The 121,749-nt window shown below is 50.8% G+C and overlaps 3 protein-coding genes, 1 long non-coding RNA gene and 1 other non-coding gene across 10 annotated transcripts; 3 read left to right on the top strand and 2 right to left on the bottom strand.

Moving 5' to 3' along the window:
• Positions 1-5,031: 5,031 nt before the first annotated feature.
• Positions 5,032-19,850, bottom strand: LOC133250413 (uncharacterized). Its single transcript, XR_009737326.1, has 3 exons — positions 19,537-19,850; positions 16,899-17,025; positions 5,032-5,892 (listed from the first exon to the last, which is right to left on the bottom strand). It is a non-coding gene; the product is annotated as an uncharacterized LOC133250413 (long non-coding RNA).
• Positions 19,228-52,786, top strand: MAP1S (microtubule associated protein 1S). Its single transcript, XM_061421614.1, has 7 exons — positions 19,228-19,397; positions 20,656-20,757; positions 22,107-22,189; positions 23,205-23,345; positions 23,987-26,348; positions 49,999-50,234; positions 51,142-52,786. Exons 1-7 carry the CDS (start codon positions 19,277-19,279, stop codon positions 51,295-51,297), a joined length of 3,201 nt encoding a protein of 1,066 aa, XP_061277598.1. The 5' UTR covers positions 19,228-19,276; the 3' UTR covers positions 51,298-52,786.
• Positions 52,787-61,827: 9,041 nt separating this feature from the next.
• Positions 61,828-91,718, top strand: FCHO1 (FCH and mu domain containing endocytic adaptor 1). 3 transcript variants are annotated; one of them, XM_061421618.1, is made up of 29 exons: positions 61,828-61,905; positions 66,656-66,704; positions 66,939-67,024; positions 67,429-67,499; positions 72,894-72,985; positions 74,048-74,122; positions 75,213-75,354; positions 77,095-77,247; positions 77,484-77,588; positions 78,585-78,683; positions 78,758-78,854; positions 80,414-80,458; positions 80,574-80,652; positions 81,645-81,669; positions 82,073-82,130; positions 82,823-83,001; positions 83,104-83,128; positions 83,511-83,562; positions 84,138-84,229; positions 84,595-84,870; positions 86,561-86,673; positions 86,778-86,865; positions 87,022-87,130; positions 88,068-88,223; positions 88,516-88,648; positions 89,093-89,292; positions 90,162-90,217; positions 90,729-90,893; positions 91,435-91,718. In XM_061421618.1, the coding sequence occupies exons 4-29, from the start codon at positions 67,473-67,475 to the stop codon at positions 91,455-91,457; spliced, it is 2,664 nt and encodes an 887-aa protein (XP_061277602.1). In that variant the 5' UTR covers positions 61,828-61,905; positions 66,656-66,704; positions 66,939-67,024; positions 67,429-67,472; the 3' UTR covers positions 91,458-91,718. The 3 variants fall into 3 exon arrangements, with proteins under 3 accessions (XP_061277602.1, XP_061277600.1, XP_061277601.1); XM_061421616.1 differs by having other exon boundaries at positions 61,836-61,905; positions 90,729-91,718; XM_061421617.1 differs by lacking the exon at positions 61,828-61,905 and adding an exon at positions 65,128-65,214 and having other exon boundaries at positions 90,729-91,718.
• A 2,174-nt stretch (positions 91,719-93,892) lies between these two features.
• TRNAS-GGA (transfer RNA serine (anticodon GGA)) lies at positions 93,893-93,964 on the bottom strand. The gene has a single exon. It is a non-coding gene; the product is annotated as a tRNA-Ser (tRNA).
• Positions 93,965-95,607: 1,643 nt separating this feature from the next.
• B3GNT3 (UDP-GlcNAc:betaGal beta-1,3-N-acetylglucosaminyltransferase 3) lies at positions 95,608-115,706 on the top strand. Of its 4 annotated transcripts, XM_061421622.1 has the most exons (5): positions 95,608-95,770; positions 108,215-108,318; positions 109,130-109,189; positions 110,869-111,485; positions 114,143-115,706. In XM_061421622.1, exons 4-5 carry the CDS (start codon positions 110,919-110,921, stop codon positions 114,692-114,694), a joined length of 1,119 nt encoding a protein of 372 aa, XP_061277606.1. In that variant the 5' UTR covers positions 95,608-95,770; positions 108,215-108,318; positions 109,130-109,189; positions 110,869-110,918; the 3' UTR covers positions 114,695-115,706. The 4 variants fall into 4 exon arrangements, with proteins under 4 accessions (XP_061277606.1, XP_061277603.1, XP_061277605.1 ...); XM_061421619.1 differs by lacking the exon at positions 108,215-108,318; XM_061421623.1 differs by lacking the exons at positions 95,608-95,770; positions 108,215-108,318 and adding an exon at positions 103,573-103,661.
• The last annotated feature ends 6,043 nt before the right edge of the window (positions 115,707-121,749 follow it).

The following is a 121,749-nucleotide window of genomic DNA, read 5'->3' as shown; positions in this document are numbered from 1 at the left end:
TCTGTCCAGTCTCTCTGTGTCTCTGCCACGTCCTGTTTAGGTCTCTCTCTGTGTCCCTGTTTTGCTCAGCCTGTGGATCTTTGCACATACTTGGACTGGATTCCATCCTTCACTCCCTTGTGTAACTGGCAACTCCTATTCATCCATCAATGCCCAGTTTGAATATACCCTTCCCCAGAAAGCCTTACCTAATTCCCCCAAACTGAGCCCTGACTTCACCTTTCTGGACTCCCCTGGATTCCAACTCTTCCTCTGGTTGGGCCCTGACCCCAGCATAGCTCTGCTCACCATCTCTCTCCACACATCTGACCCGGCAGTTCCAAGTGAGCTGGTGGCCAACAAACCTGTTCACTCCGTAATGCCAGTACCTAGAACAGTCCCAGAGGCTGAGCCCCAGAGAGTCCCCAGCCCCCAGCATACATGAAGGAACTTCATCAACACAAGATGTATATGGAGTTAGTGAAGCCTGTGTTCAAAACCCAACTCTGCCTGTAATCACCAGCATGACCTCAGACAGGTCATGTGACCACTCTGCCTCAGTTTCCCTGCCTGTAAAACAGAGGTAACAGGAACTCCTTCACAGAGTTGCAGGATATACTGTATAAGTTAACACCTGAAAGCACTTGGGATAGTAATGTATAACATTAACCATTGTTGTGATTCTCATTGCCTTAACATTTTTTATTCCATACCCATTAACCATAGGTAAGGACTTTGTTGTTGTTCAGTCACTCAGTCGTGTCTGACTCTTTGTGACCCCATGGACTGAAGCACACCAGGCTTCCTTGTCCTTCACCATCTCTCAGAGCATGCTCAAACTCATGTCCATTGAGTCAGTGATGCCATCCAACCATCTTGCCATATCATCCCCTTCTCCTGCCTTCAATCTTTCCCAGCATCAGGGTCTTTTCTAATGAGTCAGTGCTTCAAATCAGGTGGGCAAAGTAGTGGAGCTTCAGCTTCAGTCCTTCCAATGAATATTCAGAATTGATTTCCTTTAAGATTGACTGGTTCCATCTCCGTGCAGTCCAAGGGACTCTCAAAAGTCTCCTCCAACACCAGAGCCCCAAAGCCTCAGTTCTTCAACATTCAGCCTTCTTTATGGTCCAACTCTCACATCAGTACAACTGGAAAAGCCAAAGCTTTGGCTATATGGACTTTTGTCGGTAAGGTGATGTCTCTGCTTTTTAATACGCTGTCTAGGTTTGTCGTAGCTTTTCTTCCAAGGAGCAAGCATGAGGAATAAGGAGCAGCAATGACAGGTGCTTGAATACAGAACAGTATCATCACAGTGGAAGATCCTGTGGGCCGCTGCCCCTCCCCAATCTATTGTCTCGGCTCTGAAGGATGAACCATGTTGAATTTGTTTTTCATTCTCCTACTTTTCCTCATAGTTTTACCACATATTTATCATGGTTCCGGTTTGTATATTTTTTACTTGACACAACTAGAATGAAACTCACATTCTTATAACTTTGTGTGTGTGTGCAACATGATTTTACTGATATTCATCTGAGTTTCTGTGGTTAGCTGTAGAGCATGCATTTTCACTGCTGTATAGTATTCCTCTGACCTATTACATTTTTATTAAAGTATTTGTTTATTTAATTATATGGAATGCAGGATCTTAGTTCTCCAACCAGGAATCGAACCCATTCCCCCTGCAGTGGAAGCGAGGAGTCTTAATCCTGGATTGCCAGAGAAGTTCCTGATTAGTACATCTTTATCTACCTTCCAGTTGGTGAACTTTAAGATTGTTTGCCCACTGGGATTATCACAAACACAGCTTTTATAACCATTCTCAGAAATGTAGGCTGGTACACGCGAGTAGTGATAGCTTGATCATAAAACACCTACATACTTGGCTTCATGAAATAATATTCAACTTGTTTTGATGTGGCTTCAGCAATCTACATTGCAATAGCATCATATAAGCATCTGACTGTTCCACATCCTTGCCAACACTTTGAGTTGTCTGGGTTTTTGAATTGTTCCAAAATAGAAAGGGTGAAATGGTGCCTCATTTTGGTCTTGATTAGCTTTCCGATTGCTCATAAAGTAGAACACTTTATGTAATTTTTTGGTTTCTTATGAGGGTGAAATGCCTGTTGAAGTCTTTTATTTAAAAAATACGATGGTCTTTTCCTATTGATTTGTAGTTATGAATCTGTTGTTGGTTTCATGTGTTGTAAAAATCTCCAATTTTGTGGCTTGTTTTTATTCTATTCATGGTGTCATTTTCTCAACAGAAGCTCTTAATTTTTAAAATAACCTTTTTATTTTGGAAAGATGTTGGATGTATAAAAAAGCTGCAGAAGTACAGAGCTCTAAAAAGCACAGAGCATTTCTGCATATCCTTCATCCAGCCTCCACTAATATTAACATCTTACATATGGTTACAAGGTACATCATACTCAGTTGCTCAGTCATGTCTGACTCTCTGTACCTCATGGACTGTAGTTTACCAGGATCCTCTGTCCATGGAATTTTCCAGGCAAGAATACTGGAGTGGGTTGCTGTTTCCTACTCTAGGGGATCTTCCCGACCCAGGGATAGAACTTGCGTCTCTTGCATCTCCTGCTTTAGCAGGCAGATTCTTTACCACTGTACCACCTGGAAGGCCCTACAAGATACATATGTCAAAACTAAAACATCAACATTGGCATTTATTATTCACTTATTGTTAACTAAATTGCAAACTTTATATTTCACTAGTTTTTCCACTAATAGTCTCTTTCTGGTCCACGATCCAATCCAGGCTCCTGTGTTGCATTTAGTCATCTTATCTCCTTGATCTCCTCCTCTCTGTGAGTTTCTTTTGCCTCATTTTTCATGGCCTTGATAATTTTGAAGAGCACTGGCCAGGTATTTTGATGAAAACCCCCTGATCTGGGTTCATCTAATATTTTCTCATGATTAGACTGGGGTTATCAGGTTCGGGAGGAAGACCACAGAGCTGGGGTTCCCTCCACATCATTTCATACCGGAGGTCCCTGATGGCCAATGATGTCACAGAGCATGTTAATTTTGATCACCTGGGTAAGGTGTTATCTGCCAAGTTTATCCACTCTCAAGCTATCGTTTTCACCTTTCCCTGCTCTGTCATTTGTAAGCAAATCACTAAGCCCAGCCCAGACTTGTGGGGAGGGACACTTACTCCTTGGAAGGAAAGTTATGACCAACCTAGATAGCATATTCAAAAGCAGAGACCATACTTTGCCAACAAAGGTCCGTCTAGTCAAGGCTATGGTTTTTCCTGTGGTCATGCATGGATGTGAGAGTTGGACTGTGAAGAAGGCTGAGCACCGAAGAATTGATGCTTTTGAACTGTGGTGTTGAGGAAGACTCTTGAGAGTCCCTTGGACTGCAAGGAGATCCAACCAGTCCATTCTGAAGGAGATGGGCCCTGGAATTTCTTTGGAGGGAATGATGCTGAAGCTGAAGCTCCAGTACTTTGGCCACCTCATGCGAAGAGTTGACTCATTGGAAAAGACTCTGATGCTGGGAGGGATTGGGGGCAGGAGGAGAAGGGGACGCCAGAGGATGAGATGGCTGGATGGCATCACTGACTCGATGGACGTGAGTCTGAGTGAACTCCGGGAGTTGATGATGGACAGGGAGGCCTGGCATGCTGCGATTCATGGGGTCGCAAAGACTAGGACACGACTGAGCGACTGAACTGACTGAACTGAAGTGGTGAATGGAAGTGGTGAGTGGAAGTTTCTAAGAAGCTCTTAATTTTAAATTCCTTTATCTTATTGTCATAAAATAATCACAAAATTTACCATTTACGTATATTAAAGTGGACAGTTCAGTGGCATTTAGTATAGTCACAATGTTGTGCAGGCACTACTCAGTTCAGTTCAGTTCAGTTGCTAGTCGTGTCCGACTCTTTGCAACCCCATGGACTGCAGCACGCCAGGCCTCCCTGTCCATCACCAACTCCCGGAGTTCACTCAAACTCATCTCTATTGAGTCGGTGATGCCATCCAACCATCTCATCCTCTGTCATCCCCTTCTCCTCCTGCCCTCAATCTTTTCCAGCATCAGGGTCTTTTCAAATGAGTCAGTTCTTCGCATTAGGTAGCCAAAGTATTGGAGCTTCAGCTTCAGCATCAGTCCTTCCAATGAATATTCAGGACTGATTTCCTATAGGATGGACTGGTTGGATCTCCTTGCAGTCCAAGGGACTCTCAAGAGTCTTCTCCAACACCACGGTTCAAAAGCATCAATTCTTTGGTGCTCAGTTTTCTTTATAGTCCAACTCTCACATCCATATATGACCACTGGAAAAAACAGTACTACTTCTATCTAGAACTAAAACATTTCCATCACCCCAAAAGGAAACCCCATCCCTATCAGCAGGCACTCCCCATTCCCCTCTCCCCTGAGGCCCTGGCAACCATTAATCTGTTTTCTGTCTCTATGGATTAAATTTTAAATTCTTCCACTTGATCAATATTTACCTTTACAGTAAGCACACTTTTTTCTTTGAGGCATAATCAACATATAACATTATATTAGTTTCAGATGTACAACATAATGATTTGATATTTGCACACATTTTGAAATGCTCCTCATGCAGAGTCTAGTTAACATCCATCACTATACATAGTGACAGATTTCTTTTCTTGTGATGAACAGACATTAAGTCTTGTTTAAGGAATTCTTTCCTGTCCCAGGATCAGAAAGATATTTTCATAGCATCTTCTATATCCTAGGCCTTGTCATTTACAGTCAAGTCTTGATCTCTCTCAGAGAAGGCAATGGTGCCCCACTCCAGTACTCTTGCCTGGAAAAATCCCATGGATGGAGGAGCCTGGTAGGCTGCAGTCCATGGGGTCGCTAAGAGTCGGACATGACTGAGCGACTTCACTTTCACTTTTTGCTTTCATGCATTGGAGAAGGAAATGGCAACTCACTCCAGTGTTCTTGCCTGGAGAATCCCAGGGACGGGGGAGCCTGGTGGGCTGCCGTCTATGGGGTCGCACAGAGTCGGACACGACTGATGTGACTTAGCAGCAGCAGCAGCAGCAGCATTTTGATCTCTCTTGGAACTGATTTGGGAGTGTGGAGTGAGATAAAGTCCAATTGTGTATATTTTTTCCAATGTGGATAATCAATTGTCCCAACATTCTTTAATGAAACGGTCACAAAGCAAGTTTTTGAACAAGTGTGGACTTCATAGCAGACACAGAGCAACCAGAGTACACAGTGCTGCAGGATATCTGTCCCACCTGGGGTCTGTTCTGGCTCCTTCTTCTGTCCTGGGACCATCTATCACTGTTACAGAACTTTATGCCTGTCCTTGATATCTGCTAATAATGCCATTCTTTCATCTTCAGAGCATCCAGATTATTCTTTTTCTCTCAGCTTGTTGGGTTCTGTGGAGAAATCCAGTTGGGACTTTGATTGAAATTGCATGAATCTATAACCAAATAAGGGAAGAATCTTTCCTCATATTGACTCATCCGAAGTGTGAATAAAGGTCTTTCCATTTGTCTATCTTTCAATAAAGCTGACAACTTCCTCCATAAATCTTCCATGTCTTTGTTTTTCAGATTTATTTCTAGGTAATTTGTATGTTTGATGCTATGAATAAGTGGCCTTTTTAGGTTACTTTTTTTTTTTTTTTACCTGTTAATCATAGGAGTTTAAAATGCAATTGGCTCAAGTATCTAAGAAACTTTATTAACCTTCTGTAAATCCAAGAAATAGATCTGCAGATTCTTTGAGATTTTCATTGTACACAAAGATGTCATCTGTAAATAAAGACACTTTCATTTCCTTTCCAGTCCTTTGGCCTTTCATTTCTTTTTCCTAGCCTACCATACAGGTCAGGTACTTCAGCACAATCTCAGACACCATGGTAACAGGCATCCTTCCCTTGTTCTGCATTTGAAAGAAAACATTTCAACAGTTACCATTAAATATGATACCTGCTATGGGTTTTTAATAGAAAATCAAATAAAGGAGATCTACTTCTATTTCCAGTGTGTTAAAATGTTTTTCTTTTTTTAAAAAAAAAAGATTTTTCTTTATCATGAACAGGTGGTGAATTTTAGCAACTGCATTTCCTACATCAGTCAGGATAACTATGTAACTCTTTACCTTTAATTTGTTAGTGTGAATTATGTTCTCTTAATATGTTTGATACCCATTGGTCTCTCTTATTCTCTCTCACCCATCCCTGATCTCTGTCCTTTTGCCAAAGACCCTGATAAATTGATCACTCAGATCCAATTAATTTTTAAGCCCCGGTGTCCCATTTCGCTCCCAGCAACAACTTGGCTCATTCCAAAGCTATTTATCTGAGCTATCTCATCTCCCCACTTAATTATGCCCTGCTGTCTTTCTCTTGCCCTCTCTTCTCTGTGGTTCCCTCTTTCCCTGACTCTGCTCACTGTGCATCTACATTCATGAATTTTGCAAACTCCCTTCCACTCTTTATCTATCTCTCCCTCCATCTCTCACGTAGCTTCCGATGTCTCACTTTCTCTCCACCATCCTATGAAATCCACAGATAAAAACTGTTGAAAGAGAGGCGACGGGAGATAGCTCACAGACTGGTGAAAAGTGCAACACACACATATAGACACACATATCTGTGAAGAGTGCACCCACCCCCCTCCCCACTCCACCAAATGCACACACACATCCCTCCCAGCCATCCAAGCTCCTGGCCATCCCCAGAGACTCTGCTCTTATTAAAACTTTTCAATCCCTGGTGCCAAGAGAAGCTGTGGAGATTCTTATTCTTTGAATAAGAAAATTCCTCCTCCACAGCATCTGCTGAGCTCAGCTTTCTAGTGGGGAATGAACAGAGCTGCTTCTAGAATCCCCACACAGGGCAACACTGTTTGGTCTTCAGATAAATTTCCAGTCCTTACTGGGTACATGTGATGTTTCTGGCACTGAGTGAAGCTCCATGGAGGAGACAGATATGAATCAGATGTCAATCAGTTTATCCAGCAAACATTTCTTGGCGCCATCTGGATGCTGGGAACTACTCTTGTCAACAGGTTCCAACAAAGTGACATGGTCCCTAACTCGAGAATTGGAAATGAAAATAAGCATGCACAGAGAAAATCAAGGAAAATTAGGAGGAAAACAGGAAGGGTCCCATGATAGAAATGGTGGAGGAGAAGGTAACTGCCTCCTCCTGGTGGAGGCAACACAGAAGCTGAGACCCAAGAAAAGAGAAGGAAACAGGCATGGGGAGAGTTTGGGGAGGGAGGTTCGAGACAGAGGGCAGAGCAGATGCAAAGGCCCTGAAGTGTGACTGTGTCTGGTGTGTTGGAGGAAAACCAAGGAGGCTGGTGTGGCTGGAGCAGAGTGAGAGAGGTGAGAGATAGCAAGGGTTATAAAGAGCCTAGGGGATATGGGGAGGAGTCTGAGATGCAGAGAGGGAGACCGAGAGGGAGAGATGAGACCTCAGCCCGGGGGGCAGAACAGAGACCCAGGAGGACCAGAGACTCCATGGGCGTTTTGTGACCAACAAGGCCTCATCTTCACCCACAAACCCCATGCCGGACCTCTCTCTGATGCCCCAACTGCCCAGGTTGGACGTGGGGAGGGGTGACTGCACTGTGCTGAGCTCAGCATCATTTTAAGAATCTCTGATTTATCATTTTAAGGATCTCTCTGAGGCTGCCCAGGGGAGCAGGGATGTTTAGGGCGGGAATGTAAGTGGTGGAAGGCCAGGGAAGGATCCAGGAAGGAGCTGGCAGGACCCACAGGAGTGCTGGGCAGGTTTGGGTTCATTCTGAAGTCTGAGCCTACAGGACAACTGGATGAACTGGACATGTGGGGTGAAGGAAGAGAAGTGATGAGAATGAGTCGAGGTTTGGGGACCTGGGGAGCAGAATGATGGTGCAGCCATTCCCCTGCCATGCTGATGAAGAAGTTGATCTCAGGGTGAGGAACTGGGACCTGTGCTTCAGACTGGCTGAATGCGAGATACTTACAAGGTACCCAGTGAGAAGACCCAGTACAGGTGGATATTTGAGTCTGAAGTTCAGGGGAGAGGTTGGGCTGGTGATGCAAATGGGAGAGCCATCAACATGAGATGGGGTGTAGCCACTTGGGGCCAGAGTGCAGACAGAGGGTAAAGGGCTGCCTGGCTTCTAGGACCAAAATCAAGACATCAAACTCAGGGTTCCACCGTCCAGCTGTTTGTCTATCTGTGACTCCAGTCCCTGTAATCAGTGTAGCAAGCAATGTTATGTGCGGGGGACATGGAATTCAGAGCCCTTGGGACTGTCCTGTGGAACAAATCCTCCTCTTCCTCTGACAGTTCTGTTATCAATGGCCTTGTCCTGGGGCAGGTTGGGAATGGGGGAGTACTGCAATAGATGAGGCAGGACATGAGTCCTGAGTCCAAGTTTCTCATAATTATTTCTCATAATTGGAGAGCACAAGAGAGCTCACGGAGAAGGCAATAGCACACCACTCCAGTACTCTTGCCTGGAAAATCCCATGGACAGAGGAGCCTGGTGGGCTGCCGTCTATGGGGTCGCACAGAGTCGGATGCCACTGAAAAAAAAAAAAAAAAAAAAAACCAAGAGAGCTCACGTGGTTCCTGAAGGCCTACTGTGTGCTTGGCAACATGCTGGGTGCCTGACATATCCTATTTTCCTTAATCCTCTGCAACCAGAGGTGGGTGCAATACTGTGCTCATTTCACAAATAGGAAGACTGAGTTCCTGAGATATTGGGGAGACAAGGCTGGAATATAAAACAAGATTGGACCAACTCTCGGAATAGGCTGTTTATGCAACACAGATGTTCATGTAATCACTCATTCATTCAAAAAACACAGCCTGGATCCACACCCATGTCCACGCCACGTCCAAGGCTGGGGGAGGGGGTGGATCCTGCCTGGAGTCCAGGAGAAGGATGTGGGGCCACAGAATCCGATCTCTGCAGTCAGTGCTGGGAGATGACTAAGGGGGAAGGAGGCTCTGATTGGTATGCTGGGAAAGGTGTCCTGGAAAAGAGGAAACTGGAGAGTGAAGAGGTCTCCCTAAGCACTGTAGAATTGGAGGAAGGGCATTCCTAGCAGATAGCATAGCAAATATTATATCAATAACCTCAGCTACACAGATGACATCATCCTTATGGCAGAAAGCAAAGAAAAACTAAAGAGCCTCTTGATGAAAGTTCAGTCACTCAATCGTGTCCAACTCTTTTCAATCCCATGGACTGCAGCACACCAGGCCTCCCCGTCCATCACAAACTCCCAGAGCTTGCTCAAACTCATGTCCACTGAATCGGTGATACCATCCAATCATCTCATCCTCTGTCATTGCCTTCTCCTCCTGCCTTCAATCTTTCCCAGCACCAGGGTCTTTTCCAGTGAGTCAGTTCTTTGCATCAGGTGGCCAAAGTATTGGAGCTTCAGCTTCAGCATCAGTCCTTCCAATGAATATTCAGGACTGATTTCCTTTAGGATTAACTGATTCGATCTTCTTGCTCTCAAGGAACTCTCAAGAGTCTTCTCCAACACCATAGTTCAAAAGCAACTTGAACTTTCAAAAGGAAGTGAAAGAGGAGAGTGAACAAGTTTGCTTAAAACTCAACATTCAAAAAACAAAGATCATGGCATCTGGTCCCATCACTTCATGGCAAATAGATGGGGAAACAATGGAAACAGTGAGAGACTATTTTTTGGGCTTCAAAATCACCGCAGATGGTGACTGCAGCCATGAAGTTAAAATCACTTGCTCCTTGGAAGAAAAGCTATGACCAACCTAGACAGCATATTAAAAAGTAGAGACATTGAGGACAAGGGTCCGAATGCAAAGGGAGGACGCCCTCCCTCATAGCTCATCCCATTACTCCTTTATGCCTCGGTTATGAGCTATGAGGGATTGGTCTGAGGAGGCTAATAATACAAGACAACGATTGAATTGGCCAAGAGCATGAGGCCTCGAAAGGGGCACAGTCATGGGACTGGTCTGAATGGGATGGCGGGCGGGGCTCCGGCCTCAGAGGCGGGGCTCAGTCCAAAGTCCCCAGAGTGACCAGCAGGGGGCAGCACTGGGCCAACGGCTGGTGCCCACGGTTGGGGGTCGGAGTGAGGTACCAGCTCGAGAGGAGTTAATTTATCTAGCGAGTTCCTTCAGTGTGCCAGGTGCTGGGCAAAACTCTACAAATGTTCACTCCTTTAATCCTCAAATTGATTATATGGGCAGAGAAACAGAACAAAAAATTTAAGTCACATACCCAAATTCACACAGCAAGGAAGTGCCAGAGTTGGGGTTTAAACCCAGGGAATTCAGCTGCAGCCCTTAACACCTACATTCCCAAATCCTCTAAAATGATAGTTTTTGTTTGTTTTTTAAAGCAAGGGCTCCCTCTCAACAATTACTGAGCTCTTCTTGCTTACCTTTCTTGTGGCCATCTTTCCAGGTGCATACAATCATTCCCATTCCCCAGGTGTGCACAATCATTCCATTACTCCTTTATGCTTCGGTACCATTAAATCAAGGCATAAACGAGTAACTCTTGGAGTCGAGATGCTTTTATGTCCAAAGTGAAAATCTCAAGAGTTTGTGAGGCTCATCCACCCTCGGGCCAGCTCAGGGAAGGAACCAGCAGGAACCCAAAGCCTCTGCCTTTTCCAGTCTCCAGGCCCCTGCTGCCACCACTGCCCCAGTCAAGGCCCTCAGCATGCCCCAACTCAGAGGTGCACCCTCATTCATGCTACCCTTCCAAGACCTGCTTCCCCACCCCAGACTGGCTGAAGACCCCATGGACTCCCGCCCAGCCAAGGGAGAGAGCTGAGAACACTCGACAAAGGGGCTTCAGTGATGTCATCTTTGACAGGTGGGAAACTGATCAGAAACGCCAAAACATTTGCCCAAACTGCTGACAGTAAGAGGTAACAGTTGGACCGGAGCCATGCCTCTAAGACTACCATTAAGGCACTGTCAGGCAGGTCTGTATGAGGCCCGGTGCCCAAGGCACCCAAGAACTGCAGAGAATCCTTTGAAAATGTTTGAGACCCAGATGCATAAACACTTGGGCTCTAGAATGCAAAAGGGGAACGCCAAGTCCAAATGAACCCATGTTTTATTATGTTTAAGAACAGGATGTCAACTTTATTGTGGTTAAAATCCATCCATCTGGAAAGAGGCTTGGGTTGGGAATGCTCTCCCTGAGAAGACCCCAAGCAGATCGCCGGCAGTTGTCTACTTTAGAGAGCTGCCTGTGGCCAATAGATTTCCAAAGCAAAATGATAAATTACAAGAATAATTAACCCGATGCGCATTTAGCACGTGGAGAGTCTGCTTCAAGTTGGGAGTGTTTTAACTCCTTTAATCCCAACATCGCCTCTACTGGGTGCAGCTGTTTTGATACAGGTCCATGCGATGGGGAAACTGAGGCACAGGGAAGTCAAAGAGCTGAGGAGGGACACAGCTGGGGTTTGAACCTCACCAGACCCCCTCATGTGGTCGGCACTCTTGACCCCTGTGCTGTCTTCAGCCTTGTGTTTCACGGCAGAGTCTTCAGTGGAATTGGAGATGCGGATACCATGGTGACCGTTTGATTTTGAAAGGGTATGGATGTCGGGCACGGCGCAGTTTGGGGTTCCAGATCTGGACGATGGTGGGAAGCTAGGTCAGGACTCCTCTATGTCCCCTCCAATCCCCGTTCTCCTCCCCGGACTGCAAGCCACCCAAGGCAGGTCGCCTCCCGCCCTGGACCTGGCTGCCAGACAGGATGCAGCCCCGCCCCTAACCACGCCCTGGTGGCCGGCTCTGATTGGATCCGGGTGGGTGTAACCCCTAGGGCAGTACTTCATACAACAGCTGGTAGCGAATTAGAGGACGTACTTCGAAAGATTGGCCTGCAAGGCTCTTCTTGCGCGGTGATTGGCTCCCAATCTTCCCTTCTCCTCTAGCATCTGCCTCCAAACTGTGTCTCAGTAAGATGTCTTTAATTCCTCTGACACACCTCTTGTGCAGGCTTCTGCACGCACTGTTCCCATTGCCAGAAACACCTCTTCTTCTCTCCTGTATAGGCTGCTTTCTCTCCCCTTCTCAGCTGAAATGTCCCCTCCTCTGGGAAAGCCCTGATGCCCAAGGCTGGTGGGAGAACACCCCTTGGGCCTTCAGCATCTTCTGTTCTTATACCAGTTTTCTTGTCTGTTTCCCAACCAGGCAGCAAGTTGTTTAGAAGCTAGGGCTGGGGCTCAGAAAACATTGTCTCCCCGTTGCCCAGTAGCATACAGAGGGAGCTCAAGCAATCAATATATGTTGGACTTCCCTGGTGGACCAGTGGTTAAGAATCCGCTTGCCAATGCAGGGGACACGGGTTTGATCCCTGGTCTGGGAAGATTCCACATGCCAGCAGAGCAACCAAGCCCAGTGCACCTCAACTACTGAAGCCTGAGGGATCTCGAGCCCGCGTTTCTGCAGCTACTGAAGCCTGTGGTGCCCTAGAATCTGTGCTCCTCAACAAGACAAGCCAAAGCAATGACAAGCTGGCTAGACTAGAGACTAGAGAGTAGCTCCATTTTCACAGCTAAAGAAAGGCTGCGTGCAGCAACAAAGATCCCGCGCAGCTGAAGATAAGTAAAATTTAAAAAGAAATAAATATCGACTGGTATAATTAATGAATTAATCTGGTAGCAGAGATTTGGGAGCTCTCCACCCTTGTGAAACAGAAACAGGCCCTGTGGGGGCCTTCCCGGTGACAGACATCTGTGTTCCCCACTTCTTGCTTGTAGAAAAAGCTTTTAGCCTCTTAGGCCTTATCTGAGAGCAGACTCAGCAATTGATGATTGGAGAAGTGGGAAATCAGGGACAAAAATGAAGCAGTCAAGCGGGAAAGTAATAGCAAATTAAATAATAGGTCCACCAGAAAAAAGAGTCACAAAACCCCTAGCTTCTCCTTGAGGTTACCCCTCTATGGAGAGCCTTCTGACACATATTCTTATGCTGTTTTGGCAGAAACCAGGACCCTACCAGATGGAAACTGCTGACCTCAAACATATAGAGCCTAAACTGGTTGGAGGCAGAAGATTGATCACTCTGTTAACTCACCACCAACCAATCAGAAAAATGTCCATGACATGGTCATACACCCTGTGACCCTCACCCCTAATGCTGCTTTGAAAAACCCTTTCCTGGAAGCCATCAGAGGTCGGACATCTTTGGCACTTTGGCTACCTTCTCTTCTTGGCACTGTGCAAAGGTATGCTGCACTTTGCTTCACCACACCTGGTACCAGTTGACTGGCTTTGCAGTGCATTGGGTGAGAGGACCTGAGATCAGTTTGATAACACTTTTGGGAGCTCTGAGCTAGAAGTTCCTGAGGTCAGGACCAAGACTCCCCCGCTACTGGTCTGGCATTCAATACATGTGTGTGGAATGGGGCAGGGAAAGGGTGCTGGTCTTTTGTGAGGATGACATTGAGCACAATATGTGCTCCATGGTTCCCCTACATGATCCTCTGCAGCCCTCAGGGATCCAAGCCACTCCAGCCTAGCACCTCCCTCCCTACTCATCCTCTATCTAGGGCCCACACTGAGGTAGGATTTGGAGTGGCCCAAGGGAGAGGAAGGGGTGGGCATTCATGTCCGCGAGCCTCTGTTAGATGTCCAAAGTGGGCTGTCTTGTCCAGTCCCCCATGGAGGCGGAGCTTGGCGGGACCCTGGGCTGATAAGAGGAGAAAGGAGGGAATCACCATTTCTGGGGGCATCTTTGCACTAATTGGGGAATTTGGGGGAGTGGCTGAGAGATCACCCACCCAGAGAGGACCTGGATCATAAACAAGAGGCAGCCTCTCTCCCCCATTCCACCCACCCCCACCCCACATCCTGGTGATTTTATGATATAAACTCATTGCAAGCAAGTGCCTATCCCTATCAAGTCACTCCTAGACGCCTCTTTCCTTTTTGCTCCATAGTGTGGGGTTTAAGAGGGCTTCCTTGGTGGCTCAGACAGTAAAGAATTCTTCTGCTATGCAGGAGACCCAGGTTCGATCCTTGGGTCGGGAAGATCTGCTGGAGAAGGGAATAGCTACCCACTTCAGTATTCTTGCCTACAGAATCCTATGAACAGAGGAGCCATGGGCTACAGTCCAAAGGATCGCAAAGAGTCAGGCATGACTGGGAAACTCAGCACACACACACACACACACACATACACACACATGTTTTCTTGGTCTCATTTAACCCATGCAATATATTCCAAAACAAAAACATTTAGCATCAACTCTCTGCTCTGCAGGAGGGAATTGAAGCCACATCCTCCTCTCAGGAGACCCCTGCTGGTCCCCTGAAGAACTTCTATGTTCTTCCATTTGGGGCAATACCAGCCCCTCCCTCCCCTTCCAGCCCATCCATGACCCTATGGGGAGTCCGTGTCTGGTTCTGTCTCTCCTAGCTCCTTGCAACCAGGCTGAGGTGAGGTTGGCACAGAGGATTTGGCTGAGGGTGTTTGCTGAATTAATGAATGCAAGATCTGCCTGATGAACTCAAGTGCATTCTTCAAAAGCCCAGCTTCAATGTCCCTTTTCCCAGGATATCTTTCCTGTCTCCCCATACAGAACCTTCACTGCCCCATTCTGGACTCCTCCAGCTCCAGGTCCACCCTCTAGCCCAGCCCTGGCTCCACAGTTAGGGGGCATCTGTGGCCAGCTCTTCCTCCTGAAGACTGGGGTCTCCTTGGGGACCTCTTGGAGGCATAGGAAATTTGTCAGGAAGTGTTTACTGAATGGATGAATGAATGCCTCTTGCAGGGCCCGGAGTCACATACCCGGGGTTCATATCCCCACTGGGGTGCTAGATACTGGATCTGCCCCTTAACTCTCTGAATCCTTTTTTCTCCTTTATTAAATGTGTTTACTCAGAGCTCGGGGCCAAGTTTTTGCAAGAATTAAACGAACTGACATATAGGCATACAAGCCTCAGGCTCCCCCCCGCCGTTCCAGATTCAGAGTGATTTGCACTGAGGACCAGTCATTTTGTTCCCTTCTCAGCACCCAGAGCTAGAGTGTTGTCAACGCAAGCGCTTAATGAATGTTGATGAACAGGGTTGGTGATAGGCGTGGGGGAAGAAGGGGGAAAAGGCAAATATTAAAATAGCTGTCATAAAAAAGAATAAAATAATGACATTTGCAATAACATGGATAGAAATAGAATTATCATACTAACTGGAGTAAGGCAGAAAGAGAAGGATAAATACCATATGACCCTAGTTGTATGTGGAATCTAAAATATGACATGAATGAGCTTATCTAGGAAGCAGAAACGGACTCACAGACTTGGGGACAGACTTGTGGTTGCCAAGCGGGAGGAGGGGTGGGGGACGGATGGATTGGGAATTTGGGGATTAGCAGATGTAAGCTATTATCTATAGAATGAATAAACAAAGTCTTACTGTATAGCACAGGAAATAATCTTAAATATCCTATGATAAACCATAATGGAAAAGAACATGAAAAAGGACGTGTGTGTGTGTGTGTGTGTGTGCAACTGGATCACTTTGCTGCACACCAGAAACTAACACAATATTGTAAATAAACTATACTTCAAAAAATAAAATATAAACAAAACAAAAAGGCCGAAATCTAAGTGTTGGTATGACACGGGGGACATTTCCTCCCTCACAGCCTACCTGAGAAAACAGCCTGACCATTCCTTACCCCATGACTCAGCCATTCCACCCCTAGGCACGCACTGGGGGAGAAAAGAGTATAGTCACCAAGAGACATGTACAAGTATGCTCAAACAGCTTTATCCACAATTGCTCCAGACTGGAAACAACCCAAATGCTCACCAATGAGGAAAATGGATGAATTGTGAAAAATTGGTACCCAGTGGTTACAATAAGAAAGGAAAAAAATCTAATTGTTTGCAAGGATGTGGAGCCTTTGGAACCCCTGTACACTGCCAGTAGGAATGTACAATTTAACAGCTGCTGTGGAAAACAGCCTGGCAGTTCTTCAAAAGCTAAATAGAGATTTACCATATGACCCAGCAATTCCACTCCTAGGTACAGACCCAAGAGAATTGAAAGCAATGTTCAAGAAAAACTTGCACATGAATGTTTACAACAGCACTGTTTGCAAGAGTGGAAAGGTAGTAACAATCCAGATGTCCATCAGCAGATGAATGGGCAAGCCGAATGTGATGGGTCCACAGGAAGGAATAAAGTGGTCACATATGATACAGCACGGATGCACCTTGAAAACATTATGCTGAGTGAAGAAAGCCAGAGAGAAATGGTTTCGTATTGTATGAAATGTGCAGAACAGGACGGTCGACAGGGACAGAAAGCAGATTAGTGGTTGTCAGTGGCTGGGAGGGAGGGGGTTGGGGAAGACTGCTAAAGAGTGTGGGGTCCTTTAGGTATTTTGGGGCTAGATGCTAGTGAGGGTCATACTACATTGTGAGTCTCCTAAATACCCTGAATTATACACTTTAAATGGTTAAACAATAAGCGCATGCCTAGTCACTCAGTTGTGTCTTACTCTTTTTGACCCTTTGAACTGTAGCCCACAAGGCTCTTCTGTCCCTGGGATTTTTCAGGCAAGAATACTGGAATGGGTTGCCATTTTCTTCCTCTAGAGGATATTCCCGACCCTGGGATTGAACCTCCATCTCCTGTGATTCCTGCATTGCAGGCAGATTCTTTATCTGCTGAGCCATCAGGGAAGCCCCTAAAATGGTAAGTAATATGTTATATTTATTTGATCACAATATAAAAAGAAAGAAAAGATACTTGGGAATACTACATAACCATGAAAAGGGACAAATGCCTGTTCCACACACATGAGGAGCAAGAGAAGCCAGAACCAAGAGTGGATACCCTGTGCAATCCCATCTCTGAGAAGTTCAAACTCAGGTAAATTTACCCAAGTGATGACAGTCAGATAAGTGGTCACCTTGAGGGAGTGGAGAATGAACTGGAGTATCCAAGGTGGTGCAGCGGGGGCTGGAAATGTCCTAAATCCTGACCTCCATCAACCTCCACTCCTGACATTTATGAACTTGACCATGTTTATGTTCAACCTCAATAAAAATGTTAAAAAGAGAAAAGATTTGCCAGGGGAAGGAGACTAGGGCATCCAGCAGTCCTGACGGTTGAGGGTTTTCCATTTCCCCCATAATTTCAGCACCTGATCCCTCTGGTAACTGATGACCTGAAAAGAGGCATGGAGCTGGGCATGGACAAAAGCAAGAGAGCAGTGACTGGAGTCTGTTGCCTGGGATTTCAGAAATGGTCCCCAGACGCTTCTTTCATCTCTTGGGAGATGCTCCCCCCACTCTTCACATTAGGGTCTCCAGACTGAGAGACACTCTGGGACAGGAAAACCTCAGGACTCCAGAACACTCAGAACATCAGGTCCCAGATGCCTTGGCAACTCAGAGCCCTTTAAGACCCACTAGAATGAACACTAGGGCTTCCCTGGTAGCTCAGCTGGTAAAGAATCCACCTGCAATGCAGGAGACCCCAGTTCGATTCCTAGGTAGGGAAGATCTACTGGAGAAGGGATAGGCTATCCACACAGGTATTCTTGGGCTTCTCTGGTGCCTGAGCTGGTAAAGAATCTGCCTGCAATGCAGTAGACTGGGTTTGATCCATGGGTTGGGAAGATGCCCTGGAAAAGGGAACGGCTACCCACTCGAGTATTCTGGCCTGGAGAATTCTAAGGATTATTCCATGGCAAAGAGTCGGACATGACTTTGCCACTCCCACTTTCACCTTCAGAATAAGCACTACCCATCATAATTCACAGCCTTGGGCAGAAGAGAGAGCATAGGCTTCGAGCAGAAGGTCCCAGGTTCCAGTCCTGACCCAATCAATCAATACACATGAGTGAATGGTGGATGAAGGAGCTTTTCGCTCCCATTTCACACCCTTTATCATGCACTTCCCAGATGCTCAGCTTTGTCCTGCAAAAAAACTGGGATCCCAGAGAAATCTCAGCCTAGTCTGGCCTCCAACAATCTTTGGAGGCCTTTACAATCTTTACAAACCTTTACAATCTCCTATCCTGCTGAGGAAGATAGAACCTGACACAGACATTCCCACTTTTATTACTGTTGAGAGCAATAATAGAAGAAATCACAGGCAGCCAGCAAACAGGGAAGGGAGCCAAGGGGGAGGGACTGGGATAGAGGAAGGATGCCAGGGCCATAAAGAGAGAGGAAGTGGAGAGCTCAAACGTTAGACAGACGGCACGTGGCCAGCGACTGTTATACACTGACCAGGGAGGAAGTTGGACTGAATAGATAATGAAGGGCAGTGGGAGGTTAATCCTTCTTGGCAGATCTTTTCACTTGTCTTGGTTGGTTTTGTATACCTCCAAAGATGGGGAGCTAACTCCTGAGGGATGCAACCTAGCCCTTCCTAGGCATGATCATCTGTCAAGAAGTTTGATGCAACATGATTTTTCAAGTAGTGGCCACCGTGGGTAAAAAGGCTGAATGCAATTGACTGGGGAAGGAGGGTTACCCATGTGAACCAGGTAGCCAGTCCCTGTCGCAGGCTGGATCTGGAGTCAAACCCACCTGAATCTCTCCTCTACCTGTTATGCGTCTGGTGACTTCATCTCTCCAAGTCTATTTCCTCTCCATTCCTCTGAAATGACTGTGCCCACAGCCTACTTCATAACTACCAACTTCATAGATTTATGCATATCTTCAATGAGCAAGATGCCCTGCAAACTGTAGGTGCAGAATAACTGTGGTGCCCTGCTCCAGATCCAGAGTGCTCTGGAATCTGTCTCAACTTCATATGTACTTTCCTAATCTCTAAGCTCTGCAAATGCTCTAACTTACGCCTCACATGTCATTATCTCATAACCCACACCTGGAAAACTCCTAAACATCTCTCAAAGCCCTCAAAGTTACCCTTGTTTTCTTTGTTTAAGCCCTGACCTAGGGAACCGGGACCATCTGGGATCTGGTTCAAGACTGGACCCACTGACATGTAATATGAGTTTCTGGAGGGCAGAGATTCCAATTGGCAAGTAGTAGACACGCAGTCAGAACTTGCTGGATAAATGAGTGAAAGAATCAATGAGTGAATGAATGAATGAAACAGTAGTCATTTGGGAGAGGTGTCCAAAGCCGAGATTCAAGACTCGGCTAACGCTTAGGAGCCTGTATCCGCAAGTCCCACTACCGCAGAGGGCGCAAGGGGGCGGATAACGAGCGAGGAGGGGCTTCCGGGAGGGGTCTTCAGCCCTTCCGGTCCGGCCCCTTTAAGGGGCGGGGACAGTAGGGCGGGCGCTCGGAGCGTCAGGGCGGCGCTAAGATGGCGGCGACGGTCGCAGGGTCCGGGGCGGCCGAGGTCCCCAGCTCGCTGCTGCTCGTAGTAGGCGGCGAGTGCGGGTGCCGGGGGCTGCTTGCCTACGTGCTGGAGGAGCTTGAACGAGGTCGGACCGGTCCGGGAACGCGGTGCCGGGGAGGCGGTAGCGGCCGCGCATCTCGGCCTAAGAGCCGGAGGATGGAGCGGTCGGGGCGGGGGCCGGCCGGATCGGGGGGCGGGGGTGGCCCGGGCCCCTATCCTCTTACCGTTAGACGCAGGGCGCAGGCAGAGTCTATGGGCGCCCGCGGAGGAAGCAGCGTTCGGGGTCGGGCTCAGCTGCTCCGCCTCGAGCCTGGTGCAGACCGGGGAGGGGACACGGGCCCCGGCTTTGGGGGCCCACGCGACTGGGCAGCATGGGCAACGGCTCCGCTTCCCGCTCTCCGGGCGCGCCTCGATTCCCCGGCTCTTAGTAGCCTTGACGTCCTGGAGGGAGGAGCAGGGATAGGGAGGTTGGGCCCGGAGCCCCGGGGGCCACTTTCCGTAGGTCCATGAGGAACTGCTAATTGGGGTGTGGGCGGGTGCGGCCTGCTTAGGGGATTTGGCACCTGAATATGTGAGTCATAGATGCACCTGCAGGATTCACCTGCCAAGCACTTGGCACGGTGGGACCGGCGGGCGTGGTGCATCCCGCACCGTGCTGCTTGGAGGGCACCCTAGATCCGTCATCCCGCATCTCTCAGATCGTCAGCGCCTGTCCTCCATGGCCAGGAAAATGGGATGGCAGCACACAGCTCATGGGTTTAGGGAATGTCACCCCGCAGGGCATCGAGGATAGGGCGGGGACCTCTGGCAGGTTCAGACCTGCACTCTCAGGACTAATGGTCTGGTGGGGAGGGAGGCAGGGAGATGGATCAAGTTTTAAGGTCAGATGGTTTCAGGACTATTCAGAGGAAGATGCCAAGGGCTGAGAGGACCTGAAGGATGGGAAGGCAGGGAGAGGGGCCTCTGGGCAGTGGGATCAGTTCCTGCAAAAGCTTAGAGGTGGAACCTGTGCGTGGCAGGGCTGAGGATCAGTGAAACCAGTGGTGGGGGTGGGAGGATACTGAAGGGGACAAGATGACTGTCTAGGAGGTGGGGACTTTCTTGCTGAGGTCCTAAGTCTTCTTTGTAAAGTGCCTGACTTTTGGGGTTCCTTGATGGTGGATGCAGTGAGATCCAGAGGCACAATGGATGTTTCTGAATCTCCTGGCCTTTGTGTGTGGGGGCAGGTTGGGGGAAGAGGGAGCTGTGGTGGCCCTCGCCTGCCCTTTGCTAGTTATTGAAATATTCTGGGAGCTGGGGAGCCCAACTGATTTCCTATCTCCCTTTCCCGCCCACCCCACCAGGCATCCGGTCTTGGGACATTGACCCTGGCGTCTGCAGCCTCGATGAGCAGCTCAAGGTCTTTGTGTCCCGGCACTCAGCCACCTTCTCCAGCATTGTGAAAGGTGAGGCTGTGAATGGTGACCCTGCGTGCACCAGCTGCTCACTCAGTGGGCAGATGTTCTCCGAGTGCCAGCTGTGTGCGTCAGGGATGGCTGTAAACAACAGTAATAATACAGCTGAGATCCGCTGAGTAAGAGCAGGGGCCGCCCCTGAGCCAGCACTCACTCCTCAGTCATCACCAACTCATGAGGTCAGAACTTGCATTTTTGTTCCCATGTAACAAATGAGACTGTGTGGTGTGGGGGACAGGGAGACCTCTGAGGAGGGTCTTTTTGGATGAGAAGCAGCTGGTGGGGAGGGTGGAGGGAAACACCCAAGCAAAGGGACAAGACATTTGGAAAGTGAGGGGCTGGTGCGTGTGGGCAGAGCCTGGCAGGGACTGGGTGTGGTTTATGGCTGTGATTCTTGCACAGGGTACAAGTAAGTGCTCAGTAGATGGGGAGCTGAGAAAGCAAGGTCGAGGAGGGGGTTGGGACTCTTGGGCAGCCCTACATGGCCCGTGCTCCCTGGGGATTCTGGGGTGACTGGGGTGAGCAGAGTAGCTGCTGGGTGGGGCCTGGGTGTTGCCTAGCTAGCCCCTGCTCAGCTGGCCTGTTGAGTCACCTCCAGGCTGCTTCAGGAGGGGAAGGAAGTGTCCGTCACCTCATTGTCCCAGCGGTTCCTGGTGGCTTCCTGACCCTCACTGTATCAGACTGGGGGGATTGGGGAGGGCTGGAAATCCCGTCTGTGCTGTGTGACCTTGGCCGCCACTTCCCCTCTCTGTGCCTTACTTTCCCTGCCTGAATGGGGCAATATCCACACGTGATAAGAAGCTTGTGATAAGCTGATAAAGGGTAAGGGTTCAGATCCCAGAATCAACCCCACTGCCCTCTCCGTGACCCATGAGGCCTCCCTGCCCTCGGCTCCCTCTTGCTGCCCCTCGCTCTCGCCCCTTCCTGACCCTCAGACACTGAGAGCTCGGTGCTGCCTCAGGGCCTGTGCTCATGTTGCACCCTTTTCCTAGTGTACCCTCCTTGGCCTTCCCTGGGCTCAGGCTCCTTGATTATAAAGTGGGGTGACGATGCTGTCCCCCACAGGGCTGACAGCTGCAGTTGGGTCCTGCCAGCAGTGGAGGCCTTGTCCCTGCTGTCTCCAGCATGGGGCCTGCCAAGGCGGTTTCTTGTTCTTGCCTCATCCTCACCTGCAGCTCTATCTCATGTCTGTTAATCTCCGGATGACCCCCTGGCTGGAGGTCCTGGGAAACCAGAGTGCTGGAGGGGCTCCTGGCCACCTAGGGTCACCCAGTGAGGGGGGATTTGACCCTGGCTTGTGTGGCTCAGCCCTAAAGTTAAAGGGCCCGGTTCTCCCACAGGCCAGCGGAGTCTGCACCACCGTGGTGACACCCTGGAGACGCTGGTCCTCCTGAATCCATCAGACAAATCCCTGTGTGACGAGGTAGGAAAGGGAAGGCTTCTGGGGGAAATGGGCTGCTGGGACCGCTGCCATCCCCTGGCCCCAGCCTCTGGGGGCCCCTGACTTCATCTGCCTGAAATTCTCTTCCTGACACCCAGCAGCAACAAAGCCTCCCCTGATGACTCCAGCCTCAGTTTAGTCCCTCTTCAGAGCTGCTGATGGGAGTAGGTGGAGTCAGAAAAGGCTGGAGCATGGGAGGATTGAATGGGATAGGGAAGGGCTGGAGTGTGGGAGGGCAGAACCCAACCGGTGTTTTTGGGTCTCATGTGTTCCTGTGGGCTGGGCCCTGCTAGTTGTCTGAACTGACTTCTTAATAATTCTAGCTTGTGGACATCAGCACTCTTCTCTCGGTTTCGTATGAGATAGAGCCCTCTAGAGATCCTTGTACAGGTTGATGCCTTTGATCAAAAATGTCCTGTTTGCTCCCTGAGGAGGCTCTGGTGGAAACAGCCAGACACAATCCCCTCTTCCCTATGGCACCTGGGCTGGGCCAGAGGGAAATGTGGGCTTGGGGGGGCCCAGGAATACTTGGAGGGGGCGCTGGAGCTGGGCTTTGTAGAATGAGCAGGAGTTGGCAGGGAGGATGGGGGCCAGCTCCAGCAGGAGGCCCACAGGCTACAATCCTGGCTTCTAGTTTAGTACTAGCCAGGCCACTTGGGGGACAGATTGTTGTGTTTTGGTCACTAAGTCGTGTCCGACTCTTTGGTGACCCCATGGACTGTAGCCCACCAGGCTCCTCTGTCCATGGGATTTCCCAGGCAAGAATATAGGAGTGGGTTACCCTGTCCTTCTCCAGGGGATCTTCCCAACCCAGGGATCAAACCCGTGTCTCCTGCATTGGCAGGCAGGTTCTTTACCCCTGAGCCACCAGGGAAGCCCTGATAGGACAAGAGTAGGGTGGTTATACATAGATCTGGGGCTGGGGACCACCCCAAAGAGGGGTGCTGGCCATCTCACTGCATGGAGTAGCGCTTTGAACACTCTCCCCCTCTCTCAGCTCCGGAACCTTCTGCTAGACCCTGCCTCTCACAAGCTGCTGGTGCTGGCGGGGCCCTGCCTGGAGGAGACAGGGGAGCTGCTGCTCCAGACCGGGGGCTTCTCACCCCGCCACTTCCTCCAGGTCCTGGGGGACAAAGAGGTGAGCTGCCCCCTCGCCATCCTGCCTCTGAAGTCTGGCTTATCCCCACTGGGCTGAGCTGCCTAGGTGACCTACTGTCCCCCCGCCCCGAGCATCGTCCCTTCTTCCTATGTAGGGTGATGGTAACAACATGTACTGTCAGGCTCAGTCCCATGGCCCACTGCAAGGTGAGGGCCTTCAGATCAGATGTTGCAAAGGCTCCAAGTGGCATCCCAGATTCTAGGTCCCATCTGGGACACAACTGGATGGGGTCGTTTCTGACCCCTAGTCTGAGCGGGGCAAATGCACAGAAAACTGGGAAACCATGTTTTCGTACTGTAGTGAGTGATGTAGTGATGGTAAGATAAAGGCCAGTAGACGGAGGTGGGGGTCGGGGTGTGTGTAGAAAGTCTCCCTGCAGGGAAGTGTGCTCTAGGGTGTGAGAACAGCAAGTGCAAAGGCCCAGAGGCAGGGAGAGTGAGAAGGTGGGGGAGGGCCGGAGGGGAACATGTGGTGAGACAGGACCATGGGCCCTGCTGGGCTGTGGGGAGAGCTTGGTTTTGTCCTGAGGGTGACAAGGGGAGGCAAAGGGGCTTAGCTTTCCTAAGGGGCTGGGTGTTGCCTGGCTCCGGGTGACCCCTTAACCATTCCCCCTTGTTCAGATCCGGGATCTCCTGGCCTCCACACCCCCGCCTGTAGCGCCGCCCAAGCTCACCATCACCTGCCCGACCTTTGGTGACTGGGCCCGGCTGGCCCCTGAAGTGCCCGGCCTGCAGGGCGTGCTCCACCTGCGGTTGAACCCTCCGGTGCAGCTGCCGGCTTCCGAGGGCCTGCGCGAGTTCCTGGAGTACGTGGCCGAGTCACTGGAGCCGCCCTCGCCCTTCGAGCTGCTCGAGCCTCCGGCCTCTGTGGGCTTCCTCAGGCTCGCCCGGCCCTGCTGCTACATCTTCCCTGGTGGCCTAGGTGATGCCGCCTTCTTCGCCGTCAATGGCTTCACCGTGCTGGTCAACGGCGGCTCCAACCCCAAGTCGAGCTTCTGGAAGCTGGTGCGGCACCTGGACCGGGTGGACGCTGTGCTGGTGACCCACGCTGGCGCCGACAGCCTCCCGGGCCTCAACAGTCTGCTGCGACGCAAGCTGGCGGAGCGCGACGAGGCGGCTGCCGGCGGGGGCTCCGGGGACGACCGGCTCCGCCGGCTGATCTCCCCCAACCTGGGCGTCGTGTTTCTCAACGCCCGCGCTGCTGCCTCTCGCCTGGTGCGTGGCGAGGATGAGGCCGAACTGGCCCTGAGCCTCCTGAGCCAGCTGGGCATCACCCCTGTGCCCCTGAACCGAGGGCCACTGCCTGCTGAGCCCACCGTGCTCTTCCAGAAGATGGGCGTGGGCCGGCTGGACATGTATGTGCTGCACCCGCCCTCAGCCGCCACCACTGACCACACCCTGGCCTCCGTGTGCGCCCTGCTGGTGTGGCACCCTGCGGGCCCCTCCGAGAAGGTGGTGCGTGTGCTGTTCCCTGGCTGCACGCCCCCCGCCCGCCTCCTGGATGGCCTGGTCCGCCTGCAGCACCTGGGGTTCCTGCGGGAGCCGGTGGTGACGCCCCAAGACCTGGCGGGGCCTCGGCGAGCTGAGAGCAAGGAGAGCGTGGCCTCCCGGGACAGCTTGAGGAGAGAGGGCCGCACGACGGTGCCCTCCAGGCCCACCCAGGAGCGCCCTGGGGTGGCCCGGAAAGACTCTCCACGGACTGAGGCCCCTCGCAGGGCTGAGAAAGAAGCCAGGCCCTCCCGGGAGGTGAAGAAGGACCCCAGACCCAGTGCCCCTCGCACCCAACCCCGGGAGGTGCGCCGGGCAGCCTCTGCCGTGGTTAGTGGCAAGAACGTGGGTGCCCAGGTGGCTCCCAAGACCCGCAGAGCACCCAACACACCCCGCCCAGGGGTCCCACCAGCTGAGAATGGGCCCCGCAGCCCCCCCAGCTTCCGGAGCGGAGAGGCCAGCCCCCCGACAGAGGCCTGCAGCTCCCCAGCCCCCCAGCTTGTGGCCACACCCAGCCAAGAGAGCAGCCTGGATCTGGGGCTCAGCCCGGCAGGGGAGGAAGGCGGCAGCTTAGAGGAGAAAACCCTGGAGCTGCTGTTGGCCGCCAGCACCCCCGAGCCGTGCACACCCTCTCCCGCCGGGGCCCAGCAGGGCCCAACAGAGAGCAGCGGGCCGCTGTCGCTGAGCCCCCTGCGGGGTGGGGAGCCCGGGCCGGATGCCTCCCCCACAGTGACCACGCCCTCGCTGCCCGCGGAGGTGGGCTCCCCACACTCCACAGAGGTGGACGAGTCCCTGTCCGTCTCCTTTGAGCAGGTGCTCCCGCCACCAGCTGCAGCTGCGAGTGAAGCTGGGCTCAGCCTCCCGCTCTGCGGCCCTCGGGTGCGGCGCTCGGCCTCCCCGCACGACGTGGACCTGTGCCTGGTGTCGCCCTGTGAGTTCGAGCACCGCAAGGCCGTGCCCATGGCGCCGGCCCCCGTGTCCCCCGGCAGCTCCAATGACAGCAGCGCCCGGTCGCAGGAGCGGGCGGGAGCTCCGGGAGGCGCCGAGGAGACACCACCCACATCTGTCAGCGAGTCCCTGCCCACCCTGTCTGACTCGGACCCCCTGCCGGCTGCCCCTGGCACCGCCGACTCAGACGAGGACACGGAGGGCTTCGGGGTCCCCCGCCGTGACCCGCTGCCTGACCCCCTCAAGATCCCCCCACCGCTGCCCACCCCACCTAGTATCTGCATGGTGGACCCGGAGATGCTGCCTCCTGAGCAGGCCCGGCTGAAAGGAGGTGGCAGCCGTACCCGGAAGCCCCTTACCCGCCCCAGCTCTGGCACTACTCCCCCCAAAGCCACTCCAGTGACTGCTGCCAAAACCAAGGGGCTGGCCAGTGGGGACAGGGCCAGTCGGCCACTCAGCGCCCGCAGCGAGCCCAGTGATAAAGGAAATCGGGCATCCCTGTCCAGAAAGCCCTCGGTCCCCAAGACAACCACTCGAGGTCCATCTGGTAAGTACCCGTGGGCTGGAATCCTGCAGTGGGTTTCCTATATTCAGTGTGGTCTCAGCCACACCCACCACCCTCTCTGGCCTCTGTTTATTCTATAAAATGGAAGCTCTGGCCTGACTGTCTTAAGCACTTGCAGTTCTGAGGTGCTTGAGCAGTATCGTCAGTGGAAACATCATCCCAGTGAGTACATCTGTGGTAGTGATATTTCCAGTAGCCACTTGAAGCAGAAAGAAACCAGTGAAATTAATTTTAATGGTACATTGTCATGAAACCCCTTTGTGTCCAGGGTCCCAAAACCACCTCCAGGTTTGATGATTGGGTAGGAAGATTCAGTGTGTGGTCATACTTGTAAATGTATTACAACAGAAGGACATAGAGGATCAGCAAAGGGGCGAGGCGTGGGGAAGTCTGGGAAGCCAGGCACAAGCTTCTGGAGCCTTTGTTGTTCAGTTGCTAAGCCACGTCCAACTCTGCAACCTTACGAACTGCAGCACGCCAGGCTTCTCTGTCCTTCACTGTCTCGTGGAATTTGCTCAAATTCAAGTCCGTTTTGTCGGTGATGCCATCCAGCCATCTCACCCTCTGTCGCCCTCTTCTCCTCCGCTCAATCTTTCCCGGCATCAAGGTCTTTTCTAATGAGTAGGCTCTTCATATCCAGTGGCCAAAGTACTGGAGCTTTAGTTTCAGCATCAGTCCTTCCAATGAATATTCAGGACTGATTTCCTTTAGGATTGACTGGTTTGATCTCCTTATTGTCCAAGGGACTCAAGAGTCTTCTCCAGCACATAGTTTGAACCCTAGTGGAATTACACATCACATGCTCGAGTCCCTGATCTCCGAGCTGTGACGACACATGTGACATGCCGCCTTCCAGGGCAGCTCCTTAGAGACTCAGGGCCCAGGGTTTCTAGTGGCGCTGGGCGTGCAGGCACCTTCCGCCTTACACACACACTGAAAAGGCTTCCTGGTCCAAATCTTGGACACCAGCTGGGGGCCCAACATTCCCCTGCGTGTTGACACCGTCTACCTGGAGAGAGAATCCCATTCCACAGGCAAAAGGCTCAGTCCCACGGGCACTCTCCACTCCCGTGCCAGTCCCAGTGCAGACTGTCACCTGTGCTGCTCACGGGCTGCGAATCAGGGGCTCCTGTGACCCCTTCCTTCCATTTGTTAATATGCCAGAGCAGCTGACAGAACTCAGGAAAACCTGTGTACTTACTAGACGACCATTTTATTACAAAAGGGTCCTAGAGAATACAGATCAACAACCAGATGAAGAGATACCTAGGGCAAGATACCGCACAAGGGATTCTCTTTTCTCACAAGCCTTGGGGCCCTGTGTGGTTCTGGTTCCCTGAGGTGGAAAGCTCAGAAAAAGGGCTAGAAAGCTTGAGGGTTTTATGGAGGCTTTATTACATAGTAACGATTGACTAAATCATTGGCCAATGGCAGTTGGTTCAGCCTCATGCCATGCCCCTCCTCAAAATTCAGGGGCAGGACTGAAAGTTCTGACCCTCTAATCACATGATTGGTTCTCCTGACAACCAGCCCCCACCCTGGGCTGGGATCTAAAGCCGTTAGCCAAACCTGGTTGTGATGGAAGAGAGCTTCTGAGGAATAACAAGACACCCATTTTACCTCTCTGGCCCTAAAATATTTTTTGGAACTGAAGACCAGAGAGCAAATATGGCAAAAGATGCTCCCATTGCTCTTATTGATCAGAAAATTCCAAGAGTTTGAGAACTATGAGTCAGGAACTGGGGATAAAGACCAAGTATATCTGAGCAGGCTCTGGCAGTTGGTGATGGACAGGGAAGCCTGGCGTGCTGCAGTCCATGGGGTTGCAAAGAGCAGACACGACTGAGCAACTGTACTGATACCTGAGAATGACCAAATATATTTATTTCTCATAAATCACAGTATTGCAGTCTACCCCCTGGTGGAATAGATCCCTTATGGCAAATGACACCCTGTTTTTGTGGATAGAAAATGATTAATCAAAAGTAGTGGAAAACTGTGGGTCCCTGTTACAGACTTACATTTGGGGTCACATTTATAGAACAGATAAAACAATAGTACTGACACAAATAGGCCTGACGTTTGGGAGAAATCAGTGTGGAATTGATTTAAAGAAACGTCATTGCTCCTTGAACCTTACAGTCAATTTGTACAGAACTATTTGGCACAGAAATCAGCTGGTAGATTAGCTAGATCCTCTTCCTCCTCAGGCCAGTCATTTTCCACAACTGTTACATCCTCAGGAGACTTAACTCAGGCCCTCAATACATTGGATCATCAAAATGCAGTGTTACTGGTGAAGCCACTGGCTTCCACAGTGGCTCAGCAGTAAAGAATCTGCCTGAAGTGCAGGAGACGCAGGAGGTAAGGGTTCTATCCCTGCTTTAGGAAGATCCCCTGGAGGAGGAAATGGCAACCTGCTCCAGTATATTCTTGCCTGGAGATCCTGTGGACAGAGGAAGCTGGGGGGCTACAGTTTGTCGGTCCATAGAGTTGAAAAGAGTCAGACACAACTGAGTGAGCACACACACATGCAGGGTTACCATAAACTCATTTACAAGAGGTAGTTGAAGCTTACCAATGCCAGGGTTGTACCGTGTCAAAGTGTGGCCAGGGTATGGTTCAGTTTCATTACAGAACAAATCAGTAAGAACCATGGAGGTGTTCACTTTGCCTCCCCGACAGCATCTGCCTTCGCCCGTGTACCAGACGTTATTAGAGGTTGTAACGGTTGATCGTGATTCAGTTAGCTCTGAATTCCAAGGTAACCAGGGACAAACTCACAGGCTTGTACTGAGTCTGTGTTTTACAGCAGGGCCCACCTCTCCTATAAGGAGAACATAAATGGCATTTAGGTTATTCCTGTCCCTACTGGCTCTGCCACGGGGTATATTTTATTTCTAGCTTTCCTGGAGGCGAGAGCAGTCTGGGTGCATCTGTTTAAATTGTTAATGCCTCTAGAGGACTTCTCTAATCTTGAAGAGCCATAGCATTGCAATAAGTGTGTGTGCCCCAAGCCTCAGTAGCTAGAATGGAGGGCCACGTGCCCCTGGCCACTTCAGCCTCTGTTCGTAGTAAAACAGTCAAGAGGCCTTGGGCTTGTTAGGTCAGGGTACAGGCCCCTTCCCAGCGCTGGGTTCCAGTGTATCCAGCATTGCTGGCTGAATCTGCCTGACCCACTTTGCTACTACCTCATTCTCTTTCCCTGGTCCAGAAAGATCCCCTGGAGTAGGAAATGGCAACCTGCTCCAGTAGTCTTGCCTAGAAAATCCCATGGACAGAGGAGCCTGGGGGGCTACGGTCCATGGGATCACAGAGCATTGAACACAACTGAGCAGACACACAGACACACACACACTCTCTCTCTCTCTCTCCCCCTCTCTCCCCTCATCTCTCCAGGTTGGCTCCCATCCTTTGCCTTCCACCTGGAAGAGAACTCCCCCTGATCTGCCTATTCTAGGTCATCTTTTTCCTCTGAATGCTGCTCCTCATTAAAAGCAAATTCCACTTGTCCTCAGATCCCCATTAGCACCTGTTCAGCCTCAGCCTCTGGCTTGTGGGTGCATTATTGAATCCAGCGGGGACGTTGATGCCCCTGTATACTAGTGGCTGGGTGCACTGAGCATGCGTGTTTTGCACCCCAAAATGTTGGATCCCCAGACTAGAGTTAGATGCATGGTAAGCATACCTAGAAAGAAAGAAAGTGAAGTCGCTCAGTCATGTCCGACTCTTTGCGACCCCATGGACTGTAGCCCACCAGGTTTCTCTGTCCATGGGATTTCCCAGGCAAGGATACTGGAGCAGGTTGCCATTTCCTTCTCCAGGGGATCTTCCTAACCCAGGGATTGAACCCGGGTCTCCCGCATTGTAGGCAGATGCTATACCATCTGAGCCACCAGGGAAGTCGCCTAAATGTAGTTTAGTTGGAGCAGGCCACGAAACTTTGCACAGCCTGCCTTGTCTCTGCTGGGGTCGTTCCCCCAAGGAACTTGAGCCACCAAGTGATGCCCTCTGCTTTAATCCCATCAGGGACCCACTATTTTTCCCTCTTTTTGATGAATAGTTTTCTGTCTGCAAAAGCAGGATGCCACGTGCTTGGGCACGGCACACCCTCAGGTGTGCGTGTGTGCTACGTCGCTTCAGTTGTATCCAACTCGGTGACCCCATGGATTGTGTAGCCCACCAGACTCCTCTGTCCATAGGATGCTCCAGGCAAGAATGATGGAGTGGGTTGCCATGCCCTCCTCCAGGGCATCTTCCCGACCCAGGGATCTAACCCATGTCTCCTAAGTCTGCCGCATCAGCAGGCAGGTTCTTTACCACGAGTGTCACCTGGGGAAGCCCCATGTTGGGCATGCTGCCATTATATTTTGAACATCATAGCCAGGGACGTTTCTAAGCAGTTGATGATCAGGATTTGCGGTTACACAGTGATTACGTAGACCAGTCTGCTGGGAGCCACGCACCATGCGGTTTGCAGTCCCAGAGGAAAGGGTTCCCAAATGTTGTCCTTTGTGTAGTAGATGTAGCCTAAAAATAGGAGTCCGAGATACAGGCACATCGCTTAAATTCCAGTTAGTCGTGAACAGTTTTCCTGTTCATTAATATATCTTAGGACCAGAATGTCTCCCAGAGTGACACCATTCGGGTTTGCAGGCTGCTGCTCCATCTCGTCAGGTCCCCAGATCAGGGCTGGTCTCAGCAAACTAGCTTCAGCCTGCCAGGCATCTGGCATGCTTCTGCTACGAGATCATATTATTCTGCTCTAAGCCTCTCTCCAGGTATTAATAAAATGTTGGGTTTCCCTCATTGCATAGCCCACTTATTCATCCCTTTACCCTCAGAGGTGATTTTCCCTTTCTCCTCTCCAGTTGTCCTTTCTCTGTTGCTCACACTTTCGCACCCTTGGAAGGGACAGTAGTTTGGCCACTGCACTGGTCCATCTTGCTGCCAGGAAGCTAACCCCAACCTCCTCCCCGCCCCCTCCCCTCCCAGGGTTGCACAAGTACAGAACCGGTGGGCTTTCACAACCTCTAGACAACACAGCAGCATTCACTGTCAGCCCCTACGTCGCCAGAGGGGATGAGGGCGCTTTCCACCCCAGTGGGCCCTTAGGAATTCTGACAGATTTAAAGGGGCAGTTAGTTTCCTGTTTGGGCCTCGGCCGTGCTGCTGCCGTCTGCAGCTGCATGCCTGGTTCTGGGGCCACTGCATCAGGTAGCTGGGGCGGGGCGGGGGTGGGTTGCCATGGTGTGGGGAAGATGTACCAGCATCCACGCCGGCTTCCCCATACCCTCCAGAAAAGTGGAGGAAGCTGTTCAGTGGGGACCCTCCCTTAGCCCTCGTGTTGAGTGTGAGCACACACTCAGGAATGCGAGTAAGCCAGCCTCTCAAGCCTTTATCATCTACCCTGGTTTTAGACAGCAAATGTTCCAGCCAGTCAGTCGAATTTTCTACTAAACCATCACTCAGCGGATGATACGCAACATCCCTGATGTGAAATCTCTTGCCCCACTGTTGGACAGTATAGGCTGAAAAAGTACATCTCTTTGTCTGTCTGAAGGAATGTAACTCGGTGGCTCAAACTTACAGTATTTTCTGTTCCAACTCTTCAATAGTATTTTGAGCATTTGCGTTGGACCTTCAGGTATGCAAACCTAGAGGGTCTGTTCCTGTTGGGACTCATTTATAGCCCCCAGGGTTACTGGCCTCGGTCCACTGTGACCCGCTTGCCAGCTCCATCTCCCGAGGCATTTCCCCCAGAGCCACCTGCAGTTTCTCTCTCTTGTTGACAGTGTCCTCACCTGCATTTTTGTGCCTCACAGGGCGCCAGAGGACTAGATCTAGGTCTAGATTTGGCCCCCTCCTCCTCATTGCTGAGAATCTGCCTACAATGAGGGGGACCTGAGTTTGATCCCTGGGTCAGGAAGATCCCCTGGAGAAAGGAACAGCTACCCACTCCAATATTCTTGCCTGGAGAATCCCATGGATAGAGGAGCCTAGCAGACTGCAGTCCTTGGGTCGCAAAGAGTCGGACACAGTTGAACAACTGACACTTTCACTACTGAATTGCTGCAGCGCACCTCCCCATGCTGACTCATTCTTGGGCCCCCAGAACATGTCCTTTGTGGTTTAGTGACCTTCCAGATCTAGAAGGGGCTCTTCTGTTGGAGGTTGACATGTCCTATTTGACCACGTCCTTTAAATTCCCAGAGTGCTTTCCATAGGGCTGTGCCCCTTGCAGACGTCCCTTTTATAGCCCAGCTTTCCATTGCCCATACCTGACCACACCGCCAGGAGTCAGTAAAAACACGAAGGGGCTTTTACCGTTGCTCAATTCTTCCACCGCCACTAGGAAAACAGCATGCACTTCAGCCCACTGAGCCGATTTGTTCTTGCTGCCTTCAGTCACAGTCTGGCCATCTCCTGGTCTTAATGCAGTCACTTGCCAAACAGGGTATTATCCATTCATCTTAAAACTGCCTTCCATAAAGCAAGCGCTCGCTGTGATTCGTTTGAGAGCTGTCCACGGGGCTTGTCCTCATGCCAGTTGGTTCCAGCAGCTCCTCAGTTGGCTCCAAAGTCGGTCTTGGAGGAAAAGAGGATATGTGCCCAGGATACAGTGGGTGCCTCCCTGCTTCCCCCTGGCAGCCCGCAGCCCTCTGAACCAATTGCATTTTATGATGGAGCTCTTAGGACTTTCCTGGTGGTCCAGTGGTTAGGACTTCGCAGTTCTGCTGCAGGGGACCCGGGTTTGCTCTCTGGTCAAGAAACTAAGATCCTGCAGGCTGTGCGGTATAGCCAAAAAAAAAGTATTCTGGAACTCTCCTGGGCACTGTCCCCCTCATCAGTGCTTCTCTGACATCGCCCAGGACATTCTGGGCGCCTCGGGTCTCGTGATTGCTTTATGTCTGTCAATCATCAGGGCCAGCTCAGTGAATGCCCAGTCACAGGCTGCTAACTGTCTCTCAAGTACCTTGTTCAGACGGCAGCATCTTGGAATTTTGTGGTCCAAAATCCCAACAGTCGTTGCTAGAAGGCACTTGTGGACTTTTGCCAGAAGCTCCAGTCTTCAGAGTATGGTGGCAGAGACTCCCCAAATCATATCTGAGTTGGGGGGTCAGCAGGGCCCAAAGGCCAAGTTGAGAGGGCTGCCGCCACTTGTAATTCAGACGCAACCTACTCGTTTGGGTCCCCAGTTCAGATAGACCTGTCTTTCGGGTGGTCTTACAGATGAGAGCTAGCACGGTTCCCGAATGAAAACGCAAACCCAGCCAAATGCTGGGATTCCCGTTCAGCCCCGGGGACAGTAGTGACAGCCATTTGTTTTTAGTCTTTGGGAGACTATCCCAGGCAGCTCCTGCCCAGGTCCTCCCTGAAAACTTGCCTGTTTGGGCCGGCCTGGGGACTGGTGCTGGGCTTATTTACGCACCCTAGTTGGTCAGTGGACATGAGTTTGAGCAAACTCCAGGAGATGGTGAAGGACAGGGAAGCCTGGTGTGCTGCAGTCCATGGGGTCGCAAGGAGTCGGACACGACTGAGGGACTGAACAAGCTGGTCACGTGTGTCCCATTGCGTTCAGATCAGCCCTCCCCTGCTCTTTGCTTTCCACTGCCACCAAGTGGCATCAGCAGCGTGCATGAGTACCTGGGGATCTGCTTCTGAGCAGATTACGACTGAGTTCACGGATCCCTTAGCAGTGCAGAAAAAGAATGGTGGGATCCTTCCCACGTGAAGGCCAGTTGCTGCTGGCCCTCTTCTGAGATCAAGACAGAGAAGAGCATCCGAGACATGAGTTGCTGAGTAGCAGCCTCCTGGCAATTTCTGTGTGGTTGAGACCGTGTCCAAACTGCTGAGCCAGTGGGCAGTACAGCTTGATTTCAGCCTCAATAGTCTGCAGTTTCCACGAACCATCTGCCTTTTTCAGGCCACACACGGCTGTATGGTACAGTGAACTCATTGGCACCGGCACTCCGCTTCTAGTCTGTAATGAATTAAAGTAGCCAACTCTTTTTGCTCCCCAGGTACTCTAGATCATTCTGCATTAGCCACCTATATGCACTCAGGTTCCCACCTAGTGTCTCTGATTAAAACTGGCCAGAGGGCAGACTTAACAGGTCTTTGCTGTACAGTGTTATGTAAGGAAGACAACCTCCATCGTAGTTATATATTCATGTAAAGGAGATGTGACCATCTCACACAAAATCTGTTCATACACCCCAGTTTTCATTCAAATGTTCACCTTAATCCCATCAACGTTTCATCTCCATTCATCCCAGTCTAACCTAAGCTGCCCGCTAAGCCTTCACCAGCAAGGGTTGGAATCACAGTGTGTCGGGCTCCTGTATCTAGGAGTCCTGGGGAAGGCCTCACTCCTCTCCTGGCCGTTTTATCCACACCTGCATATACACGTGGGCTTCCCAGGTGGCACCAGTGGTAAAGAGCCCGCCTGCCAGTGCGGGAGACAGGAGACGCCTGGGTTCAACCCCTGGGTTGGGAAGATCCCTTGAAGGAGGAAATGGCAACCCACTCCAGGATTCTCTTCCTGGAGAATCCTGTGGACAGAGGAGCTTGACGGGCTACAGTCCGTGGGGTCTCCAGGAGTTGGACACGACTGAGTGACACAGCACACACTCGTTTGCATACGGCCTTGGGTCCCTGCCCAGGCGTGGGACCAGAAGGCCCTGGCCCTGGCTCCAGTCTTTATCTTGATTAATCAGTGAACACCCAGGGATCCCTAGTCAGGTTTCTTATTTAATTTTTTGCTTCCAGCTTTTCAAACTCTTCTGCTGCTGCTGCTGCTAAGTCGCTTCAGTTGTGTCGGACTCTGTGCGACCCCATAGACAGCAGCCCACCAGGCTCCCCCATCCCTGGGATTCTCCAGGCAAGAACACTGGAGTGGGTTGCCATTTCCTTCTCCAATGCATGAAAGGGAAAAGTGAAAGGGAAGTCGCTCAGTCGTGTCCGACTCTTCGCGACCCCATGGTCTGCAGCCTACCAGGCTCCTCCGTCCATGGGATTTTCTAGAGTAAATCATGGACTTCTTTGGGGCCCTTTAATGTTGGGGTCCACACTGGTCCACTCCCATCTGGGAGTGCTGCATCAGTTGACAACTTAATCAGCTGAAAACTCAGCCTCTGGGCTCCGGTGCCAAATTAAATCTTGGAGACAGTTTTGGATGAAGTAGGAAAGAGGACTGTTATACTACTTTGCCAGGCAAAAGGGGATGTGTGGGTTTGTGCCCCTGAAAAACTGTCCCCCAACCCGGGGGGATTTGATGAGTTTTATAGCCAAGGTTCCAGGGCACAGTTGCTGATAAGGTTAGGGTGTGTGCCGGGCCTGCACACCTGTAATCTGGTGTCGGGTAGTCTCTCTCTCTCTCTTTTTTTTTTAAATTTATGTTTCTGGTCGTGCTAGGTCTTGGTTGCTGCGCACAGGCTTTCTCTCGTTGCAACGCGCAGGCTTCTCATTGCGGTGGCTTCTCTGGTTGGGAAGCATGGACTCTAGGCTTGTGGGCTTCAGTAGTTGCCACACACGGGCTCAGTAGTTGAGGCTTGCAGGCCCCAGGGCATGTGGGCTTTAGTGGTTGCGGTGCATGAACACAGTTGCAGCTGGCGAGCTCTAGAGCGCAGGCTCCAGAGTGCTGACGCAGGGGCTTCGTTGCTCTGGGGCACGCGGAGTCTTCCCAGACCAGGGATCAATCCTGTGTCCCTGCATTGGCAGGCAGATTCTTAACCACTGGACCACCAGGGAAGTCCTTCAGGTACTCTCCTGATGAGCATCCTTTAATTCCTTTAATCTGGTGGTGGTCTCTGGAGTCAAGAATGCTGACGTCTTCTGTTTGTTGATTTTAGTTCTGTAAAGAGCTCCGAGTAGCCCTTGAGGTAGAACCTGGTTTCTTGGCTGCTTCTCTTTTCCTGCGCTTCCCCTCCCATCCCTGATTTAGCACCTGCTTGAATCTGCCCTTTGGACCTCAGGGAACATCTGTCTTGGAGGATGGAGTCTTTTCCTTACAAATAAGGAGGGACACAGAGCGGCTTCTGTACCCAGGAGCCCCACAGGGTCCCGCTTGGTTTCACATCGACCCCTGTTTCAGCTCCATCCATGCTTCATTCTCTCTTCATTTCAACAACCATCTGAAGACTCCCACTCTGCTTGGTTGAGTCCCTTGACTCTCCTTTGTCTCTCCCTGTTTTCTAAATTACTTGAATATTCTTGGTGCCATAGGGGAAGCTGAGATAGCAGATCTAATAAGGCTTCTAGAACAGTTTTGTAAACTGGAAAGTAATGTTCCATGGGGTGCCCATGCAGTAAGGGTCCCTAAATCACAGCATTGACCAAAACCTGGGTAATAGGCATTGTCAGTGGTGAATGTCCCAGCTGTGAAGCCAGTCCCATGTAGCTTGCACAGGAAGCACCTCAGCTGCTTCATCTGGGGTGTCCCACTCGGCGTTTATAGGGCCAGCTGGGCAGTCCCCGCTCTCAGGATAAGCACCCTTTTCAGTGTCTTTTATCCAGTTGACCAGGCTGGCTCTTCCTTCGGGAATAACCTCCTGTGTGTCTGGGACAGTCTGTGACTGTTCAGTAGTGAGCTACGGGTCCTGCATCCACCCAAATGTATTCTTCCACCCGAAGCCTTCAAAACCAAAGACACAGCTGCTCCGGGAAACCGGCGATACCAGTCCGCAAAGTGAGTCAGCTTCTTCACACTCCACCCCTTGGTTTTAGTTGTTCCTTGGTTTTGCCCTCCCCCGACATGAACTACCTTCTTGGTGACCAGAGACAGACCTTAGAGGTACTTGCTGTTGTCCCTGCATAGTTTGGGGCAGCTTTGAGGCTAATGGCCAAAGCTTGGATCTATCTAAATCTGAACTTGGTGCAGGATCAAGGCCTGAGTGAGCACTTTTTAAAAATTTCATTTAGGCTATTACAGATAACATTGCTGTTAAAATCTTGGCTTTTTCTGCCTACTGAAGCCAAATTTAAAAAAATTCAGAGGCAGAGTTTGGAGGAAATAGAAAGGTGGCTTTACTCCTCGGCCTGCAGAGTGGGAGAGTGCAGTAGGCTCGGGCCTCGAGCTGCAGCTCCCCTTCCGTGAGGAATCTGGGGGATTACACAAGATGAGAGCACGCAGTCAGGTGAGTGATGAGGAACAAAGGCGCAAGGATCTTGTCTTCTTTCTCTTGCATTGTTTCAGAAACAGCCGTAGGCTGGCGTCAGGTAACCTGGTAACTGGGTGCGTTGTCTTCTGTCTGTCGTACTGCGGCCTTCCTTCTGTAACGCAAAAAGAGAAGACCCACAAGGGGTAGTCTGAAGAGAGTGCTGTAAAGGCGAGCACTGGATGCAAGATGTGATTAGAGAGTCAAAGGGTGATGGGTGCAAAATGTAGCTCACACCAAGTTAGGGGCAGAAAAGCAGACTTACACACCGCAGACGAGGAATGGTTGAAGTGAAAACTGGGACTCATCGAGCCTGGTCCCTGGTCTTTTTATCGTCTTTGTTCTCAAGAAAGAAAAACGCATTCCTCTTTTTCCCTTTTCACTGCAGCGGTCATCGGGAAGCTGTGTATTTTGTGTGCTGCGTGTAATTTTGCATCTCTTTATATATCCTGTGAGCCAACTGCTTGGAAGTTGGCTCTACTGTGGTGTCTGGGTTCCACTGGTAACAGTTACCTTTAGTAACTGATTGCAGCGCAGCTGCGGTTTCATTGTGGTTGCCTAGGTAGCCATCCAGGGACCAGGGTTTCTTCATTCCCCATCTTTTTATCCTTACTCTTCAAAAAAACACGTTTCTGTCAGCCAGGGCCGTTCCAGTGGATCCCACTACTGACACCAACCAAAGAAGGTTGCTGTACCCAGGTCCAGTGTGTAGGTTTCCGCACACTAACAAGCTTGGGTGCCAGCAGGCTGTCCAGGAATTTGACTCAGTCCCGCCACCATCTACCCAGAGATGGAATCGTGTTCCATTCAGTCTCACAAGGCCGCTCTCCATTTCAGATGCCAGTCACAAGCCCAGGTTTCTACGTGTGCTTCGACCAGCTGCAGACTGGAGGTTCTGATGACCTTGTGCAACTCAGGATGCCAGTTGCAAGTCTGGTTTGTTACCTGTGCTTCTGACTGACTAGCGATAAGAGGTTCCCATGGCCCCTCCTTGGGTCTGGTTAATTCGGTAGCACAGCTCACAGAACACAGGGAAAGACAGGTTTACTCACTAGATTACCAGTTTATTATATATATGAGGCTATTAAAGGATACAAATCAACAACCAGATGAAGAGATACGTAGAACGAGGTCCCCAACAAGGGATCTGATGTCCTTGTGGAGCTTGGGGCTCACACAGCAGCATGCAGAAGCCTCCGGGTTCCCTGATGTGGGAAAGGGCCAGAAAGCTGTCCTTTGGAGCTTCTATGGAAGCTTCATTACACAGTTGTGAGTGACTAAATCATTGGCCAAGGGCATTGATTCAACCTCAAGTCCCTCTCCCTTCCATCAAAATCAAGGGGCAAGACTGAAAGTTTCAACTTTTTAATCACAGGCTTGGCTCTCCTGGGAGCCAGCCCCTATCCTGGCAGGGGGTGGGGGCAGAGGGGGGCCAAAGTCACCTTCATTAGCAGAAACCCAGTTGTGATGGAAAGGGTTTGTTTTGAATAACAAGACACTCAATTCACTGTTATGACCCTGAAGTGGTTTCAGGAAGTGAAGACAAGAAACCAACTATTGTGACAGATAACTGACATTGCTCTTACAGATCAGAAAATTTCAAGGGCTCGAAGAGGCAGAACTGTGGATAAAGACCAGATACATCTGCAAATGATCAAATTATATATATATATAATAAATCACAAAATTGTATACACCAAAGTTTCAGACATCCCCCCACCACCACCAGAAAGGAATGAGCAGGTGCACAGCATAAACTGCCTTGCTGTACAGGCAGTGTGGGTGCAGTGAGCCACTTTTACCATTTGGGAAACTCTGGGAACCCTTCTGAAATTCAAGTTCCCAGAAGGTAGCCAAGGGCCATCTTGTCAGCTTTCTAAGGATAGCAGTCTCAGGCTTCATGTACTAACTTTTTCTTTTCAATTTTTGAAAATTGTGATAAGATTAACATAAAAGTAACCACCTTAAGCCATTTTTCAGTGCACAGTTGAGTAGCATGAAGTATACTGGACTCGTTGTACGACCATCACTACCATCCGTCTCCAGAGCTCCTTGCATCTTGTGAAACCGGAAGCTCTGTCCCCATGAGATACGAACTCCCCACTCCTCCCTGCCCCTAGCCCACGGCAACTGCCGTTCTACTTTGCACCTCAGGGGACCTCATGTAAGGGGAATCATAGAGTCTTGGGGTTTTTTGGTAACTGGTTTCTTCCACTTGGCATATTGTCCTCATGCTTTATCCATGCTGTAGCATATGTCAGAACTTCCTTTTTAAGAGTGAAAAATGTTCCATCATGTGGATGGGCCACATATCCGTTCATCCATGGATGGACCCTTGAGTTGCTTCCGGCTTTGGCTGCTGTGAACCTGGATGCGTCTCTGGGACCCCTGGTTTCGATTCTTTGGGGTACATACTCGGAAGTGGGGCTGCTGGATCTTATGGTGAGTCGATTTTTATTTTCTTGAGGAACTGCCATCCTGGTTTTCCACAGCGGCTGCACCGTCTTAGAGTCCACCAACAATGCACAGGGGTTCCGTCTCTCCGCATCCTTGCTGCCACTCGCTTTATAGCTTCTTGACAGTAGCCCTCCTAATGGGTGTGAGGTGGTATCTGGTGGTGGTTTTGATTTGCATTTCACTAATGATTAGTGATGTTGAGCACCATTTTATGTGCCTGTGGGACATTTGTATATCTTTATGAAAACATCCTTTGCCCATTTTTGAATCAGGTTGTCTTTTTGTGGTTAGGTTGTGAGTTCTCTGTATATTCTGATATTCATCCCTTATCAGATACATGATTTATGAATATTTTCTTCCATTCTGTGGGTTGCCTTTTTACTCTGTTGCTAGTATCCTTTGATGCACAAAAATTTTTAATTTTCATAAAGCCCAGTTTTTCTGTTTTCTCTTTTGTTATCTGTGCTGTAGGTGTCATTGCCAAGCCCAGTGTCATAAAGCTTTTGCCTTATGTTTTCTTCTAAGAATTTTATAGTTTTAACTCTTACATTTTGCTGTTTGATCGGTTTTGAGTTAATTTTTGGATACGTGTGTGTGTGTGTGTGTTAGTCGCTCAGTCGTGTCCAACGCTGCAACCCCACAGACTGTGGCCTGCTAGGCTTCTCTGTCCATGGGATTCTCCAGGCAAGAGTACTGGAATGGATTGCCATTCCCTTCTCCAGAGGCTATTCCTCACTCAGAGATTGAACGCGGGCCCCCTGCACGGCAGGCAGGTTTTTTACCGTTTGAGCTACAGGGAAGTCCCAGTTTTTAGATATAGTGCTTACTATAAACATTGAACTTCATTCTTTTGCATGTTGATATCCAGTTTCCCAGGACCATTTGCTGAAAAGACTGTCCTTTCCCCCACTGAACGTTCTTGGCACCCCTGTCACAAATCATCTGAGCATATATGTGACAGTTTATTATCTGTTCTGTTCCATTGATCTGTAGGTCTGTCTTAATAGTCTTACCATATTGCCTTGATTACTATAGCTTCATAGTAATTTTAGAAATCATGAAATGTGAGTCCTCTAATTTTGTTCTTCCTTTTCAAGGTTATCTTGGCTATTTGGGATCCCATGAGATTCCATCTGAATTTTAGAGTGTAAATTTTTATGTCTACCAAAAAAAAAAAAAAATCCTGTAGTGTTGGCATCCTAACAGTATTATCTTCCAATCCATGAACAGGGGGCGGCTTTCCGTTAATTCATGTTCTTTTTAGTTTCTTTCGGTACTGTTTTGTAGTTTTCGTGTACAAATATTTTACCTTCTTTTTAAGTTAATTCCCAGTTATTTCATTCTTTTTATGCTATCTATCATAAAGGTTATTGTTTTCTTAATGTTCTTTTTGAATTGTTCATTGTTAGTGTATGGAAATGCAATTGCTTTTTGTGTGTTAATTTTATATCCAGCTATTTTCTAAATTCATCTAACAGGAGTCTTTTTTCTTAAAACTATTTATTTTTGGCTGTGCTGGGTAATCGTGGCTGCGCGGGCTTTTCTCTGGTTGCGCTGTGGCAAGCAGGGGCTGCCTCCCTTTGTGGTGCGGGCTTCTCACTGCAGCGGCTTCTCTTGTTGCAGAGTGCAGGCGCTAGGACGCCCAGACTTCAGTAGCTGTGGCGCGTGGGCTCCGCACTTGCGTTTCTGGGACCTAGAGCACAGGATCAGTAGCTGTGGCGTGTGGGCTCCACACTTGCATTTCTGGGACCTAGAGCACAGGATCAGTAGCTGTGGCGCGTGGGCTCCGCACTTGCGTTTCTGGGACCTAGAGCACAGGATCAGTAGCTGTGGCACGTGGGCTCCACACTTGCATTTCTGGGACCTAGAGCACAGGATCAGTAGCTGTGGCGCGTGGGCTCCGCACTTGCATTTCTGGGACCTAGAGCACAGGATCAGTAGTTGTGGCGCGTGGGCTCTGCACTTGAATTTCTGGGATCTAGAGCACAGGATCAGTAGTTGTGGCGTGTGGGCTCCGCACTTGCATTTCTGGGATCTAGAGCACAGGATCAATAGTTGTGGCGCGTGGGCTTAGTTGCTCCAAGGCATGTGGGATCTTCCCGGATCAGGGATTGAATTCGTGTCTCCTGCATTGGCACGCTAACAGGTTTCTTTTTTGTGTGTGAAATCTTTCAGATTTTCTACCCATAACATTATATCACATGTGAACAGAGAACTTTATTTTTTCCATTCTAATGTGGTTACCTTTTAATTCTTTTTCTTGCCTAATTGTTCTAGCTAGAATTCCTAGCACTGTGTTGACCCGGAGTGGCTTGTTGTTCAGTCGCTCAGTCGTGTCTGACTCCTGGCGACCTCATGGACTGCAACAAACTCCTGGACGTTGCTCAAACACATGCCCGTAGAGTTGGTGATGCCATCCAACTATCTCGTCCTCTGTCATCCCCTTCTCCTCCTGCCCTCAATCTTTCCCAGCATCAGGGTCTCTTCTAATGAGTCAGCTCTTCAGGTGGCCAAAGTATTGGAGTTTCAGCTTCAGCATCCATCCTTCTGATGAATATTCAGGATTGATTTCCTTTAGGATGGACTGGTTTGATCTCCTTGCAGTCCAAGGGACTCTCAAGAGTCTTCATCAACACCACAGCTCAAGAGCATCAGTTCAGCCTACTTTATGGTCCAGCTCTCACATCCATACACGACTACTGGAAAAACCATAGCTTTGACTATACTGACCTTTGTTGGCAAAGTAATGTCATTGCTTTTTAATATGCTGCCTAGGTTGGTCAAGGAGCAAATGTCTTTTAATTTCATAGCTGCAGTCACCATCTGCAATGATTTTGGAGCCCAAGAAAATAAAGTCTGTCACTGTTTTCATTGTTTCTCCACCTATTTGCCATGAAGTGATGGGACCAGATGCCATGATCTTCGTTTTCTGAATGTTGAGCTATAAGCCAGCTTTTTCACTCTCCTCTTTCACCTTCATCAAGAGGCTGTTTAGTTCCTCTTCACTTTCTGCCATAAGGGTGGTGTCGTCTGCATATCTGAGGTTATCGATATTTCTCCCAGCAATCTTGATTCCAGTTGTGTTTCATCCAGCCCAGCATTTCACATGATATACTCTTCATCTAAGTTTAAATAAGCAGGGTGACTATATACAGCCTTGATGTACTCCTCTCCCAATTTGGAACCAGTCTGTTGTTCCAAGTTTGGTTCTAACTCTTGCTTCTTGACCTGCACAGAGATTTCTCAGGAGGCAGATAAGATGGTCTGGTATTCCCATCTCTGTAAAAAATTTCCACAGTTTGTTTTGATCCACACAATCAAAGGCTTAGTATAGTCAATGAAGCAGAAGTAGATGTTTTTCTGGAACTCTCTTGCTTTTTCTATGATCCAGCGGATGCTGGCAATTTTATCTCTGGTTCCTCTGCCTTTTTCTAAATCCAGCTTGAACATCTGGAAGTTCTTGGTTCACGTACTATTCTCCAAGCCTGGTTTGGAGGATTTTGAGCGTTACTTTGCTAGCATGTGAAATGAGTACAATTGTGCAGTAGTTTGAACATTCTTTGGCATTGCCCTTCTTTGGGATTGGAATGAAAACTGACCTTTCCCAGTCCTGCGGCCACTGCTGAGTTTTCCATATTTGCTGGCATATTGAGTGCAGCACTTTCACAGCATCATCTTTTAGGATTTGGAATAGCTCAACTGGAATGCCATCACCTCCACTAGCTTTGTAGTGGTGCTTCTTAAGGCCCACTTGACTTCACGCTCCAGGATGTCTGGCTCTAGGTGAGTGAGCACACCATTGTGATTATCTGGGTCGTGAAGATCTTTTTTGTACAGTTCTTCTGTGTATTCTTGCCACCTCTTCTTAATATCTTCTGCTTCTGTTAGGTCCATACCATTTCTGTCCTTTTTTGAGCCCATCTTTGCATGAAATATTCCCTTGGAATCTCTAATTTTCTTGAAGAGATCGCTAGTCTCTCCCATTCTATGGTTTTCCTCTGTTTCTTTGCATTGTTCACGTAGGAAGGCTTTCTTATCTCTCCTTGCCATTCTTTGGAACTCTGCATTCAAATGGGTATATCTTTCCTTTTCTCCTTTGCCTTTCACTTCTTTTCTCAACTATTTATAAGGCCCCCTCAGACGACCACTTTGCCTTTTTGCATTTCTTTTTCTTGGGGATGGTTTTGATCACCGCCTCTGTACAATATTAGGAACCTCTGTCCATAGTTTTTCAGGCACTCTATCAGACCTAATCCCTTGAATCTATTTGTCACTTCCACTGTATAATCATAACGGATTTGATTTAGGTCATACTTGAATGGCCTGGTGGTTTTCTGTACTTTTCTTCAATTTAAATCTCAATTTGGCAATAAGGAGTTCATGTCTGAGCCATTGTCAGCTCTTGGTCTTGTTTTCACTGGCTGTATGAAGCAGAAGTGGCTAAAGCAGACATTCTGGTCTTGTTCCTGATCTTAAAGGAAAACCTTTCAGTCTTTCTCCACTGAGTATCTGTGAACTGTGGGTTTTTCATTATATGGTTTTATTATGTTAAGATGGTTTCCTTTTAATCCTAGTTTGTTGAGTATGTTTATCATGAAAGTGTTGGATTTTGTCAAATACCTTTTCTGTTAATGTGTTACACTGATTTTTATGTATCAGGCTAGTTATTCCTGCATCCCAGGAATAGCTCCCCCTTGGTCATGGTGTATAGTCCTTTTAATATGCTGCTGAATTCAACTTGCGAGTGTCTTCTTGAGGGGTTTTGCATCAGTGTTTATGAGAGGTATTGGTCAGTAGTTTTCTTTTCTCATAATATCTTTGTGTGACCTTAGCATCAGGGCAGTTTTGGCCTCCGAATGTTGTCAGAATGAATTGGAAAGTATTTCCTGCTCTTCAGTTTTTTGGGAAAGTTTGAGGATTGGTTCTTCTTTAAATGTTTGGTAGAAACTCAGTGAAGCCCAGGAGGTTTTTGATTACTGATCCAGTTTCTTTGCTAGTTTTAATTCTGTTCACGCTTTGTGAGTCAGTCTAGGCAGGTTTTGTGTTTCTAGGAATTTATACATCTCTTCTAAGTTATGCAGTTTCTTGGTATATAATTGTTCATAGTTTTCTCACAATGCTTTTTATTTCTTTACTTTTTTTTTACTTTTTATTTCTATAGGATTGGCAGTAACATCCCCTTTCATATCTGATGTTACTAATTTGAGTCTTCTTTTTCTTTCTTAGTCAGTGTAGCTGAAGATTTGTTGATCTTTTCAAAGAACCAACTTTTGGTTTTGCTTTTTTTCTTCTGTGATGTTTTTCTATTCCCTATTCTTAAAATCTCTGCTCTAATCTTTACTGTTTCCTTCCTTTGCTGCCTTTGGGTTCAGTTGTAAAGTTAGGTTGTTGATCTGAGATATTAATAACAGCGTTTATACCATTAAACATCCCTTAATCTCTGTATCACTGTATCTTTATTGTTGGGCAGTTTGATTATATTGTGTTTCAGTGTGGTTCTCTTTGAGTTTATCCTATTTGGAGTTCATCAAGTTTCTCAGATGTTTCTATTCATGTCTTTCATTAAAAATGGGAAGATGTTGGCCATTATTTCTTGAAATAATCTCTCTGCCCCTTTCTCTTTCTTTTTCTTCTGAGATTTCCATAATGTGTATGTTGATCGTCTTGATAGTATCTGATAGGTCCCTTAGACTCTGTTCACTAACTTCAGTTATTTTTCTTTCTGTTCCTTGGACTCGATCATTTCCATTGTTCTGTTATCAAGACCACTGATCTTCTGCTTGTTTAAACCTTGAGTTGAATCTTCCTGGTGAATTTTCCATTTCAGTTATTATACTTCCCAGCTCGTTTACTTTTATGTTTTCTGTCTCCTTATTGATATTTGTGCTTTGTCCATACATTGTTTTTCTTGATTTTTTTTCCACATCTTCCTTTAGTTCTTTGAGTATTTTTTGAACAGTTTTTTAAAGTCTTGTCTGGTGATCTTGCCTTTCGTCTTCCTTAAGGATGGTTTCTGTTAATTTTTTCTCCCTTTGACTGGGCCATACTTTCCTGTTTCTTTGTGTGGCTTGTGATTTTTTATAATTGAAAACTTTACACTTGAATCTAACAAATGTGATGACTCTAGAGAGCCAAAATCTCCTCTTCCCCAGGGTTTGCTGTGGCTCTTTGGTTTGATTATTGTGGGCTGTCTCTGTGCTGGAGATCAGTCTGAGGTATAAACTTAAGGTGTTCTTATGCCTTTTCTTGGAGAAAGAAATGGCAGGCCACTCCAGTGTTCTTGCCTGGAGAATCCCAGGGACGGCGGAGCCTGGTGGGCTGCTATCCGTAGGGTTGCACAGAGTCGGACGTGACTGAAGTGACTTAGCATGCATGCATACATTGGAGAAGGAAATGGCAACCCGCTTCAGTGTTCTTGCCTGGAGAACCCCAGGGACAGGGGAGCCTGGTGGGCTGCCATCTATGGGGTCACACAGAGTCGGACACAACTGAAGTGACTTAGCAGCAGCAGCAGCAGTCTTGCCTTTTCTGATCCTGTACCTTTCCCTGGGCATCTGTGGTTCCTTTCTGAATTCCCCTGTATCTGCTTTTGAGTGTCCTAGTCCTTGACTGTCTGGCTCCCAAAAGGGGAAAAAGAAAAAAAAAATGAAGGGGGAAGAAAAGAAGAATTAAAAATTTGCAGTTCTTAAATCCTGTGTAAGTAGGAAGTAAGCCCCTGGGGCTTCCCTGGTAGCTTGGGCAGTAAAGCTTCTGCCTGCAGTGCGGGAAACCTGGCTTTGATCCCTGGGTCGGGAAGATCCCCTGGAGCAGGAAATGGCAACCACTCCAGTATTCATGCCTGGAAAATCCCATGGACCAAGAAGCCCAGTGGGCTACAGTCCATGGGGGTGCAAAGAGTCGGACACAACTGAGCGACTTCTTATCATCTTCTTCAAGTAGCTCCACACCTACAGGGCGGGGCTGCCAGCACAGCTGCCTAGAAGGGGAGACAGATTCCTGGAGCTTCCTGCTCTGCCATCGTCCCAGAATCCTGCTATGTCCATTCTTGCCTGCACGCTACTGTATCACAATATAGTGCAGCATATAACCAGCATTGAACACCACTAGGCAGTCCCCTTTTCCCTTTTCCATACTGCATCTTGGGCGCCCAGTGCGCGCTTTGCACCCCCAGCATAGCTCGGCTCGCACCGTGCTCCAGTGCTCAGTGGCCGACGCGTCAGTTAGAGCAGGCCGACAACTACCCGGAAGGCTGGCGAGAAAGCAGCCACAGCAATGGCAGCAATAGTAGCTCCAGCTCATCTCACTGAGCGCTTTCTCTGTTGCTGTTATTTAGTCCCTAAGTCATGTCCAGCTCTCTGCGACACCATGGACTACAGCACACCAGGCCTCCCTGTCCTTTACTGTCTCCCAGAGTTAGCCCAAACTCAAGTTCCTTGAGTCAGTGATGCCATCCAACCATCTCATCCTCTGTTCCCCACCTCTCCTCCTGCCCTTAATCTTTCCCAGCATCAGGGTCTAAAGTATCGGAGTGTCAGCTTTAGCATCAGTCCTTCCAACAAATATTCAGGGTTGATTTCCCTTAAGATTGACTTGTTTGACCTCCTTGATGTCCAAGGGACTCTCAAGAGTCTTCTCCAGCACCATAATTTGAAAGCATTACTTTCTCGGTGTTTCCTTATGGTCCAGCTGTCACATCCATGTATGACCACTGGAAAAACCATAGCTTTGACTATATGGACCTTTGTCAGCAAAGTGATGTCTCTGCTTTTTAATACACTGCCTAGGTTTGTCATAGCTTTCCTTCCAAGGAGCAGGCGTCTTTTAATTTCATGGCTGCAGTCCTCGTCCACAGTGATTTTGGAGCCCGAGAAAACAGTCTGTCACTGTTTCCACTTTTTCACTTCTTGCTGTGAAGTGATGGGACAAGATGCCATGATCTTAACTTTTTGGATGTTGAGTTGCAAGCCAGCTTTTTCACTCTCCTGTTTTATCCTCATCAAGAAGCTTTTTATTTCGCTTTCTGCCATTAGAGTGGTACCATCCGCATATCAGAAGTTATTGATATTTCTCCTGGCAGTCTTGATTCCTGCTTGTGCTTCATCCAGCCTGGCGTTTCACATGATGTATTCTGCATACAAATTAAATAAGCAGGGTGACAGTATACAGCCTTGAAACAGTACTTCTTTCCCAGTTTTAAACCAGTCTGTTGTTCCATGTCCAGTTCTAACTGTTGCTTCTTGACCTGAATACAGATTTCTCAGGAAGCAGGTAAGGTTGTCTGGTATTCCCGTCTCTTTTAAGTATTTTCCACGGTTTGTTGTGATCTACACAGTGGCTTTAGTGTAGTCTGTGAAGCAAAAATCATTGTTTTCTGGAATTCCCTTGCCCTCTCTGTGATCTATTGGCAGTTTGATCTCTGGTTCCTCTGACTTTTCTGAATCCAGCTTGCTGTGGGCTAGGCAGTGTGCTAGTTGCTTGGGGTGGCCCTGCCCTCCAGGAGCTGAGAAACATCTCCAGCTTCTCTCCCCATATGGCCTGTCCTGGGTTCCTAGCCACCTTGGTCTCTTGGTCTCTGGGGCCTCTAGCCTCAGCGCCTCCCTGAGCCACCACCTCTTGTCTTTCATGGGTAGATTACAAGAGAGGCACCTGGTGGGCTCCTGTGACCTTTGGCAAGTCAAGGGTTCCCAGTACAAGGGGAGAGATGGTGGCCCTCAGGGCGATGAACAAGGCTGGCACTCAGAGACTGGGGGGTCATCTGAGGTCCTCTCTGCTGGGGTGTTTGGCCTCTTTCAGAGACCACACGTCTCGGCCACTTGGGGTCTCCTGCTCCCACTGCCTCTAACAAACCAGCGGCCCACGCCAGCGCCAGCCAAGCCTGTCTTAAAGGGCCAGAGGGCTCTCACCTTTGCAGGCCAGAGGGTCTCTGTCCCAGCAGCTCAACTAGCACAGAAGCAGCTCAGTGAGTACCCAGATGGGTGTTCTAGTAAAACTGTTGGCCAAAGCAGGCAGGTGCTGTATTTGGCCCCCAGGCCATAGCTTGCTGGCCTCTGCTCTACCCTCGGCCTCCTGCCCCCTGGCTTCTGTCCTCATTCCCCTTGTCTTCTCTTTGCCATTCTGCCTCTCCTGTTCCCGTCTGCCTCTCGCCTTCCTCAGCTCTGGTGGCTTTCCCTTCCTGCTGCATCACTGTACCCAGTCATAAGTGAGGGATGCCACTTGCTGAAAGCTGGGGGGTTTCATTCGTCCTGCAAATGCTCCCCCTCCTCACCCCGCACCGTGCAGCAGCCCTCTGGTCCCTCGCCCTGGTCTGGGCAGTGTTTAGGATTTTAAGATGATCAGACATCTGACAGACTTCCTGTGCCCAGGAGCCGGCTACATCCTCAAGAGTTGATGGGTTCACTGGCCCGGGAGTGATGGCCCTGTCCCCCTCGCACCAGGCTCTGGGTTCAGGGTGCAGACAAGGCCCTGCTGCAGCTGCCCCAGCCTGCATCTCCCTTTCTCGACTCTCTCCTTCCCACACCCACTCTGGCTCCCCATCAACCCTGAAGGCAGGGATTGTTATTTGTTCTGGTCACTGCTGTGTCCCTAGGATGGCTGTGGTGCCCATGAGTAATTGAAAAACAACAGATAAACTCCCCATGAGTAATTAAACAGATGGATGCTGCTGCAGAGCGTTCCAGATACTGCTGCTTCAGGGGCTCAAGCTCCAAAACCCCCTCTTTGAGGAAGCCCTCCCTGAATACCCCTCCCCTTAGGTGCTGGGGATGTCTGTGTCCAGGGAGTGGCCAGGGTGTGTCCTTGAGGGGTTGACTGGGGTGTATGCAGGATTCATCCAGTTACTGCACCTGCCAGGGAGGACTTGTCTGCCATGAAATGGTGAGATCAGGCCTCCTGCCAGGGAGGGAGCCACTCTGAGAGGTGCAGATAGAGCTGGGAGCCTCGTCCTGGGCCCCGGGTCTCCAGCCAGCCCTTCCTTGTTCCCCAGAGCTCACAACTGATCCCATCCCTCTTACCCACAGGGTCAGCTGGCAGTCGGTCAGGAGGGTCAGCGGCCCCACCGGGCTCCCCTGTCTACCTTGACCTGGCCTACCTGCCCAGCGGGGGCAGTGCCCGCCTGGTGGATGAGGAGTTCTTCCGGCGGGTGCGTGCGCTCTGCTACGTCATCAGCGGCCAGGACCAGCACAAGGAAGAGGGCATGCGGGCTGTCCTGGACGCGCTCCTGGCTGGCAAGCAGCAGTGGGATCGGCAGCTCCAGGTGTGTGATGACCGGGGCGTCGGACGGTCCCAATGACAGCACAGGTCCCTGGGGCATTTTCAAGTTCCTGGCACTGGGCAGGGCAGCACTTCCTAGGGTCTTCCTGCCGAACCCACACAGTCCTGTGAGGTTGGTGTGACCTTCACCCACATCCAAAGAGGGAGTGGGGCTCAGAGAAACTAATCCCTGTCCCCAAGGCCATGCAGCTATGAGGGCAAATGCAGGACCCGCCCGCCCAGCTCGCAGGGCTCTGTTCCTGTTACCGCCACTTCCTGGTCTGCAGCACCCCTGGGTGAGGTTGTAGGGCAGGGCTGGTTTGATCACCTCACCTGAGCCCTAGCATTGAGTCTCCCTGATATTATGAGGATCATCCAGGAGGAAGGGACGGGGTGTATGGTGTCTATGTGTGTTGACAATTGACCCTTGATGGCTGGGGTTGTCCCCATGAGAATCCTTGAAATACAGCCTCGAAGCACAAGGTGAATTTGGGTGGAAGGAGCCTCCAGTGCCTGGCCGCCCACACAGTGCGAGTGTGCTGACACCCGGTCAGGCACCCAGGTTACAGAGCGGCTGGGAGGGCGTGTTGCGAGCAGAGGCGGGAGCACGCTGTATGCAGGGAGCTGGCGGGCGGTGTGGGCAACACAGCAGGGGAGTGGGGGGGCTGGGAAGCATGGAGAGGAATTGGCAGAGGAGTGGTCTGGTCTCCCGGCTGTGAAAGGGCGCTCGGGGTGCCATGGGAGAGAAAAGGCACTTCAGGGACAGGCCGGCTGCCAGCTGCAGACACCTCGGCGGGAGAACGGAGGCAGCGCAAACATGGTCAGAGAAGAGGGGCCTCCGATGCCTTGGGGCTGGGCCGGGAGGGCAGAGGGTGCGCCCCTCACTGTCGGTCTATCTGTCCCACCCGCAGGTGACCCTGATCCCCACCTTCGATTCGGTGGCGATGCATGAGTGGTATGAGGAGACACACACGCGGCACCAGGCGCTGGGCATCACGGTGCTGGGCAGCAACAGCACCGTGTCTATGCAGGATGAGGCCTTCCCCGCCTGCAAGGTGGAGTTCTAGGCACCCCCCAACAGCACCCCCAGCACCCGCCACTGTCCTGGGACGCGCCTGCATCAGAAATAAACAGGGTGCGACTCAGCCGTGGCCTCAGTTCCTTCTGCCGGCAGGAGACTCGGCCGCACTCCAGACGCCACTGCTGCCAAGGGGTGGTCCCCAGTGTGGGGAGGGACAGCTTCTGCGGAATCCCCAGCAGCCTCCAGGTCACATGTGCCCTGGCCCCCATGTCACAGATGGAAAACCCAGGCCCAGGGAGGCAGTGCCTCCCAGGCCAGCAGAGCTGGCTGCCGACATCAGCCCTCCAGCCCAGCAACTGTGCCTGTGGGTCCCCCGGTTTATAGACAGGAAGGCAGCTGCCAAACCCCAGCTGCACAAACCAAGGTGAGATCTGAGCCCTGACTCTGCTCCCGATCCATTACAATAGAAATCACCCTCTGTTCCTAGAGATGATTGACACTCATGGCAGGACAGTCTTATACTCTACAGCAAGCTCTCAACTCATTATCGACCGGGAGGTTTTTGCAGACACTAATGCTCGTGGCCAGCATTTTTATTTTGGCTGGCCAAAATTTTCTTCTGTTGTTTCACTAACACTGTGTGGGTTATTACGTTCAGTAGTTACTCCTGACACGCCTGTGAGGTCTTCTCCAGCGCCGTGCGTTTCATTTTCGCTTCTGTGTCCGAGTCAGTCACTGGGGTTTCTCGTCTTGCGTCGGTCTGACGCTCACGCCGTCTGAATCGGAGCTGTCGTCTGAAGAGCTGCCGCCTTTGGCGACACGACTGCGTATCTCACTCGGACAGTCAGAGCCGGCATCTCGTAAAACCCGCGGACAAGGTCTCCTCAGAATGTAGCAATACGTCATTTTTGAAAAATTTACGGTAAAAAACTTGTGTTTATAAAATACACAAGGTTGGAACTAATGGAGGAAAACGTGAATGGTAACGACAATCGTACATTGTATAATGAACCCTTGACCAGTTTTAAGCTCTGACAACTTTGCCTGGTGTTGTTAATTGTATTACTGTCTAAATATTGATACGTCTTTGGTCAATAATGTTCAGGTAACAAAAGATGTATTAATATGTCTTCAGTCAGCAATGTGTTTAAAACGCAGTGTGAAACCTAAAAGCTACAAAACACCAATCTCGCGATGAACCCCCCTCCCTAATCTCCCTGTTCTGCATGTATAGGAACACCTAGATTTAATTTTCAGTAAGATGCCATCTCACTGGATTGGATGGCGACCTAAGAAAAATGTGACAAGTGCTAACCCCTCAATACCTACGCTCGTTTTCCTGTAAGGAGAGACCTCTTAGTCTGGGGTCTGAAGAAGGCTTACTGTTTATACCATGTCACCCTGATTTTTCATCTTGTTGAGTACAGGTGCAGCCTCCTGTTCTCATTTCATTTCTTTCTAGGAACATTTTCTTATATTTATTTTTAATTAGTTCAATTTTTTTTGTTTAGACGTTTGTCTTTTTCTCATTCAGATATCATAATTCTTTTTTTTTTCTAAATAGGGACAATAAACTTGTTAAAGTTTTTAATTGTAAAAAATACATAACATAAAATTTGCCATTTTAACCACTAATAAACTCTTGCGTTGTAAAATTTTTTTCCCCAAATTTGCCTTTCAGTTTTGTTTAGGAGCAGTTTTGCTGTAAACATTTTATTTTTATGATTTTCAAACCTCAGTTCTTTAAATGTCTCTCCTTTGTACTTTTAGAGGTCCTTGCACAGTTGGCACAAATTCTCCCAAGGTTGGTTTTTTGGGTTTTTTTTTTTTTCTGTTTATTTTTACCCACGTAGGGCTTATTTTGGGATAAAGGGAGAGGTAGGGATTGCCCCAACCTGGACAGTTCAATTTTCAATGCAGTGTACAGATTCAAAACATGCCTTCCTCCCTGAAAAAGATCCCAAATGTGTTGTTTATTTCCGAATCTATACTAATCCATCGCCAACTTTTCTGGCCATCTCCTTGCTTTCTCTGGTATAGATTTCTGTGCCTCAATAGGTCATCAGGCAGGTTCTTTCTCCTTAATTTTGCTTTTTCCCTTCATAAAAGGTTGTTTCTACATTCTCATTCCTCTTGGAGCTCTAGAACCTTCACAGAGGGGGCCCAAACACATGCGTAAGAAAAGCTGTCAACTTCTGCTTCTGACCAGATAGTGGCAGCTAGAGTCCCAATGAAAACAACTAAAATTGCTGGGTGAAAATGAGTTAAGTGTTGGTTAATGTATCAGTGAGCACCCAGAAAATGAGGAACAGTCAGAGGCCAGAACAGTGCAGACAGAAACCCCAGGAGGGAAAAAGGAAACAGCTTTTCTGTTACACAAGGTGGTCTTCATCTTCTTTTCATGGACCTTCAAGATGGTGCGTCTGATAAGTAGAGACCTCAGAGCATGAAGCAGATATCAAAATAAGATCTTCTCAAAGATGGAAAGCAGACTTAGGTGGATGACATGGTTTAAAGCAGTCCCGGATGCTGGAGACCCTGGGGGAACTTTCACCTAATCTTAAAGAGTTCTCCCAGTCACATCCCAGGACATATGAGCCAGCATCAAAATTCACAGCCTGTCAGTGCCAGTGGCGAAGACCTGATGTCTTTAATCCTGGTGTTTTTGCTGTGTTTAATCCTGAAAAGTGAACAAAGTGCAAGAGACAGTAATATTTGTAGAAGAACCAAATAGGACTAAGAGAAATGAAAAAGCAAATAATTGGGTTGGGTCAACAGTGAACTGTAGGTAGCTGAAGAGAAAATAGGTGAACTGAAAGATGGGACTGAATGAGTTTCCTAAACAGGGGAAGGGGAAAAGGGGGATGAGGAGGCAGAGGAGAGAGAGCAGGGCAAATTCTGAAGGGGATAATGGTGGAGAATTTTTCAAAAGTAATGAAAGGTGTCAATTCACTCGTATTCAGAAAGCCAGCCAAATCCAAAGCAGGATATATAAAAAGACAACTTGGCAAACCTAGACAGCATATTAAAAAGCAGAGACATCACTTTGTTGACAAAGGCCCATCTAGTCAAAGCCATGGTTTTTCCAGTAGTCATGTACAGATGTGAGAGTTGGACCATAAGGAAAGCTGAGCGCCAAAGAATTGATGATTTCGAATTATGGTGTTGGAGAAGACTCTTGATAGTCCCTTGGACTGTAAGGACATCAAACCAGTCAATACTAAAGGAAATCAACCCTGAATATTCATTGGAAGGACTGATGCTGAAGCTGAAGCTGAAGCTCCTATACTTTGGCCATCTGATGCGAAGAGCAGATTCATTGGAAAAGACTCTGATGCTGGGAAAGATTGAGAGCAGGAGGAGAAGGGGATGACAGAGGATGAGATGGTTGGATGGCATCATCGACTCAATGGACATGAGTTCGAGCAAACTCAGGGAGATAGTGAAGGACAGGGAAGCCTGGTGTGCTGCAGTCCATGGGGTCGCAGAGAGTCAGAGACGACTGAGCAGCTGAACAACAGTGCAGAAAACCAAAGTCAACAAGAAAAGCAAGAATAGTAGACGGAGAGAGCTCCTCAGCCCCACAGCATGAAACTCAGGACACAGTCGGGTACCGTCTTTAGCAACCCAGAAGTTCTCATTCAGCAGAAGCATCTTTGGAGGGTGAGAAAAATGAAGACCCTTGTTGAGTGAAATCCTGAGGGAATTTTTTTCAGGTAGAAAATGATCCAAGTGGAAGAGCTGACTTGCACAAGGAAACAGCAAAGAAGTTTGAATAACAGCTGAAGTGTCACCCTCCTTAACAAGAATTACAGTATCCTGTATGTAGGATGAAAAATTGCATTTAGGCAACAGTGGCAAATAAGTAAAAAGTTAGTGGAGTAAACTTTTAAAATCTTTACATTGAGGGGAGAGTGACATATGCTTAGTTGAGCAGAGTAGCAGTATTAATAGTTATAGTAGATACTGGGTGAACAGAAGCAGTCTATAACTTCCAGATTAGTAGAGGGGAGAAATTAGACTGAAAAAAAGAAAAGTCCCAAATTCTTCCGTAAGGAAACAGGTACAAATAGAAAGCACAAGATAATAAAAATACATACATAAAAATGTGCCAGTTATTAAGTAAATGCAGACGGGCAGAAAACTCCAGTTAAAAGATAGATTTTTTTCAGACTGTATTTTTTAGTTCAATTTTTGTGCTACTTACAAGAAACATCTAAACATGAAGATGCTGAAATTTTGAAAGTAAATGATGGGGGGGCGGGTGGGGGAGAATAAACCTGGAAAATACTACAGAAAGAAATTAAAGCTGATACATCCACACTAATAAAGTTTTATTTTTGGTGTATTACTAGAAACAAGGGGTTTCCTGGGTGGCTCAGTGGGTAAAGAACACGCCTGCCAGTGCAAGAGACATGGGTTCCATCCCTGGGTTGGGACGATCCCCTGGAGGAGGGCGTGGCAACCCACTCCAGTATTCTTTCCTGGAGAATCCCATGGACAGAGGAGCCTGGCAGGCTACAGTCCATGGGGTCACAGAGAGTTGGACACGACTGAGCGACTTAGCACAGACACACTAGAAATAAGAACTATCATATGAAAGCTTTTAACTCACTGAAAGGATGTAACAGTTCCAAATTTATATGCATCTAATAACAGGGCCTCAAAGTTATGAACCACCAGAGGGAGTAAGTTTATCTTTAAAAAGAAAATCTAGGGGCTTCTCTGGCAGTCTTCCACCATAGAGGGTGCAGGTTCAATCCCTGGTTGGGGAACTAAGATCCCACATGTCATGCAGCAGGGCCAAAATGTTGTGTTTTTTTTTTTTTAATCTATCAGTAGGTTTTCAATATTGATCTGTCTTTACGTTCCTAGAAAGAACTCCACCTGGATTATATTTCTTTTCTTATATTTTTATTTCAGTAAGTTGTGTGTGTGTTGTGGGGAGCAGGGAGGGGTCTGGGCTTTTGCCCTCAACACTTGGCGGATCTTTCCCTGCCCTTCAGATTCCCCATGCTGCTGTGACTCTCATCACCCTCACTCAGCAGCCCAGTATGATGGAGCTTCCACCACCCAGAACATTGGGTGGCCAGACAGGAAAGGGATGCGACAAATCAGGCACCAGCTCCTAAGGATTTCCAGCAGGAAGTTATGTGCCACTTCCACTCTCGTCTCATTGGCCAAAGCAAGTCACATGACTCTGCCCAATACAGGAGCTGAAAGATACATACTCCTCTCTTGTACCTAGGAGGAGGAGAATCAGAAATAGTGATGGAAATCAATGAATAGCCACTGACAAGTCCCCCCAAAGAGATAGTTTTGTTCTGGCGGGCAGGAGGTTCGGCAAGCTTGTTCTATTAAAAAAAATAATTTTTTTTTTGGTGTTGTGGGCCATAGAGTCTGTCCAGACCTCCATTCTGCTGTTATAGCTGAACAAATGGAAATAAATAGCTGCATTCCAATAAAATCTTGTTTACAGAAAGAAACCAGTGGGCTGGAGTCAGCTTACGAAGGCTGTGGTTTACCAACGCCTGGTGTCGGGCATTACTCTGACTTCCCATCTCACCTCTTAGAACAGTTAGGGACCTGGAGTTCCCCACCCCCTTTCTCCTCTCTCTCCTCTCTGCGTCTCTTTTCTTCCTCCGTCCCCACCCCAGTCTCTGCTGACAGCTGTCTGGCCCAGCCTCTACAGAGCATGCACTAAAAATACCCCGGCAGCAGCCTGAGTACCGGGGGCCCTGGAGCCCTGGCAGGAGCCAGATGTGTGACCCGTGTGTGACCTTGTCCTGGGCACCCACTCTGGGCACTGCCTGCTCATCGGCAGCCCCTCCCCAGTACTTGCCCAGAGCCTGAGCAACAGCTGCCCCCTGGTTTCTCAGTGTTGCTCCAACATCTGGATCATGCCTCCAGGCCTTTGCACCCAACGTGTCCCCTCCCTGGAATGCCACCGTCCAGCCTTGGATCAGTCAACGCATACTGGCTGCTGCCCTGTTGGGGAACAGTGTCAAGTAGGGGAGCCAGACACATAGGAGGGGACAACACCCCACGATGCCGGGCCTGTTGGCTGGCACTGGGTGCCAGAGGAGTCCACCACACCTGGGGGTGGGGAAAAACATTAAGGATGCAAAGGATTAAGCCAGTATTAGGGGACGACTGGGAGCAAGGGTGGCAGAGGGACCTGCAGAAGCAGAGGCTTGGTCTTTTTGAGGAACCGAGAGGAGACATAAAATTGAAGCTTCAAGAACACTGGGAGGCTGGGGGTGGAGCCATCCCTACAGCTTCATGGACACCCCACTGAGCAAATGGAACTTGCCCTTCAAAGGACCGGGTGTTGGAAGAGACCAGCCAAGCTGGGGAGCAGTGAGCACACCAGGATTAGCATGTAGAGTTGGCAGTCTTTCCAGAGGGGCTTGGGGCGGGGCTAGGGGGACCTGGTTCCTGGTGGGGCGTGGCCAGGGCACTTATCTGGAAAGATGTGGACTCTTGAAAGGCCAAGATGGAGAGGGGAGGGGTAGCCTTTCTCCGAGAGAGCAACATAAAAGCTCTCATCTTCCAAACCCACCCCCTAGGGATCCTTCTCCAGGAAGCCCTCCCTCCTCTCTTTCTGGTCCCCACCCCCAGCCCAGGGCCTCCTCTGGCCTCTTCCTCCTCTGGCTCTTCCCTTTTAAACGCCACCCTGGATTTCCCCGGCGCTCCAGTGCTTAAGAGTCTGTTTGCCAATGCAAGCGACATGGGTTCGATCCCTGGTCTGGGGAGATCCCACATGGCGAGCGGCAGCTAAGCCCACAGCACAACCACTGGAGCCCTCTCTCTGCCACAAGAGAAGCCACTGCACTGAGAAACCCTCGCACCACAATGAGAGAGTAGCCCCCGCTCAGCTCAACTAGAGAGAGCCCATGCACAGCAATGCAGACCCAGCACAGTCAAAAACAGTTCAGTTTAAAACACCACCCTGTCCACCAGTAAGTCACTCTTCTGCTGCCTTCTGGTCTGCAACCAGGGCTGCTGCTGAGACAGGCATGGCTGGCACCCTACCTGTATAGCATGTGCCTTTTTCCTTCCTGACCTACAGCAGGTGCTCAGGAAACGTTGGTTGTGTTCCAGCTTGGCAGCACTGGGACTGCGGCCTGGGGAATATTACTTAAGCTCTCTGGACCCCACACCTTCATCCCACACCCAGTCACAGAAGATTGGTATGAGCCTCCGGGTACCCTTGAACTGTATTGGTGGTGACCAGACACCTGAGATTCCTTCCCCAACCCCAGACAGGCCTGTTCTGCATCCTGTCCTCCCCCATCCTCACAACATCTGCTGGGATCCAAGGTCAGGACCGGTGAGAGCTTAGGCCTCAGTGTACCTGGGCCAAGCCCTGCCTCTGACATGTCTTCATGTGTGACTTCAGAGAGCAGCCTCTTGCCTATCAGCCTTGGTCCCTTCACCTGTAAAACAAGAATCAAAGCCCTCTCCCCACTTTGCCCCTGGCCCAGGCTTGAGGAAGCCACGTATGCGGGTATGGATGAAGTTCAGACACCACCTAGCTGGTGTGGGTGGTGCCAGAGCCCCCACGGACCTCCCAGCTTGTGATGGGGCGGGCGCCAAGCCTAACCATGCCCCAGCCCTGAGGGGTTATCTCTGAGCTGAAAGAAAGCCAGACCAGAGCTACCGCGCAGGAACTGAGAGCTAAGTTACCAGTCAGATGGGGAACTGAGAGAACTCCCGGAGGAGGGGACAGCAGAAGCAAAGGCTCTGAGGTGAGACCAACTTTGTAGAACTGCCGTGAGAGGAGCGAGGCCAGACTGCGCTGGCCTGGAGGGCTTAGGGATGGGGAGGGCGGGGGTGTAGGGTCTTTACTGAGGGTCCTGGGCACTGGGGCAGGGTTTGGAGCTAGAGAGGCAGGTGATCACTCTCTGTTTGAAACCTGCTCCCTGTGAGTACAAGTTAACATCCTGAGCCTCTATACCTGTAGCCCTGAATGGAATAATTCAGCGAATGGAGAGGGGATGGTAGGAGCCAGGTTTCTCCCTATTGGAGTGGGAGGTTATAGACAGGCAAAGTAGAAGGTGAGGAGGATCAGTTTAGTAAATGTAAAGGCATCTGTATGAATTCACGTTTAATTCCTATAGATACAGTTATGTATGGGAATATATATAGATCTGGGTATATACACAAGTTAATATACACACATATATGTCCTTGCTCTGTCCACTGAGAGGGCCTAGAAACAACTATACTCCAGTAGTGATGAGCACACTTCCTGTCCAAATGTTGGTTTTCTAAAAGTACTCTCCAACAAAGGGCACCAGGGCTGCTCCTTAGAGAAAGGCTGATTCTAGGACTAGGGCAGGAAATGCATCAGATGAGCTTGAAGCTTGTCGTAGTGACAAAGAAAGGGAAGTGTTAAAAGAGAAAAAAAGACAAAGACAAAAGGACAAAAAATGCAAAAGATGGGGGCGTGTCAAAGCAACATGAGAGCCAATTGAATGAGCTTCCAATGGCCAAGGCTGGAACAACTTGAACAAGATAATCAATAAAGTAGTATTGGATTATAACCCAAAGTATAGAATAAGTATCCATGATTCCATACCAATATGGGAGAAGAAACTTATTTCCCATCAGAGGAATTCCAAGTAATTTTTTGCCCTCGAGGTAGGAGAGAGTGATTCCTTATCCCTTGGATGTGGGCTGTAAATAGTCACTTCCTTCCCAAGGATAGAGCTTGGAAAGGAGGCAGAGACTAACCTGATAACGGAAACCCCTGCCAGACACTAGCTTAGCCAGGCAATCTCAACGTCACTGAAATTTCATGCTGAAGGCGTGCGCCCCGGACACACTGTGATGGGAGGAGGTTTCACCTCTGTGATCTTCTAACCCATCACCCCAGTCAAACCTAGAGAAAAACATCAGGCAAATTTCAATTGTGGCAATCATATAACAGTATATAAACATATCTAATCAACATGTACTACACAGGAAATTCACACAATATTATATGTCAAACACAGTTAAATTAAAAAAAATTTTTTAATCCCCATTGAGGGGCATCCTACAAAATAACTAACCAGTTCTCAAAACTGTCAAGGTCATTAATATCAAAAAAGTCTAAGAAACTGCTTAATTCAGAAAAGCCTAAGAAATATGATGACTTGATTTCCCCAGAAGGAGTCCTGGGACAGAAAAAGAACATTAGGGAAAACTGAGGAAATCTGAATAATGTATGCATTTTCGTTAATAACAACATCTCAGTGTTGGTTCACTAACTGTGACAAATGTACCATATTATGTCAGGTGTTAATAACAGGAGAAATTGGGTGTGGGATATGCAGGAACTCTCTGTAATATCTTCATAGTAATTCTGTAAATTGAAAACTGCTCTACAATTTAAAATGTATTTTTAAAAACCTCTATAGGGTTTCTCCGGTGGTCCAGTGGTTAAGAATCCGCCTTGCAATGCAGGGGACACAGGTTCAATCCCTGGTCTGGGAAGAGCTTACATGCTGCATGGCAACTAGACCTGTGTGCTGCAACGACTGAGGCTACACGCTGCAACCACTGAAGCCTGTGCTCCAGAACAAGAGAAGCCACCGCAATGAGAAGCCCACATGCCATCGCTAGAGAGTAATCCCTGCTCGCTGCAACTAGAGAAAGGCTTTGTACAGCAACAAAGACCCAGAGCAGCCAAAAACAACTAAATAAGTAAATCTTTGCTGGGGGGGAGCCCTATAGTTGCCATGCGGAACAGGGATTGTCAGGAGGAAGGGGGAAAGGCAAGAAGAGGCACACGTACCAATAGGGAGCCGAGGTAGCATCCAGGCTGCACCCTGGGCCCAGGCCACTGCAGGGTACAGGAAATGAGCTAACTGTGACCAGTGTGGATGATGAACGGAAGAGAAGGCTCTCAGAGACTCCCAGGCCTCTGGCCAGGTTCCTGGGCGGCCCTTCTAAGTTCGGGAGGCTGGTGGAGGAGCAGGTCTGGAGGCAAGCAGATCAGCCAGGAACAGAGATTTGAATGGAGGACCCACGGGCGCTGTATGAATCTCATTTTAAGAGCACTCACTTGAGGGCGACCGGAGCCTCTCAGGTTTATGACATGACAACATTCTGAAGGATGGCTCTCCCCCACCCCTGTGACCAGATCCTGAGGGTGCCTGCATCAGGCTGTAGATTCGCTGCGTAGCCTGCAGGAGCCTTCTCTGAGCCTCAGTTTTCCCATCTGTAAAATGAGGATCTATATGTGCCGCTTGTCACAGGCTTGTAGGAGGAATCAGAAGAGTCCTTCTCAGTGCTCGTCACACATTTGGAGACTCTTCCCCCAGAGTCTCCGGTGGAAGGAACCGGATCTATCGCTTTAAATTATGCAAATGAATGCGGGTAGTGGGGCGGGGAGATTAAAAAAAGGAGCCGCTCCCCCAGACTATCAGCACGCAGGGCTGGTGGAACTGGCCGCCTAAATGGCCCAATGGTTGGCCGCGCGCACTCGCAGCCCGCCCCTGCCTCCCAGGCCGCCGCGGAGGTGGGGACTCTCTCGGCCACGCCCCGGAGGCGGGGCCATCCGGCGGCAGCGCCGCAGCCGCGGAGGGAGGGGCGGGGCGGGCTCGGGTATCAGCTACCGAGCCGCAGGTGGCGGCGGGCGCGGGGCTCGGCCCGAGCTCGGGAGGTGAGTGCTGTTCCCTGAAACACCCCGAACCCCCCTGGCCCCCGCAGCACCCCGTGCGCACCGCGCCTGGCAGCCCGGCGGCTCCAGGGTCAAAGGCGCGGCGGGATGTGAGGGACGGAGAACAGAGGGTGGGGGGCTGCGCGGTGGGTACCCGGTCCTTCCTCCACCTCCCGCGTGATAACCGGGGATCCGCGGAGGGAGATAGAGACCCCTCCTAAATCCTCCATCTCCTGGCCTAGAACTGGAGCGTGCAGCGGGGCTGCTATGAATCGAGACCCCTCCCCAAAATCCCTTTATTCTAAGCCTGGATCTGGGTCTAGGTTCCAGAGCTGCAAAGATGAGCTTGCCGCTCTCCCTCGAGCCTGGGACTCAAGACAGATGAAATGGAGACCACCCCCAATTTCCCTCTTCCCAGCTCTGGCCTGTAGATCGCCCCACCCACCCCCACCCCCGGCCCCGAGACCAACATGAGGAACCCCTTCCTCTGTGCACCCCTATCTAGGCCTGGCTAAGGAGCTGGGGGTCCCCTGGTCCCTCCTCTAGAGTGTCTTTTTCTAGCTCCCTACCACAAGGATGGGGTAATGGAGGGACATTTCACTGGCATCCTCTGCAGGGACCCCAAGGTTGGAATTCTGGGGAGGGTCAGATAGAGTCCCTTGCCTGGCAGGGCCAGGCCGGGCCAGGCTTGGAAAGACCTGGAGTGTGGACTCAGTGGTGGTCCCTACTTCAGTGGGAGATGGGCAGTGAGCATCTGTTCCCAGGGATTAAAATAAATCGAGGTAAATTAGGATCTTGCTGGAGGCTGACTGAAAGTGGGGTGCGGAGGAGGGTTGGGGGGTGGGCGGCCCCTCCATCTGCTTCAGATCCCAGAATTCGCCTGCCTCATCCGCAGTAGGTACCAGGAGGTAGCTTCGGATGGACCTGCCTCACTGGTGACCTTGGACAGATGACAGACCTCCCTGAGCCTTTATTATTATTTTTTTTTTATTTGAAAGTGGGATTGAGGCTTCAAAGCTTGTACTCTACTGATTCTGAAATCCACCCACTCCATCTTTTGCTAAATTGTGACTCCACCCTTTTGTTAAAGACGATGGTCGCAGGAGAGAGAGAGACAGGTTTGGAGATCCCTCCATATGCCTTGCTGGGCTCAGAGCCTCGGTTTACTGCACTGAAAAATGGGCTGATGGTCACACTCTGGCATTGCCAGAGGAGTTGCTTTGCCAGACAATAAAACGTATTACCAAGCTGCTATCTTCAGAACAGGGGCTCCTCCACCCTTGTCACGCTGGCGGGACTGCCCAGGGCATATCCTGACCCACATACCTTCACCCACGCCAGGGGCAAGCCAGTACCTAGATAGGATCCTGGGCAGGACGAGGTGGGAGGTGCTGGGCTAGTCTATCCCCTGTCCCTTGGGGCTCTGTCCCTGTGGTGGGGGTGGAAGTCCAGAGTCCCCAGGTTCAAATCCAGCTTTCCTGTGAGTGGTTTTGCCCCTTTGCACCTTGGTGTGTTCTTCTATGAAATGGGCTGAATTCCCCTTGGAAGATCAGAGCAAACTGGCAGAACGGGAGCGCTGTAAATGCAGACATTGTAATACTATAGTCATTATCATACAGTATTATAATCATTACCATATTGTAATTATAATACTAATTGCAATATTAGTGAGCATAAACAGGGTCAACAGCTGATTCAGGTCAGGGCAGGATAGGAAAGGAGGAAATCTGCAAGGGTATTGCCTGCTGTGTCTCCAGAGCTCAGTAGTCAGTTGGTGCTCAATAGGTGTTGGCTAAGGAAAGTGACGGAGAGGGAGGAGACAGCAGGGAAGATTGAAAAATTCCTGAGCAGAGGCTCAGAGGCTGTTCATCACCCAGTTATTGTATGACATGGGGCCACTGCCTCAGTTGCCTCACTGGGGGTGATGGCTGAGTCGAGACCCCGCCTCCAGGTGCCACTGTGAGAATCAAGCCAGACTGTGTAAATGGGCACAACCCTGGTGGCCAGCCCTAGAGGGGAGCAAGTGCATGACAGAGCTGGTCCTTGAAGCAGCATAGCCAAGAGGCCAGTCACAGGAAAAGAAGAGAAAGACCCCAAACTGGCCCTACTGTGAGCAAACTGGAGTCCAAGGGAGAGCAAAATGATAGATCCTGTTTTGCAGAAGGGCCTAGAGGCCCAGAGAGGTCAGGGGCAGCCCAAGGCCACCTACTGAGAGGTCAGGAGTTCCAGACAACCCGTCAGGAACAGGAGCCCTGCCTTCTTTGCTGACTTGGTTCCTGTCTTGTTTTATCTGCTCCCGGACCTGCTCAAATGCTGAACTGGCGAGAAACCCCAGGGTTTTGGGAATTGATGCTGGGGAGGCTGGATCTCCAGGCAGTGCCCGGAGCTTGTGTCAGCCATCTCTGGGAAGGACTCTGTTCCCCACTTCCAGCAGCCAGAGGATGGGGGCATCCGGGTCAGCTGACAGCCTGCTTTGTGACCTTGGGCAAGGACCTGTCCATCTCTGGGCTTTGCCCTGGCACTGAGGAGGCTGGGAGACCTGGGTTCACACAGGGCTGACTTCTCCATCAGACACGGTGACCACCCTGTCTCAGGCACAACCGTGGAGTCCATAAAGGTGTTTTTAACTTCTTTTAAAATCAGAAGGGAAAGAAAACCCAGGCTTTGGGGTCAAAGAAAACATTTAATATATGGTATTGGAGGCAGACACTTTAACCTCTGAGCCACCAGCCTCCCATTAATATATTCGTCTCTATGTCAAATGTAGTTGTAAAAATAGTTTAGACCCTTTTTTTAGTGTAGGAAGGGACTCTGAAAGCAAAAGTGCCTCAGGCCCGTGGAAGGCCTCATCCCGCCCTGCGTTTGAGTCTTGGTTCTCCCATTCACAGGCTGTGCAGCCTTGGGCACGTGACTCCCCTCTCTGAGTCTTGGGTTCCCCACGCCCACCCAGTGAAGCAGGCATCACTGGCCCACCTGAGAATGGTGAGATGTGGATGTTTAGTCTACGTGGTTGGTGCTCAAATTTGTGGGTACTATTATTTGACAATTGTTATCAAGATTGTATTTGCGCACTAATAATAGCCCCGAGGTGGGGGCCTCAGCTTTCTCAGCCAGCACCTGCGCAGTTCTAGGGAGGTCCCAGGGGTGCTGGTCTGGCGGGGGAGGTGAGCTGGCGGTTGGGCCATGGGCGGGGCGGGGTGAGCTTCCTGTGCCCCAGGCACAGGGGCCTCAGCTAACGGAAGCGGCAGGGGCCACGTGGTTATCTCCTGGTACCCGCCCTGTCTCAGGGGCTCTGTTCCCACTCGCTGTCCGGTGAGTTTGAGCCCAGGCCAGGAGGCCCCCACTGCTCCTCCTTTCCCCTCTCAGGGACAGAAGGGAGACCCCCCTCCTACCTGGCCCGGGTTTTGAGAGAAACAGTAGGTGTCACTTCCTGGGCCTGCGCAGGGTCACCCTTTGCTCTGCCACTGTGCTCCCCGACTTTACAACCCTGAGCGGCAGGATGGATGGCAGGGCGGTCGCGGAAATATGACGAACCAGAGCCCCATCTGGTAGTTTCAAACAGGGGTTCTTCGGCAGACAGGTCAGGGACAAAACCATAGTGACCTGGGGACAGTCAGTGACCTCTCTGTGTTCAGTTTCCTCATCTGTAAAGCTGATATTGAGCCCCACGTTGTGCTTGTGAAGGTTGAATGAGTGTGTGGTGCCTGAAAGGAGCTGGACACAGTGTCGCACTCACACTGGTGCTCAGTGTATGTCTAACGGGGAGGGGCAATCCAATGGGAGCTGTAAAAACAGTAGCAAAGATTCTTGGTTTCGGGGGAACGTAGGCCCTCTGGCTCCTAGGATCTTCTAGGCCTGTACTCTCTAGCAGAACTTCATCTGTGCTTTCTGGTACAGTGGCCACCAGCCTTGTGTGGCTACTGAGCCCTGGAAACAAGGCTGGCACAACTGAGGAAGTAGGAGGTTAATTTTATTTAGTTTAAAATTAAGTTGCCACATGGGGGCTAGTGGTTCCCATGATCAGTTAGCATAGCTCCAAGGGATTTGAAGATGCTCAGGGTCTAGGTCATGGCCAAAATCTAAGAAATGAGATGGGAATTTAGGGCTTTTCCCTCTTGGGATGTCAGCTTTGTATGTCCCCAGTTAGACTAGGTTTCTTCATGGGCTACACTGGGGGCTGGAGTTTCTCAGGGGTCCCAGCACCACCCAACACAGGGTGGTGGTTGGGAATATTTGTTGAATAAAATAATTGTTTGTTTGGTGAACTCCTATTCATGCTTTAAAATCCCAACTCCTATGCCCTCTCCTTTAGTTCAAGTCCCCCAGCCGAATCATCTCATGGACCCTGGTATTGTCCTGGCCAGGTAGGCACATGGTGGGTGCTAGGTGACTTATAGAAGTCATATAACTGGAGGCTAGCTGATAAAGGGTCAAATTAAACTCAAGATTAGAAAACTGTGGCTCAGAGAGGGGCAGCCTTGCCCAAGGTCCTTGCTCAGTCCTTTCTGGTGAGGCCCAGGTAGCTTTCCCATCCCTGCAGTCACCAGCCCCATCTCTGCTGCTACTGTGCCTCTTGGGCTCCCAGCTGCTGCTGAACTGCCCTCGGGGTCATGAATTATGGATGAGGCTTGTGGGCTCTAGTGACAAGCCCAACCTTGACAACATGCCAAGGACACCAAGTGTCCCTCCCTCGCCTGGGAGGCCTGGGGTCCTCCAGTAAGATCCCTTCTAGGCATTTCCTCGTGTTTTGCAGATGGGGAAACTGAGGCACGGAGCTGGACAGTGACTCAGATACCTACCAGGTGAACACACGGGCTTCCAGGGGGCAGGGGCAGGACTCATGGACACACCAGTGTCAGCTGAGTCACCGTGGCAAGGGTTGGACTTTCCATCCCAGGAATGTGCATGGCATGGGGACTGTTGTAAAGGGATTCAGGAGACCCTAAGGGAACCTTAGGGCCACTTGAAGGACCCCAACTCCCACGTGGCCAATCACAGTCCCAGTATCCACCTCTTACCAGACCCTCTTCCGACAGGAGCTGCCCGGTGCGGAGCCGAGTGCTCACGGGACTCAGCTGACCCAAGCGCAAATCCACTGTCATTTCCTGGCTTTGTTACCTTGGCAAGTAGCTTGAGGGGACTCAGTTTTTCTGTCTCTGAAATGGCCCAGAGCTTTTCTACCCATCCCCCACCCTGAACTCCTCTTCATGCTTAAAAACCCCACCCCCATGCCCCTTCCTCTAGTCTAGGCTCCCCCAGCCCCTATCCCTTCATTTAGTTTAGCTCTGACCCCACAGGGCTGGGGGTATCTGTATCCAACTCTGTCCCCCTAGGCTGGGAGCTACTTGGGGACCATGCCCAAAGCTGAATCACTCCAGGGACCCTGGCATACTCCCAACTTTGGGGCTTTTGGTTCCTCCTCCATCCTCTTTCTCCTTCCTCCACAAGGAGAGAAGTTGGAATTTCCCCTCCTTAGGCCTGAGCTGGCTGTGACTGAAACTCAAATTTGCCTCTCTCTTTGTATAGGCACAAGATAGGAACCTTCAGGGCTCTCCACAGAGGCCATCAAAATGTCATATTTTGGGGAGTATTTTTGGGTAAGTAAGATTCACTCTTATTTTGGTGGGGTGTCCTGGAAGGGCTGCGGGGGCTTTTATGGAGATGGAGAAACCTGGTGGCTTGTGGGCAGAGTTTTAGGCAGATAGAGGGTTTGCAGGGGTTAGAAGTTAAAACTGGGAAGAGTCAGGCTGGCTTTGAATCTATAGCCCCAGATGTCATAGGCCTTGTGGTCTTGGGCATGTCACAGCTTGAACAGGATGACTGAGGCCCAGAGTAGGAATCTCTTACCTGAAGTTGCCCAGCGAGAAAGTAGAGTCAGGTCTCAAACCCAGGGCCCGACCGAGCTTCCAGGATCATTCCAGCCAGGGAATTTCCACGTCTTCCCCATGCTGGAGAGTTGGGGGGTTTTCTTGACCCCTTGGGACCGGCTCACCTGTCTGCTCTCCAGACTGGGGACCAAATAGTATGACCCAAGGAGCCAAGTGAGACAGATTTTTTTTTACTTGTTCACTCTCTTCCTCCCTCTCTGTCACCACTACCACCCACCCAGCCCACTCTAGGAGATGTTGGAGCCCCCAGGAGACTGCCTCCCAACCCTGACCCTGAGGAACACCAAATCTGGGGGACACAGAGCTAGTAAGACACCTCTAGTCCTACTGAGTCAGGACTGAGCCCAACCTTGTGTGTGCCAGAGAAGGAGCAGGATGCAGAGCTGTGTTTGCCATGGGCTTTGAAGGCTGATTTTCCAGGATGCCAGAAAGGCATTCTGGGCAGGGGGAGCCAACTGAGCAAAAATAAAGAGGCGTGACACGGGGTGGCCAGTGGAGGGCACAAGGACTCCTCTTGCAGAGCCAGGCTAATGGGGAGACACAGAGGACATGTGAACAGGAGAATAGGGTGGGACGCAGGGCAGAAAGCCCCTTCCTTGGTTGCAGGCCCAGAGCTTGCAGAGAGGAAGCCCGTTGCTAGGCAACTAGTTGCCCCTGGCAACAGGCTTTTCTCCCTCCCCAGCTGGGGCTCCTCTTACTAGCATTTGCTTTCTTAAAGAGGCAGCACCCCCTTGCCACCTGCGGGTGGTGGGTAGGGGGGTGGGAGGGCTGGGGGGAGGGCTGGACTTCCACCTTCTTTCCAAGGGTCACAATCCCTGGATTTGCCTCTGAATGGCTGTGTGACCTCACCCAAGGGCTGCCCCTCTCTGAGACCCCGGTGGCACTTTGTGTAAGGGGGTTTGACCTTTTGAGGATCAGTTGTTGCCCACATTTTGCAGTCCTGACGGGGGCACCTACATGTATTTTAAATTCTTTTTAATTGTGTGAGGCAGGCAAGTTCACTGCAGAAAATTCAGACTAGCAAAGAGAAAATAGTAGCTACCCCCAACCCCTCCCTCCAAAGATAGCCTGGTACAGAGTGGATGAGAGCTTTGAGTTTGAGATTTGAATTGGGCTCTTCTGGGAGCGCTTGGGCAAGTGACTTTGCATCTTGAAGACTCAGTTTCTCCATCTGGGAAAGGAGAATGAAGCTCCTACTTCCCCAGGGCTCAGGGAGCACCCCAGAATGTCTGTTTCTCTTTTATTTGTTTATTTATTTATCTACTTATTGGCTGTGTCTGGTCTTAGTTGCAGCATGTGGGATCTTTGATTGTGGTGCACGGACTGTCTAGTTGTGGGCTCAGTAATTGCAGTGCACAGGCTCCAGGGCATGCAGACTTTAGTAGTGGTGGCAGGCAGGCTTAGTTGCTCAGGGGCATGCGGGATCTTAGTTCCCTGCCCAGGAATCGAACCTGTGTCCCCTGCATTGCAAGGCAGATTCTTAACCACTGTGAGGGAAGTCCCCTGTCTATTTCTTTTAATTAATGTTTCTTTTAATCTATTATTAGTATTGCTGGCTCTTTGCTGGATGATGCTGGGGCCCTGACTGATCTGATCAGATCAGATCAGTCGCTCAGTCATGTCCGAATCTTTGCGACCCCATGAATCGCAGCACGCCAGGCCTCCCTGTCCATCACCAACTCCCAGAGTTCACTCAGACTTATGTCCATCGAGTCAGTGATGCCATCCAGCCATCTCATCCTCTGTCGTCCCCTTCTCCTCTTGCCCCCAATCCCTCCCAGCATCAGAGTCTTTTCCAATGAGTCAACTCTTCGCATGAGGTGGCCAAACTACTGGAGTTTCAGCTTTAGCATCATTCCTTCCAAAGAAATCCCAGGGCTGATCTCCTTCAGAATGGACTGGTTGGATCTCCTTGCAGTCCAAGGGACTCTCAAGAGTCTTCTCCAACACCACAGTTCAAAAGCATCAATTCTTCAACGCTCAGCTTTCTTCAGAGTCCAACTCTCACATCCATACATAACCACAGGAAAAACCATAGCCTTGACTAGACGAACCTTTGTTGGCAAAGTGATGTCTCTGCTTTTGAATATGCTATCTAGGTTGGTCATAACTTTCCTTCCAAGGAGTAAGCATCTTTTAATTTCATGGCTGCAGTCACCATCTGCAGTGATTTTGGAGCCCAGAAAAATAAAGTCTGACACTGTTTCCACTGTTTCCCCATCTATTTCCCATGAAGTGATGGGACCGGATGCCATGATCTTTGTTTTCTGAATGTTGAGCTTTAAGCCAACTTTTTCACTCTCCACTTTCACTTTCATCAAGAGGCTTTTGAGTTCCTCTTCACTTTCTGCCATAAGGGTGGTGTCATCTGCGTATCTGAGGTTATTGAGATTTCTCCGGGCAATCTTGATTCCAGCTTGTGTTTCTTCCAGCCCAGCGTTTCTCATGATGTACTCTGCATATAAGTTAAATAAGCAGGGTGACAATATACAGCCTTGACGTACTCCTTTTCCTATTTGGAACCAGTCTGTGGTTCCATGTCCAGTTCTAACTGTTTCTTCCTGACCTGCATACAAATTTCTCAAGAGGCAGATCAGGTGGTCTGGTATTCCCATCTCTTTCAGAATTTTCCACAGTTTATTGTGATCCACAGAGTCAAAGGCTTTGGCATAGTCAATAAAGCAGAAATAGATGTTTTTCTGGAACTCTCTTGCTTTTTCCATGATCCAGCGGATGTTGGCAATTTGATCTCTGGTTCCTCTGCCTTTTCTAAAACCAGCTTGAACATCAGGAAGTTCATGGTTCACATATTGCTGAAGCCTGGCTTGGAGAATTTTGAGCATGACTTTACTAGTGTGTGCGATGAGTGCAACTGCGCGGTCATTTGAGCATTCTTTGGCATTGCCTTTCTTTGGGATTGGAATGAAAACTGATCTGAAGGAGGCTCCATTTGGGAGAGATCAAGCCAGACAAGGATGCCCCAGTCTTGTTGGGCCAAGGCAGGGCTGGAGGCATGGAGGGCACTCGGGGGAAGTATGAGCAAGAGAAGGACACGATCAAGCTGTATTAGAAAGATCTCTTGGGTTTCCTTGGTGGCTCAGTGGTAAAGAATCCGCCCACCAATACGGGAGACAGAGGTTCGATCCCTGATCCAGGAAAAGCCCACATACTGCAGAGCAACTAAGCCCGTGCGCCACAACTATTGAGCCTGCGCTCCAGAGCCGGGGAGCCGCAACTGTTGAGACCATATGTTGCAACAACCGGAGCGCTCGCGCCCTAAAGCCCATTCTTCCCGACAAGAGAAGCCACTGCAATGAGAAGCCTATGCACTGCAACTAGAGAAGAGCTTGCACACCAACAACGATGCAGCACAGCCAAAAACAAATAAGTTTAAAAGAGAGAGAAACATCTCTCTGGGCCTGGCTTGAGAGCAAGACTGGTGTCCAGAGGTTCTGATAGGAGACATAGGCTCAAGACAGCCCCTCCCAGGACCCTCGGCTGCCAGCCCAGCCCGAGGGGGTCAGACACTGCTGGGCGTTTGCCAGGTCTGGGAAGCAGGCCAGCAGTTGGCTCTGAGTCAGCTCCAGATGCCGGCCTGGGCAGCAGTGCCTGGTGCAGCCTCACCCCAGGATCCCCTGGGCGGGGTGGGCAGGGGGCTGCTGGGGTTGTTTGCTGAGGCCTCCCCACTGTGCTTCCCAGGTGGCGCTAGTGGTGAAGTACCTGCCTGCCGATGCAGGAGGCGCAAGAGATGTGGGTTCGATCCCTGGGTCGGGAAGATCCCCTGGAGGAGGGCATGGCAGCCCACTCCAGTATGCTTGCCTGGAGAATCCCATGGTGAGAGGAGCCTGGTGGACTACAGTCCATGGGGCTGCAAAGAGTGGGGCATGACAGTGACTAACCTAGTGACTTATTCAACAAGGAGGGCTGCCTTTGGGACTTTAGAGGACCATGATGTGGATCATCCCATATGAGAGGTAGATGACGCCCTGCCCCCATCTTAATGAGGAGCCACTATAGGCTTGATGAGAGACATGACTGGTCTGGATCACACAGTGTAGCCCTAGCCCCCGCTCAAACTATGGTGAGCCCAGAACTGGGAGAAAAGGGGTTCTGTGCAAGGCATCAGCAGACACCAGGGTAGAGGCTCTGTCCCCACCAGCACCAGGCAACAGCAAAATAGCTTGTCCCTCTATTCAACCAACTCAAATGCCCTTTGTGCACCCCGCCCTGCACTGCACATTGCTGGGTCCTGAGAGAGTATCAGACCCACATCTTGCTTTGTGGGGTCCTCAGAGAAGTTTCATGTTGAAGAGAACAGAAAATAAGGCTACAGTGACTTAAGCGACAGGGGTTGTATTAATTCATAAAACTGAAGAGTTGTGCAGTAGTGTGGCTTTCAGGGTTGGTTTGATCCAGCACTTCTCTACTCAAGATGCTTTTTTTTTTTTTTAAAGACTTCACAACCAAGACCTTTGTTGCAACACACAGGCTCCAGAGTGCCTGGGCTCTGTAGCTGTGGCACATGGGCTTCGTTTCGCCACGACATGTGGGATCTTAGGTCCCTGACCAGGGATTGAACCCACATCCGTTGCATTGGAAGGTGGATTCTTAACCACTGGACCCCCAGGAAAGTCCCTCAACAGGCTTTTTATTCAGACCTTCAAGTTCAGCATCATTCCAAAATTCGTGGTTTCCATGATCTCCTGTGACCACATAATCTCTCACTTATGGAAAGATACAAAGAAAAAACAGAGGGGAAGAGACCAAAGAGAAAGGAGCAAACAGAGGTAGAGAGATATGTACACACTCGCACAGAAAGACAGAAAGATAGTGAGAGAGGAAGATAAGAGTGAATGAGACTGCCTCTCTCTCAACTATGGCACAAGAATCCCAGGGTCTTTTCTAATTGACCAAATTAAGGTCCATAAGCCAATCCTTAGGGCCAGGGGAAACGCAACAGGTGATTGGCTCAGGCCAGAACCAATGCCTATGGCCAAGAGGATGGACTTCTGCCCGTTAGCTCTTCAGCCCAGGCCCCTATTGCTAGGCATCCTTGATGTCCTCTCCATCCCCTTTCTCAATCTCCATCCTCACCCCCTGCAGGGAGAGAAGAACCATGGCTTTGAGGTCCTGTACCACACCGTGAAGCAGGGGCCCATCTCCACCAAGGAGCTGGCAGACTTCATCCGGGAGAGGTGAGGTTCCCCAAGCCCCATCCATCCCCATGGCCAAGACCTGAAGTCCACACTGCCATGCCCATCTTGCACTTCCACCCAGGCTCTGCCCCCTTTTTCCCTTGCCCATCCCACCCTGACAGGGCACCACATTCTGCCAGAAAGGGTCCTGATCCCTGGGGTCTCCAGGAACCAAATGAGCTTGAAGACCCTCCTGACCGACAGTTCTCAACACTGTCAGCCCTATGCCCCATTTTAAGCAATAATCACCAGACTTCTAAGGCCTCCTCTTGTAGAGATGATAATATGACCTAATTACAAGGAGAAATTTGAAAACTCAATCTCGGGCCCTGGGTACAATAAAAGAAAATACATGTATGATGAAATAATCTACATTTCAGCTTGTAAATGCTCTGACGTCCCTGAAAACACAATAAACTCAAATTGCAAGGCAACCTCTGCTCCCTAGCCACTCAGCAGCTGAATGCCCATTAAATCCGGGCAGAGAGTCCAAAGGATTATTAACCAGGTTTTTCCTCTCTGAGGCTGTCACACAAGAACTGTCATAGCCGTGCTCCGTTTCATGAGGCTTCAGACCCTGGATCCATCCACGATTGCCTGTGGTACCGCATGGGTGCCTCTGTCAAAAGATACCCCAGTGGGTAACTAGTTTAAACTGGGCACATGGCTACCCCACACAGAACTGAAATTCTATTAGGATGAAAATGTGAGTGGATATTAGGTAAGCATTTAGCAGTGTCTGTCTAGAGGGAATAAAGAAATCTGAGTTTATCTTCTGCAATTAAATGAGACAAAGCACATGAAACATTGATACGAAGCTCGAAATTTTGTTTACTTGCTCTTGCTGCTGCTGCTACTACTACTGCTGTTAGTAAAATTTTATGTAAGGATGAAAACCTCTCCCGTGAATTTCCCAAGCATCTTCCCCTGCCAGGGGGCTATATCATTCTCCTGGAGGCCTCTGCTCAGATGTTTGAGATGGGGAAACTGAGGCCCAGGGGTATGGGGCCTGTCCCAAGGTGCCCAGGACCTTCCCCATCCTTTCCCTGTCCTCCTATCCAGGGCCACCATCGAGGAGACCTACTCGAAGGCGATGGCAAAACTTTCCAAGCTGGCCAGCAACGGGACCCCCATGGGGTGAGTGGGCTGTGGGTGAGGCAGGAGTCGCCAAGGGTGTGGGTGAGGCTGCCCTTGGCTGTACATCTCCTCACACTTGTGATATGTGGGGCATGGAGTCATCCCTGTGCTTATGGGCTAATTGGACAGAGGAATATGAATGTATATATAGGTGGCTCAGTGGTAAAGAGGCTTCCCAGGTAGCACTGGTGGTAAAGAATCTGCCTGCAATGCAGGAAACTTGGGTTCAGTCCCTGGGTTGGGAAGATTCCCTGAAGAAGGAAATGGCAACCCATTCCAGTATTCTTGCCTGGGAAATCCCATGGACAGAGGAGCCTGACGGGCTATAATTCATTCATTTCATTCAGTGGCTATTTACTGAGCCCATACTGTGTGCCAGACATTGTTTGAGGCACAAGGGGGCCCAGGGGCAATCAAAACAGATCAAGCCTCCAGCCACCGTCATGCCCTGTTCATCGGGTGTGCGTCTGGGATATGTGACAGATGTTAACCAAACGCGAGCAGAGTCCTTTCCCAGAGAGAACAGTGCTAGGAAGAGAATGAAATAGGAGCATTAGAAGGTGGGCACTGTATCTGGAGCTGAGATCTCAGTAATGAGAAAGGATCAGGCCTGGGGGTGTCCGAGGGACAGAGACCCAGGGAGGTGGCTCAGCCAGTGCAAAGGCCCTGAGGCAGCAGCACACTTGTGCATTTCTTGGAAGAGCAAGGAGGCAGGCGTGGCTGCAGGGCCTGGGCACAGTGGAGATGAGGTGGGGGAGAAAGAGAGGGGAAGGGGAGTATCAGGCTGGGCCTGGAGTCCAGACAGAGGACGGCGGGCGTCAGCCTAGGTTTAAACTCCTGCTCTGATGTTCATTTGCTGAGGGGCCTTGGGTGAGGGACAGGGCCTCCCATGCCTCAGTTTCCCTGTCTGCCCACCTTCCGTGACTGCAGTGGGGATTAAATAAGTTCATATGTGTTCATGTTTAGCAGGGCCCAGAACACATGAGGTGTCTGAGCCAAAGCCGGCCATGCTGGGTGAGGGGTCCCTTGCCAAGGGGTTGGGGTCGGGCCTGCTGGGCCCTGGGTGTGACCCCCACCTCTCTGTTTCCAGGACCTTTGCCCCGCTCTGGGAGGTCTTCCGAGTCTCCTCAGACAAGCTGGCGCTCTGCCACCTGGAGCTGACGCGGAAGCTTCAGGATCTCATCAAGGATGTGCTCCGCCACGGGGAGGAACAGCTCAAGGCGCACAAGAAGGTCTGTGCCGTGGGTGCCGCCGGGCCGGTGGGTGGGGAACAGCTGTGGCTGCTAGGATCCCAGGACTTCTGGGGCCTTGGAACCCCAGCTCCTGGTGTGTGCCCCTGAGGGCTCTGTTAATTCCACGACATCAAACTCAGAATCTCACAGACCTGAGCATTGTTGAATTTCAGACTCTCAAAATTCTAAGAGCAGGGGGTCTGCAAACTACAGCCAGCGGGCGATGGCTAGACCACCACCTCGAGCTATGAGTAGTTTTTCTACTTTTAAGGGCTTGGGGGAAAAAAATTTAAAAAAGGATATTTTATGGTGTGTGACTATTACAGGACATTTAGATTTTAATGCCAGTAAATAAAGCTGTGTTGGCCACAGCCATGCCCATTCACGTTCAGATCTTCTGTGGCTGGCTTGTGAACTGCAATGGCTGAGTTCAGTGTCAGATTTACCACCTGAGCCTTCACAGCAAAAGTCTGCCGACCCTTGATCTAGAGCGTTAGAAGCTACAGATCTTGTTATTTGACATTTCTAGACTCTTTTTTTTAGCCTAAACTTTTATTTTTTAAATGAAGTTGTTTTAAATTTATTCTTAATTGGAGGGTAATTGCTTTGCAATGTCATGTTGGTTTCTCCCATACAATAACATGGGGCTTCCCAGGTGGCTCAGATGGTAAAAAATCTGCCTACAATGCAGGAGACCTGGGTTCGATCTCTGGGTCAGGAAGATCCCCTGGAGAAGAGAATGGCTACCCACTCCAATATTCTCGTCTGGAGAATTCCATGGACAGAGGACCCTAACTCCATGGGATCACAAAGAGTCAGACATAACTGAGTGACTAACACACATGTATTCCCTCCTTCTTGAACCTCCCTCCCATCCCAACCCATCCCGCCCCTCTATGTCGTCACAGAGTGCCAGGCTTCTAGACTCCTGACAAAACTAAAATCCTGGAAGACCCAGACCTTAGACTCTCAAGATTCCAAAATATTTGAAGCTTATAAATCTAGAGTCATAGAGGGTTTGCATTTACAGAGCCCTAGAATCTGCAGTTTTTAACCCCCATTAAGGAAGAGAGTTGTAGTACTTCATACACTTAAAAATGGTTAAGATGGCAAATTTTACGTTATGTGTATTTTACCACAACTTTCTTTAAAAAATGAAAGAACAAGGAAGTTTTCTCTGGACTGATACGGAACAGTCTTGAGAATGAATTATTAAGTGGAAAAAGCAGTCAGGTAAACAGGATGGCCTGTCACCATTAGTCATAAAAAATGGGCATATTCACTGATCTTCATGCCCATTATTTCGGGAAATGTATCATGGTAATAATAGGGGGTTTGGGATTTCCTTGCTGGTCCAGTGGTTAAGACTCTGTGTTTCTAATGCAGGGGGTGTGGGTTTGATCCCTGGTCAGGGAACTAAGATCCCACATATCTGCCTTGCAGTGGGGCAAAAGAAAAAAAAAAAGACTTCATAGTAAAAAAAAAAAGGGGGGGGGAGAGGAGGTTTACCTGAGCTCACTCCTTAAAACTTTCTGAAATGTGAATTATGTGTAAACATTACCTATTTAAAGAGTTAAAATTTTTGAAATTCATAGAATTCTCAGAAAAAAAGTATTCTGTAGGACCTGGAACCCCACAAGTTTGGGAGGCTGGGAATTTCATGGTGTGCCAGGGTCTGCTCAGGTCCTGCACCCCAGCAGGGGCTTAAGGGGGTCCTCATGCTCTTCCCCACCCCCACAGTGCAAAGAGGAAGCAGTGGGCACCCTAGATGCCATACAGGTCCTCACAGGGGTCAGCCAGCTCCTGCCCAAGTCTCGTGAGAACTACCTGAACCGTTGCATGGACCAGGAGCGGCTGCGGAGGGAGAGCACCAGCCAGAAGGAGATGGACAAGGTGGGTGCACAGCTGCAGGTCCCCAGCCACCACTGGCCCACACAGACCCGAGGGATTTGCCGAGAGGTGGCGGGGCTGCCTGATGGGAGAGTGAAAACATAGCACAGAGCCATGGTCATTGAACCTGCATGAACCGCACCCTGGGCACCCCGGGAGTCCACGTGCTGGGGGATGGGGCCAGGGAAAGTGCCCCGAGTGTCCCTTTCCCAGCCCCGTCCCCTCCCTGTGCCCTCTAGGCAGAGACCAAGACCAGGAAGGCAGCAGAGAGCCTGCGGCGTTTGGTGGAGAAATACAACTCAGCCCGTTCTGACTTTGAGCAGAAAATGCTGGACTCAGCTCTGGTAAGAACCAGGCCTTGGAGACCTACACATTCCTGGGCCCAGGATGCTATGGGCCTCAGAAGTCCAGAACCTTCCAAACCCTCGACTCCCAGAAGCCTTAGAATCACAGGCTAAAACTGTAAAATTCTAGAGCCAGTTAGCCCTTGTTGTTGCTGTTGTTATTATTTCAAAGACCAAATCAGTTCTGTGCCTTAATTTCACCATTTGTAAAATGGGGACAGTAATACTACCTGCCTCATAGACTTGTAAAGATTAAATGAGTCACCATATATGAAATTTTCAGACTAGTACGAGGTGCATAGAAACCACTCTAAGATGTATTATTATTATTATTATTGATGAGGTTTTTCAACAAGATGGGGCAGGATTTAGAAGCCAAGAGTCTCCTGACATGTCATGGTGACTGAAAAGCCTGGATTCCTGGTCTAGCCTCTGTCCGTCACCAGCTGTACAACCTTTGGCCAGGCACTGCACCTCTCTGGGTCTCTGTCTACTCAAAGGTTTAAAAAGCAGATTGGGAGCTCAGGATTAAGAATTAGATTTTTTTTTTCCTTCTGATTTTGCAGTGATAGAAAGTTGCAAGCAATAGAAATCTTCATTCAAACTGACAAGGAGACTTACAGGCTCAGGGAACTGAAAAGTTCAGGGTGGGGCAGAGCTTCAGGCATGGCTGGATCCAGGTGCCCAAATGATGTTGGCAGGAAGTTGTGCCTCTTTGCTTCTCAAATCTGTTTTTCTCCCTGAGGGCTTCATTCCCAGGTAAACATATCCTCCTCAGTGTGTGTGTGTGTGTAGCAAAGTAGCCACCAGCAGCGGCCCCATTTATCTACCAATTCATCGACTCAGGATATGAAGGTGTTTTTTCTATGATTCCGGCAGAAGTGCCAGAGCTCTTACCCAAATCAATCACTGAGGCCAGGGGGTTGGAACATTCTGATTGGTCAGGTGGGGTCACTAGCCACACCTTCCCATTTTGCTCCTCCCCTCCTGCCTCAGCGCTTCCAAGCCATGGAAGAGACCCACCTGCGGCAAATGAAGGCACTGATGGGGTCCTACGCCCACTCAGTGGAGGACACCCATGTGCAGATTGGGCAGGTGAGTGGGGCATGAGGTTGGGGTGCTGGGCAAGAAGGCCCTGCCTGGTTACAGACTCCATCCTCCTGGCCCAGGTGCACGAGGAGTTTAAGCAGAACGTAGAAAACGTCAGCGTGGAGATGCTGCTGAGGAAGTTTGCAGAGAGCAAAGGCACAGGCCAGGAGAAGCCTGGTGAGTCGGGGCGTCTATAGGAGTTGGGCTGTGGAGCCACGGCTATGGGGAAGGAACGGGATTCCAGAGCCTAGAGGATGAACCTCCCTGAGCTTCATTTTCCTCACCAGAAAAATGGGGTTAAAAAAAAAAGGAAAAAATGGATGGATGGAACTTCCCTGGTGGTCAGAGGTTGACGTCTTCCGATGCAGGGGGTGCAGATTCAATTCCTGGTCGGGGAACTCCCACATGCCTTGCAGCCAAAAAACCAAAACATAAAACAGAAACAGTACTGTAACAAATTCAATAAAAGACTTTAAAAATAGTCCACATTTTAAAAAACAATCTTTTAAAAAAATGGACTGAAGACAAATCTAACTCAGCAACCTACAGAGGGAGAGAACTTGATGCCTAAGCCAGAGAGGCCTTGAATGCCAGGGTCAGCCTTTCAGCTGTTTCCCTGAGGGGCCAAGGGAGCCACTGAGGATTGTTGAGCAAAAGGCCCATTTGAAGATGTCCCAGGTACAGGGTCAAGGAAGAACTGAGAGCCCAAGTTGTAGGGTCACGTCTGGGTTTGTATCTTTCCCTTGTCAGTCATTGTGTTACCCTGGGCGTCAGTCTTGCCTTCTCTGAGTTTGTTTCCTCTTCTGTAAAGCAGGGCTGGTAGCGCCCAACTGACGGCGTCGTGAAAGTTCACTGTTATTCTTGTTCAGTCGCCAAGTTACGTCTGACTCTTTGCAACCCAATGAACTGCAGCACGCCAGGCTTCCCTGTCCTTCACTGAGTTTGCTCAAACTCAATGGACATCATTGAGTCAGTGATGCCATCCAACCATCTCCTCCCCTGTTGGCTCCTTCTTCTCTTGCCCTCAGTCTTTCCCAGCATCAGGGTCTATTCCAGTGTGTCAGCTCTTTGCATCAAGTGGCCAAAGTATTGGAGCTTCAGCATCAGTTCTTCCAATGACTATTCAGGGTTCACTAATTTGATGCAAATAAAGGACAAAAATGTGTGCTTGGCACACAGTAGGCACTTTAGTAAATGCTGTTTACATCCTTAGGTATAGACAACCACTAGGGTCTGTCTTTTCTTCCTCCCGTCTCTATAGCTCAGCACCAGCTCAGGCTACCTCTCATTGTGTGAATCTCCATTCTTGTCTTTCACTGGCTCCAGATTTCTCATGCCCTGCCCCTGCTCACATAACCTCTATGGCTTCCCATCATCCTTGGGAGAGAATCCCAGGTCCTCATCCTGGGCCTTAAGGCTCAACCCACTGCACTGACATTTATGATCCATCCTCTGACCCACCCAAGTTCTACCCAGAAATTCTGGAAGTGGAAGTAACTCAGGCAGTCCCTCCAGTCCATCCCAAGGTGGCAGCCATCCGAGGCAAGACCAAGAACCCTTGGCCCATCCCACTCATGACTATCTCAGAGACTGGTTCAGCATCTTGGCTCATGCCTTGGACCCTGACTCACCTTAAGCTCAGATCGAGGTGCCACTGTGTGGCCAAAGGTATATTGCTACTCTTCCCAGGCTCAGTCCCCCTGCCTGGCTGAGTTTCTCAATTTTTTCTGTCCCAGGGCCTTTGGACTTTGAGGCATACAGAACGGCTACGCTGCAGGAAGGCAAGTACGTCTGGGCCTGGATGCCCAGGCTGGACCGTGGGGATGAGGGAGGCAAATCTGAATGGGAAGGGGACCCCCACCCAGGGCTGATCTGCACCCCTTCCTCTGTTCTCAGCAATGAAACGTTTGCGTGGAGCCAAGGCCTTTCGCCTCCCAGGACTGAGCCGGCGGGAGCGGGAGCCACCTACAGCTGTGTGAGGAAGCACCCCGACCCCCAGCCCTGGCCCAGGCTGACCCAGGATCCCTCCTCATTCTGAGGCTCTCCTGGAAGCCCCCTGCTTAGGGTAGCCCAAGAGAATTTCTATTCCAGGCTAGCCCAGGATCCCCTCTACCCAGGCCAACCCAGAAGCCCTTCTGTCCAGGCTGGCTCAGTATTACCAGTGCCCAAGCTAGTCCAGGGGGCTACCCAGATGGTACTAGTGGCAAAGAACCCACCTGCCAATGCAGGAGACTTAAGAGACGTGGGCTCAATCCCTGGGTGGGGAAGATCCCCTGGAGGAAGGCATGGCAACCCACTCCAGTATTCTTGCCTGGAAAATCCCATGGACAGAGGAGCCTGGGGGCTACAGTCCATGGGGTCACACAGAGTTGGACACAAGCGAAGTGACTTAGCACACACACAAGGCCATCCAGAATTCTCCTTTTGCCAAGACTAGACCAGGGGCGGCCTGTTCCAGACCCACCCAGGATTACCCCTGCCCTGGCTGGCCCGGGATTTCTCCCTGGCAGGGCCAGACTTGCTGTTTCCCTCATCTCATCTAGCCTGGTAATTCTACCTTTGTCAAGATGAGCCCAAGAGTCTCTCTGCCCAAACTAGTACCAAATTCTTCCCTATACCTGTGGTCTCCCCGGCTAGACCAGGGTTAGCCTTGCCCAGGCTAGCCCAGAATTCTTCTCTTTGCCAAGGCTGGCCTCGTTATTTCCCTGCCAAGGTGAGCCCTACGTTCAGACTGATTTCCAAGTCCCTCCCCTTCCAAGCTGTTTGAGAATGCCCTGTACTCAGCTAACTCAGACTCACTGGCCCCAGCCCCAAGCTAGCTCCAAGGTTGCCGCACCTGCAGGGCTGGCCCAGGACCACAGAGCCGCCCAGGGGACTGCCTGCAGGTTCCACATCTGGTGTTGGGGGCGGAGGGGAGGGCCAGAGGAGATGGCAACGCAGACACTGACATCTGCTCTCCATCCGCAGAGATTCCCTGGAACCTGATTTAGGGGTAAGTGCCATGGGCCGGGCCGGGCCGCGCTGCCCAGTGGGAGGGGTCCAGTCCTGCCTTGCTCCCCACTCCCATGCCTGGAAACCACGCCTGGAGCTCAGGGGGCTAGAGGTCACACAGCTTAGGGACCAGGTTCCAGTCCCACATCAGCTGCAAAGCCCCGTGGACGATGTGGGAGGGACCAATACCCTCCTTTCGCTTCAGTTTGCCCCTCAGGACAGGTAGTGGCATGTTCTCTTCCTCTAAGAACCTGCCCACACGCTGTGGGAAGATAGTTATTGCCATTGGGGTTCTTTTTTTTTTATCTGAGTCAGGGCCCCGAGGTGGGAGGCAGGCATGGCAGGGTGAGATGGGATGTTTGGTACCGGAGAGCCTAACGCATTGCTTGCTTGTCCCTCCCCAGACTTGTCCAGAGGTGGATGAGGAAGGTTTCACCGTCAGGCCTGATGTCACCCAGAACAATATCCTCCTGGCGCCCTCTGGGGGCAGTTGTTGGCACAGCAAGGACAAAGCTCCATCCACAGGGATCCACCCACCATTAGCAACCCTCTCTGCGAACATCCTTGGTGGAGCCTCCAGTTGTGAAGCAAGCAGATTCAAATGCAGACACTCACCCTGAGGGGTCAGAGCTGAGCAAGAGAGAGAGAGAGGAGGGCTTGGTTATCCCAGAGGGGGGAACAAAAGGGGCTTCCTGGAAGAGGTGGTCATGTGTTGGGGTTTAGCAGCTAGTTTACTACTTAGGTCAGGGAATGTTTATATGAGGGGCTTCCCAGGTGGCATTAGTGTTAAAGAAACTGCCTGCCAACGGAGGAGACGCGGGTTTGATCCCTGGGTCAGGAAGTTCCCCTGGAGGAGGAAATGGCTACCCACTCCAGTATTTTTACCTGGGAAATCCCATGGGCAGAGGAGCCTGGTGGGCTACAGTGCATGAGGTTGTGAAGAGTCAGACATGACTTAATGACTGAGCACACACACACACTTCTATGAAGGCTTGTGGGGAGAGGAGCATGGTGGCAAATGCGTGGTGTCAAGGCGAGGGGGGCAAGTGATGAGAGCGGAGATGGTGCAGCACCCCAAAGCGGTACGAGCAGGAAGGGATGGGTGTGAGGGTTGACTGGGGGGAGCCAGTGTTGGTGCCTTGACTACACTGCACGCACAGCAGAGTCCACCCACTTCTCATCCAGCGACTCTGATTTTGATGACGAGGAGCCCCGCAAAATCTACGTGCACATCAAGCCTGCCTCAGCCCGGGCCCCACCCTGCAGTCCCAAGGCAGCTGCGGCCCAGCTCAAGGCCACAGCAGGCAGCCTCATTCTTCCTCCCGGCCCCGGGGTGAGGCGCCTGGCCCCGGGGTGAGGCGTGGGGAGATGCCCTGCGTGGGGCGGGGGCACTGGCCAAATGCCGCTGGACCTGACGCCACCCCTTTCTCCACAGGGCACCATGAAACGCCATTCTTCACGTAAGTAGTCTGTTGAGGGTTCTTTAGTTCGACAAGACGCCCGTGGAGGGGAGACTGGGCCTGGAGTGTGGGTGTGGGTTTGAATGCCAGCTCTGCTATGTGACTTGGGGCAAGCTGCTTGCCCACTCTGATCTCACTCTCCTTTAATGACATGGGGTCATGCCTCATGAGAATTAAATGAGAGCCAAAAGGGATCACTGAGGCTGGGAGAGAAGCCAAAAGCTGGAGACAAGTTGGCTCAGGTTCAGATCCCTCTCTACCTGATTTGCTGGTCACTTTGGGCGGCTGACTGGACAGCCCCAAGCCTTGGTCTCCTGGTCTATGGAGTGGGAAGCCGTGCAGGCCTGGCGACGGGAAGGCTCAGGAGGTCCATCTCTCACAGGGGACACTCCCGGGAGACCGCAGAGGCCTCAGTCAGCCCCAAGGGCCAGCAGGTGGGTTCCATGGTGGTGGGGCATTGGGCCCACATGAGTGGGCAGGTGGGTGGCCCGTCCCTGACACCACCTCTTCCTCTTCCTCCCCTGCTGCCTCCCCAGGTCTCTGACTCCCCTTCTTTTACCCTGGCAGGGAGTTAAGGACGTGCCATTTTTGAGGGACCACTTAGTCATTCATTTGATGAACATTTATTGAGTGCTTTGTGTGTACTCCTGCTGTTCTGGGTTCCAAAGATAAATGATCTAGATAGATCCTCCTTCTCGGAGTCACATTCTAGTGGCCCGGATTTTTTAAATAGTAAGTACGTTAGAGCATCTCTGATGCTTCGAAGTGCTGTGAAGAAACTAAAACAGGGACCGTGATGGAAGATAGGAGTGAGTGACTTTAGGAGGGGTCGCAGGAGATGTGGGGAGGGCCTGGAGCTGACTCCTGAAGAGGAGCAGGACGTGGCTGTAGGGAGATTTGGGGGAACAGAGCTCAAGACCAAAAACAGGGTATGCCAAGGTCCTGAAGTGGAAGGGAGGAAGCGTGGAAGTAATAGAACGCACCCCGCCTGTCCAATCCGTGTCCCCAGCTGTGTGGAGAAGCTGCAATCGGATGAGCAGGCTTCCAAGAACCTCTTTGGGCCTACCCTAGAGTCCGCCTTGGACCACGAAGACTTTACAGGTGATGGGGGTGGGGCTTTGGGGCATGGGCGTGGCTACAGGAGGGTGGGTGGGGCTACTACCAGAGTAGGAGGCTCGGATAGGCGGGACGGGTTGGAGGGAGGAGGTGGGGATCCTTTGGGTCAAAGTGAGGGTTGGGGAGGCCACAGCAGGAATGGGCGGAGCTGGCGAGAAGGTGCGGCGTTTGTGGGAGTGGGATGACCATAGTGGGTGGGCGGGGCACCAGTAGAGATGGACGAGGCCTGCCGAGGAGGGCAAGACATTGAATGGGGGCGGACCATCTCAGCATGGGCGTGGCCTGTGGGAGGATTGACAGCACTCCGTATGAGTCGGGTCTCCAGCTGGCTGCCCCCTTCCCTCCCCCAGGCTCTAGCAGCCTCGGCTTCACCTCCAGCCCCTCGCCTTTCTCCTCCTCGTCTCCCGAGAACGTGGAGGACTCCGGACTGGACTCACCATCCCACGCGGCGCCAGGTCCCTCCCCGGATTCCTGGGTCCCACGCCCCGGCACCCCACAGAGCCCACCTACTTGTCGGGTGTCACCCCCGGAGTCGAGGGGCACACAGTCCCTGCTGCCATCAGACTCGCCACATCCCCTTGCAGCATCCCCGAGCCCCTGGGGGCCGGAGGCTGTGGCTGGAGGAGGTGAGTCCCTCTACCCCTGGTCTGAGAGTTTTCTGAGCCCTGGGCGATGAGAGAGTTCTTAGTGTGGCCAGGGCCTGAACAGGGTGTTGAGGGACACAGCTGGAACCCAGGCAGGCAGAAACCCTAATCCTTGCAGGGACATTAATGAGATGAATGTTTAACAAGGCAGGAGGTGACAGGTGCCTGGTGACAGCTCCGAAACGTAGGGCCTCCTACAGAGGCTGAACTGAGATTTGATGGAGGTGAGGATGAAGCCATGTGGACTCCAGGAATGGAATTCTCAGCAGAGGAATGTGCAAAGGCCCTGGGGTAGAAGTGGGCTAGGCCCTTTGAAGAACAACGAGCAAGGAGGCCAGTGTGACTGAAACAGAATAATGACAAGGAGAAGGAGGGAGTGGAGGGGGAGGTGTCGACAGGGAGATGGGACCAGATGAGGCCCAGTGACCCCAGGAAGAAATGTGAGTTTTACCCCTAACAAGGTCAGAGCCACAGAAGGGAGGGGCTGTGAGCAGAGAGGGGTGAAACCTGCTGGGGTTTCAGGCTCTCTGACCACTTGGTCGGTGAGGATGGGAGCTGGAGACCAGGGAGGTGAGTCCAGGTAAGTGGTGATGGGGTAACAGTGGGGAGAAGCCGCTGGGAGACATGGGGCCCAGAGAGAAGAGGAGTCAGGGCGGAGGGCCTGAGAACAGCTGAAAGGAGAGGGAGGGGCGGAAAGAGCAGAAAGGATGGGGCAGAAGAAGCTGGGGTGGGGGTGTGTCAAGGCCGGGAAGGAGGAGGGGATTAGGCGTGGCTTGGCTTCTGGGGCCTGAGTTAGAGGGGCTGCAGGCTGTGGCCACGTGAGATCCCCAGCAGTGGGGGCAGAGGGTACCATCCTTGGTGTAAAGAAAGAGCCTGGTTGGACATGGTTCAAGGGAGGGCTCAGGGCTCAGAGGAGTGAGTGTAGACCACAAGTATAGACAGATGAAGCTATCAGAGGTTTATTGTAGAATTAAGGTTCTCAACTGGGCCGGTTCTGCCCGTTTACTCTCCAGGCACACTTGGCAACGGCATCACTGATACTTGATTGTCACCACTTGGGGGCAGGGTACACCTGACGTTTGCAGGATGGAGGCCAGGGAGGAAGACAACCCCACCACAGCAAAGGATCTGACCCTGTTGAGAACCTTGGGATAGACAGCATAGTCTGGGGTGTAGGTGGGCAAGTAAGCGTTTATAGATGGAGTAAAGCAGGAATACTAGGGAAGCAGGAGAGCAAGGGGAACTGAGGTGTTAACACCGAGATTAGTTAAATTAGAAGGGTGTGACTCGACACTGGCCAGGGTGAGAGACCCTCTCAGAGAGGATGAAGGTCGTAGAATTGCCAAATGTTGGATAAAAGGTCTCTGCCAAATCCACCCCCCGCAACAGTGTGCCTGCCTTCTGAACATCCAGCCCTTGTTTGCATGCCTCCAGCAATCGGGAGCTCACCCCTTATTGAGTCTATATGAGTCTATATGAGTCTAGTGTCTGGGAGACTCAGGGTTGCATGTGGTGTCTCCAGTCGTGTCCAGCACCTTCTCTGCAGCCCGAGGACTTCTGACCATCAGGGGGTTTCCCCCTGTAAGCCCGATTCTCAGATTGGGGCTGAATTCTTCCGCCGAGAGGCCCAGACAGCAGCTAAGCCACGTCTGTGCTTATGCTTGTTCCCCAGACTTGATGCCTGTACCTGCTGACCTTGCAGTCAGGGAGGGTCTGGCAGCCCCATCCCGGAGACCGCGCTCCAGGAAGGCATCCTGTCCCCTCATGCGCAGCAATGGAGACCTGGTAGGGTCGGGGGGAGCAGGAGCTGGGCTGGGTGGTCGCCTCCAGGACCAGCATCGGGGCACTTCTGCTAGGGTGTTCACAGGCCGGCTTCTCTTCCCTTCCAGTCTCGTTCCCTGAGCCCCTCCCCACTGGGCTCTTCAGCTCCCAGCTCTATCCCTGAACGGCCCAGCTTCGCATCCCAGACCGGACATGGTATGTGGGTCCTCTCTGGGCTTCAGGTTCACCTTCTCCAGTCCGGGTGGGTGGCCAAGTGATACAACGGAGGCTTTGTTGCAGAGGGTGGGGGTTCGGGAGCCTGGGACCTGTGCTCACTCTGTCTGTCCCCCATTCCCTCCCTGCCACCCCCAGGAGTCTCCCGGGGTCCCAGCCCTGTGGTCCTGGGCTCCCAGGATGCCCTGCCCGTGGCCACTGCCTTCACTGAGTACGTCCACGCCTACTTCCGTGGCCACAGCCCCAGGTACACGGGTGGGGCAGATGGTGACCAGCAAACAGGGCTTCCTGGGAGCTGTGCATCTGGGTTCCAGCAGGGCCAGCGTTCAGCGGGGTTTTATGATCTGCTTTACCATGGAATGGCCGCGAACATGGAGCTGAACAACTAGGCCCATCCTTAGAGCAATAGGAACCATAGAGGGCGTTTGAACTGGGCTAAGGCATTGATGTGGGCTTCCCAGGGGGACTCAGTGGTAAAGAATCTGCCTGCCAAGCAGGAGATTCAGATTCCCTGTGTCAGGAAGATCCCCTGGAGAAGGAAATGTCAACTCACTCCAGTATTCTTGCCTGGAAAACCCCACGAACAGAGGAGCCTGGCGGGCTATAGTCCATGGGGATGCAAAGAGTCGGACGTGACTTAGTGACTGAGCGGGTGTGCATACACTCACAGGCAGGCAGACAGGCAGTGATGTATCCATGGTTTAGAGGAGCTCCTCCGAGGCTGCTGTGGGCATCACACTGAAGGAGCAAGACCAGAGGCCAGCCACAGAGCGGGAAAGGGTAGGGTGAATCGAGGGACCAGGGATAATCAGGGGGCAGTGCCCAGCTGAAAGACACCATAAGATCAAGCCACAAAGAGGAGGAGAGTATCAGACCCAAAACCTAAGCTGAGGGCTGAATGTTTTGCTTTGAGCTTCCTGGTGGCCTAGGGGAAAAGAGAACTGGGGAAGGGAGTGTCACTGTCTCCTTCAGCTCATTGTGGATTCTTCCTGGTGTCCAGATTGCTGTCCAGGCAGGGACACAAGGGGAGGCAGCTGGGGCTGGGACGCTGCTGTGGTCAGGGCCTTGCTGATTCTGATGGACCTGGTGAGCCACAGGCTACAGTGGAGCTAGGAGCGAGGGGAGGATGAGGGGCCTGGTAGAGCCCTAAGCCAATGCCCAGTTTCTTCAACTCCCCCCACCAGCTGCCTGGCTCGAGTAACTGGGGAGCTGACCATGACCTTCCCTGCCGGCATCGTACGCGTGTTCAGCGGGACTCCACCCCCTCCCGTCCTCAGCTTCCGCCTCGTGCATACGGCCCCCATTGAGCACTTCCAGCCCAATGCTGACCTGCTCTTCAGGTACCGTTAGAGAAAAGGGTGCAAAGTTAGGTGGTACCAGGGGCTGGTGGAGGCCAGGTGCTCCCCGGCTCTGAATTTCTGTTCTGCCTCCTAGGATTTGCTGTGTGACCTTGGGCAAGTCACTCTCCCTCTCCGAAACTCACTTTCCTTCCCTCTTTTGCTTCCCACCACCCCCCTTTCCTGGGAGTTACACTTTACTGGTCCCAAGGTTAGCCTGGGAATCTGCATCTTTAGGAAGCCTTTGGTGTAGGCATCTCCCAAGGGTTGGGGTGATTATTCTCGGTCTCTGCAGTGACCCTTCCCAGAGTGACCCGGAGACCAAAGACTTCTGGCTGAACATGGCAACTCTGACTGAAACTCTGCAGCGCCAGGCAGAGCAGAATCCAGCCGCCTCCTACTACAATGTAGTACTCCTGCGGTACCAGGTGGGTCAGGTAGATGGGGTGGGGCAGAGCGGGCATAGAGGATGGTGGGTGGGGGCAGGGTGAGCAGGCAGCTCTCACTGGTGAGAGCAATGAGAGCGGGGTGAGCTGTGGGAGGTAGGCAGGGTGGGCAGTGTAAGGGGGCCAGGACTCTGCTGGGGCAGGCGGCTGCATTATGCAAATTAGAAGGGGCCTTTTCCCAGGGCCTGTCCCCAAGACTGTTAGAATGAGGCACTCTACTGCCCTCTGCTGGACATGTCATGTAGTACAACCTCTCATCAACAAAGAGCTCCTTGGGGTATCAGGAGCCCCTTGGGTGTCATGGGCAGTGCAAAATCAGGGCATTTGGTGGGTGGCATGGCAGGGGCAGCGTGGCTGAATAGTGTGCGGTGTGGCAGGACAGGGCAGCTCAAGCCACATCCTCTTTCCTGTTCTTGTTCCCCCTAGTTCTCCCGCCCCGGTCCCCAGTCCATGCCTCTGCAGCTGAGCGCCCACTGGCAGTGTGGGCCGACCCTCACTCAGGTCTCGGTGGAGTACAGCTACCAACCCGGTGCCACAACCGTGCCCACGCCACTCACCAATGTCCAGATTCTGCTGCCCGTGGGGGAACCTGTGACCAATGTCCGCCTGCAGCCAGCTGCCACCTGGTGAGGGCGAGCAGGAGGCCGGGGGAGGCTCAGAACCTAGTGGACCTCCCTTCAATGCAGCAACTGATGGGTCCACCGTAGGCCTGACCATTCACTGTGGGCTCACCTTGCTCAGGGGCTTCCCAAAGAAGCTTGGTGTTAAAGAACCCATCCACCAGTGCAAGGAGACGCAGCAGACGCGGATTCAGTCCCTGGGTCAGGAAGGTCCCCGGGAGGAGGACATGGCAGCCCACTCCGATATTCTTGCCTGGAGAATCCCCGTGGACAGAGCAGCCTGCGGGCTACAGTCCACGGGGTCGCAAAGAGTCAGGGAGGACCGGAGTGACGGAGCACGCATGCACGTGCCTTGCTTGGAGCTAAGAGCAATATCATTAACAAAAGTCGTGTCTGACACCAAAGGCTTCCTACATGTCAGGCTTGTTCTCCATCTCTGCATACACTGACTGGGGCGGGGCTTTTAGCAATCCCTTGAGGGGTGGACCACCATCATCCCCACTTACCGAGGGGGAGCTGAGGTGTACAGAGGCAAATTCACTTACCGGAGGTCACACCAGGACGTGAACCAGCCGCCCACTCGTGGCCCCGGGCTTTTAGTCACCGTTCCACTTTGTTTTGTACAAAAGGTAGAACCTACAACCAAGAAACCAAATTTATAGGCCTGGATGCATCACCTACAAGTCCTATAAGGCTGAGGAGCCTTCAGGAAACAGCTGCTCCACACTCCCGCCCCCGTTTTCACACATGGGGCAACTGAGGCCAGGGAGGGGACATGGCTTTCTTGGGTCATGTAGCCAAGAGGCAACTGAGCTGGGACCCTGGGCTCTGAATATCTTTTCTGGGAAAGACCTGACCTGATCTCTCAATGCCAGGAACCTGGAGGAGAAGCGGCTCCTATGGAAGCTTCCAGATGTGTCTGAGGCAGGGGGTGAGTTATGGTTGTACGTAAGGGCTTGGAGGTCTCAAATGGGAAAGGCTTATTTAAACTAGGGAAGAGGGAATTCCCTGGCAGACTAGTGGCTAGGACTTTACGCTTTCACTGCCAAGGGCGGGGGTTCAATTCCTGGGTGGGGAACTAAGATCCAGTAAGCCCTGGGACATGGCTAAAAATGTTTTGTAAATAAACTAGGGGAAAACTAGGGATGTGCTGGAGGCAGAGAAATGTAGGCATCAAGGAAAGCTTAAAAGGGCTTTGACAAAGTGGGAAGAGAGGGCATCCCAGGGGGTGGGCACAGGAGGTGCAAAGGCCCTGAGACAGAATTCCTTTGGAAACCACACACAACCCCAGCAGGACCAAAGGAAAGGGTGCAGGACACAAGAAGAAGTCAAAGGGAACACAGCCACAGGTTAAAGGGCTTGGGTGCAGGGCTGAGGAGGAGCCCAGGTCACTGGAGGGCTGGGGTGAGGAAAAGGGCACAGCTGACCTCAGACCTCCCCAGGCTCTGGCCGCCTGTCTGCCAGCTGGGAGCCGTGCTCTGGGCCCAGCACGCCCAGCCCTGTGGCTGCTCAGTTCACCAGTGAGGGGGCCACTCTGTCCGGCGTGGACGTGGAGCTGGTGGGGAGTGGCTACCGCATGTCGCTGGTAAAGAGGAGGTTCGCCACAGGTACGCCCTCGCCCTGCCACTGCCCATCCCCAGAGCCAAGACCAGGCCGGGCTCTGAGTCCCACTTATTGCTTCTGCTAGGATGCAGGGGGAGGGGAGACATTTGGGGTGTTTGGAAAAGATAGGTGGGTGTTGGGGCCTGGAGACCCAAGGTGGGGGTACGGGTGGAGAGATGGGTGGTCAGAGCCCCAGTGAAAGGGACCAAGAAGTATCCTCTGTGGGACTTCCCTGACCGTCTGGTGATTAAGATGCCATGCTTCCACTACAAGGGGTGTGGATTCGAGCCCTAGTCAGACAACACATGTGCAGTGCAGCCAAAAAAGAAAGAAAAAAAGAAGTGTCCCCTGGCTGGCTGGCGTCCTTGTAAGAACCCGAGGCAGGGAGCCGGAAGCCCCACTGGCGCATCCAACCGCAGCCCCATCCCATGCCTCTGTCCCCATGAGCGGCTGCTGGGGTCCATGGGACAGTGGGAACAGTGAGTTACAGGGGTGTTTGGGAGAGCTTAGGGGCTCTTTTCTCCCCTCACCACTCTATCTCCACAGGGAAGTACCTGGTGAGCTGTTAAGCCCGCAGAAGCTGACCAGCGTTGCTGGCCCCGGCTCTGCACTGCATCATGGTGCTCACTGACTGCTTCCTGCCCTCCTGCTGGCCCCGGGGGCTCCCCACCTGGCCTCCCCTGAGGCCCTGACTCCATGGAGAGGATCCCCGTACTCAATTTGGCTGAGCCTGAGATCCACTCCTGCTCACACCAACTCCCATGCAGGTCCTCGACCTTTTGATGTTCTTTACATAAACACTCTATTTTCTAATAAAATAAATAACAAGACTTTTCCTGCACCAGAAAGTTTCCTTCACATTTCCAGAGAGGAGAGGAAGAATAGACAGATGGGTAGCAGAGATCTAAAGTTCCTAATGATCTTACCACCACCCCTCCACCCTTACCTAGCCAGTGCAGGGTGATATTGAGGTGAAAAAAGCCAGATATGAACACCCTGAACCCTATGGATACCTCCAGTCCCGTGGGCTGGTGAAAGAGAACATGGACTACAGGAACCTGGTGGGGGATGCCTGAAAGACTTCCTAAGCAGAGGGCATTATAAACGGGGCTTTGAGGTTTGAGTAGAAGTTTTCAGGCTGGCATGGACATGCCAAGCAGAATAATATGAGTTGGCATCCCAGGGGGTGGGCACAGGAGGTGCAAAGACCTCGAGGCAGGATTCCTTTGCAAACCACACACAGCCCTGTGGGGCCAAAAGAAAATGGTGCAAAAAGCAATTAGTGTGAGGCAGCGAACAGCCCACAAACACTGACCGAGGACTTGCAGCCACCTACTGCTGTGAGCAAAACAAAGCTCTTGGAAGCCGTGAGGCTGTGAAGCTGAAAAGACAGGGTTTAGAGCCAGCGGCTGTGTGACTGAGCCAGTAATGAGCTCCCCAGGCCTCATCTGTAACCCAGCTCACTAGGTGCTTGTGAGGAGGTCACATACTTTGAAGAGTGCCTGGTACAGAGTAAGCACTCCAGAAGTCCTGGTGTTCTCTTATTTATTGGGGGTCCCCGGGGGGAAGGTGGGGACCTAAGTGCAGGTGGGCAGGGGGGCCTGAGGGAGGGCCAGAACAAGTGAGGTAGCCAGCATACTGCGGTGGGGAGCAGGTCTGAGCTTGATGGAAAGTCCTGGGTCCGGGTGGACATGTGGGGATCCTGGGTACCTGACCCTGAAGGCCATGGAGATCCCAGGGATGGCACCAGCGCACATACCTTGCTGCCTCCAGCAGGACTTTAGAGCCAGTACAGGTGGGTCCTTCCCCTCACAGGCCCTCGACTCCTCAGCTGCAGGTTCATAGCCCACACTCACCCTAGGTTCCCTAAGTCATGAGCCCCATAAATAAGCTAGAATCATATGTCACAGCCTGTGGGATTGTCCCCTCCCTCCATTTGCACACGTGCATACATGAGTACGCGTATTCTCAGTGGCTTTGAGCCCCCCAGAACAGTCCCTTTGCTAGTCCTGTATGGCTGAAAGGCTGCGGTGCCACATGCACGCTGTGGACCAGAGCGTGAGGAGACACTGATGTTAATCACGGCTCTGGGCATTATCTGGGTTTGGGTTCTGGCCCATATGATAAGAAGCAGGAAAATGGTACCTCCTGGTGGCTTTCATTTGCTTTCCTTGGGTCACAAGTGAGGCTGGGCAACCTTTAAATCACGTCGGGCATTTCTGGGTGCGGCCTCTTAAGTGCCCGGACATCCAGAACTGGTGTGACAGGTGCCTATGTGGGAGGGTGAGTCCAAGGGGGGAAGGTGGGATCCCCATTTAAGTGGCCAACCCCAGGCAGGCGGCCCTGTCATTTGGTGATTTACAATGCCCTGGTCTTCTACACCGTGGAGGCCTCCAAACAAAGCAATTAGGAGACCAGCCAGAGGCCACCCCCAGTAGGTGAATGGCCTGAGATTTTTTTTTTTAATTGAGGTGACACTCACATAACAGAAAGTTAATGATTTAAACAATTCAGGGACTTTCCTGGTGATCCAGTAGCTAAAAACACAGGGCTCCCAATGCAGGGTCCTGGGTTTGAGAACTAGATCCCACATGCCACAGTGAAAAGATCCCTCCCGCAGCCCAATAAATAAATATTTTTTTTAAATACAAAAGAATTTAGTGCCAGATAGCACAACCACAATGTTGTCAACTGTCCCCTCTAGTTCTGGAACATTCCAAACACACCAAAAGGAAATCCATTTCCATTAGCTGCCACTCCCCATTCCCTCCAGGCCCTGGTACCTACTAATCTGCTCTCTGACTCTAGAGATTTGCCTGTTCTGGACATTTCATGTAAGTGGGTTCATACACGAGGCGGTTTCTTTCACTCAGCATCATGAAGTCGCTCAGTTGTGTCCGACTCTTTGCAACCCCATGGACTGTAGCCCACCAGGCTCCTCTGTCCATGGGATTCTCCGGGCAAGAGTACTGGAGTGGGTTGCCATTGCCTTCTCCAGGGAATCTTCCCAACCCAGGGATTGAACCCGGGTCTCCTGCATTCCAGGCAGACACTTTAACCTCTGAGCCACCAGGGAAGCCCATTGTAGCATGTGTCACTGCTTTCTTCTTTGTTGTGGCTGAATAATATTCCAGATTGTTTTCATCCACTCATCCTTTGATGGACACGGGTTGTCTCCACCTTTTGGTGATTGTCTTGTTCTACTATAAACAGGGTGTACACCTGTTTGAACACCTGTTTTTTATTTTTAACAGGGTGGATACCTAGGAGTGGAATTAAATTCCTGGGTCATATGATAATTCTAGTCTGTATTTGAACTCAAGCCCTCCAGCCCCACGGTTCTACCCTGGCTGTAATAAGAGACTCCAACTTCCTACCAGGCCGGCCAGCCAGGCTGGGAGAGCCTCGTCAGCTCCCAGGGCCCACACATTTGGGGAGGGGAGGTTGGGGAGAGGGATGACACAGGAAGGGGGCCCTTGCCTGATGTGGAGAGGGATGGGCAGAGGCACACCCACCAGATCTGTTGTCTGATTAAGCTCTCCTACCCGGCTCTTGTGCAGAAGGAAATGGCAACCCACTCCAGTATTCTTGCCTGGAGAGTCTCATGGACTGAGAGGCGTGAGGGACTACTGTCCAGGGGGTCCCAAAGAGTCAGACAGGACTAAAGCTAAAGCGACTGACCATGCACACACACGGGGCTTGTGAACGCAGGAAACCCGAGGGGCCCCATCCTTTAAAGAGGAACTTTAAACCAGGACACCTCAACGGGTTCCATAGTTCAAAGGTTTGTTATCGCGAAAAAGTGCAAGAGCTAGGGTCTCTGTGGCCCAAAAGTGTTAGTCGCTCCGTTGTGTCCGACTCTTTGCGACGCCATGGACTGAAGCCCATCAGGCTCCTCTGTCTAAGGACTTCTCCAGGCAAGAATACCGGATTGGGTAGCCGTTTCCTTCTCCAGGAGATCTTCCCGACCCAGGGATCTGATGCCCCCATTTGAGGCAGACATTTAATGTCATCGCTCTTCAACTCCCGCAGAGTAGCTCATGCAGTTGCTCTGTGCTGACCTTGCTCCCCAGACCTGTCCCAGCTGGACGAGCCCGGGTGTAGTTCCTCCATCTTACAGATGAGGAAACTGAAGTGCAGCCAGGACCTGCTCCTCTTCCTCCTAGGGAGAAAATGGCGATAGGGGAGGAAGTAGAGGATGGCTTGAATCACCACCTGGCTTACACCTGTGGACTGGAGCTCTCCTCCGCAACCCGACCCATCTAATGTGCCAACACCAGAAAGTTCTAGACACTCAAACGCAGCACAGGCAGGGTTCGCATCTTGGCCAGCCCCAACCTCAAGAATCTTCCAATGCCAGCCCGCGGCACCCGGACGTCTGGGGGCTCCGGATAGATTATGGAGTTCTGAAATATTGTAACCCCTTGAAGAGCCACTGGGATCAACTCGCCTCCTTGCTGCCCCGCACCCCCTCGACACACACACCCTCTTAATAATTTCTTATCGAACACATGTTGGACCAATCCTGGGGCCCTTTGCCAGAGATAGGAAGGCGCCTCTTGCGTATCTCCAGCCTCGGAATGCTCACTCTCTGGCTCCAGGCTCCCTCAAATGGGGTCTGGGGCCAGGATAGGGTCGGGGGAGGTTAGAAGCCGCGGGGTTGGCGCGATCGCGCCAGTGGAGGGACAGGGGCGGGGCCGGGGAGGGAAGGGGCGGGGCCGGCCGGAAAACCAACCCGGCCCTCCTGGAACGCGGTTCAGCTAGGGTGTGGGGTCCGGCAGGAGGCTTGAAGCCTGGAAGGGCGGGGCCTCGCGCTTAAGTGAAACTCTTCCTCCTGCTCCGGAGCAGGATAAGGGGTCGGAGGCTGGACGGTTGTCTAGGGGTAAGTACTGGGGCCCCTGAGGATCTAGTGGAACTCTGGTGGAGGGGCGGAGTCGGGGCTCTAGGGAAACCTGGACTGGTCCCTGGGGTCGCGGTATCCCGCTGCGTGTACCCTGAAGTGTGGTGGTGGTTTAGTCGCTAAGTCGTGACCAACTCTTGCGATCCCATGGGGGCGGATCCCATGGGGGGAGATCCTGGAGCCCCGGGTCTCAATAACCCTGTTGCCCTCACCCATCGGTAATAGTAGTCGCCTGCTTCCCACGGCCGAATCAGTCCTGGCCTCGAAGGAAGCCTCATTCACGCCTGGGCAATGGCGGGACACCGAGGCCCCTGATCCTGTAAGTGTCCCGTTGCAGCCGTGGTGCACAAAGTGAAGCCACCCTGGACCCCCACCTCCCGCCTTCCTCTTAGGACAGAGTGGGAACCGAACGAAGAGTGGAGTGCGCTTTGTACACGCTGGCCATTACTATTACTGTTATCGTTATTGTTGAGATTGTTAGCACGCTGATTGGGAGGGTCTGTGCAGAAACAGCAACAGCCTTGTCAGGCGCTGCACCTGGTTCCCTCGCGGGACCCCAGCTCACAGTTGCCTTTGGGATTCATTCAGGTCCTGGTCATTCAGGCCTAATTCATTCAGGTCAGCCAGTGCCTGGCTATATAGCTTGCTTCTGATTGCTCCTGCTCTCTGAATGCACCTCAGTGTCCCCTCTGTGGGGCAGCAAAATGACCTAGCTTCCACGAGGATGCCTGAGCGGTTAGCCTGCAAAAGCTTTTATGGTGGGGGCGCTTCTGGCCACTGAAAGACCTCAAGCAACTGACTTGTATGTCTCTGAGCCTTGGCTTCCCTGTATGTCAAGTGGGGCTCATGATGTGGAACTGTGGTGAAGGTGAAATAAGAGCAGCAGCCAAACTGTGGGGCCACAGAAAGCCAGCCATCCCCATGAATATATTAGTAACTATAATTATTACATTGCATCATTAGCCATCTTTATGGCTTCTCCACCAACTTTCCCTCTGGGCCCGATTTTTTTTTTTTATGGCCACTTTTCAGATGGAGAAACTGAGGACCTGTTCCCCTTCCCCCCGACCCTCTACCCCGGCCTCTCCTGCCCCTTCTCCCTGCTGCTGCTAAGTCGCTTCAGTCGTGTCCGACTCTGTGCGACCCCATAGATGGCAGTCCACCAGGCTCCCCGTCCCTGGGATTCTCCAGGCAAGAACACTGGAGTGGGTTGCCATTTCCTTCTCCAATGCATGAAAGTGAAAAGTGAAAGTGAAGTCGCTCAGTCGTGTCCGACTCCCAGCGACCCCATGGACTGCAGCCTACCAGGCTCCTCCGTCCATGGGATTTTCCAGGCGAGAGTACTGGAGTGGGGTGCCATCGCCTTCTCCACTCCCTCTCCCTACCCCTACCCTTATCCCCTATCCCTTGGGCCAGGGCCTCCTTGTCCAAATCTGGAATTCAGGACCCAGGGGAAGTTTGCTGGATTTGGAACTCGCCCTGGGGCCACATGGGCTTCCCCTGGTGGCTCAGATGGTGAAGAATCTGCCTGCCATGTAGGAGACTTTGTTTTGATCCCTGGGTCGGGAAGATCCCCTAGAGAAGGGAATGGCTACCCACTCCAGTATTCTTGCCTGGAGAATCCCATGGACAGAGGAGCCTGGTGGGCTACAGTCCATGGGTCGCAAAGAGTCTGACACTGAGCGACTAGCCACACACTTCCAACTGGGGCCGCAGCTTTCTCCCACAGCCCTGTCTGTTCCTAAGGTGGCCGCCAGCATTGGTGGTATAATGGTGAGTATAGCTGCCTTCCCAGGTGGCCACCATGCCAGACAGGTCTGAAGAGTCCAGAGGAAGAGGTGTGGCCCCTGCGTCAGGCTACTGGGCCCCCACCTCTTAGCTGCGTGTGTGAACAGCTCATGTTTGCACAGCCCAGCCCAGACACCCTCCCTTCACCTCTCCCTCAGCCCAGAGTGTGAAGATTGATCCCTAACAACAGAGTGTGAAGATTGATCCCTAACAACAGAGTGTGAAGATTGATCCTCTGGGTGCAGGGGAGGGGCCACACACCTCTGAGGAGGGGCCTTGGAACTTCTCTCCTCCAAGCCAGACCGTGGGGAATCCAGACAAGCCGGCTTGGCCCAGGGACCCTAGGGCTGGGCTGGGTTAGCCCAAGGGGAGGAGATAAGGTGTCACTGAGTCTTCTTTTCCTGCCAATGGCCTCTGAGGCTCAGAGTGGGACAATAGTTTGCCCTCCAGCCCCCATGACCCCAGGAGGATGCACTGTGGTCCCTCCACCTGATGGGAATCTGGTTCAGCTTGATTGACCCCCATGATAGGGAAACTCACTACCAACATCACAAACTAAAGGAGATCCCACCAGGTGGTGGTTAAAGGCAGGGAATGGGCTACCACTTAACCTCCCTTGAATGAGTTCCTTGACCTCTCTGTGTTTCAGTTCTCCTAGGAAACGAAATGACGCTAACGTAGCCCTACCCCAGCGCAGGTGCGCAATGCAGGTGGAAAGGCTGCCTGCAAGACCTGCATGTTAACTCTATCTTTGATTATGTTCTCATTCATGACATTTATTGATCGTTGCATGAGAGAAATTAACAAGGCCCGGAAAAGGGCCCTGACCTAGTTTGAGAGTCCTTCAGAAGGTTCCCAGGGGTTCAGTTTCCATATCAGCCCTGGATCATGGGAAGAGTTGAAGCCTTGATCTGCGATGCATGGCCTGCCTCCCCCAGCCTCAGTTTTCCCATTGAAGAAATGAGCCCAGAGATGCCCTTTGTGGCTTATCCGGGGGCAGGGCTGGCATTTAATCAGGGGCCTATGTCCAGCCTCAGAATCCTTCCTGGGCTCATCCCAGATACCCCGGGCAGTTTCTGCAGTAGGTGAGGGCTGGCTCATTCAATGAGTCATCCATTAGGAGCCCTGGGACCTGGAAACAGGACTCAAGGGTCTAAAGGGCATGTGTTGCCCCCTCCCACCCTTTCTTCCACACCCAGGGGTTCACCAGAGTGAATGTTGGGCGTATATTTGCATAAAACCCACTCATACAGCTGGTAAGCAATGTCAGCTCATAATGAGCCATTCTTAGAAATTATCTTTACTGGGCTTTCGCTCCTTTTTATTCCTGTTTACAAAAGCAACCCATGGTTCTTGTAAAAAGGGACCAGCCTATCATTGCTGGAAGGCCAAACTGGTATGAACCAGTGAGGGGTCACCCACAGTCCAGGTGGTCAGTGTTCAAATTCCAGCAGCCTGGCCTCTGGTAAGTGGATGCCCTCTCTGTGCTCACCTGACCCCCCACCCCCAGGAACTGGGACCTCCCTGGGAGGCTCACTGAGAGCTACAGAGGCCCATCCACAGGCCAGCGATCCGCACCCTTTCCTGCAAGTGCCCCCGACTCCCATCCTTGGGCTTTCCTGGAAAATTGTCTTAATCGATACTTCTGTCCCCTATTAGCCCATCGCCTCCCTGACAACGGTAACAGTGGTTTGTCTCCCTCGACTTGGCTGGGTGCCTAGAACCTAGAGTAGGGCATGGTATACATACACTGGGTGTTCACCTCAGAGCTGACCAGATGTGACTAGTGTGCAAGTCATATCAATAGCTGGTGCTGCTCTAATATTGTTACTGTTGGCACTATGTTGGCACTTCATAACTGTGTGTGTGACTTGGAGGAAAAGTCACCGCTTGGTCCTCTAGCCTCTCCCAGGGCTCAGAGGGCTATATATACAAATCGGGTTCTCCTGTCACCCCAGAGTGTTTCAGGTCCCCATCCCCATACAGATGCCAGCTGAGGGTTGTTGGGGAGAGGAGGAACAAGGAAAGCCCCAGTGGCTGATATTTAGCACGGGCTGAGGGTAACCATGAGTGGTCAGCTGACACCAGGCGGCTTTAGAGAGGGGATGCTGAGGCCTGGAGTGGGAAGGGACAGCTGTTTGCCCCGAGTCTGCAGATGGCCAGTAGCAGCTGGGTCAGGCTTTCCTACTCCCAGGGGCCACCATGGCAGCTTCCGAAGCATCAGCTTTCTTGGTCCTCACACCTGCTGGGTGAGAGGGGAACGAGCCCTCATGTTCCTGACTTAAAAACGGAGCCCAGGGCCTGGGCTGTTTGGGAGCACCCGGGACCGGAGGGTAGGAAGTGGGGCAGGTGGCTGTGTGTCTGACAGGTCTGGAGAAGGACCCGGGATTCACCCTCTTCAAACCTCAGTGCTCTCATCTGCAAGTTGGGAGTCTCGTGTGGGAAATCACCTTGACATGACCTCCAAGTTGGCGCCAGGCACGCCTTCACCATCTGTGAACTAGTGCCGGGTGGGGCTGCGGGGCTGGCCCAGACCCCCAAGGATGCTAACCTGGATGGTGTGGCATTCTCACTTCCCCACGTGTCCCAGGGCTTCGCTGGTGGCTCAGACAGTAAAGGATCTGCCTGCAGTGTAGGATACCTGGTTTCAATACCTGGGTTGGGAAGATCCCCCGGAGCAGGGCATGGCTACCCACTCCAGTATTCTTACCTGGAGAATCTTCATGGACAGAGGAGCCTGGCAGGCCACAGTCCATGGGGTGGCAAAGAGTCGGACACAACTGAGTGACTAAGCACGTGTGTCTCAGCCTCTCTGTCTTCCTGGCCTCCCAAGGGACAGTGACAAGAACAGGTGAGGAGAATAGAGGTGCCTGGACCCACACATGCCCGGACCTTGCCACACCTTGGCTGCCGCTTGGGGGTGTAGACAGAGGATGGGGGCTACAGCACTGTTACCAGTGAGAGGGTAACAGGCAGGAAGGCCAGCAGTGTCCAAACGGAGGAGATAGGCTGCAAATGTCAGACATTTTTCTCTATCTTAAGCGACAGAAGGAAACAAACTAGCGATATTTTTTCCTTCTCTGCTGCGGCTGCCGCTGGTAAGTCGCCTCAGTCACGTCCGACTCTGTGCGACCCCATAGACGGCAGCCCACTAGGCTCCTCTATCCCTGGGATTCTCCCGGCAAGAACACTGGAGTGGGTTGCCATTTCCTTCTCCAATGCATGAAAGTGAAAAGCGAAAGTGAAGTCATTCAGTCGTGCCCGACTCTTAGTGACCCCATGGACTGGAGCCTACCAGGCTCCTCCATCCATGGGATTTTCCAGGCAAGAGTACTGGAGTGGGGTGCCATTGCCTTCTCCATACAAATTTAAAAGGAGGTTTCTCTTAAAATACTGTGTTGCCATAATGACACCTGGTTTCACCTGAAGTTAACAAGTTTTCAAACCTTGAGTTAACCGATGTATTTTTCTTATGAAAATGTTTGTCTTAAGCTATGTTAATGTCATTCACCCCAGACTCTGCCTTCAATTCGGTTTGCCTAATGGCTCAGAACCTACTTGACAAACCAGTGTGTTAGACATTGTCCCCTAATCTCTGTAAAGGAAACTATTTGTATGGTAATCTGCCCTTCTACAAGATTCAAGTCAATCCTTTTATGGCCCAGGATGACTCATCTGGTGCCAAGATTATTCCAAAATACATCTTATGGATGAGGGGCCTGGTGCCATTCTGAATTTTAAGACATTTCTTTCTTTAATTAACAGACTGCTAGTGACTATATAACATCCAGCTGAAGACTAGCAGGGGGATCCTCTTTCTGCCCCCTTCTGATGCCTATGTCAGAAGCTTTCTCTCTCTCCTTTATACTTTAATAAAACTTTATTACACAAAAGCTCTGAGCGATCAAGCCTTGTTTCTGGCCCCGGATTAAATTCTTCTCCTCCGGAGGCCAAGAATCCAGGCATCTTTTCATGGTTCAACAACAACCTTTCACCAGTGGGGGTTCCTAATTAATTCTGCTGAGTGATTGGCCTCTTTTGCACATCTAGTGTCTCATGAATTTTCAATAAGTTATTAACAAGAAGTACTGTGTATGTATATATGCAATGAATCAATACTGTTCAGTGAGCATGTCTCTTGGTGCCTCGGGGCTGTTTAGTGGCGGGTCCATATCATATTCATTATGATAACATGCATATTCATTAGGGCTTCCCTGGTGGCTCAGTTGGTAAAGAACCCACTGGCAATGCAAGAGACCCAGGTTTGATCCCTGGGTAGAAAAGATCCCCTGGAGAAGGAAATGGCAGCCCACTCCAGTATTCTTGCCTGGAGAATCCCATGGACAGAGGGGCCTGATGGGCTGCAGTCCTTGGGGTCGCAAACAGTCGAATACAATTATGATAATATGCATATTCATTAATGCATAACAAATGCACCTTGCAACTCTTAATTGTTGCCTTATAACTATTTCATGTCTTATAAATACTGAGTGTCTCCTGTATAGTTAGTGGGTCATTCATATTTAACACTTCTTGCTCATTAAATACACCGTGAATCTATTTCAGTGCCAGGAATATTTGGCCCTTTCACATGTTAAGAAGGAGTCAGGGATATTCAGTGCTTCTTGGTCCTGCCCCCTTGGCTCCACGGTTGGGCTTGCTGATTTACCAGGACTGAATCACTGCATCCTCTAGGGTCCTGAGTAGGGAATGGTGACAGTCGTTGTCTGCCATGGGGTTAGGCTGAAACGACACGCAAGGAAATAGCCGATACGGGAATTATCATTAGTATTTTTGCCCGTACAACAAACAGCAGCAAGTGTCACCTGGGGACTGAGCTGTGAGTGCCTAGACGCTGGGCCCCATTTCTGGGACTCCATGTTGGCTGGGGAAATAAACAGGAAAGAAGTGAGTAGATTTGTCCAGTGGTGGAGCCAGGGTGGGGTGGTTTAGTTGGGAGGCCAGGGCCTCTCTAAGGAGATAATGTTGGACGGAGGCCTGAAGATCAAGGAGAACCAGGGGGAAGAGCAGGAGGGAAGGGCATCTGAAGTGGAAGGTGCAAAGGCTCTGTGGCAGGGTCAAGCCTGGGTTTTGAGTGCGTGTGTGTTTAGTCGCTCGGTTGTGTCCCACTCTTGGTGACCCCATGGACTCTGGGGCCCACCAGGCTCCTCTGTCCATGGAATTCTCTAGGCAAGAATACTGGAGTGGGTTGCCATTTCCTTCTCCAGGGGATCTTCCCGACTCAGGGATCGAACCTCGGTCTCCTGCACAGCAGGCAGATTCTTTACAGTCTGAGCCACCAGAGGTTGTGTGTAGCTGGAGTGGAGGAGAAGGGGCAGAGGTCATGGGCGGGGGGAGAAGGGGGTTGAGAGCACCCAAGAGAGGGGAGCATTATCGATTCAGTGGACGTGAATTTGAGCAAACTCCGGGAGATGGTGCAGGACAGGGAACCCTGGTGTGCTGCAGTCCGTGGGGTCACCAAGGTCTAGACACGGCTGAGCGACTGAACAGCAAGAGGCAGAGGCCATGGGTCTCAGGGGGAACAAGAGGCTTTGCCGTGTGCAGTGGAAGAAGCAGGCTCTGGGTGATGGTGAACTTGCAGTGGTGCATGGAAGGCAAACAGCCCCCGGCAGGATTGGCTGGTATTGCAGTGCGGGGTTGGGTGATGGGCCTTGAGAGTCAGCCTGGACATCACTGCTATCACTCTCTACATAGTGGCACTATGAGCTAGAGGGAGGAGGCCCTGCCAAGTGCAAGCAATAGACTGATGTGTTCATCCATCAGATACCCGGGGGGTCTTCCTGGTGTACCTGCCATCGTGTGCCAAAGGCTCTTGCCCAGACCCTGTACCTGGGTCACTTGCTGTCCCATAACATCCCCTTGTGAAAGGCTCAGAGACCTCCCACATTTTCTTCTGCCTGGTCCATTCTTCTCTTTCCCCCACATCCAGGTTTCAATTTGTTTTCTTTTTTTTGGCTACGCTGCGCTGCATACAGGATCTTAATTCCCTGACCAGGCACTGAACCCATGCCCCCTGCAGTGGAAGCACAGCCTCTGAACCACTACACCTCCAGGGAAGACTCAGGTTCTACATTTTGATTACTCCCTTCATCCTATTTGCTGAACTCACCCACATCCCTGAACCCTGCCAGCCAGCCCCTATCCAGATCCCCAAATTCTTGCTGCCCTGACCTCTAACTGGGGCCCTGATTGCACTTCCCCGCTCAGCAGCCACAGGGAACATCTTCAAAGCATAACTCAGTCTCTGTCCCTCCCCTGCTCACACACCCTCCATGGCTCCTCACCGGCAACACAAGAGCTGTTTCCAGGCCCCATTTCCTGCTCCTCCCCCTGCCATCCTTGGCAACCCTGCCTTCATCTTCCCCCTCCTCCTCCTCCTCCTCCTCCTCCGCTTCAGCCACACCACTTCCTGCCTCTCCCTTCAAAAACCTGAAGTTGTGCCTACCTCAGGGCCTTGGTACTTGCTGCGCCCTCTGCCTAGAATGTCCTCCTCCCAGGGCTCTGCCCACGTGATTTCCCTTCATCCTTAAGGGAATCCGCAGGCTGGTCCGGTCCCTTCCCTGCCACGGATCCCTTTGTCTTTGACAGCATTTAACACGGTTGCAACTAAAAGAACCACCTCGTGTGTTGATATCATAAGAGAGGGGCTGACTTGGGCGTGGCTGTGTCCCCAGCATCTTGCACATAGTAGGTGCAGAGTAAATACTCTGTGGCCCACAAGTCAGTGCAACAAGTGAAACAACAGGATTACTGCCTATTCCTAGGTTCACTCACCAGTCCCCCCCACCCGCTCCCTCCTTCCCCCCAGCATGCCCCACCTGCTCACCAGGTTCTCAGTCCTACATCAGATGTTTAGCACATGGGTTCCTTGTGACAGATTCTGGAGGGACGTCCAGGTGGGAACTACAGGGTTCCCACCCATCTGGATTCTGTGTTCCAATCCTGCCTAATGCTGAGCCTCATTATCCCCATCTGTAAGTAGGGGTTCTGGGGGCATTAAAGGATCCAGGACCATGAGCCAAGGTTACTGAGGTTGTCCCCGCATAGTCAGTGTATGCCAAGCCCTCTGCTACTTAATATAGAAAGTGACCCATTGTGTGTTTATAGGGCAAGGCATGTTCTCAGTACTTCCCTCTGCTAGCAAGGAAATAGATACCCCAGAGGAAGTGCCTCACCAAGTTCAACTCTGAGCAAAGAGGGACCCTTCAACAAGGAATCGGGCCTCTCTGCTCACATACCTTTCATGGCTCTCTATTACCCCCAGGAAAGAACCCCACTACTCAGTTTGGCATTCAAGGTCTTTATGGGGTCTGGCCCCACCTCTTAGCCTCAGAAATCAACCCCTCTCCAAATTCTGCTCTTCAACCAAATAAACCACATGATTCCTTGAATAGTCTGTTTTCTTTCTCTTCCTTGCTTTTGCATTCACCCTCCTATCTGAACGCCCTCGGTGAACTCATATGCGTCCTTCAAAACCTCAGCCTCAATACCCCAATCCATTCTTCTGGCCCAGACCTGAAACCACAGGTGTCTGGATTTGTCTCCCCAAGTCTGAGAGCTTCTGGAGGGCCAGGCCCAGGGCTGAGGCTTCTCAGTTCCTCCAGAATCTGTTTGTTGAATGAATGAATGTTTCATATGTGTGCTTTGGGGTAAGAGACTACAACACCCTTCTTAGGACTGAAGAACTTGGAGACAAAGTGGGTTTCTGCGGCAATGCAAGTCACCTGCTGGGCCACCTTAGGATGACTCTCTGAGCTTCACTTCCCCAGCTATGGAGTGAGAGTGGGGATTCTCCCAGAGTTATTCAGACCCCCAGACTTCAAAGTGAGCAGCTATTTCGGTTTCCACAAGTCCGGTCCTTCCCAGTCTGGAGAGGGTAGACAGCAGAATTTTGGGGTGGGGTGGAGGGTCAGAGAATTGAAAGCAGGCCTGAGAGGAACTTCTCACCAAGAAGGACTTCTTACCCAGCCCCCCAACAAAGGTCCCAGAATTGCTGCATAGCTGCTCGGAGGAAGTAATACCAAGGGATTCCCCAACTGGGCCCCTAAGACCCAGTCTTTCCCACAGTAGGTGTGAGGTCATTACCTCTTTAAGAAAGTAAAGCCTATAAGGGGAGATTGGGGACCACGTGGGGTACCATCCACTGAGATACCCAGCAAGGTATTCTGGATCAGTGAATCCCCAGTACTCTCCGCCTGACTGAAAGGGAGCCCCAGGGGTTCTTTTTTATGCCAATCTGGATGTGGGATGTTGTGAGTTCCGAAATATTTCCTGCTTGAAGTTTCAAGGGGCCATGAGTCAGCACTGAGGGTGACCTTGGTGGATGAAAAAGGGAAGGAGAACTGGGGTGCATTAATAGAGGTCTAGTGTAGGGAGAAGGGGAAATGAACCTCCATCCCCTCCCCTGCTCCCAACCTGAACTCTCAGATCCCAGTCAGGAGACTCACAGAGACTGGGAGATGGAGTCTCTGTAAGCTCCCTCCATTTTAAGAAGAGATCTGGCAAGAAAAAGTTGGGAATGCAGGTAGCCAACAAAGAGTGAATGTTTCATATGCAAAGAGTTCTTACAAGTAAAGAGGAAAGAAAGTGCAAGGAAAAGAACAAGCATTAATGGAATTAATTAGAACCAAATGACCACCCTCAAGAGGTTCTCTTTTGCCCGGACACTGATCCCTGTAATATGAGCCACTTAGTCATTTTATCCCTTCTCATTCCTTCCCCCTTCCCAATGCCCAGGTTTGGCTGAATTGTTTTACTTGTTTAGTGGCTAAGTTGTGTCTGACTCTTTTCTGACCCCATAGACAGTAGCCTGTCAGGCTCCTCTGTCCGTGCAATTTCCCAGGCAAGAATACTGGAGTGGGTTGCCATTTTCTTCTCCAGGGGATCTTCCTGACCCAAGGATTGAACCCCTTTCTCCTGCATTGGCAGGTGGATTCTTTATCACTGAGCCACCAGGGAAGCCTGCTGAGTTGTAGGTATTCCTATTTCACTGAATTATTTTTCTTTGCTATGGGAACTAAACACATTCCCAGCTAAGGGATCTTTGGCCATTTAGGTTTGATTTTCTATTTAAATAGAAAAAAACACTAATAAATCTCAAATACTCCATCCAGGGAATTTATCTAAACCTATATCAAGGTTCTGTGTCCAGCCCTCATTCCCCTCTTTGAATCCATCCTCCTTTTCAATTCTCTATTCCATTTCTTATTTATTTAAATAAGACCAGGATTTCTCAATCCTGACAACATTGACGTTTGGAACTGGATCATTCTCTGTTGTGGGGGCTGTCCTGTGACCTGTAGGATGTTCATTTAAGCAGCATCTCTGGCGTCCGCCCACTCCATGCCATTAGCAGCCCCATATCTCTACCCTCCCCCAATCATGACAACCAGAAATGTCCCCAGACGTTGCCCAGTAAATATCCCCTGGGAGCAGAATAATCCCTGGTTGAAAACTGATTTAGACTGTAAATGAATTCACCCTCTGAATGAAGGTGTCTGAGTTAGAAGTTGGGGTCCCATGTGTCTTCCAGCATCTGTGCCTCTCTGGCCACCAGTGTCACCAAAGAACATTGTGACATCTCTCGTCTGATTTTTGGTGACTTGGGCTTTCTATTGCAGCTCCTGAGTTTTTTGCCCCCATCCTTGGAGCTCAGGAATCTGCCAGGTTTGCCTGAAACACTCCTTTCTTGTGGTCCACTCTGAACTCAGGCTCCTCTTCAGCTCAGGAAAATGTCCTTGGATTTGTTCATTCTTGCATCACATTTGTCATTTCCAAGATTGTGATATGTCCTTTTAGGACTCACAGACCTGCCCTCCAGATGATGAAACCACCCCTTCTCAGGCCGGCAGCCAAGCCGGGGACACACAGCAATAAGACAGGCTCTGTGCCACAAGCAGATAGGGTCCCTAGCTACTCAGACTCCACTGACTCATCCGCACCTCCGGGCCTTTGCACTTGCTGTGCCTTCCCTGGTATCCTCCTGCCCTCCTCCCACATCCACCGACCTCAGCCATGCTGGCTCCTCTGTGCCATTCACATCCCACTTAAATGTCATCTCAAAGTCCACACTCCACACACACCAGACCCCATTTCCTCCCAAGTCATTTCACTGACGTTTTTATTTAGTGTCTATTCCCCCCTGGAGAGTGTGGGTCCCAGAGTGGCAGAGATGTTGAGGTAACCCATGCCTGTTCATCACTGGGTCCTCAGCTCCCAGGAGGTGCCTGGCACATAGGACAAGCACTAAATATTGGCTTGAATGAATGTATAAAGTCATTCTGAGAGTCTATATATACGTTGGTATGTTTGGCCACACTGTGGGGTTTCCAGGATCTTAGTTCTCCAGCTGGGATTGTGCACTTTGCAGTGGGAGCAAGTAGTCCCGACCAGTGGACCACCAGGGAAGTCCCAAGAGTCAATATTTTTTCAGAATCTTTGGCATTTGAGCATTCATTCATTCATTCAATACTCATTTACCGAACACCCACTATGCACGAAGCACAGTTCTGGGGGCTGGGGATAGAATGGTGAACAAGACATTTCATGGAGCTCGTGTTCTGGTGGAGAAGATGGATGAAAAGCAGTACCTTTTTAAAGTTTTATCATGTATTTTAGGAGATGAAAGGGGCTTCCCTGGTAGCTCACCTGGTAAAGGATCGGCCTGCAATGCAGGAGACCCTGGTTCGATTCCTGAGTCAGGAAGAACTGCTGGAGAAAGGGTAGGTTGCCCACTCCAGTATTCTTGGGCTTCCCTGGTTGCTCAGGTGGTAAAGAATCTGCCTGCAATACCAGAGACCTGGATTTGATCCCTGGGTTGGGAAGATCCCCTAGACAAGGGAATGGCTACCCACTCCAGTATTCTGGCCTGGAGAATTCCACGGACTACATAGTCCATGGGGTCGCAAAGAGTGGGACACGACTGAGCAACTTTCACTTCACTTCAGAAGATGAAAAGCGCTGTGGAAGACAGAAAAAGTGGGCTGAGGTGGAGGATCAGGGGCTGCCAGTGAGACGATGTGTCCTGAGGGGGTGTTCCTGAGACGGGGACATTTGAGCAAAGACAGGAAGGGGGTGAGACAGGGAATGTGTGGAAATCTGGGGAATCAGGCAGAGGAGACAGCCTGCGCAGAGGTCCTAAGGCAGGACCATTTTTGAGGTCCTCAGCATGTTTGAGGTTAAAATCCCAATCACATTCTTACATAGGGTTAATTCCCATTTAACGCTGAAGCTCAGAGAGGTCAAGCTTCTTTCCCAAAGTCACACAGTAGAACTTGTAGAGTGGAGTCTGAGCCCTTTCTTGGGGACATACCTGGCCAGACAGTCCTTGGCTAGGCAGTGTGCAGAGATAATGATGGGCACATTGGGGAAACGACCTCATGGATCAGGGAAGGAAGCCCTGTCCCCAGCACCAGCACGCTTTTGTGGCTCTAGATAAGATGGGAAACTCTTGCTCTTAGGGAAGAGCTGGTTGAAGTTGCTTAGAGCTGGAGGGGCCTAGGAGGATCTGCTGACTGCCCTACGGTGTTTCAGGTGCCAAAGGGGAGAACGAGGGGACCCCAGACCAGCACGGACTTCCTGAAGCAATCTGAGGTAAATGCTGAGGTTCACATAGTCATTCAACAAACACTGGTCGAATGCCCACTAGGTGCCAGGTGCCAGGAGCTCTCCTCACACCCGCACAACCCAGTGACTTGGGGGTTGCTCACGTGTCTCCTTTATAGCTGAGGATACTAAGGCCCCAGGTATGAAGGGCACACAGCCAGGGAGTGACGGAATTGGGATTGAAACCCAGGAATGTGGCTCCAGGGGGCACCTTTTTGAGATAAGCCAGTAAGCGTTTAATGGATCGGTAGGTCCTGCCTTGGGTCTAATTTAGCATTTTCATGCTGTTCATCTTCACATTTAGGGCCGGAACACAGCACAGATACCACCTTTTCAGACAAAAGGACATCAAGGGAGTCCAGGGAAGCCTGGGAAAGGATCTGAACAGGAGACCAAGGGCTCTGCATAGATATGGGAAAGGAACTCTTCTAGGAGGAGGGGTTTTGATGGATGAACAAGAGTTTGCCAGAAAGAAACTAAGTGAACTTACTTTTATTCATAAATTATTCACTCAGACACTCCTTGCTTCCCCTGTGTGTCTGCCTCATGCTGGGCAATGCCAGGACCCTCAAGGAGCCCTCAGGCTTAAGAAATCAAAGTCAGATACAGACACCCTCATGGAACCATGACTGAGCCAGAGAGGGCCATGGGACTAGAGGTGGTGAATAGGGAACCAGGACTCTTCCTGAAGGGTCAAAGAGGGCTTCCAGGAGAATGGATCATTTGAGCCCAGAGAATGGATCATTTGAGATGGGCTTTAGAAGAGAAACAGGAGTTTGCCAAAGAAGATAGCATTGTTTGAGACATGCTGAGCCTGAGAGGTCTGTGAAGAGCCAGGGCCCATGTTCATTCAGCTCAGTGTGTGTTAGTCCCTCAGTCACGTCTAACTCTTTGTGACCCCATGAACTAGAGCCCACCAGGCTCCGCTGATTATGAGATTCTCCAGGCAAGAATGCTGGCGTGGATTGCCATTCCCTTCTCCAGGAGATCTCCCTGACCCAGGGGTTGAACCTGAGTTTCCTGCTTTGGAAGAAATTCCTTATCAACTGAGCCATCAGGAAAGTCCATGCTCAGCTCACAGGACCATTAAAAATAGTCATGGGACTTCCCTGGTGGGCCAGGAGTTAAGACTCTGTGCTTCCACCACAGTGGGGAGCAGGTTCAACCCCTGGTGGGGGAACTAAGATCCCACATACAGTGCCCTGCTACCAGAATGTAGAATGAGTGATGGTTATATCAGAAGCTCAGAGCTTCCTGGAGGGGCAAGTGAAAAGGGAAGCAGAAAGGATCCCAGCAGCTCTCAGCTACTAAAAGGGGAGTTCTCTGTCTCTTTCTCTGGGAGGCTCCTGAGCCATCTCTGAGGCTGGAACATAAAGAGGTCCAGGTTGGATGTCAAGGATTCTGGGCACACTGAATCTAGGAGGCTCCCGTTGGCATCTCCGTGCCTGTTTTCTCTGTAAATATTGATCCCCAGTAGGCCCTGGGCAACAGTCAGAGCCAAATGGGGTACTGGAGGGGGTGGGGGGCAGGGGAATCTCGGGGTAGGTTTCAGCATTTTACCGACTTGAGCAACTGTAAGGCTGCAACCAGGCGCTGGCGTCCACAGGTAGCTCGGGAAAAGCGCTTGGCCCCTCTGGCAACTGTTCAGCGACTGTTATTGTCTGCAGGAGCTCCCCAGGGGTCTCCTCGGACCACTCCGGAACTCCGGTGGACCACAATGAGGTGTTCCCGTCCCCTGCGGAAAGAGGCGGGCCTGGCTCTGCTTCTAGCCACCTTCACCCTCCTTCTCTTAAGTCTGCACTGGTCACCACCCACCTGCCCCCACCTGAAGGAGCCGCCGCGCGCCCCCAAGGCTCCTGACTGGCCCTCACCGCACTTCCGCGCCCCGCCCGCCCCTTGCCAGCCCAACACCTCCTTGATGTCCCTGCCGGACTTCGCAGGGCAACCGCCGCACATCCGCGACTTCCTGCTGTACAAACACTGCCGCGACTTCGCGTTGCTCCAGGAAGTGCCACCCGACAAGTGTGCGGACCCTGTCTTCCTGCTGTTAGTGATCAAGTCCTCGCCCAGCAATTACGAGCGCCGGGAGCTGGTCCGGCGCACGTGGGGCCGTGAGCGCCAGATTCTCGGTGTCCAGCTGCGCCGCCTCTTCCTGGTGGGCACCGACTCCAACCCGCTGGAGGCGCGAAAGGTCAACCGGCTGCTGGCCATGGAGGCGCGGACACACGAGGACATTCTGCAGTGGGATTTCTATGACACATTCTTCAACCTCACGCTCAAGCAGGTTGCCTGGGGGTGGTGGGGGGGGAGGGGCGGGGGGGGCGGGGTGTCACCTACTTGGGGCCACCTGTCCTTCCTGCCCGAAGTTGCTACCATCTCCTCTGAGGGGTACTAGAGACCAGAATCCCCCTCACCCCCAGCCCCTCTACTGTCCTTATAGTGATCTGAAGTCTTCTTTATCCAGGAAAGGCAGGGAGAAAGGACAGTGTGGTATGAGCTTGCAAGCCTGGCTTTCCAAGCCTTGATGACCTGGGTTCAAACGTCTTATTTGCTGTTTGCCCTAGATGATCATTCACTTCTCTGTGCCTCAGTTTCCTCAAGGAAATGGGATATTAATTGGACTCATTCACCTCTGAGGGCTACAGTGAGGATTATATGAGGTTTTATTTATTTATTTATTTGGTGGTACAGCATGCAGGATCTTGATTTCCTCCATCTGGGATCAAACCTGCGCCTCCTGCAGTGGAAGCTCAGAGTCTTAACCACTGGACCGCCAGGGAAGTCCCTGAGATGATATTATATTTATAAAGTTCCTAGGCCAGTGCCAGGTAGGGTTTCCCAGGGGGAGCTAGTGGTAAAGAACTCACCTGCCAATGCAGGAAATGCAAGAGACCTGGCTTTGATCCCTGGCTCAGGAAGATCCCTTGGAGGAGGGCATGGCAACCCACTCCAGCATTCTTTCCAGAGAAATCCCATGGACTGAGGAGCCTGGTGGGCTGTAGTCCATGGGGTCGCAAAGAGTCGGACATGACTGAGCGACGTCCCACAGTGGGGAACACCAGACAGAGCACACTTTGTTTCTTTGTTCTGGTCTGAATCCCTCTGAGGCTCAGGTCTGTGCAGTAGATATTCAACAAAGACCTTTCTGATGAAGAGAAACCATGAGAAGTCGAGGTCATCTTGCTCATGCTCAGAGGAGGAATTGAAGGCTCCAAGGACCCAACCAGCTTGGGGGGGTAGGAGGGATGGAGCAAGCTGAGTAGAGATCCAGGTTGAAAGAGACCCAGTGCAGATTCCTGCTCATAGTAAGTACAGAAAGGTCTGGGTTCAAGACCTTGAACAATAGACCATCTCTGTTGTGTGACCTTACTCAAGGCGCTTTCTCTGGAGAGCCTCTATTTTCTCATCTGTAAATGGGGTTGAAGACCACACCTGCTTCCTAAAATTGTATTAAGGATTCAAGGTAGGGCAGACACTGAGCAAGTACTGGCATGCAGCAATAGTTGTTACGAAGGTTACTAAAGCCAAGGTGGGCAGAGGACCCAGAACCTCTTAATGCAAAACATAACAGCCTGTGATGAACGTCAACTTGACAAACATGAATCCAGAGTCTACGAAGTGTTGACCGCCTCCTGGGTGCTGATGGCATATAGGAGAGACACAGCTCCCACCCAGGGGCAGTCCAGAGTCTGTTGGGGGAAGTACTGAAGCGTTAGTTGCTCAGTCATGTCTGACTCTTTGCAACTCCGTGGACTGAAGCCTGACAGGGTCCTCTGTCCATGGGATTCTCCAGGCAAGGATACTGAGGTAGGTAGTCATTAACTTTTGCAGGGGATCTTCCAGACCCAGGGATTGAACCTGGGTCTTCTGCATTGCAGGCAGATTCTTTACCATCTGAACCATGGTAGGGGAAGTAGATGTTATATAAGAATCATACAAGTAATTCTGTGATGGCAGTGCTTGGCAAGGCAGAGTGAGAAAGAATAGCAATAAATGTAAATAAGACAATTTTCAAGCACTTCTTGGTACATTCAGTTCAGTTCAGTTCAGTCGCTCAGTCGTGTCCGACTCTTTGCAAACCCATGAATCACAGCACGCCAGGCCTCCCTGTCCATCAGCAACCCCCGGAGTTCACCCAGACTCACATCCATCGAATCAGTGATGCCATCTAGCCATCTCATCCTCTGTCGTCCCCTTCTCCTCCTGCCCCTAATCCTTCCCAGCATCAGAGTCTTTTCCAATGAGTCAACTCTTCGCATGAGGTGGCCAAAGTACTGGAGTTTCAGCTTTAGCATCGTTCCTTCCAAAGAACACCCAGGGCTGATCTCCTTCAGAATGGACTGGTTGGATCTCCATGCAGTCCAAGGGACTCTCAAGAGTCTTCTCCAACACCACACTTCAAAAGCATCAATTCTTCGGCGCTCAGCCTTCTTCACAGTCCACCTCTCACATCCATACATGACCACAGGAAAAACCATAGCCTTGACTAGACGAACCTTTGTTAGCAAAGTAATATCTCTGCTTTTTAATATGCTATCTAGGTTGGTCATTACTTTTCTTCCAAGGAGTGAGTGTCTTTTAATTTCATGGCTGCAGTCACCATCTGCAGTGATTTTGGAGCCCCAAAAATAAAGTCTGACACTGTTTCCGCTGTTTCCCCATCTATTTCCCATGAAGTGATGGGACATTACAAAGCATCATCTCTGAAGATCCCCAACACTCCAGGAGGTAGGTCTTATGACAAGTCCCGTCTGGGAAGTTGAAAACTGAGGCACCGAGAGGGGGCTGTTGGTTGCAAAGATCATCCCAGAATTACTGAACCCAGGTTAGCCTGACTGGGGGCTACTGGGGTGGCCGATAGGGACCCAAAGCCGATAGCCCAGGCATCAAGCCCTCATGCCCTGTCTACCACCCCCCCCACCCCACCCCCGATCCTTGCAGGTGCTCTTCCTACAGTGGCAGAAGACACGGTGCACCAATGCCAGCTTTTTGCTCAACGGGGATGATGACGTCTTTGCCCACACAGACAACATGGTTGCCTACCTACAGAGCCACAACCCTGACCACCACCTCTTTGTGGGCCACCTGATCCACGATGTGGGCCCCATCCGGATTCCATGGAGCAAGTACTACGTGCCAAAGGTGATCATGGAGGAGGAACACTACCCGCCCTACTGCGGGGGTGGTGGCTTCCTACTGTCCCGCTTCACGGCCACCGCCCTGCGCCACGCCTCCCGCACCCTGGACCTCTTCCCCATCGATGATGTCTTCCTGGGCATGTGCCTGAAGCAGGAGGGCCTGGAGCCTGCCTCACACAGTGGTATTCGCACAGCTGGTGTTCAGTCCCCTTCCAGCCGCCTGTCCTCCTTTGACCCCTGCTTCTACCGAGAGCTGTTGCTGGTGCACCGCTTCTTACCCTATGAGATGCTGCTCATGTGGGATGCACTGAGCCAGCCCAATGTCACCTGTGGCAGGCAGGGACAGGTCTACTGAGGTGGTGTCAATGCCCCCAGCCTTGAGGCTACTATCTCCATCCCTATGGAAAAGGCAGCATCTTCCATCCAGGAAGCTGAGACCTTTGTCCTCCTAAGTAGGCGGAGCTAGGAAGGTACTAGGGAGGGCTTGATGAGTGAATCATCTGGCCAGTGAACTCCTACACATCCTTCAAAACCTACCTGATACTACCTAGACCATGTTCCATCTTCCTTCCTAGATTCTCAGCTGGAGGGACCGTCTCTTTCCATGGCTGTTAAGGGCAGAAGCACTTCTGCTCAGGTCCCAGCTACTGCTGCTACATCCATTCCTTTTCAATGTCCCACCTCCTAGCCCTAACTTTCATCACGGGCTGAACCCTAAGCAGTGGCCAGCCGCTTCTCGGTCATGAACCTGCTGTGGTAGGTGAGTTCTGGCCATGGTTCAAGGCCAATTGAGAACTTCTGGGTCCACACATAGCTGAAGGGAGAGGGATTTTTCAGCTAGGGAGAGAGGGTTACTGTTCTCCATGCCTCTCCAGATCTTGGACCCCTCAGATGGTGGGAGGGGCCAGAAAGGCTGTGAACGTGACTGCCTCCTCCCTGTTTATGGCGTCAATCGCTCTAATAGTGGGAATATTGAGCAGCGGAGGGAGGCGGCTATCTGTCTCAGGCTATGGGAGCTCAGAGTTTCTGGTGTCCCTGGCAGGGCCCAGCACCCACATCTGTGCTCCCCAAGATTTCAGGGAAGAGTAATGAAGCCAGAGGGGTTCTCACTGGGTCCAAGTCCTGCATACACACTCTTTTGTGCCCAGAGAAGGGGGATATCCGGGTATTTGGGACGCCTAAGTTCCCAGTCTGGCCCCCACCCCAGTGTGTCTCTCCCACTGAGGAGATCCAAGTGAACTGGTGACCCCCCACCCTGCTACCCTCAAACAGGTGTCTGAAACGGGCTTCACAGGAATTGGGACGGTGGCAAGGGGGGTCTCACTGCAGAGAGCAGACCTCAGGGAATAAAATGTTTCACAAAAGAATTTGAGGTCTTTTGTTTTCACAGTGATTTACAAGTTTTAAATCAGATCAGTCTACATTCATCCTTAAAATCTTATTTCCAGAAGAAAATATACCCCAGTAAAAATAGGGCATGGATGAAGAAGAAGTTATAGACCTTCTGTCAGGCAGATCTCACGTTATCCCCCCACCTGCTCACACACCCTCCATGGCTCCCTATTGCCTTCAGCTCATATTGTTGCAGGAAGAGGGACACCTTCCAGGGTCTGAGAGTGAGCTCTTGTCTAACATTTGGAAAGGAACTGTCCGAGGAGACACGTGTGCTGACAAAGCAAGAGACTTTGTTGGGAAATGGCACCTGGGTGGAGAGCAGCAGGGTAAGGGAATGCTGGAGAACTGCTGTGCCACGTGGCTCACAGTCTCAGGTTTTATGGTGATGGGGTTAGTTCCCCATGAGTTGAGGTTGCCTTTGACTAATCATTCTGACTCAGAATCCTTCCTGGTGGTGCCCGCATTGCTCAGCCAGGATGGATGCCAGCGAGGATTCTGGGAGGTGGTTGGACACGTGATGTCTTCTTTTGACCTTTTCCAAATTCTTCTGGTTGATGGTGGCTTATTAGTTCTGCATTCCTTACAAGGACCTTACAAGGACCTCCTGTCATAAAATAACTCACGCAAATGGCTGCTATGGTGCCTGGCCAGGGTGGGCAGTTTCAGTCAGCATGCTTTCTCCTAACAATATTACCTCCCCAGACTGATTCTCACTGCCAGTTTAGTGGCAGGCTCAGGAAAGAGGGACACAATGTAGAGAGTGCTCCTAGCTGCATGGGACACTGGACCCACCCGCTGCTGGCCAGGCTCCTTGTGAATCCTCCCACCCGCCCTCCCTCTCTTCACTGGGTTCACCTCCTCCCACTGGGACTACAGTTCTGTCCCCTTCCTCTGTCCCCTTCCTTGTGTCTCTGCTTTTTTTTTTTTTTTTCAATTTCATTTTATTTATTTTTGGCTGCACTGGGTCTTTGTTACTGCACAAGGGCTTTCTCTAGTGGTGGCGAGCAGGGGCTCCTCTTCATTGTGGAGCACAGGCTTTAGGCGCATGGGCTTCACTATTGTCCTGCATGGGCTCAGTAGTGACGGCATGCATGCTCAACAGTTGGTGCACACAGGCTCAGTTGCTCCATGGCACGTGAGATCTTCCTGGACCAGGGATCAAACCCATGTCCACTGCATTGGCAGGCAGGTTCATAACCACTGGATCACCCGGGAAGTTCCCCTTCTGTCATACTGTATGCTACACACCTTGCCCTGTACTCTTCCTCCAGCCCCTGGGAAAGGTCAGTGGGCACTGAGCCACCTTATAGTGAGAAAACAAACCTGTGAACAGTGAAATAGGAAGTTACCAGAAGTGGTAAGAACTTTGAAGAGAATTAAAGTGAGGTGAAAGAAATCAGTCCTGAATATTCACTGGAAGGACTGATGCTGAAGCTGAAATTCCAAAGGTTTAGCCACCTGATGCAAAGACTCAGTCATTGGAAAAGACCCTGATGCTGGGAAAGATTGAAGGCAGATTAAAGACATCACACATGACAGAGAATAAGATGATTGGATGGCATCACCAACTCGATGGACATGAGTTTGAGTGAGCTCCAGGAGTTGGTGATGGATAGGGAAGCCTGGTGTGCTGCAGTCCATAAGGTCACAGAGTCGGACACGACTGAGTGACTGAACTGAACTGAACTCCCAAAAATAGTTGGAATAATCCTCCCACTGATTAGCATATGAAATTACCCAGCCTACAAAAACCAACCATGCCAAATTCCAGGGCTGCACTCACCCTTTGCAATGGCCCACACTCTGTCTGGAGTGTGCTTCTCTCTGTATATGATTAAATCCACTTCTTAAAATCTCTTTGTCTCTCACTGAACTCTTTCTGTGATGAGATATCAAGAGCCTGAGCTTCATTAGGTTCTGAAACCAGGTATCGTGGGTTTTGGCTGGGTTTAAATCCCAGTCACGTGGGTCCAAGTCCCAAGCAGGGTTTTGGCTGGGTTTGAGTCCCAGCAGACAGAATGATCTCTGTTTGTTTCCAAGGCAAACCATTCAATATCACAGTAATCCAAGTCTATGCCCCAACCAGTAATGCTGAAGAAGCTGAAGTTGAATGGTTTTATGAAGACCTACAAGACCTTCTAGAATTAACATCCAAAAAAGATGTCCTTTTCATTATAGGGGACTGGAATGCAAAAGTAGGAAGTCAAGAAACACCTGGAGTAACAGGCAAATTTGGCCTGGGAGTACGGAATGAAGCAGGGCAAAGGCTAACAGAGTTCTGCCAAGAGAATGCACTGGTCATAGCAAACACCCTCTTCCAACAACACAAGAGAAGACTCTACACATGGACATCACCAGATAGTCAACACCGAAATCAGATTGATTATATTCTTTGCAGCCAAAGATGGAGAAGCTCTATAGAGTCAGCAAAAAAAAAGACCAGGAGCTGACTGTGGCTCATATCATGAACTCCTTATTGGCAAATGCAGACTTAAATTGAAGAAAGTAGGGAAAACCACTAGACCATTCAGGTATGACCTAAATCAAATCCCTTATGATTATACAGTGGAAGTGAGAAATAGATTTAAGGGATTAGATCTGATAGACAGAGTGCCTGATGAATTATGGATGGAGGTTCATGACATTGTACAGGAAACAGGGATCAAGACCATCCCCATGGAAAAGAAATGCAAAAAAGCAAAATGGCTGCCTGGGGAGGCCTTACAAATAGCTGTGAAAAGAAGAGAAGCGAAAAGCAAAGGAGAAAAGGAAAGATATAAACATCTGAATGCAGAGTTCCAAAGAATAGTGAGGAGAGATAAGAAAGCCTTCCTCAGCGATCAATGCAAAGAAACAGAGGACAACAACAGAATGGGAAAGACTAGAGATCTCTTCAAGAAAATTAGAGATACCAAGGGAACATTTTATGCAAAGATGGGCTCAATAAAGGACAGAAATGGTATGGACTTAACAGAAGCAGAAGATATTTAAGAAGAGGTGGCAAGAATACACAGAACTGTACAGAAAAAACCTTCATGACCCAGATAATCACAATGGTGTGATCACTCACCTAGAGCTAGACATCCTGAAATGTGAAGTCAAGTGGGCCTTAGGAAGCATCACTACAAACAAAGCTAGTGGAGGTGATAGAATTCCAGTTGAGCTCTTTCAAATCCTAAAGATGATGCTGTTAAAGTGCTGCACTCACTATGTCAGCAAATTTGGAAAACTCAGCAGTGGCCACAGGACTGGAAAAGGTCAGTTTTCATTCCAATCCCAAAGAAAGGCAATGCCGAAGAATGCTCAAACTACTGCACAATTGCACTCATCTCACAAGCTAGTAAAGTAATGCTCAAAATTCTCCAAGCCAGGCTTCAGCAATATGTGAACTGTGAACTTCCTGATGTTCAAGCTGGTTTTAGAAAAGGCAGAGGAACCAGAGATCAAATTGCCAACATCCACTGGATCATCGAAAAAGCAAGAGAGTTCCAGAAAAACATCTACTTCTGCTTTATTGACTATGCCAAAGCCTTTGACTGTGTGCATCACAATCAACTGTGGAAAATTCTGAAAGAGATGGGAATATCAGACCACCTGACCTGCCTCCTGAGAAATCTGTATGCAGGTCAGGAAGCAACAGTTAGAACTGGACATGGAACAACAGACTGGTTCCAAATAGGAAAAGGAGTTCGTCAAGGCTGTATATTGTCACCCTGCTTATTTAACTTATATGCAGAGTACATCATGAGAAACACTAGGCTGGAAGAAGCACAAGCTAGAATCAAGATTGCCGGGAGAAATATCAACAACCTCAGATACGCAGATGACACCACCCTCATGGCAGAAAGTGAAGAGGAACTCAAAAGCCTCTTGATGAAAGTGAAAGTGGAGAGTGAAAAAGTTGGCTTAAAGCTCAACATTCAGAAAACGAAGATCATGGCATCTGATCCCATCACTTCATGGGAAATAGATGGGGAAACAGTGGAAACAGTGTCAGACTTTATTTTTGGGGGCTCCAAAATCACTGCAGATGGTGACTGCAGCCATGAAATTAAAAGACACTTACTCCTTGGAAGGAAAGTAATGACCAACCTAGATAGCATACTAAAAAGCAGAGACATTACTTTGCCAACAAAGATCTGTCTAGTCAAGGCTATGGTTTTTCCTGTGGTCATGTATGGATGTGAGAGTTGGACTGTGAAGAAGGCTGAGCACCGAAGAATTGATGCTTTTGAAGTGTGGTGTTGGAGAAGACTCTTGAGAGTCCCTTGGACTGCATGGAAATCCAACCAGTCCATTCTGAAGGAGATCAGCCCTGGGATTTCTTTGGAAAGAATGGTGCTAAAGCTGAAACTCCAGTACTTTGGCCACCTCATGCGAAGAGTTGACTCATTGGAAAAGACTCTGATGCTGGGAGGGATTGGGGGCAGGAGGAGAAGGGGATGACAGAGGATGAGATGGCTGGATGGCATCACCGAAGTGATGGACGTGAGTTTGAGTAAACTCCGGGAGTTGGTGATGGACAGGGAGGCCTGGCATGCTGCGATTCATGGGGTCGCAAAGAGTCGGACACGACTGAGTGACTGAACTGAACTGAAATGAACAGTCAGCTGTTTTTACATTCATTTCTGTTTGTGCCTGATTGTCCCATCCCTTTAATGGGAAGAGATTTATTAACTAAGTCAGGGGCTGAAGGAAAGCTACATGGCTCAAAATACCCTGTAGTTAAAACTCCCCTCCAGGTTCTCCCCACCATTCTACACAGAATAAAGAACTTTCTCCCCCGAAGAAAGGAATGGACATTAAGATTGAGTACGTTCAGCTCCCAGCCAATCCCAGTCTGCGGCCGGTCTCAGGAATTTCTTGCCCCAGTTGCTTAAAGCTAACTAATCAAAAATAATCTTGAGGAAAAACAGACTCCCTCAAAACAATGTATCTCCACATATATGTTTTCTATATATACGTACTCTCTTCTTGACCTAGCACAGCAGCTCTCTAATCTCACTGCTGCCCCTTCTTGCCTCATTAAAGGTGATCTGTTCCTGTAAAGTGCTGGTCTCGTTCTTTTTCCGAACCTCACCTTCTCTAGTTCTTTACCTTACAGCGGCCACTCTGTTTCTGGAAGGGGAAAGGAACCACCCTCATCGTCAAATGATTTTAACAGAAAACAGAAAGAGACAGATTGAATCTGAAGTTGAGATAGAAGATTTCATAGGCCCTGGAATGTGGAATATCGAGGTTCCAGGTCTGGCCAAAGAGGTTGAGCCAATGGCTACTGTTGCAGTCTTTTTTACAAACCAGGACCTGGTGGATCGGAGTTGACAAAAAGAAAGCAAAAGAGAGAGAGACTAATATTCTCTGGGTTATGTGGAAAACCAATAAAGCCCTAGAATAGGGCTTGTACCGCTCACAAAGGCACAGGGCGTTCTCTGGAGGAAGTCTTGAAAGCCCGGGCAGGAAAATGAGCTTGGCAGGCCTCCACGCTCCAAAGAACTAGCCAGAAAGGGAAAGAAGGACACGGGGGACCCAAGTCTCTAGTGGAACAAGGGTGCTTTATTCATGTTTGCTTGAGCTTATATATCAAAGAAGACAATGGCACCCCATTCCAGTACTCTTGCCTGGAAAATCCCTTGGATGGAGGACCTGGTAGGCTGCAGTCCATGGGGTCGTGAAGAGTCAGACACGACAGCAACTTCACTTTCACTTTCACTCATATATTGTTATACAAGGAAGCTTTAGGTAAAAAATTAGGCAAAGAACAAAAAACCAGACGTATAACAACCGTTACCAAGGGAATAACAAGAAATAACAATCCTCACAAGGCCAGAAGACAATCCATAACTTGAGTAAGAGGGTCGTGACTAAACAATGTTACCTTAGGGGAACAGGTTACTGAAGGAAATCCATGCATGTGTTCCATCCCATGACCTCAGTCCTAGGAACAGCGTGCCGCCCCACTCAATCCTGTCTGCCAGGAACTGATAAGGAACAGAGGGTTAACGAGAAACAGAAAAC

Source organism: Bos javanicus, chromosome 7, assembly GCF_032452875.1.
Source record: "Bos javanicus breed banteng chromosome 7, ARS-OSU_banteng_1.0, whole genome shotgun sequence".
Lineage (NCBI taxonomy): Eukaryota > Metazoa > Chordata > Mammalia > Artiodactyla > Bovidae > Bos > Bos javanicus.
The sequence above is the reverse complement of the archived record's forward strand: the minus strand, read 5'-3'. Positions and strand labels throughout refer to the sequence as shown.

Bases quoted from the DNA above. Each gene is read 5' to 3' on its own strand.
- MAP1S (XM_061421614.1), top strand. From the start codon at position 19,277: ATGGCGGCGACGGTCGCAGGGTCCGGGGCGGCCGAGGTCCCCAGCTCG. The intron at 23,346-23,986 runs GTGAGCTGCCCC...CCCCTTGTTCAG, and splicing joins AGGTCCTGGGGGACAAAGAG to ATCCGGGATCTCCTGGCCTC. The intron at 50,235-51,141 runs GTGTGTGATGAC...TCCCACCCGCAG, and splicing joins AGTGGGATCGGCAGCTCCAG to GTGACCCTGATCCCCACCTT.
- FCHO1 (XM_061421616.1), top strand. From the start codon at position 67,473: ATGTCATATTTTGGGGAGTATTTTTGG. The intron at 86,866-87,021 runs GTATGTGGGTCC...TGCCACCCCCAG, and splicing joins CGCATCCCAGACCGGACATG to GAGTCTCCCGGGGTCCCAGC. The intron at 90,218-90,728 runs GTGAGTTATGGT...AGACCTCCCCAG, and splicing joins AGATGTGTCTGAGGCAGGGG to GCTCTGGCCGCCTGTCTGCC.
- B3GNT3 (XM_061421621.1), top strand. From the start codon at position 110,919: ATGAGGTGTTCCCGTCCCCTGCGGAAAGAGGCGGGCCTGGCTCTGCTT. The intron at 111,486-114,142 runs GTTGCCTGGGGG...CGATCCTTGCAG, and splicing joins TCAACCTCACGCTCAAGCAG to GTGCTCTTCCTACAGTGGCA.